This window comes from Pristiophorus japonicus, chromosome 7 (assembly GCF_044704955.1).
Source record: "Pristiophorus japonicus isolate sPriJap1 chromosome 7, sPriJap1.hap1, whole genome shotgun sequence".
Classification (NCBI taxonomy): domain Eukaryota; kingdom Metazoa; phylum Chordata; class Chondrichthyes; family Pristiophoridae; genus Pristiophorus; species Pristiophorus japonicus.
The window spans coordinates 179,585,031-179,729,209 of NC_091983.1; the positions used below are offsets into that span (position 1 = coordinate 179,585,031).

General features: G+C 43.2%; 1 protein-coding gene across 1 annotated transcript; it reads right to left on the reverse strand.

Annotated features, from left to right (window-relative positions):
* Nucleotides 1-21,301: 21,301 nt before the first annotated feature.
* sim1a (SIM bHLH transcription factor 1a) lies at nt 21,302-93,130 on the reverse strand. The gene is made up of 11 exons (XM_070884536.1): nt 92,956-93,130; nt 82,584-82,666; nt 81,154-81,243; nt 79,047-79,155; nt 78,821-78,906; nt 75,921-76,120; nt 75,153-75,259; nt 74,473-74,620; nt 43,028-43,193; nt 36,936-37,356; nt 21,302-22,035 (listed from the first exon to the last, which is right to left on the reverse strand). The coding sequence occupies exons 1-11, from the start codon at nt 93,128-93,130 to the stop codon at nt 21,302-21,304; spliced, it is 2,319 nt and encodes a 772-aa protein (XP_070740637.1).
* Between the last annotated feature and the right edge of the window lie 51,049 nt (nt 93,131-144,179).

Here is a 144,179-nt window from a genome sequence, read left to right on the forward strand (position 1 = left end):
TGCAGCACAGCAGCCTTTTAAAGGACGCGACATGTGATCTACAACATGGTGTCCATAACGCTGTGATTCGTTCCGGTTAGTTCCACTTTTTGTGGGTGGTATTTTGAGCGAGCGATATTGTGGGAGAAATGTGTGCGAGGTGGTGAAATTGATGATGGGCGATCTCCATGGCGGCTAGTTTGAGTAAATATGCTCTTTATGATGAAAAACAATGGCTGGGCGTTAATATTGAATCTCGGCATTAATTCCGCGCGGAGAGTAACACTGGGCGATATTATGGGCATTGATTTCGCCCATTCTGCTGATTCCGCCTAAAAAAGGTGGACGGGCGGTAATATTTTTTCTCAGCAATAATCACATGGGGAAAGTAACACTCGGCAATAAGTTTCCGAAAAAAGCCCGTCAGTTTCCATTTTGTGCCAAAATGAGCGATATCTGGACATTATACGTCATTTCAGCGGTAAAATGGGCGTTAAGTGGGCGTTAAGCAGGGAAAAAAAGTGAAGGTTCTAGCCCTACATCTCCCCACCCCACCTGAAACCATGTGATCTCCTGGGAGAGTCGAAAAAACAGATTAGAAACCCAGGCCAATTTGGGGGGAGGTAATGTGGAAAATTCCTCTCCGACTCATCTAGATGATCGAAACTAGTCCAGGAGATCTCTGGCCCTGAATTCCCTGAAGTACCGACCTTATCTAAGAGGTGATGTTCGCCCCAACCAGAAACAGGTCCAGCTCTTGCTTAAAGGAATTCAGTGAGTTCGCATCCATTGCACGAGACAGCATCCTGTTCCAGAGCTACATTATTCTCTGGGAAAAGAACCACCTCCTGACAATGACCTAGATCTGGCTTTACACAACTTAAGATTAGGACGTCTGGTGATCCCGAACTTATTTGATTGAAACAAACTGACAACTGGAACACCATCTATTCCCTTCATTATCTTGTAAACCCTCCTCTGCAACTTTTCTAAAGCTTCAATAGCAGGCTCACACCCGATCAGAAAAAGTAGGTAAGTGTGATTATTTTTTTTGGTACATTATTACTTTGTGCATTGTCCTTAGCGCAGGTCAGTACAAACAGGGTTACCGAGTCCACAACCGAAGATACTGGCTCTGTGTAACCTTCATGTCCAACCATGTCCAGTCACTAATCTTTGGCTTTACTTTTTTTATGTGCAGCCAATTCAGATGAAAGAAAGAAAGAAAGAAAGAAAGAAAGAAAGAAAGAAAGAAAGAAAGAAAGAAAGAAAGAAAGAAAGAAAGAAAGAAAGAAAGAAAGAAAGAAAGAAAGAAAAAGAAAGAAAGAAAGAAAAAGAAAGAAAGAAAAAGAAAGAAAGAAAAAGAAAGAAAGAAAGAAAAAGAAAGAAAGAAAGAGAGTCTTTCAGATGGTCGGAACAACTCAAAGCACTTCACAGCAAATAGAAGTTGGATACATTTTCTGGCACTAACATTTGGGAAGTCTGGAGTGGCCTCTTGCTATTCAATGCATAATCTTATACTCCAATTTCACCTTTGATTGATTTACAACTGCAAGTCACTGTTACCCTTTTCACTGTGTGACTGTAGCTGTTCTGTAATTTGGCATGAGGTGTCAGCTTTTGCATGTTGATTTATGTTGTAGTGCTGAATGTCAGTCAAATTTCCTTGAATTCCAGCCCAGTCTATTGTCGTGGAATTATTTACATTCCTTTGTGAGGTCAAGGCAACAGAATCTGTCAGTGAGCAAAACACCCAAAGAGGTATGAAAGAAAACTCTACCTTAGTTAGGTATGGAACATAGGAAAGGGAGACTAGAGAAATTCAGCAGGAAATATGTGTATATTGAGCCAGAGATAGAAACATAGAAACATAGAAAATAGGTGCAGGAGCAGGCCATTCAGCCCTTCTAGCCTGCACCGCCATTCAATGAGTTCATGGCTGAACATGAAACTTCAGTACCCTCTTCCTGCTTTCACGCCATACCCCTTGATCCCCCGAGTAGTAAGGACTTCATCTAACTCCCTTTTGAATATATTTAGTGAATTGGCCTCAACTACTTTCTGTGGTAGAGAATTCCACAGGTTCACCACTCTCTGGGTGAAGAAGTTTCTCCTTATCTCGGTCCTAAATGGCTTACCCCTTATCCTTAGACTGTGACCCCTGGTTCTGGACTTCCCCAACATTGGGAACATTCTTCCTGCAGCCAACCTGTCCAAACCCGTCAGAATTTTAAACGTTTCTATGAGGTCCCCTCTCACTCTTCTGAACTCCAGTGAATACAAGCCCAGTTGATCCAGTCTTTCTTGATAGGTCAGTCCCACCATCCCGGGAATCAGTCTGGTGAATCTTCGCTGCACTCCCTCAATAGCAAGAATGTCCTTCCTCAAGTTAGGAGACCAAAACTGTACACAATACTCCAGGTGTGGCCTCACCAAGGCCCTGTACAACTGTAGCAACACCTCCCTGCCCCTGTACTCAAATCCCCTCGCTATGAAGGCCAACATGCCATTTGCTTTCTTAACCGCCTGCTGTACCTGCATGCCAACCTTCAATGACTGATGTACCATGACACCCAGGTCTCGTTGCACCTTCCCTTTTCCTAATCTGTCACCATTCAGATAATAGTCTGTCTCTCTGTTTTTACCACCAAAGTGGATAACCTCACATTTATCCACATTATACTTCATCTGCCACGCATTTGCCCACTCACCTAACCTATCCAAGTCACTCTGCAGCCTCATAGCATCCTCCTCGCAGCTCACACTGCCACCCAACTTAGTGTCATCCGCAAATTTGGAGATACTACATTTAATCCCCTCGTCTAAATCATTAATGTACAATGTAAACAGCTGGGGCCCCAGCACAGAACCCTGCGGTACCCCACTAGTCACTGCCTGCCATTCCGAAAAGTACCCATTTACTCCTACTCTTTGCTTCCTGTCTGACAACCAGTTCTCAATCCACGTCAGCACACTACCCCCAATCCCATGTGCTTTAACTTTGCACACTAATCTCCTGTGTGGGACCTTGTCGAAAGCCTTCTGAAAGTCCAAATATACCACATCAACTGGTACTCCTTTGTCCACTTTATTGGAAACATCCTCAAAAAATTCCAGAAGATTTGTCAAGCATGATCTCCCTTTCACAAATCCATGCTGACTTGGACCTATCATGTCACCATTTTCCAAATGCGCTGCTATGACATCCTTAATCATTGATTCCATCATTTTACCCACTACTGAGGTCAGGCTGACCGGTCTATAATTCCCTGCTTTCTCTCTCCCTCCTTTTTTAAAAAGTGGGGTTACATTAGCTACCCTCCACTCGATAGGAACTGATCCAGAGTCAATGGAATGTTGGAAAATGACTGTCAATGCATCCGCTATTTCCAACGCCACCTCCTTAAGTACTCTGGGATGCAGTCCATCAGGCCCTGGGGATTTATCGGCCTTCAATCCCATCAATTTCCCCAACACAATTTCCCGACTAATAAAGATTTCCCTCAGTTCCTCCTCCTTACTAGACCCTCTGACCCCTTTTATATCCGGAAGGTTGTTTGTGTCCTCCTTAGTGAATACTGAACCAAAGTACTTGTTCAATTGGTCCGCCATTTCTTTGTTCCCCGTTATGACTTCCCCTGATTCTGACTGCAGGGGACCTACGTTTGTCTTTACTAACCTTTTTCTCTTTACATACCTATAGAAACTTTTGCAATCCGCCTTAATGTTCCCTGCAAGCTTCTTCTCGTACTCCATTTTCCCTGCCCTAATCAAACTCTTTGTCCTCCTCTGCTGAGTTCTAAATTTCTCCCAGTCCCCAGGTTCGCTGCTATTTCTGGCCAATTTGTATGCCATTTCCTTGGCTTTAATACTATCCCTGATTTCCCTAGATAGCCACGGTTGAGCCACCTTCCCTTTTTTATTTTTACGCCAGACAGGAATGTACAATTGTTGTAATTCATCCATGCGGTCTCTAAATGTCTGCCATTGCCCATCCACAGTCAACCCCTTAAGTATCATTAGCCAATCTATCTTAGCCAATTCATGCCTCATACCTTCAAAGTTACCCTTCTTTAAGTTCTGGACCATGGTCTCTGAATTAACTGTTTCATTCTCCATCCTAATGCAGAATTCCACCATATTATGGTCACTCTTCCCAAGGGGCCTCGCACAATGAGATTGCTAATTAATCATCTCTCATTACACAACACCCAGTCTAAGATGGCCTCCCCCCTAGTTGGTTCCTCGACATATTGGTCTAGAAAACCATCCCTTATGCACTCCAGGAAATCCTCCTCCACCGTATTGCTTCCAGTTTGGCGAGCCCAATCTATGTGCATATTAAAGTCACCCATTATAACTGCTGCGCCTTTATTGCATGCACTCCTAATTTCCTGTTTGATGCCCTCCCCAACATCACTACTACTGTTTGGAGGTCTGTACACAACTCCCACTAACGATTTTTGCCCTTTAGTGTTCTGCAGCTCTACCCATATAGATTCCACATCATCCAAGCTAATGTCTTTCCTAACTATTGCATTAATCTCCTCTTTAACCAGCAATGCTACCCCACCTCCTTTTCCTTTTATTCTATCCTTCCTGAATGTTGAATACCCCTGGATCTTACGTTCCCAGCCCTGATCATCCTGGAGCCACGCCTCTGTAATCCCAATCACATCATATTTGTTAACATCTATTTGCACAGTTAATTCATTCACCTTATTGCGGATACTCCTTGCATTAAGACATAAAGCCTTCAGGCTTGCTTTTTTAACACCCTTTGTCCTTTTAGAATTTTGCTTTACAGTGGCCCTTTTTGTTCTTTGCCTTGGGTTTCTCTGCCCTCCACTTTTCCTCATCTCCTTTCTGTCTTTTGCTTTTGCCTCATTTTTGTCTCCCTCTGTCTCCCTGCATAGGTTCCCATCCCCCTGCAATATTAGTTTAACTCCTCCCCAACAGCACTAGCAAACACTCCCCCTAGGACATTGGTTCCGGTCCTGCCCAGGTGCAGACCGTCCGGTTTGTACTGGTCCCACCTCCCCCAGAACCGGTTCCAATGCCCCAAGAATTTGAATCCCTCCCTGCTGTACCACTGCTCAAGCCATGTATTCATCTGCGCTATCCTGCGATTCCTACTCTGACTAGCACGTGGCACTGGTAGCAATCCCGAGATTACTACTTTTGAGGTCCTACTTTTTAATAAGATGAGCCAGATCATTCAGCCCCTCGAGTCTGTTCCACCATTCAATTAGTTTATGGCTGATATAATTGCATGGCGGAACTAACTATAGTAGTTTTGTGAAAGTGGTTGTTCATTCTGTGTCCCAAAGTATATTTTCAAATTAGATAGGCTAGTTTTAAAGTTAAACCCCAATCTGGAAAAAGACAATTTTTCATTAGCAAGGAATCCTATCGCTGTATCAGCAAATACTTTATGAGGAAAACCTTATTTCTCACTTGCAGTAAGTGCTTTGTCAAAGTTCAATGCATTTTGATTGTATCATCTCTATCAGATCTGATTCCATATTTAATGCACGCTGATCTCAGTGTGCATCTCCTGTGGTTGGTGGATTTATGTTGGTTTGTAACTTGTCCTGCTTATATTCACTATTAAGCCACCATCTAAACTTGATTTACACAAGGTGATTGGCTTATTGAGTCTTGAGGATCCGCTCCATCCTCAGTTCTGTTGTTGATATTGGCCTTTTTCTTCATCGCCAACACCCGCAGGCTGCTTTCCTTACTTCATTCCCTAAAGGACATTTCACTGTATCCTGGCAGGATTGCATTTCCACTTCCTTCCTATTCACTCTTATTACTGTCAACCAAAATGTAACATTGCCAATTTGCTTGAAAGAATCTTGCAAGGAAGTACCAGGCATTCCACAGGGCTTCATGAGCAGAACTGCTATTTCAAAGCATCGTTACTACAAACTAGAAACACATATTAAATACTCTGCTAGGTGTAACACACTTGGCACTATGTGATCTAGAGTCGTAGTTTCCCATTTTCCACAGTATTATTCACTTCTTGTCCAGGGCCACGATTTCCGTCTCTCTGTCTATCTCCTAATTCAGAAACACCCAGAGTTGGCAAGCTGTCTGTGGATCGAGGCCCAGAGATACATGGATCAACATATCTCCTCAAGCTGACCGATGATGGAGGGGGCAGAGTTGGGTTGTAATATGGAAACCATTCCCGTAACACGTTATCACGAGTATCACTTAGATGACATGAAACAATTACCTAACAGAACCCAATGCTGCAATTAACTAGAACATTCTTAACTTCACCTATAAATTTCCCAATTGCTAACAGAACTTTCAAAAATATTATAAAATGTCAGCTGTCTGATTTTTCCTTCTCAAAAGTTCACAAAATATGGAACTCTCTGCAGGGTTTAGGAAAGCAGAAATCATTTTAGCTATTAACCTACTGCTTGTTTTTTTTTTGTTGCTGTGGCTCAGTGGGCAACACCCTCAACTCTGAGTCAGATTGTCATCGGTTCAAATCCCACTCCAGAGAAATCTAGGCTGACACTCCAGTGCAGTGCTGAGGGAGTGCTGCATTGTTGGAGGTGCCATCTTTTGGATGAGACATTAAACTGAGGCCTTGTCTGCTCTCTCAGGTAGACATAAAAGATCCCATGGCACTATTTAAAAGAAGAGATGGAGAATTCTCCCCGGTGTCCTGGCCAATATTTATCCCTCAACCAACAATTATAAGCAGATCATCTGATCATTTATTTTGTTGCTGTTTGTGGGAGCTTGCTGTGCTCAAATTGGCTGTTGCATTTCCTACATTACAACAGTGACTACAATTCAAAATAGTTTATTGGCTGTAAAGCGCTTTGAGTCATCCTGAGATCGTGAATGGCGCTGTATAAGTGCTAGTCTTTCTTTTTCTTTTTTGTGCTACCACCTGGAGAAGAAAAGTCTTCTAAATCCAGTCCTCCTTAAAATGTTTAGCCTCCGGACAGAGAAAAGGCCTGCAGTCAAGACCCAAGTATGGACTCAAATTCAAACATGTATGGTAAAAATTACCATTACATTTCAAAATTACTTTGAAATATATATCACAGAATCATAGAATCATAGAATAGTACAGCACAGAAGGTGGCTATTTCGCCCATCAGGTCCGCGTTGGCTCTTTCGAAGAGCAATCCAGTTAGTCCCACTCTCCCGCTCTTTCCCCATATCCCTGCAATTTTTTTCTCCTTCAAGTATTTATCCAATTCCCTTTTGATGACTACTATTGAATCTGTATCCACCAACCTATCAGGCAGTGCATTCCAAATCCTAACTACTATATATATATATATAAACTTCCCACATAGGCAAAATTACTGCTCATTGCCCACTATAGTATTCTTCTATAGCCAATGAACGGAAGGAAGTAACAAGTACAGCATACTTCCTTCCTGACACATGTTTGAATTTATGTACCTCAATGGTAAGGAGTAAGTTCTATTTTTAATCTTGCAAGAATCACATCCTGTGTTGCTGATGTAAATAACTGAGCTGCCTTCATTAACATCTATTTATAATTCCCACAATGACAGTAAATACATCCTAAAACACAGTTCATTACACTGTAGGGAACCTTTGACTGGTAACAACACAAACAAGCCACTCAAAATCTGACAGCATTAATAATCGCAACAGCATCTTATTAATGCACACGTTAAACTTTGGTCTTGCACTAGAACTTCCCATAAAAAACACACCTGTTGGTTCATTATCATTGTAGTAATCAGTGTGCTTGTGGGACACTGGACAAGCTCGCAACAACCTGCCACATTGGCCTTCCTGACTCATTCGGCACAAGTTGAGGACTGCAGTAATACATAGCCAGAAAGGATTGAAAAGATTGATCACAGGAAGAGGAGTTTGTCAGTTCAAAGGCTGTTTTATTAGTATCAGCTGGCTTCCAAGGCGTTATCTCAGACTGATAATCACTTCAATCATCCTGCTCTTTTCACACACACACACATTTCTTCTTGTTGGTGGTGGATGTAATGAATGCTCAACTCTCAATATTTCAGAGAAAGGAATTTCTAAGGAAGCACTGTGCTAGAATTTCCTTTGTGCACACGTAAGATAAAATGGTGTTCTTTTGAAAGAACTAGCCATCTTGATAATTCCCTTGGAATATGCAGCTTTGATTTATCAGGACTAATCAGATTGGGAGGTCAGCCATTCAAAACTGTTCAGCTGTAAAACTCCATGTTGTATTCATTACACACAACACCCTCCCCCTTCCCCTTTCTCCCCCTCCGTCACCGCTCCACCCCACCCCGCCACCCCTCCGCCAGCCACCAATCTAGTCTTTCTGTATTGCAGTATTTTGACACATCCTTTATACAGCGCAAGTGCCTGTAAATAATTATGTTCCAAACAGAAGTAACATATGTTAGCCAGAACTGTGGTTGTACCAAGGCACTGCATTATTCTCCCTTGGAAATATACTCAGTGTTCAGCTGTTTAACCCCTGAAGGTCAGCTGCAGCCAGGTGAAGGGCTCATATCTTCTTTTGAGTTTTTGTTTGTGTGTGTGAGAGAAGGGAACATGTTAGACCGGCAAAACAGATGTAGGAAAGTTAGCTAAAGAGAAATACAAGGATGAAGTAAGTGGAAATATATGGAATTAGTGACAGGAACTGGACTAAAGAGACGATCGTGTACAATGAATTGAATTTCACAGGCATCAATACGTATAGGCCTCTTTAAAAAATGTTCAATTTAATACTCCAATTATGATTTGAGTAATATGCTCCATTTTGAAATAATAATTTTGAAATTCATTTAAGGTCAGGAATAGAAACATAGAAAATAGGAGCAGTAGTAGGCCATTTGGCCCTTCAAACCTGCACTGCCATTCAATATGATTATGGCTGATCCTCTATCTCAACACCATATTCCTGCTTTTTCCCCATATCCCTTAGTCAGAATCAGGTGAAGTCATAATGGGGAACAAAGAAATGGCAGACCAATTGAACAATTACTTTGGTTCTGTCTTCACTAAGGAAGACACAAATAACTTTCTGGAAATACTAGGGGAACAAGGGTCTGGCGAGAAAGAGGAACTAAAGGAAATACTTATTAGTCAGCAAATTGTGTTCGGGAAATTGATGGGATTGAAGGCTGATAAATCTCCATGGCCTGATAGTCTGCATCCCAGAGTACTTAAGGAAGTGGCCCTAGAAATAGTGGATGCAGGGGTGGTCATTTTCCAACATTCTATGGACTCTGGATCAGTTCCTATGGACTGGGGGGTAGCTAATGTAACCCCACTTTTTAAAAAAGGAGGGCGAGAGAAAACAGGGAATTATAGATCGGTCAGCCTGACATCGGTGGTGGAGAAAATGTTGGAATCAATTATTAAAGATGTAATAGCAGCGCATTTGGAAAGCAGTGACAGGATCGGTCCAAGTCAGCATGGATTTATGAAAGGGAAATCATGTTTGTCAAATCTTCTAGAATTTTTTGAGGATGTAACTAGTAGAGTGGACAAGGGGGAGTCAGTGGATGTGGTGTATTTCGACTTTCAAAAGGCTTTTGACAAGGTCCCACATAAGATATTAGTGTGCAAAATTAAAGCACATGGTATTGGGGGTAATGTACTGATGTGGATAGAGAACTGGTTGGCAGACAGGAAATAGAGAGTAGGAATAAACGGATCCTTTTCAGAATGGCAGGCAGTGACTAGTGGGGTACTGCAAGGTTCAGTGCTGGGACCCAAGCTATTTACAATATACATTAATGATTTAGACAAAGAAATTGAATGTAATATCTCCAAGTTGCAGATGACACTAAGCTGGGTGGCAGTGTGGGCTGTGAGGAGGATGCTAAGAGGCTGCAGGGTGACTTGGACAGGTTAGGTGAGTGGGTAAATACATGGCAGATGCGGTATAATGTGGATAAATGTGAGGTTATCCACTTTGGTGGTAAAAACAGGAGGGCTGATTATTATCTGGATGGTGACAGATTGGTAAAGGGGGAGGTGCAACGAGACCTGGGTGTCATGGTACATCAGTCATTGAAGGTTGGCATGCAGGTACAGCAGGCGGTGAAGAAGGCAAATGGCAGGTTGGTCTTCATAGCAAGAGGATTTGAGTATAGGAGCAGAGAGGTCTTACTGCAGTTGTACAGGGCCTTGGTAAAGCCACACCTTGAATATTGTGTACAGTTTTGGTCTCCTAATCTGAGGAAGGACATTCTTGCTACAGAGGGAGTGCAGCAAAGATTCACCAGACTGATTCCCAGGATGACAGGACTGACATATGAAGAAAGACTGGAATGACTCGGCTTGTATTCAATGGAATTTAGAAGAATGAGAGGGGATCTCATAGAAACATATAAAATTCTGACAGGATTGGACAGGTTAGATGCAGGAAGAATGTTCCCGATGTTGGGGAAGTCCAGAACCAGGGGTCACGGTCTAAGGATAAGGGGTAAGCCATTTAGGACCGAGATGAGGAGAAACTTCTTCACTCAGAGAGTTGTGGGCATGTGGAATTCTCTACTACAGAAAGTTGTTGGAGCCAGTTCGTTAGATATATTCAAAAGGGAGTTAGATGTGGCCCTCATGGCTAAAGGGATCAAGGAGTATGGAGAGAAAGCAGGAATGGGTACTGAAATGCATGATCAACCATGATCATATTGAATGCTGGTGCAGGCTTGAAGGACCGAATGGCCTACTCCTGCACCTATTTTCAATGTTTCTATGCCCTTTGTTTCTAGAAATCTATCTACCTCCCTCTTAAATATATTCAGTGACGGCCTCCACAGCCTTCTGTGGTAGAGAATTCCACAGGTTCACCACCCTCTGAGTGAAAAAATTTCTCATCTTGGTCCTAAATTTCCTACCCCGTATCCTGAGACTGTGACCCCTTGTTCTAAACTTCCCAGCCAGGGGAAACATCCTACCCGCATTTAGTCTATCCAAGCCCGTCAGAATTTTATGTTTCAATGAGATCGCCTCTCATTTTTCTAAACGCGAGTGAATACAGGCCTAGTCAACCCAATCTCTCCTCATACGACAGTCCTGCCATTCCAGGAATCAGTCTGGTGAACCTTCGCTGCACTCCCTCAATGGCAAGTATATCCTTTCTTAGGTAAGGAGACCAAAACTGCACACAATACTCCAGGTGCGGTCTCACCAAGACCCTGTATATAACTGTAGTAAGGTCATTCTTATTTTAACTATTTTTATCGAAAATTCTTTTTAAGAACATAATAACATAAGAAATAGGAACAGGAGTAGGCCATACGACCCTTAGGGCCTGCTCTGCCATTCAATAAGATCATGGTTGATCTTGGACCTCAATTCCAGTTTCCTGCACTTATCCCCATATCCCTTGATTCCTTTAATATGTAAAAATCTATCGATCTCTGTCTTCAATATATTCAATGATTGAGCATCTACAGCTGTCTGGGGTAGAGGATTCCAAAGATTCACAACCCTCTGAGTGAAGAAATTTTTCCTCATCTCGGTCCTAACTGGCCAAACTCTTATTCTGAGATTGTAACTGGCCCTGGTTCTAAAGGGCCTTTTTCTCATAATAGACCATATGCAAGACAGATTAGTGAATTGATTCGATATCATGCAGGCATACTTAGCGCAGGTGGTTCTTGCCAGACTTGCCTCTTGTGATGACATCCACATGGAGAAGGGTGCTCATAAGAATTGTCTTTCGCAACTTCCAGCAAATTTCTGAGTAAAGTTATAGCTATATCACCCCTAATTTGCCACTGATGCCTAGCAAAGGAATTTCAGGTCTTAAATACTTAGCGGGCATATTTAAGGATGGCTTATTTGATACGTAAACTTAGGGGGGAAATTGAGCTTCATTGTACCAGTCTTTTTCGGAAGAAGGATTTTGGGCTGCATCCTCTCATACTAGAACATCCCTGTAATGCACAGCTGAAAAATTGGAAGCCAGTGACCTTTAGGTATGCAGGGTGCCCACCTGAAACAGGCGATATGAGCATTGCATATGCTAATCAGAGTCCTAATGCCGGTTGTAAGATCAAAATGGACAGAGCTTGCGTCACACATGCTCCCAGTTGTTCCGGGTCTTTAACAACCTAACCAGCGGACCTGAAAGAGATCTTTAAGATGTCCCTTTGGAAGTTGCTCCTACTTTCATTTTGGTGGAGCCAGGAAGAGTAGGAGTGCTGGCTGCTGGCCCATGCCCACCTCCTCCCCCCCCCCAGAGGTTCCCCACCCCCCCAATTCCAGGATCTACCTAAGACTCTGAGAATTGGTCCTACCCCGACCAGCGGGCTGCATCAGGACACCCGATTGCCGTCCGTGGCTCACCAATTCAATGCATCTGAAGCCTGAAACCTAGTTTTGCTCAAGCCGCCATCTTCAGGTGTGCATTGTGATCCCGCTGCCCATTTTGTGTCGGAAATCAATGCATGCTGAATTTCTCCCTCTTTCATGGCTTACATTTTGCAAATGAGAAAACAAGAGGGAAAACCAGGTAAGAAGAACCAATGGAGCCACTGAAGTTGAATAAAATAAAAGAGAAGGCAAGGTAAATCAGAAAGTAGTGATTAGGTGAAGTCAAGATTGGGATTTAGCAACTTTAAGATTGTACGAGCAAACTAGCGACGTAAGGCGTTCCACAGTTGTGGGAAAGAATGGGTTAGAGCAGTGCTGTGCAATGAGTCTTGATTTTAGCACAGTGGGGTGTCAGAAGGAGGAAGACTAGGTACAGCAAGATATTTGGAGCTTAGAACAGAAGAGGAAAATTGACCAGAGCACTGGCCATAGTGTCATCAATACGTTATGCTGCAACAGAGCGAGGCTAGAGGTGAGACAGTGGTTGCTTATCAGATGCCAGTCTTTGTCATGTATCCTGTCCAGGAGTGCAAGGGAGATGATAGAAGAGTCTTCTTTGAGGGTTCTTTCACAATCCTTGAGATTCTTTTCCCTTCCTTTTTTCTTTTATACTGTTCATCATTATTTTTACGCAGGCCTGAGTTACCAACGCTCAATAGCTAAGTCATCCTTAACCCCGTCAAGCAGGGCTGCGTCATCGTACCAACTCTCTTCTCGCTCTTCCTTGCTGTAATGTTTCATCTCACTATCAACAAGCTCCCCGCTGGAGTGGAACTAAACTATAGAACCAATGGGAACCTGTTCAATCTACGTCGCTTCCAGGCTAGATCCAAGATCGTCCCATCCTCTGTCATCGAACTACAGTACGCGGACGACGCTTACATCTGCGCACATTCAGAGGCCGAACTCCAATCCATCGTCAACATCTTCACCGAGGCATATGGAAGCATGGGCCTTATGCTAAACATCCATAAGACAAAGGTCCTTTACCAACCTGACCCCTCCACACTTCACTGCCCCCCGGTCATCAAAATCTATGCTCGGCCTTGGACAACTTGGACCATTTTCCATACCTCAGGAGTCTACTATCAGCAAGGGCAGACATCGATGACGAGGTCCAACACCGCCTCCAGTGTGCCAGCGCAGCCTTCGGTCACCTGAGGAAAGAGAGTGTTTGAAGACCAGGACGTCAAATCTGGCACCAAGCTCATGGTCTACAGGGCAGTAGCGATACCTGCCCTCCTATATGGCTCAGAGACGTGGACTATATACAGCAAACACCTCAAAGCGCTGGAGAAGTACCACTAGCGCTGCCTCCGCAAGATCCTGCAAATCCACTGGGAGGATAGACGCACCAACATCAGTGTTTTCGCTCAGGCCAACATTCCCAGCATCGAAGCACTGGGAAGAGGAAACGCTTTAAGGACACCCTCAAAGCTTCATTGATAAAGTGTAACATCTCCACTGGCACCTGGGAATTCCTGGTCCAAGACCACCCAAAATGGAGGAAGAGCATCTGGGAGGGCACTGAGCACTTGAGTCTCGTCGCTAAGAGCATGCAGAACCCAAGCGCAGACAGCGGAAGGAGCGTGCGGCAAACCAGGCTCCCCACCCACCCTTTCCTTCAACGACTGTCTGTCCCACTTGTTACAAAGACTGTAATTCCTGCATTGGACTGTACAGCCACCTGAGAACTCACTTTTCGAGTGGAAGCAATCTTCGTCGATTTCGAGGGACTGCCTATGATGATAGAAACATAGAAACATAGAAAATAGGTGCAGGAGTAGGCCATTCGGCCCTTCTAGCCTGCACCACCATTCAATGAGTTCATGGCTGAACATGCAACTTCAGTACCCCATTCCTGCTTTCTCACCATACCCCTTGATTCCCCTAGTAGTAAGGACTTCATCTAACTCCTTTTTGAATATATTTAGTGAATTGGCCTCAACAACTTTCTGTGGTAGAGAATTCCACAGGTTCACCACTCTCTGGGTGAAGAAATTCCTCCTCATCTCGGTCCTAAATGGCTTCCCCCTTATCCTTAGACTGTGTCCCCTGGTTCTGGACTTCCCCAACATTGGGAACATTCTTCCTGCATCTAACCTGTCTAACCCCGTCAGAATTTTAAACGTTTCTATGAGGTCCCCTCTCATTCTTCTGAACTCCAGTGAATACAAGCCCAGTTGATCCAGTCTTTCTTGATAGGTCAGTCCCGCCATCCCGAGAATCAGTCTGGTGAACCTTCGCTGCACTCCCTCAATAGCAAAAATGTCCTTCCTCAGGTTAGGAGACCAAAACTGTACACAATACTCCAGGTGTGGCCTCAGGATGATGAACTCCCAGGCAACAGAAACTCTACCAATCCTCAGGAGAAATTATAGTTTGTGACTGTCAGATTATTGTTTTATATCTTTTCATATACAGATAGCGGATGTTACCAACAAGTCTGGAAACTGAAACAAAAATTTATTATGATGAGTTCCCGGTAGAAGTTCTTACTGATATTCAGAACAGTGTTAGTTCGTTAGAACATAGGAGAAATGGTTGAAGTTAATTAAATTGCTTACCTCAACCTAATTTATACTATTTCAATAATCTCCTCTGAATCTATGCCTGGAACTTTTGCGGAGATTTTGTTGGCAGGAGATTGGAGGAACCTCTTCAGAAATGGGGTAAATGACTAAAAATGGCTGGTTAGACAATTTTTCCAGGCGCTCCACTGATCTGCTGCCAACGTTATGACAGGAGATTGGGAGAACCCTGCAGAAATTCAAGATCCTAATCTTCTTCAGTAAAAATAAGTTTAGTAACTTGAGCCTTTCTTTATAGCTTAATCCCCTAAGACATGAAATCATCCTGGTCCGTAATGTATCGCTATAGTTTTTGAGATAGGGTGACTGTTGATTTGTACAATGTCGATTTGTTCTAACTTGTATTCCAATGCATCCCAGTACCTGATTTACTTTATTGGTAACTGCTTCATATTGACCACGAGCTTTCAATATGATTGATCATTCTCAAATCCATTCCTTTTTTAGTAGAGATCTTTTTCTGTTACACACACTTTACTGTTCCTTTATGCATTGCACTACATTTATCCACGTTAAAATCCATCTGCTCATCCATATAATTGGTCTAAGTCTCCCTGAAGATAATCACCTTTTATTCATTGCCTACTCATGTATCCTTGCATTATTCATAAATGTAATACTATTGCAGATACCTGGTTCTATATCATTGAAAAACATTGTGAAAGCAGGCGTACAAGGACTGATCTCTGCATTTCTTTTATCAAGCATTTTTCATTTATCACCACCCTTTGTCTTCTATTGCTAAACCAATTCTCAATCCATCTGAAAAATTTGTCAACAGTTCCTTAAACTTTAACCCTCCTTGCTAGTCTAATTGGTCCGACTTTGCCAAATGCCTTTAAAAAAATCCTAGTCAACTACATCTACTGGATTACCCTCCTCTACTAACTGCAGGGAGCTCAAATTGTTATTAGTGTGGCTCTTCTCAGACTTTCAGTCTATGGAGAGCATGGATAGGGGCTTCACTCTGTTCACATGCAGAGTGTAGAGGCGCAGCCCATGATAGTCGCATTGGCTCATGCTGTCCTCTCTCAGGATAACAGCATGCCTGCTCTCCTGCCGGCCTCTGACCCAATGGAGATCATTTTAACCTAACTCGCCAGGGGGCAAACCCATGGGATCGGGTGGTACGCCGGTTTTACACCCCACCAAATGGAGGTTAAAATCGAGCGGGGTGTAAAACACCTGCTCCCGTCAAGTTCCCGATGGGCGTGTTTGGTTAAAATTGCCTCCAGTGCCATTGTTGGTGCCAGCTGGCCCAAACTGCCCCAGTTGACAAGACACAGCAGTTTTCAGCCGGGCCCTCAATGGTCAGAGCTGCTCGAGGTCACCCACCACAGTGGATGATCAGCAGCATTCCCGCTCTCAGGCTCCTGGACAGGGGACTCATTTCATAGAAAGACAGAAATAGATTAAGAAACACAGCAGCCAGGCATGAAGGGATTGCACTAGGGTGATATAATTTCAATATTGAGAAGGAACAGTTGTTAAATCCACAATTTGAAGTAAAGAGATTTTATTTGCACTGATGTTGGTTTTCATATTCTTAGATATGTAAGAGGAGAACCAATGAGGTAGTAATGTTGGAGGGCATTCTGAAGTAGAAGGAGTGGGTCAAATGGTCGGACTATTGATGCGCTAAGGGGCAGGTTTGCTTAGGAGAATCTCTCCTCAATTATTTATAGCCATGGCTCTGGCAGCTGGCAGTGCTGCTTGGCTTTGGTCTTCCTCATCATCCTCGTCCCCTCGCTCATCTTGCTCTTGCACTTCTGAATGTCATAATTGCATAGCCTGCAGCAAACTACTAAGATCTGGAGACTCACACGTGGCTATGCTGCAGGACTCCACCAGATCGATCTAGGCACCAGAACCTTTACTTTAGGGTGTCTATGGTTTGTTCAATGAGAGCTCTGGTTTGAGTGTGGCTCTCAATGTATTGGCACTCAGCATCTTGCCCAGGTTCCTGAAGTGGAAAGTGCAGCAAAGGATCCTCTTCTAAGGTTAGGGTCAAAGCATTCTATTGTAGCATAGTAAAGGGACCTTTAATCTACAGCTAACCCACGTGGTACATGATCTTAGGAGTGTTTTAAAACTGGTTGATGAAAATGAAAATGGTGTCTTATTCCCCAGCACTGACATCCTTCATATTGATGAGTACATTATTTACCCGCCCAAAAAAGTTAGCAATTGTTTCAGTCCTTCACAGAAAGTGTAAAGTCTCTATATTATTAATTCCTTCCCACCCCCATTAATATATCACCACAGTGCTAACATCGTCCAGAATAGACCCGTAGAAACAAAAAACCTGTTTAATTGTAACTATATTTCAAAACCCAAAACATTCTTTCTTCACATAATAAATACATTTTATGCACATGTACTTCAAATGTCAGAACTATTTACAATATAAATAAATCTAACAGGAAACACTTTACAGGATCTTAGGGATTAACTATACAAATCATAGTCTTCTATATGAATACACAAAAGGAACTTGGCACCATTTTACAAATTGTATTCACATCAACATGTACTACTACAAGGCTACCATCAACTGTACATTGTTAAGTGGAGGGTGCAGGCAGAATTTAATCAGAACAGTAACATTTCCATAAGAGTTTCACCAGTTTTTTAAAAATCAGGACATCAAGACAGAGAAAGCAAGGCAGACCTCCATCTGTCCAGGTTCAAACACCCGAGCCTCCTGAATAAACAGAAACTCTATACTGTTCAGAACATCAAATGCCATGACTAGTGCTTTAAGGGCTGTTACATGGCCCAGGTTTCTTGTCATGTGATTTCTTGTCATCCTTTGTGGTAGTATTGTGTAGTATTTTGTGACCTGCTGTGCTATAGGGTTGATAAAGTGAGTCTTTGTTTAGTTACTGAAATTAGAAAAAAATTAATTGCGTGAGAAAATTAACTCTCGGTAGGACAATAATTTAATCGCATACATCTCGTTCTAGTTTCAGTTCAGAGTTCCAGTTTTTTTTTGTTATCATTGGCAAGTCAATAAGTCAAGTTTTCTGGGCTTTGACCATAGCTGTGATCTCATAAGTCATGCACTCAATTATTTACAGATTAATCTATTAAAACAATGATGGAACAAGCCAGCAACTGTACAGTTTAAAGGCAGAACCTCTGCCAAGACATGGAGGTAGCTGATCAGTGGAACCTGGCAAAAAAATGAAGATATTCAATCGGGTCTTATTTAATTGAAAGCATCATATTCTCAAGTATGTTCTCGATTAATCAAAGGAATATTGGAGGGATGGGCTAACTCACTTGCTACATTATAGGAGCTCAGTATAGCTTCTCTCAGTGCAGAGAAAGAGCTGTTGAGGCAAGTTGTTAAAATTAACCAAAATGCTCCAAAATACTCTGACTTTTAAGCATAAATGTTTTCAGAGTTTATAAAGCCGCTTTTCCTTAAGAATCGGAATACTCTTCCAAAGCATTCTGGCCCACTTTGGCCATTTGTTTAAGGCCGATAGTCTTATCCTTTTCAGCCCATTCTTACTTCCTGTTATGTCAAACTGAATGGACAGTTCTGACAGTAGAGCATTTAATTCGCAAACACAGGCTAATAAGTTCTGTTCACAGCCAACAGGCAGGCTTGTCAATCAGGCCATCTGCTCTTACTTAGAGAGTTTTGCAAATTTACTACAAGATTGCTCAATGGAAGGCAAATAATATTGTTGAAAATGTTACAAAGTGGATTGCTGGATCAGAAAACTTGGCAGAAGATTAAGGCCCCGATATTGGTGGCCTTACCACCCACTGCCGCTGACTGCCACCGAATTTTGCTGCCAGTCTCCCTTCTATGACAATTTCCACTCGGGCTACAGTGGGCGGGAGGGGCATACCGCCAGGAATCGCCCGCTGAAAGCTGCTGGCGACCAAGTAGCGTAAGTGTCCTCCCACCCATCGAGCTGCCAGATTGGTGCGGGCGGGAGTCGGCTGGAGTCGGCGGATGTCAGCGTCAGCAGGGGGAAAGACCATTGCGTGGAAGCAGGTCTAACCCCGACGGTAAGTACGAAGAACGGAAAAAAAAGGTGAGTGAGCATCTTAAAAAAAATGTTTTAAGCGTCTTACCTGGATGGGGTCCCTTCAAGGTGTTCCGGTGGTTTTTTTTTTAATGGTTTTTATTTTCAGCTCCTCCACCCTCCCTGGGCCTGACTCCATCCTCGACGGCACTTGGGCAGCAAGCGCATTTGCCGCCGAGATTGAGAGATCCCGCCTGCTGCTGCCAGATTGACGGCGTAAGCCGTTATTTTGCCGCCGGGCAGTACTGCAACCTCTTTTAGAGGAATCTTCCTGGCAAAGTACCGCCGGGTCTCTCGGCGGCCCTTTGTGCGGCACTTGGGTGGGCCTTGGCTTCGAACAAGTTCGGGCCCTGTGAGCAAACTCCTTTTTCTTTAATAGGGTAGAAATTCCCTTTAAAACTGACAATTTCACAAGTGCATATTTGGGCTTGTATACTTGTGGAAAATAGATACTTATGGACAGGCACTTGTAATAGGAACAAAAAAGAATAGGACTTATTGGTGCAGGTGTTTCAATATCTTGAGTACACCCAACAACAACAAAAAAAAACACTTCTTAAAAAATATATGTAATCTGTTCTGACTTGTTGGTCTGAAGCTTTTCTCTGCTAATTGCTAGAACCACCACACTTGTCATGAGGGGAGTCCAGCAAAAGAAAGCAACTGTCTTATAAAACGTGTTAAATGCCTTGTAAAAACCTGTTGTGTGCCACGTGTCTTTGACTCAGTTTGATTTGCCTAGTTAGTTCGCTGCATTTGTTTCTCCAGTTGCAAAGGGAAAGTTTGCTGCCCCATAAATAAACATTTTGGTACAGTTGAAAAGTGATAGGAGGCTAGGTATGAACGTCATGCCCAAACGGCAATCAGTCTTCACTGCTGACCCGGGCTTTGATGCCAGGGTTCGAGCTGCTCTTTGATACATGAAAGTTTTCATAAATCTTTTCCCTTCCATGTTAACTCTTTCCTTTTAAGCAATACGTTGCTGATGCAACATAATTTAGCCTTCTAAGCTCAGCGGTTCAGCTATAAGTGGCTTATATGAAATAACTTATTGATACTAGAGGCTACATTTTCCCGTTTCCAACCCGCCCGGAGCAGGGGGTGGGGGAGGGGTGGGGGCTGTTAGACCGAGGCACACACTGTAGAGGTAGCCTGCGACATCATGGGTAGGTTTTCCACCCGGCAATCAGGCTGGCTTCCAGTCGGATGAGGAATGCTGGCTGGACAGGACGCCGCAGCTACATGTAGGTGCTGGGTCCAAGGCAGGTGGGTGGGGGCTCCATGCTCCGGGGGGCAGGGGGGGAATCTGATCCCCGACCCCGGGATATGTTCCGATCCCCGGGGGGGGGGTCGTGTCCGATCCCTGACGGAGAGGGTCGGGCTTCTGGTGGCTGAGCTTGGAGGGCCAAGAGGAAGCATTCCTTCTCCTCCCAGCCTACAAGAATTTCTCCCCGAGGCTGTGCTCACCTCGTTACAGGTACCGGGAATCCCGAGGGCCAGGATTCCCGGCTGCCTGCAGTTAAATCTATAAAGCCTCCTGGCAATGGGTTGGCTACCCGCCCGCCTGAGTAAAATTTGGAAGTGGGTTGGAGGCGGGATTTAGATTTTTTTAACTTTAACTAACCCTCCCACCCCCAAGCCATCCATTTTTTCATGTGACCCCTAGGTGTGGACAACCAACCAGCTATCTATTGTGATATTGCCTGTGGGCTATTCAGCGGAATGCAATGCCCACTCTACCAGTTTACCACAACCAACACCTTTTGTTTTATTCAGGAATTATTCCACTGAAATCGATGCCGCTTAGAAGGTTAAATTGTTCACCCCATTCTCTTTTTATTTTACTGCCAGAGTTCAATTCTTTACATTTTATGCAAATTGTTAATTAAATGTGCTGAAATGCAAACAAAAATAGACCCTATATCCTGGTTTATATTTAACTCTGTTGTAACTGACTCATCACTTAATGTGGATTATACCATGGTGGGGTGGGGCAGGGGGAGACTTCCTCTGTGTGCTATGTGTGGCAAAATTGTAAACCGCTTGCCAATTAACATATTTATGATTTTGCGACAACGAGCAGCGAGGAAAGCTCCCTAACATCACCAACCTTTTGGTTAACCTTAAATATTCTGCAGTGCACTCTGTGTATCAGTGTATAGTGCATACACTGGACCGACTCTCAAACATAGTGGGTTGTTAAGCCCAGTTCAGTGCTTATATATGCAAGCTGGCACTGGGAATACGAGTGCAGCTTCAATGTTTCCTTTAAATCCAAATTGTGCGCTCTTTCTGCTTGCTATCTTTTGCCGTAACGTCTCTTACAATGAAACATCAGCTTCCATTGGTGATTATAACCGAAGTGCCCTTGTGTGCGTGGGTTGGATCCTGTTGCATTCGGAAATGAGAGGTCACATCAATGTGAGTGCCATTGCAGCCCAAAGAGTAGCTTTTAATGGCTTCAGTATCATACAGATGCTCAAAGGCATAGCCAGTCAGTGCATATGCATGTTTATCGAAGTACTGCCGGTGATGTGAGGAGTAATAGTTGGGGGATGATGCGCAGTTCCCCCCTGTTTGATGAGGAGACATGTCAGAAGCTAGGTAGTCCTTACCTAAAGCTACACTTGTCTTTGGAATTCGGTCTGAACTTGGGCTACTTATTCCAGAGAGAGAAACCGGGCTGCCGTTGTATTCGTTCTCGTGAGGGCTCATGATCTTCCCGTCTCTTTGTTGGAGATGATCACAGGTAGAGGTGTTAGTCATCGGCGGAGCACGGCACACAACACTGGTCATCTGTTGTTGCTGGTAGCTCACATTAAAACAGGCGGCGTGGATCTTGCCTACACCGTTCATAGGTTGCAATTGCTCCGAGGTAGTTTTTCTCATTTGCAGTCTGCTCTCCTCTTCTTTGATCATTTGCTGTGTTGCTCTAATCAGAGTCTCGATTTTACTCGGCTCATGCGGACTGCTCTGGTACCTCTCATTGTGGTATCTATCCCCCGACTCACTGGCGGAACAAGGGTCTGGTGAACTGACAACACTGTCTTCGTCCCAGTGTCCCCTTCCTGCATTGAAAGACAAAAAGAGCAAAATAAGTCATTTCTCCAGAATAAGCCCAGAAACCACTGTTAGAAATATTAGCAGATGCGCTGCAGCAACTCGCCAAGGCTTCTTCGACAGCACCTTTGAATGATAAGGGAGTCAAGGGTTATGGGGAGCGGGTGGGGAAGTGGAGTTGAGGCCAGGATCAGATCAGTCATGATCTTAATGAATGGCGGAGCAGGTTCGAGGGGCCAAATGACCTACTCTTGCTCCTATTTCTTATGTTCTTCCAAACCTGCGACCTCTACCCCCTAGAACGGCAAGGGCAGCAGGTGCATGGCATTACCACCACCTTCAAGTGCCCCTCCAAGTCACACACCATCCTGACTTGGAAATATATCACTGTTCCTTCATCGCCACTGGGACAAAATCCTGAAACTCCCTCCCTAACAGCACGGTGGGAGTACCTTCACCACAGACTGCGGCGGTTCAGGAAGGCGGCTCACCACCACTTTCTCAAGGGCAATTAGGGATGGGCAATATATCCTGGCCTTGCCAGCAACGCCCACATCCGATGAACGAATAAATAAAAGATGGATGTTTAATGCCATATGACTACATGGCTTTATCTGTGCAGTATTTTAACTGAGACACTGAATTGTTTGTTTTAAATTGGTGGACAGAGGAAGTGCCACAAGCTCACGTTAAACGCTTGTCCTCTAATATCACCAGCAGCAGTTCTAGGCTGCAATGTCTCAATGCATTTATTCCAAAGTGTGGAGCTAATAATTAGTGTCAGGTCACCTGAAAGATAAAACTTAATGAATAAAGGGCTGGGCTTTTCTCTGATATTTGACAATATCGAGCAGCCAGAGGGGGAAATCTATGGCCCAGAATTTGCTGCAGCGGGGAATCTCACCGCATGCCATGTTAGTTCGACTTGTTCCTGCACCGTTCAGCTCAAAAATGTTTTGCCCACAAAGTTGCTGGAAGTGGGAGCTGATAATGGCACGGCGAGGGCAACGGGGCATCTGGGACATTGGTGAACGACCAACACTGTATCTCCTTAACCAATGAGATCTAAGGATTGAGAAAGAAACAGAGGAAGGACTGAGGAGGAGGTTGAATTAGAGTGGGTGAATTCAATGTCAAATCAGGTGCCGAAAGAGAAGAGAAAGAAAGACTGAAATGAGAGGAAGAGAAAAAAAGAGACAGAAAGAAACAGAAAGAAACATTTTTAAATTTTAAATTTGACGTGTTTTAAATTTCCTAAAACAATTCATTGTCTGAAGGAATGAAACGCCACAGTTTAAATTGTTCACTTTCTGCACCTGAGAGGTTGATTGGCAGTCATTAACAATGACCACATCGTTAGAAGGGTACTTACATTGTTAATTATTAGAGTTAACTTTCTGTGCCGCGTTTAATTGGAAATTAATGTGCAAATGCAACAACTTCATGAAAATCACAGGGAGGTTGAGGGCAAGATGCATTTTTCACAAGGCCAACGGCAGAGCGGCGCAAATTGGCAAGCAATCTGTGGCGATTCACAATTCACAGGGCATCTCTACCTCGCTGCAAGTTTAGGCCGATTTGCGCATTAACAATGGCATGTCTCGTTCAGACACCGTTATTTTTTCAGCTAATTCTGGCTCGCTTTAGCAACACTAGAGAGCACTCAGCACCGTTAAGCTGCTGCCTTCCAATTGCCACAGCAGCTCCGATAAAGTAGTCTGTACTGTTACATAAAAATGACACATCTCACATCATGTAAATGATGTTATTAACATTTTTATGATGGCCATATCTCAATGATGAAACGCACTGTAATTGTCTAGTGACACATTAATTCAACCCATCAGCCTCTGAACTGTCTTCTGCATCATTCACTGAAGAAATAGTTCAGAGGCCGATGGGTTGAATTTCCCTGGCATAGGCAGATTTCCAACCCATAGCTCAAGGTTTCAAATTGTGGTGCACAAAAACAAAATACCTGATATGATGGCAGTCACCTCCCGCATAATTGGGTATATCGCAATGTGGGTGGTGAATGCAAAGAAAGGCGTTGTACTCAAAACTCATTAGGCTCCCAACTGTGCTGTAAATTCTATATCATTCTATGTAATTATCATCACTGAAAATAAAAACTGGTTGAATCCAATTGTAAAATATTTTTAACTATATCTGCCTCGAGGAACAGAATTTAAAAAATATATTATCATACCTTTTTTAAGCATTTCTTTCAAGAATAAATACAACTTTCTGTTTAATTATTTTTAGGTACACTAGAGTACAACTTCCTAGATTCCAACCTGTGGTCCCGTACACTGGCACCTATCCTCCCAGTTATTTTAAACAGGCTAACATCTCTGTTAAAGTAGCACAAAGGAATTTATCTAAATGCATCAAACATTCTAAGTTAATAATCAAAGATCTTAATTTCAGGCCACAATTAAACGAATAAGCAATAAAGATTGTTGTTACATTTATTGCCAAGGGGAGTGTTGTCAGTAAAATTGACCATTTGCTATGATCTCAGAAGTCATTCACTCAATTATTTACAGATTGATCTATTAAAACAATGATGAAACAAGCCAACAACTATAGAGTTTAAAGGAAGAATACCTGCCAAGACATGGAGCTGGTATCATGCTTCAAAAGCAACAACTTGCAATTTTGTCGCAGCTTCCACGTAGTAAAACATCTCATAGTGCTTTACAGAGATGACCCGAGAAGGAGGAGAGAAAAAAATAGGGGACATGGCCAAAGACGCCATCAAAGACGTAGGTTTTTTAATATATGGAGAGAGATAGCAAAGTAAATGAGTTTAGGAAAATAATTCTATGTTACAGAGATGAGTTACAAAGAATTACAAAGAATATACAGAATAGAAACAGGCCATTCACCCATCTAGTCTGTGCTGGTGTTTATGCTCCACACGTGTCTCCTCCCAAGCTATCTATCTCATCTCAGCCTTTCAGCATATATTTCTATTCCGTTTTCTTTCATGTACTCATCTAGTTTCCTGTTGAAAGCTTCTAAGCTATTTGCCTCAACCACTTCCTGTGATAGTGAGTTCCACATTCTAACAACTCTCTGAGTAAAGAAATTTCCCTTTATTTCCCTATTGGATTTATTAATAACTCTCTTGTATTTATGGCCCCTAGTTTTGGATTCTCCCACAGTGGAAACATCCACCTCTACCCTGTCCTAACCCATTCATAATTTTAAAGATCTCTATCAAGTCACCTCTAACCACAGGTTGGAATCTTTTCTAAAGTAAAAAGCCCCAAGCTGTTCAATCTTCCCCAATGGCTGTAATCTCTCAAAAAATATATTTTTTGCACTTTCTCCAGTGCTTCTACGTCCCTTTTATAATATGAAGACCAGAACTGTTCACAGTACTCTAAATGTGGCCTGACCAGGGCCCTATACAAGATTAACATAGCTTCGCTACTTCTAAATTCTATATCTCTGGAAATAAATCCCAGTGCTTTGTTAGCATTTTCAATTGCTGTGCTAACCTGCAGTGCTGCTTTTAATGATTTGTTCACCTGTATCCTTAGATCCCTTTGCTCTTCTACCACATTCAGTTTCTTATTTTATAATATGTAGGTATTGTTTCTATTTTTCAAACCAACACATTTATTTATGTTAAAGATCATTTATCACTTAACTGATCAGTCTGCAAGTTTTCTAACTTGTGCTATTACCATCTCAATTTGGCCCATCATCCCCTTTGTCTCTCAAATCTCTTCTACCTTCCACTCATCACAGACCTTCCCTTTTTTTCTTTCCATGCACCCCCCCCTCCACCCCAACCCTTTTCAAATCCCCAGCACTTCCTTAAGAATCTGTTACATTTTAAATGTTGCCAGTTCTGACGAAAGGTCATCAACCTGAAACGTTAACTTTGCTTCTCTCTCCACAGACGCTGCCTGACACGCTGAGATTTCCAGTATTTTCTGTTTTTATTTCAGATTCCAGCATCCACAGTACTTTGCTTTTGCAAGTTTTCTAATGTCTTCTTGTATTATGTTGCATTCTTCCTCAGTGTTAGCTATGCCCCCCCCTAGTTTGGTATCATCTGCAAATGTTGATATTGGGGTACTTGTTCCTAAGTCCAAATCATTAATGTAAATTATGAATAACAGTGATCCTAGTGCGGAACCTTGTAGAACACTGCTTTCTACCTTCTTCCAACCTGAATAAGTACCCTTTACCCCTACTTTCTACTTTCTAAGCTATATTACTGCCTATTCAGCGGGTTGTCCCCTGACTCCACATGCCCTAACTTTTGTCATGAACCTATCGTGTAGTACCTTATTGAAGGCCTTTTGAAAATCCAAGTATATGATATCTACTACATTATCCTTATCTACTCTTTCTGTTACCTCTTCAAAGAATTCTATCAGGTTAGTTAAGCATGAATTTGCCTTTCAGAATCCATGTTGACAAATTTTTATTATGTATTCTGTCTCTCGATGCTCTTCTATTATTCTTTGATTCCAGTATCTTTCCGATCACTGACATTAAGCTGACTGGTCTAGAATGCCAAGGTTTTTTTTCTATCTCCCCTTTTGTATATCAGAACAATATTAGCTGTCCAACAATCCTCTGGCACTACCCCTCTTTGATGGAACTTTTTTTTATTCGTTCATGGGATATGGGCATCATTGGCAAGGCCGGCATTTATTGCCCATCCCTAATTGCCCTTGCGAAGGTAGTGGTGAGCCGCCTTCTTGAGCCGCAGAGGACAGTTAAGAGTCTGGAATCACATATCGGCCAAACCAGGTAAAAACAGCAGATTTCCTTCCCTAAAGGACATTAGTGAACCAGATGGGTTTTTACAACAATCCAGTAGTTTCATTGTCACCATTACTAATACCAGTTTTTTTATTCCAGATTTATTTATTTAACTTAATTTAAATTCCTCAGCTGCTGTGGTGTGATTTGAAGTCACGTCTCTGGATCATTAATCCAAGTCTCTGGATTACTAGTCCAGTAACATCGCCACTATGCTACCATACCTACTTACATATAAATAAACTAGTGCCACTGTTATCTCCTCCCGAGTTTCCATGGGTATGCGTGGGTGCATACCATCTTGGCCTGTGGTATTTCCTCTTTTAGTTTTGCTACTTTGTTAATTATTTTCTCCCTTTCTGTCCCAATTGTATTAATATTATTTTAACCTCATCCTCTAGTGAAGTGTCGATTTTGTTATCTTCTTAGTAAAAGCTGAGGCCAAATCATTATTCAATATTTCTGCCATTTCTCTGTCATTATCTGTGAATTCATGTTGCTCATCCTTTAGTGTCTCTATCCCTACTATAATTTTCCTTTTGTTATTTATGTGTCCATAGAACACTAATATTTATTTTTATATTCCTTGATAATTTGATGTTGTAATTTCTCTTTTCCTTCCTGATGTTTTTTTAAACTTCTCTCTTAAGTCGTCAGTATTCACCTCTCCTTTTGCTGCTTCTTCTTCCCAGTTTATTTAGGGGTAGTTCAAATCTCCCATGATTGTTATTCTATGCCTGCTACTCACCTTGTAGATTTGCTTACATATTTCTTTCTCCAATTCTCGTTCCGCTATTTGGTGGTCTATTTTGTACCCCTATTAGAGTGGTGGATCATGTTATGTATGTAAACTTTACCAACGTATAAGACTTGCCACCAGGGGGTGCACCTGTGGGAGACCCAAGGGTCACCTGCACACCCTGGGCAAGCAGGTATAAAAAGCAGGTATACCACGCTGCCTCCTCACTCTGGAGTTACATTAAAGAGACCAAGGTCACAACAGTTTGAGCTTACAGCATACAGTCTGGTGGAGTTATTCTGAACATAACAATTGGCGACGAGTAACAGATCACGAACTTTCATGCGGTTATGACAGCCGCAGGTATTCTTGAGAGATTTGTTGAGGGCGATGATTGTGAAGCCTTTGTTGAGCGTCTTGACCAGTACTTCGTGGTCAACGAGCTGGATATGGAAGAGACCGCAGTCACGCGCAAGGCGATTCTCCTCACCGTTTGTGGGTCCACGATATACGGCCTCATCAAAAATCTGCTAGCACTGACGAAACCAATAGAGAAGACATATACAGAGTTGTGCACACTGGTTCGAAAACACCTCAAGCCAAAGGAGAGCATCTTAATGGCCAGGTATGGCTTTTATACGCACCATTGCTCTGAGGGCTAGGATGTGGCGAGCTATGTCGCCGACCTAAGACACCTTGCGGGAACGTGCGTATTTGTTGGATTTTTGGGGGAAATGTTGCGGGACTTTTTCGTGCTTGGAATCGGCCACGAGATCATTCTTCGCAAACTGCTGTCTGCTGAATCCCTAGATCTAAGCAAGGCCATCATGATAGCCCAGGCTTTCATGTCCATGAACGATAACACTAAACAGATATCTTTGCAGCATCGAAGCTCACCGGCAAGTACTGTGCATAAAATAATGCCTTCAGCAGGCAGAACTGTACATGACAGGGCCTACACGCCTGCAGAGGCCAGACCTAGGATGACTCAGAGCCCGCTGTGGGGCGTGAATGCGAATCCATTAACATCATGTTGGTGTTGCGGGGGTAATCATTGAGCCCATCAATGTCGATTCAAGCACTATGTGTGCAAGGGCTGTGGAACAATGGGGCACCTCCAGCGAATGTGCAGACGTGCTGCGACTCACCACATGGCAGAGTCGGCAGAAGATGACCGATCCGGCGTGGATCATGCTGAACGAGTAAGAGAGGCAACTCAGCCCGAGGCTGAAGAGGAAGTGTATGGGGTACACACCTTCACTACCAAAAGCCCTCCGATAATGTTAAAAGTCAAATTAAACGGCATTCCAGTTTCCATGGAATTGGACACAGGGGCGAGTCAGTCAATTATAAGCCAGAAGGCTTTTGAGAAACTGTGGGGCAACAAGGCACAAAGCCCAAAACTAAGCCCGATCCACACCAAGCTGCGCACTTACACCAAAGAGCTCATACCAGTCATTGGCATTGTGGCAGTGAAGGTATCATATGATGGAGCTGCGCATGATTTACCAGGTGATGCCCCAACACTGTTCGGCAGAAGCTGGCTAGGAAAGATCCGATGGAACTGGGATGACATCAAAGTACTGTCTTCGGAGGATGACGCCTCGTGCGCCTAAGTGCTAAACAAATTCCCGTCGTTATTCGAGCCAGGCATTGGCAACTTCACAGGCAGATCCACCTAGTCCCTGATGCACGACCCGTTCATCACAAGGCCCGAGCGGTTCCATACATGATGCGAGAGAAAGTCGAGATCGAGCTGGACAGACTTAAACGAGAGGGGATCATATCGCCAGTCGAGTTCAACGAGTGGGCCAGTCCAATTGATCCGGTGTTGAAAAGCGATGGGATGGTCATATTCTGCGGGGACTACAAGGTAACGATCAACCGAGTCTCATTACAGGATCAGTATCCACTACCCAAAGCGGACGACCTATTCGCCACGCCATCAGGGGGGGGAAGTCATTCACCAAGCTGGATATAACCTCTACTTACATGACACAGGAGCTGGCTGAACCAAATTGACGTGCATCAACATGCACAAAGGACTGTTCATCTACCACAGATGCCCCTTTGGGATTCGCTCAGCTGCGGCCATCTTCCAGAGGAACATGGAGAGTCTGCTGAAATCGATTCCGCGCACCGTGGTGTTCCAAGACGACATCTTGATCACTGGCCGCAACACCATCGAACACTTGCACAACCTGGAAGAGGTTCGAAAGCGACTGGACAGAGTGGGACTCAGGCTGAAACGCTCCAAGTGTGTTTTCCTGCCACCAGAGGTCGAATTTCTGGGGAGAAAGATTGTGGCAGATGGCATCATACCCATGGACTCCAAGACAGAGGCCATCAAGGATGCACCCAGACTACAGAATGTGACTGAGCTGCGTTTGTTCCTGGGACTCCTCAACTATTTTGGTAACTTTCCACCGGGATTGAGCACTTTGCTGGAACCTTTGCATAAGGGTGACGACTGGGTTTGGGGTAAATCTCAAGTGACAGCCTTTAATAAGGCCAGAAACCTGCTATGTTCTAACAAGTTACTTGTATTGTATGACCTGTGAAAACGTTTAGTACTAGCTTGTGATGCATCTTCGTACGGGATCGGTTGTGTGTTACTGTAAGCCAATGTGTCAGGCAAACTACAACCGGTTGCATATGCGTCCAAAAGTTTATCTAAGGCTGAAAGAGCCTACAGTATGGTTGAGAAAGAAGCATTAGCATGCTTATACGGGGTTAAGAAAATGCACCAATATCTATTTGGACTCCGGTTCGAGCTCAAAACACAAGCCGCTTATTTCACTGTTCTCAGAAAGCAAAGCTATTAACACCAATGTTTCGTCCCGCATCCAAAGATGGGCACTAACATTATCTTAGTATGACTATGTAATCCGCCACAGACCAGGCACTGAGAACTGTGCCAATGCCCTCAGTCGGCTACCATTGCCCACCACCGGGGTGAAAATGGCGCAACCCGCAGTCTTGCTTCTTGTAATGGGTGCTTTTGAGAGTGAGGGGTCACCCGTCACAGCTCACCAGATCAGGACCTGGACTAGCCAGGACCCGGTGCTATCACTTGTAAAAAGCTACATCCTCAATGGGAGCTGGTCGGCGGTCCCAGAGGAAATGCAAGACGAAATTAAGCCGTTCCACCGACGCAAGGATGAAATGTCCATCCATTCGGATTGTCTCTTGTGGGGGAATCATATAGCCAAAAAAAGGCAGGGAAACGTTTATATGCGACCTTCACAATACCCACCCAGGCATAGTAATGATGAAGGCTAGCGCCAGATCGCACGTTTGGTGGCCCGGTATTGACTCGGAATTGGAGTATGCATACACCAATGTAACACTTGCTCACAGTTGAGCAATGCACCAAGGGAGGTCCCACTGAGTCTGTGGTCATGGCCCTCCAAACCGTGGTCCAGGGTCCACGTAGATGTCGCTGGCCCCTTTCTAGGAAAGATGCTTCTAGTAGCAGTGGACGCTTACTCAAAATGGATTGAATGTATAATAATGTCATCATCTACGTCCACTGCCACCATTGAAAGCCTCCAGGCCATGTTCAGGGGAAGTCCAGAACCAGGGGTCACAGTCTAAGGATAAGGGGTAAGCCTTTTAGGACTGAGATGAGGAGAAACTTCTTCACCCAGAGAATTGTGAACCTGTGGAATTCTCTACCACAGAAAGTTGTTGAGGCCAGTTCGTTAGATATATTCAAAAGGGAGTTAGATGTGATCCTTACGGCTAAAGGGATCAAGGGGTATGGAGAGAAAGCAGGAATGGGGTACTGAAGTTGCATGATCAGACATGATCATATTGAATGGTGGTGCAGGCTCGAAGGGCCGAATGGCCTAGTCCTGCACCTATTTTCTATGTTTCTGTGTTCACCACCTATGGTTTGCCCTTCGTCCTTGTTAGTGACACTGGACCATGTTTCACCAGCTCGGAATTCAACGAGTTCATGACCCACAGTGGCATCAAGCATGCCCCGTTTAAGCCTGCATCCAATGGTCAAGCAGAACGCGCAGTCCAAACTATCAAGCAGAGCTTGAAATGCGTGATGAACAGTTCCCTGCAGACCCGGTTATCTCGGATTCTGCTCAGCTACCGCATGCGATCCCACTCGCTTACTGGGGTTCCCTCTCAGAATTGGCAATGAAGAGAACACTCAAAACCAGGCTCTCCTTAGTCCACCTGGAACTCAATGATCACCGGCATCACAGGTGTCACCGGCATAATGTATACCACGATCGCGCGGCTGTATCGTGTGACATTGAGGTTAATGACCCTGTGTTTTTCTTAATTACGGTCATGGTCCTAAATGGGTTGCTGGCACTGTTTTAGCCAAGGAGGGGAATAGAGTGTTTGTTGTCAAAATTTAGAATGGACAAACATGCAGAAAGCACTTGGATCAGACCAAACTGCGGTTCGCTGACAACCAAGAACAGTTTGAAGAGGACATTACCATCAATGATGCCCCTACACACACCCAACCAGTAATCGACCTCATGGTCAATCACAAGGATGAACCCACCATGCCCAACAGTCTGATCGGACCAGCCACACTGCAGTGCAGCAATGATCCGACCGACTCACCCATGCCAGGATTTCAACTCAGGCGATCAACCCGGGAACGTAGAGCCCCGGATCGCCTCAACTTGTAAATAACTTGTATCTAAGACTTTGGAAGTGATGTTATGTATGTAAACTTTACCAATGTGTAAGACTTGCCACCAGGGGGCACACCTGTGGGAGACCCAAGGGTCACCTGCACACCCTGGGCAAGCAGGTGTAAAAAGCAGTCTACCACGCTGCCTCCTCACTCTGGAGTTACATTAAAGAGACCAAGGTCACAACAGTTTGAGCTTACAGCACACAGTCTGGTGGAGTTATTCTGAACATAACAGATCCCTGATCTTTTAACTCAATCCAACAGTATCTATCTTACTGTTAGTTACTTCCTCTTTTTCTACTGCCATTATGTTATCTTTATCTAGTACAGCTACTCCACTTCCCCTCCTTTCTTCCCTTTCTTTCCTAAATGTGTTGTAACCTGCAATATTTACTTTTCAATCTGATTCTCCATGTAGCCATGTTTCAGCCATCCCTACTATATCCGGATTCTCTCTAAAAATCATTACCTCCAGTTCATCCATTTTGTTTTGAATACTACCTACATTGCTGTACCAACAGTTTAAATTGTTTTAATTTATTATTCCTCTCTCTTTGATTTCAGTAGCTATTTTACCTTTATGTTCTGTGTATTTATCCGATTTCTGGCCATTTGTGTTATCTTTATTCCTTCCTTTAGTTCCTCCTTAACTCTCTTTTCCTCATTCTTTTGTTGTCAGGTTTCTGTAATTTCTTGCAGTTCCCTCCCCCTGTGTTATTAATTTAAAGTCTTAGTTACAGCCTAGTTATCTTTTCTGCTAGGACCTTGGTCCCAGCCCAGTCAGGTACAGTTCATCCCAATGGTACAGCTCCCCTCTGTCCCAGTACTGGTGCCAGAGTCCCATGAAATGGAACCCCTCCTTCCCACATCACTCCTTGAGCCGCGTGTTGACATCTCAAAACAGTTGGAGAAGAATTTGGAAAGGGAGGGGAATGATCCCGTTGTTGTACTTCATGTCTGAACCAATGACATAGGAAAGATAATGGAAGAGGTCCTCCTGAGAGTGTATGCGTTAGGAGCTAAATTAAAAAGCAGGACCTCACCACGGGTAATAATCTCGGGATAATTCCCTCTGCCAATTTGCACATGGCTTGGGTAGTTATTCCGAGATTATTACCCGTGGTGAGGTCCTGCTTTTTAATTTAGCTCCTAACTCATACACCCTCAGCAGGACCTCTTCCATAAATCTTTCCTATGTCATTGGTTCAGACATGAACTACAACAACGGGATCATTCCCCTCCCTTTCCAAATTCTTCTCCAACTGTTTTGAGATGTCCATTACCCCTGGCAGCCAACACACCCTTCAGGTCTCTTGACCCTGACTGCAAAGACTACTATCTATCCTCCTTAATATAGAATCCCCTATAACTATAACATTTCTACTCTGCACCTCCTCCCCTTGGACAGCCTCCTCCTCCATGATGCCTTGGTTGGCATTCTGGATGTCCTTCCCAGTCTTTCTCGTATTCCTCACAGGTATCGAGTACTTTGTACCTGATTGACAGGAGCAGTGTCTGCTGGACCTCCTACACTACCTCTCCTATGTTCCCCTTACCCAGCTGACTGACATTCACACTCTCCCCTTCCTGCACCTGTGCTTTCCTCTAGTGTGTGACTGTATTCTGGAGTAACTTATCCAGTAATTCCTCCTCCTCGCTTATGTGTCGGAATGTCACTAGCTCGGACTCCAGCTCAATGACTTTGAGTTGGCTGAATCCTCTGCCATTGCTGGTGAGGCAAAAGGAGGGGGAATGCACAATAGTCCAGAGTCAGTAGAACAGATGGTGCATGCTGGAGAAGATGGAGATCGGAGAAGATAGCAAGAGTGAAGACATTTGAAAACAAGGACAAGGATTTTAAAGCCAATGGGCTGAAGACAGGAAGCGGATGGAGGTTGGAGAGCACAGGGTAACAGAAGTGTGCTACTTAATGCGGGACAGATACAAGTGACAGAATGTAAATAAATTGAAGTGTATATGAGTTAGAACTTGGGAGGCCAAGAGGGAAAACATTGCAGGGTAAGGTAGGGATTTAAGCAGGTGATGTTCTGAAGGTGGTCTTGATGGTGAACTGCATGCAAGATCTGAAGCTCAGCTCAGGATCATTCAGGACAGTGAGGTTGCATACTGTCAGGCAGAACATTATCTAATTTATCTTTCTCTATGTTCATCCTATTTACCACCACTGAGTCATCTCATTTCATAGGAATCTCAGCGAGCTTCGACAGATGACATCTAAGTCATGCAAAGAGGAAGAAATCTTTCAGCGTTTAACAAATGTTAACCTGGAAATGTTTCCACATACTGCACCAATGAAGGTACAGTGACATTTTAAGTGCCAAGTAAACACAAAAGTCAAAGACTGAATGGAGAACCTAGTACTTGGTATATAATCAAATAATAGCTTATGAATTCCTCTGGTCACCAAGTGTAGTGACACTGTAAAATGTGTTTGCATAGGCGTCATCTGTTGCAGCAAAACCATAAACATATAGAGAATATCTCTTATGATGACCAGAAGAATTCTTACTCCAATATCAGACTTGGTCAACATTTTGATGAAAAATATTGACTCAAGTAAATGACAAGAAAAGATGTTAATCATGAATTCTCAAACTCAAGATTGATGTTTATATAAACACATTTCTAACATCTTGGAAATATCCTCAAGCCACAGCAATACAGATCTGGAAGTTATCCAGCCTTATTATTAATTAAGTACAAATGAAACAGAAAGTGTTCATTATGTTAGATAGCGTCAAACAGAATCAGTATGAGAATAAGTCTCAGCCAGCTGGTGTGAAAGTCAGCCAAATATTGTGCCAGCTATAAGGAACTAGTGCAGATCTGGTATAAATGTGCTTCTTGGAAGACTGGCCAGCTTTGTTGTACTGAGTCCAAAGATAACACAAGAAAAATTAGCATTCTCCATTTTCAGAGCATACTGTAAACAAAGATCTGCTCATGTGTTTTGTAAACTTCATTCTGTTTACTCTAATATCAACATCCCACATTTGACAGCTAATACCATTGATTTTAAAAAGTTGGAAAGAAGAGGGTTTGAAGTACAAGAAAAAGATTGCATTTATATAGCACCTCTCAAATTTTCAGGTCGTCTGAAAACACTTTGCAGCCAGTAAATTACTTCTGAATTGTAGTCACTTACATTTTGTAGGCAAATGCAGCAGCCAATTTACACACAGTAAGGTCTCACAGACAGCAATGAGATGAATGCACAGTTAATCTGGCCAAGATTTTGTAGAAGTAGGTGGGCTGGGGGCAGGGGACCTCCGAGGCGGGCAGGAAACCCGGGAGGCTGGGTTCCCCGCAGGTCCTGCCAACTTTAACAACAGGGCCTAATTTGCATGTGAGGCCTCGGTTTCCTGCCCGCAGTCAGCCAGACTGAGAGGCTGGCTAGCTACGGACAGGTAGGCCTGCAGCTGCAGAGAGGATTCGGTGCGGAGGAAGGATGATAGTCGGTCGAGGATTTTGATGGGGGGGGGGCAGCAGGGGAGGGGCTCGGTTGGGGATAGGAGCGTCAGCCAAGGATTGGGAGTCGGCCAAGGATTGTCAAAATGGTCAGCCGGGGATCGTGGATCGTCAGGGGATTGGGGATCGGTGAGCGGGTGGGGAGTGTGGGGGGGGGAAGAGGGGGACGGTCGGGTATCGCCGGAGATTGGGGGGGGAAGCGAGGATGGGGTTGGTCACCGGAGGATTGTGGCTGGTCCCAGTATCATCAGTGGGTTGGGGGGGGAGACCTGATGGTGGGGATCGGAGGCCTCAAAGGGGAGGCCTGGGAAGGCGATCGGAGGCTTCATGGGAGGATGGAAGGGATGTCTCTGATCATGCGGGCAGGGCTAAGCTTGGACCCTGGATCCGGGAGATAGGTATAAAGCCACTTACCTCCTGGATGTAGCAGTTCCCGCTTTGCTTTAACTGCCGGTTTCACGAGTTGTGTGAAACCTGTTCACATGCAGTTAAACAAAAAATGGAGGTTAAAAAAAGGGGTTTCCAGTCTCGTTTATAACATTTAAATTGACGTTCCTCGCCCTGGGAGTGAGTTGGTGGCCCGCTCCCCCATCCTACCTCTGTTAAAGTGGGTGGGTTGCAGGTGGGATCAAGTCGGGAATCCTAGATTTAAACAATTTAACTGTCCCCATGCTCCAAAGCCACCTGTTTTTTAGGTTGACACTCCGACCTCTGTTTTTGCGATGATGGTTGAGGAATGAATGTTGGCCGATACACCATTTGAATGGAATGAAAATTGGGCAGGTTTTACAGTTGGTGGATGATCTGCTCCACTGGAGTACTGCCCAGGTGATGAAGGCCAAAATTTACCCCTACGTTTCAAACAAGGGAAACCCATTACTCTGCAATTTTCTTCCTTTCCAATGCAAAGGAGCATCTACTCTCAGTTATAGGGAAGTTCAGATTAGTTCTTATGTGTGACAGATTTTGCTTTAACTTTCAGAAAGGTATTGTATTGTGGAGGTTTCTCCACTTGACAGTATGTGGTTTAAAAGTAATTTAGCCCTATGTATAAGGTCTCAAGATTATTTAGTTACAGCGAAAAGGAAAATTGCGGATTGAACAATTCATGAAATTTTTTTTTCTTGTCAAATTGATTTCGGACTTCCTTAGAATTGATTGTTTCTTACATTGCAAATGTTCTAGTTACTGGTGTTCCTTCCTTACGATCGTCTTACCATGAATATTGGGAATTGAAGCTATATGTGGCATGCTGTTTTCATATCCCTCTCTGCTTTCCGGAGATGACTTTGCCAGAGCTAGAGCCATACGGGAAGAGCTCCACCAATTCTCTCTTCCAGATTGTGAGCCCCCAAGAAAGTATCTGCCAGCCTCACATCTTCCTCCCTCACACGGCGACGGGTGGAAGTGGGACTGCCTGTCCTCCGCTGATCTGGAGTGCTCGAGGGCAAAACCATAGCACAGAGAGTTTCTGTCGGAAAACTGTCCGTAGGCACAGGATATAATGTCATGCTGGGAATGTGACTGCGACCCTTCTGTATGATCCAGCAGTTGTGGAGAAGCATTGTCTGTCAGTGGACTCCCTCCCCACTGGCTCTCATGGTCTGATTCCGATCTTTCAGTGTGAAATCCAGAATACTGCAAGAGGATAAGAGAAGGGAGAAAGTTATGGAAAAGATCACAAATCTGCATTTTGGTTTTGTTTAAATTAATCTTAAATAAAAAATAGTTTTCATTCGTTCTTGTTCTTGTTGAGCTCCAAATACTCCATCCTTCACAATCTTCTTTCTTCCTGCATTATCAATGTATCAAAATCAGCCTTTATTACATTTTTTCTATTCTTTCCCAGTATATTAAAACTGTAGCACTCCTTACCTCTCATACAACCTACAGGCTTCTAAACCATGGTACTACATAACCATTACTTCATGATACAAGTCATCTTCTCTCCTGTTCTCTTCAATCTTGTGATATTCTGCACCTTGGGACTTGCTCAAGGCTCCCCAATAGAAAAACACATGCATACGGTGTGTGCCAGATTGCAATTGTAAGCACCATCATTGGCTCATAAGTTAATGTCTTTTAGAAGAGGGTTAGATTTGAGGAGATTAATTTTGGAGCAGGAACAAAACAATGAGGACAAATCAGAATAAAAGAATAATAAATAAGTAACTGAACTAATGTCCATGTTTCCTACACGCAATAGATAAATATGTGAAAGGCCATCCTTATTAGTTCAAAAAACAGGTTCTTCAGGGAAATGTATAAAGACCCTGTTGTTTGCACTAATAAGAATGGTCTTTATAATTAACTCATAATGTTCTCACTCCAGTATGGGTCAATGCTTTGTGCTCAATAGAACATAATAGCATGAAAATTAAGAGCAGGATTAGGCCATTTGACCCCTCGAGCCTGCTCTGCCATTCAGTAAGTCAACCCCCTCATCTCCGGAATCAACCTAGTGACCCTGCTCTGAACAGCCTCCAATGCAAGTACATTTTCCCACATTATACTCCATCTGCCAAATTTTTGCCCGTGCACTTAGCCTGTCTATATTCCTTTGCAGATTATTTGTGTCCTCCTCACAATTTGCTCCCCACCCATCTTTATATCATCAGCAAATTTGACTACATTACACACGGTCCCTTCATCTAAGTCATTAATATAGATTGTAAATAGTTGAGGACCCAGCACCGATCCCTGCGGCACCCCACTAGTCAATATTTGCCAACCGGAACTGCTGCTTGGACCGATACGAGAGAGGACAGTCCCGAGGTGGGAGCATGCTCCGTGCCATCAGCAAGATGTTGCTGCTGGCTCTCGTGTGGTTGGCTATGGGGGTGTGTCACCTTGGAGTGCAGTGCGGCGCTCTGGAACCACTGGGAGCCCTCTGCCACCAGTGTTCCTGGCTACAGCTCCAGGGCCTCCTTCATCCCTTCCATTTTATGTTATTTGTTGGACAAAAACTTGGTGACAACTATGTTCTTGGTGCTTAGTGGGCTTTTTGCTGCTGGTGAATCTCCGTCGTGCCTCCCACAACAGCCAAACAAGCACACATCACAGCCACACACACTTTCAGTCCCTCTGAGCTCCCTCTCTCTTTGTCTCCTCTTCTGCTCATGTCATGATAACCCTTGACCTACTGAATCGCGGGAATCGAGCGTTGCCATGCCGCTGCTAAGAACGGACACATTTTACAGCAGAAGGTCAAAAACATTTTACGCTACCGCCCATTTGATGTCGCTCGCGGTATCAGATTCAGGTGAATGTATAATGGGGAACAAAGAAATGGCAGACCAGTTGAACAAATACTTTGGTTCTGTTTTCATGAAGGAAGATACAAATAACCTTCTGGAAGTACTAGGGGACCGAGGCTCTAGTGAGAAGGAGAAACTGAAGGATATCCTTATTAGGTGGGAAATTATGTTAGGGAAATTAATGGGATTGAAGGCCGATAAATCCCCAGGGCCTGATAGTCTGCATACCAGAGTACTTAAGGAAGTGGCCCGAGAAATAGTAGATGCATTGGTGATCATTTTCCAACAGTCTATCGACTTTGGATCAGTTCCTATGGACTGGAGGGTAGCTAATGTAACACCACTTTTTAAAAAAGGAGGGAGAGCGCAAACGGGGAATTATAGACCGGTTAGCCTGACATCAGTAGTAGGGAAAATGTTGGAATCAATTATTAAAGATGAAATAGCAGCGCATTTGGAAAGCAGTGACAGGATCGGTCCAAGTCAGCATGGATTTATGAAAGGGAAATCATGCTTGACAAATCTTCTGGAATTTTTTGAGGATGTAACTAGTAGAGTGGACAAGGGAGAGCCAGTGGGTGTGGTGTATTTGGACTTTCAAAAGGCTTTTGACAAGGTCCCACACAAGAGATTGGTGTGCAAAATTAAAGCATATGGTATTGGGGGCAATGTACTGACGTGGATAGAGAACTGGTTGGCAGACAGGAAGCAGAGAGTCGGGATAAACAGGTCCTTTTCAGAATGGCAGGGAGTGACTAGTGAGGTGCCGCAGGGCTCAGTGCTGGGGCCCCAGCTATTTACAATATACATTAATGATTTAGATGAAGGAATTGAGTGTAATATTTCCAAGTTTGCAGATGACACTAAACTGGGTGGTGCTGTGAGGAGGGCGCTAATAGGCTGCAGGGTGACTTGGACAGGTTAGGTGAGTGGGCAAATGCAGTTTAATGTGGATAAATGTGAGGTTATCCACTTTGGGGACAAAAACACGAAGGCAGAATATTATCTGAATGGCAGCAGATTAGGAAAAGGGGAGGTGCAACGAGACCTGGGTGACATGGTACATCAGTCATTGAAAGTTGGCATGCAGGTACAGCTGGCGGTGAAGAAGGCAAATGGTATGTTGGTCTTCATAGCTCGGGGTTTTGAGTATACGAGCGGGGAGGTCTTACTGCAGTTGTACAGGGCCTTGGTGAGGCCTCACCTGGAATATTGTGTTCAGTTTTGGTCTCTTAATCTGAGGAAGGACATTCTTGAGGGAGTGCAGCAAAGATTCACCAGACTGATTCCCGGAATGGCTGGACTGACATATGAGGAGAGACTGGATCGACTGGGCCTTTATTCTCTGGAGTTTAGAAGGATGAGAGGGGATCTCATAGAAACATATAAAATTCTGACGGGACTGGACAGGTTAGATGCAGGATGAATGTTCCCGATGTTGAGGAAGTCCAGAACCAGGGGACACAATCTAAGGATAAGGGGTGAGCCATTTAGGACTGAGATGAGGAGAAACTTCTTCACTCAGAGAGTTGTTAACCTGTGGAATTCCCTAGCACAGAGAGTTGTTGATGCCAGTTCGTTGGATATATTCAAGAGGGAGTTAGATATGGCCCTTACGGCTAAAGGGATCAAGGGATATGGAGAGAAAGCAGGAAAGGGTACCGAGGTGAATGATCAGCCGTGATCTTATTGAATGGTGGTGCAGGCTCGAAGGGCCGAATAGCCTACTCCTGCACCTATTTTCTATGTTTCTATGTTTCTATGTTTAAACTTCAGTCTTATATATTTTTTAAATAAGCTTCACACTCATCATTTTTTGCAATAATGTCACAAATGAAACCACCTTCACTTCATTCGCTATATTAGAAATCTACCATGGCTTTCACATCTCAAGGTAAAACAATTCTTAAACCGCTGATCACAGAAAAAAATTGTTCACCTCAAAGGCTCAAGGGGCAGCTCAAATATTTGCAGATGTTGATTAAAATTGATTTGAGTATTTCTCTGCCAATGCATAACTCTTACTGAACTCAACGCACTTACCAACCAACATCAGTGTTTCTGTCGAAAGGGTAAGGGACTTAAAGTTATGCCACGTGATTGTTATACTATGGGGCTGATAATGCAGTGGCCGGGACTGCCATACACCAGATACTAGCTGTGTCGGTGGGACTCCAAACTGACCTCTCCCCATAATGTGAGGTAAGCTAATTTAACCATTTTGTGGGCACTCTCAGCACATAGCTGTTGACATCCTGGAAGAGCCTGGAGGTCATCTGGGCAGGTTTTCATGCAGCAACAACTGTTAACGGGCTGCTGGCTGCACATAAGGATGCGCTGTCTTTATGGGCCACACAATTGCCTGCACAAGAAATACCCAATGTGCTGATCGGGCATGGGAGTCCATGGAACACGAGGTTCCGCGGCGATGGGTGGTCCTTTGTGGAGGAGAGGACTACCAGGAAAGCAGAAGATGAATTTCTTCGAAGGCTTCCTTTGAAGTGCCTGTTTCAAACAGGCACCGACCATCTGGAGTGTTGTTCAGTCACTGTTGGTGTATTATGAGGCTTGTCCCTAATTTACATACAAATTGGGAGTGTTAATGATCTTTACGCACAGTATGAGCACAGACTCTAAGTGCCAGCAGCACATGGGACTCATACTGCAAGGCACTGTGCACTTTGTGTGCTGAGTAAGCTTCTGCGGCCAATTATGCAAGATGCCTGCACCCGATACATTGCAGTGCTTTGGGATTGCAGACCACATTATTGGCTCTTGCATGACAAAATAATGCTTTTACGATTTTGACCCATAATCTATTACAGGAGTTCTTTCAAAGTAGAACACGGCTATTGTGAATACTTGATACATTGATTTAATCACTGGCTGCAACATCCACAATCTGTAGAAAAATGCAGAAGTGATTTTCAAATCAATATTTTTTAAACTAGAGACCCTTTTACAAAGGGGTTGCTTAGGGCACTTTATAGTCTTTCTGAGCAGTGGCGGGTCGGTGTCGGGGGGGCGGCAGGGAGAGAGAGGCTGGTACTCTCTGCTCCAGAATTGGCAAGTTATGCTGCAATTTGATCTCTTCAGTGGGTGAATGCCCCAGATGAATCCCTAGCAATGGGGACATCCGCAAATCTTCTGTGAATGGAGGGACCTCTCCCTGCTCCAAAGAATGTTCTGGGAAACATAGAAAATAGAAACATAGAAAATAGGTGCAGGAGTAGGCAGGAGAAGGCGCATCCTGGCATATCACTAGGGATATGTGATCCTGTTGGGCGGGCCACATCGTTCGCATGCCTGACACAAGACTCCCAAAGCACGTCTACTCGGAACTCCTACACGGCAAGTGAGTCCCACGTGGGCAGAGGAAGCATTTCAAGGACACCCTCAAAGCCTCCTTGATAAAATGCAACATTCCCACCGACACCTGGGAGTCCCTGGCCAAAGACCGCCCTAAGTGGAGGAAGTGCATCCGTGAGGGCGCTGAGCACCTCGAGTCTCATCGCCAAGAGCATCAGAAAACAAGCGCAGGGAGCGGAAGGAGCGTGCGGCAAACCAGTCCCACCCACCCTTTCCTTCAATGACTGTCCGTCCCACCTGTGACAGAGACTGTAATTCCAGTAATGGACTGTTCAGCCTAAGAACTCACTTTTAGAGTGGAAGCAAGTCTTCATCGATTTCGAGGGACTGCCTACGATGATGAGGCATTTGTGCCTCCACCTTCGTGGATTGTCAGCCCCAATATATTTTATTGTTAAACATATGATCTCAAAACAATAAGTAGCTATCACATTATCGAAGGAATTGCTTTGGAGATGTTACTGAGCCCAACAGTGTGGAAGAGTTGAATTAACATGCACAGTTAAAGCTGAACAGTTCTAGCTCTACTGCTATTAAAAATCAACATTAGGAACAAGCACAAGTTCAAACCTGGGTCCCACTAACCTAGCACAAAGTGCTTGACAACAATAATGTGCTATACCACTAACCCCACTCTGTTTTGTTAACATACACAAAAATAATGGCAATTGAGGATAGTTCACCTGAGGGTAAGGTGATGCTCTTGATTTGGATTTTGTTCGGCTAAGACGGGACTTGCTTGTCTTCCTGGAGTCAGTGACGGTTGGGGTTGAGTTTGCGTATGTAAAGGATGGTTTTGTTGCTGTTACTTGATCTAGCGACAGTTGCAATCCCTTGTACTCTGCATCCCTAAAAGCAGTCAAACCAGAAATCTTATTAGATTCTTAGCATAACTATCACACACACACACACACACACACACACACACACATGTACATACATTTAAGCACCTCTAATAACACGAAGTGAAATTATTCTTGCAGTTATATTCATTAGTCCCTTAGGACCCTAACCAGATGACTGTTGCTCTCTGCCGCACGTTTCCAACTTTCATCTCAAAAAAGTACACAATTAAGAAAGTAAGAAAGAGTGGAACAAGGCCATCCCATTCATCAAACCTGCTCCTTCCACAGACCATGTGCAATCTACCCGATCACGAGTTCCATCCTACTCTCCTGAGGGAAAGCTCTGCATGATTGCTCCCTGATGCTCTAAGGCTATTAAGCAAAACTGCAAAATTACATAGAATTTAAAATACAGAAACAGGCCTTTCAGCCCAACTGGTCTATGCCAGTGCTTATGCTCCATATAGCCTCCTCCCATCCTATTTCATCAAACCCTATCTGCATATCCTTATATTCCTTTCTCCATCCTGTACTTATCCAGCTTCCCATTAAATGCAGCTATTCAATTCGCTTCAACTACTCCTTGTGTTAGTGAGTTCCACATTCTAACCACACTCTGGGTAAATATTCATCCATCCTCTATTTTCCTGATGACATACGCAGACATTCCACCAAATGCCTGCCCTCCTCTCCCCTCCCCTTGCCCCCACCCATCCCGCCACCATGGAAGTGCAGGAAACATTGAATTCTGTGAAGTATTTTACCATCCAGAGCTACACTGACACCCTTTAACTTCCAAACTCATTTTTGGAAAGATATCTATCTAGCTCCTTTCCAAAAGACTTCATTGAGGCAGCCTCAATTGCCAGGTCATAGAAATGTCTAACAGGTCCAAACAGAATTCTAATAGTCCAAATTGTCTCACAATTCACTCCTATTGTGTAGGAGACATGATCCACACATAGGACAATATCCTGTGCAAGTATAAAATATTCATAAGAACATAAGAACATAAGAAATAGGAGCAGGAGTAGGCCACCTGGCCCCTCGAGCCTGCTCCACCATTTAATAAGATCATGGCTGAGCTGATCATGGACTCAACTCCACTTCCCTGCCCACTCCCCATAACCCTTTATTCCTTTATCGCTCAAAAATCTGTCTATCTCCGCCTTAAAATATATTCAATGACCCAGCCTCCACAGCTCTCTGGGGCAGAGAATTCCAGAGATTTACAACCCTCTGAGAGAAGAAATTCCTCCTCACCTCAGTTTTAAATGGGCGGCCCCTTATTCTGAGACTATGTCCCCTAATTTTAGTTTCCTCTATAAGTGGAAATATCCTCTCTGCATCCACCTTGTCGAGCCCCTCATTATCTTATATGTTTCAATAAGATCACCTCTCATTCTTCTGAACTCCAATGTGTATAGGCCCAACCTACTCAACCTATCTTCATAAGTCAACCCCCTCATCTCCAGAATCAACCTAGTGAACCTTCTCTGAACAGCCTCCAATGCAAGTATATCCTTCCTTAAATATGGAGACCAAAACTGTACATAGTACTCTAGGTGTGACCTCACCAATACCCTGTACAGTTGTAGCAGGATTTCTCTGCCTTTATACTCCATCCCCCTTGCAATAAAGGCCAACATTCTATTTGCCTTCCTGATTACTTGCTGTATCTGCATACTGTGTTTCATGCACAAGGACTCCCAGGTCCCTCTGTACTGCAGCACTTTGCAATTTTTCTCCATTTAAATTATAATTTGCTTTTCTATTTTTTCTGCCAAAGTGGATAACTTCACATTTTCCCACATTATACTCCATCTGCCAAATTTTTGCCCACTCACTTAGCCTGTCTATATCCCTTTGCAGATTTTTTTGTGTCCTCCTCACAATTTGCTTTCCCACCCATCTTTGTATCATCAACAAACTTGGCAACATTACACTCCGTCCCTTTCTTCGAGTCATTAATATAAAGTGTAAATAGTTGAGGACCCAGCACCGATCCCTGCGGCACCCCATTAGTCACTGTTTGCCAACCGGAAAATGACCCATTTATACTGACTCTCTTTTTTCTGTTAGTTAGCCAATCCGCTATCCATGCTAATATATTACCCCCAACCCTGTGAATTTTTATCTTGTGCAGTAACCTCTTATGTGGTACCTTATCGAATGCCTTCTGGAAATCCAATACACCACATCTACTGGTTCCCCCTTATCTACCCTGCTCATTACATCCTCAAAGGACTTCAGCAAATTTGTCAAACATGATTTCCCTTTCATAAAACCATGCTGACTTTGCTTGATTGAATTATGCTTTTCCAAATTTCCCACTACTGCTTCTTTAATAATGGTCTCCAGCATTTTCCCAACAACAGATGTTAGGCTAACTGGTCTATAGTTTCCTGCTTTTTGTCTGTCTCCTTTTTTAAATAGGGGCGTTACATTTGCGGTTTTCCAGTCCGCTGGGACCACCCCAGAATCCAGGGAAATTTGGTAGATTACAACCAATGCATCCACTATCTCTGCAACCACTTCTTTTAAGATCCTAGGATGTAAGCCATCACATCCAGGGGACTTGTCTGCCTTTCGTCCCATTATTTTACCGAGTGTTTCTTCATTAGTGATAGTGATTGTATTATCCAATATTGGGATGTTTTTAGTGTCTTTCTACCATTGTCTTTGTGCAGATCTTATCCATTACAAAATATCACTGACACCGTAGTGTAAAATATTAATTAACTTTTAGACATTTCTTTTTAGGTGCAATGAATGATTAAATGAGCTGTGATACAAAGATTTACAAATTGCTTATCTTTTATTTCCAACTTGCATAAATCTGTATTTGCGCAACATTTCTTGGTAAACTAGCTGTACATTTACCATGATTCAACCAGACTAGGTTGAGTAATAATTAGCAAAGAGATTTTAATCATTTTAATACCAGACCCGTGCACCTACCACAGTTACAAAGTCTCAAAGCAGATTAGTGTAGGTTTTACTAGCTCAAGGATCAATGATCCAACAAGCTTGTCTCACCAGTAACCATGAATTTGAGAGACGCCAAAGTAAATATTATGATTTCTTTATGGCTTACAACATTCAACATTATCATCATCACATTGCCCAGTGAAAAGGAGTGACCATAAATGCCTTCATGGAAACAATATTTATCTCCTGTGGTCTTGTATATGGGGAGTCGAGCGAATCTAGTCATCAGGTGAAGCGGGGTTAGAGGGCTGTGGATAACTGAACTAGGGTGTGCACACGTAATTCAGTTGCCATTTTATCATCATACATTCTGTCCTTATTTTTCTAATACTTTAATGATTTACAGTTAAATAACAAAACGTACTGCAATGTGGGAAGCACAGAACTAGATTGGGATATTGTTCGGAACTGCTGCTGCTTCAAGGGAGTTACCTTGCCGGAAATGCAGCAGAAATCCCATTTACGCACATACATGGGGTTTCTGCCGCACTTCCAGCGAAGTAAAGCCAGGGGCAGCAGAGGTCCAGACATTCTTTGTGGGGCCCAGAAAAGCACTCCTGGTCCTCCTGGTCCCACAAAAACAAGTAAAAAGCTTAACTTTTAGCATCTCTGCTTCTACTCCGACAGGCTTTGCTGAGTGAGGTGCCAGTCGTGGGTGCTGCGGTCAGTATATGGTTAAAATATCTTCAGGGTCCTCTGTATATTATAGGACCCCTCCTCCATTAACATAAATAAATGTATCAGGTGGCCGGCTCAGCTGCCTGTGAAAACAGCAGAGTTAAACCTGCCTCAGGAGCAGCAAATAGAGGTGCTCAATTTTAACTCTCAGCAGGCCCAGTTGTGCCAGGCGGAGGGAGTTAAAATTCCCCCTTCTGTTTTTAAACTGAAAAGAAATGGGGGGAAAAAAAGATGTGAATATTATTTGAGTTATGCAATTAAATTTTTATGAGGTTCAGAGGTACGAGACTCCGACTTCAAATTTAAAACTTGTTCAAAATCGAAAGTATACAGGAATGACATCTAACTTTACTCCTGCTGATTTCAGTCAGCCTTCTCTGGCTTTTATGTGGTAAACTGTAATTTATTCATAACTAATGCAAATAATGTGTCAGAAACAAAAAGTACAATACTCTTAAAAATAACTTAGAATACTATAAGATAAATGAGGTATAAACTACAGTATTGAATCTTTTAAGTAGTCATGTTAGGTCATCCCTGATTCATCACTGATGGCTTCGATTACCAGAGAAAGACACGCTGTGTATTAAATCATTCGTACTATTTGCTTGAACTGCCGAGTGTCTTAGTCGGTTTCCAACGTTACAACAGTGACCACACTTCATTGTCTGTAAAGCACTTGTGGATGTCCTGAGGTCGTGAAAGGTGCTATATAAATGCAAGACTTTCTTTCTTTATTAAGTAATGACATACCAAATTTAGGTGCAAGTACTGTTCAAGCAATGCTGTTACCAAAAGCGCACGGATACATAGAATAGGAAAAGTCGAGCCCTCAGCACAAGTGAGGAATATAACTCTCTCATAACCAGCACTCAAATCTGCTCCCTGCGACGTATGAGAGGTAACAGACAGGCTAAGGAACTTTGTTTACGTGTAATCATTCCTAAATCGCTATTAACACCAGTCTATTATCGGAAAATAGATAATACATTTTACAGAGCTGTAATTAAAGTACAAAAGCAGCTGAGTCAATGGATTTGCTAAACTGAACGAGTCAATAACCAAAAGAAAAGAAACTGGGAGCAGCAGCCTGTGTTTCAGTCTTTCAGAGTGTGTGAGTGCGGTTAATAATTAACAGTTTCCTTACGACTCCTGTGTAGCTCATTTGTTTTTCTTGGACATCCCATTTTTTGTGGCATGCACATTATTTACATTTATTTCACCTTAATCTGTTTAAGCTACTATTACACTAGTGCTTGACTAAACATGCATTTGCAGCTTTATGATTTTCAGTTCTTGACTGATTGCGTATTTAACCCCATTGTTCTAAGACAGCCTGACTTGTACAAGATACTGCGATGAATGTAGTGCTCTCAGTAACGCAACATATCACTGCCAGGAAAAGTTTGGACCTTAACCACCTCCCCTGGCGATGAGTGTGTGCAAATTTGGTCAAACAATAAACACCATTTGTGATTTTATTTTTCCATGAACGTTATGTTCAGGATGAGGGACGTTAGTGCTGGGGGATGGAATAAGTTTCAGTTCAGGCACTGTGTCAACATCAAGCACTCCCAAGTCAAGTTAGGTACAAAGTAAAGCTCTTTCTACTCTGGCCCAACAACGTACTTGAGCCCCAAGCTCAGAAGAGCACCCACCACTGCATATCAGCTACCCTTTGGCTTCTCAGTGAGACTGACAATTTAATGGCAATTGCATTTTTATAGCACCTTTCACGACCAGGGCATCCGAAGGCACTTTACAGCCAATTAATTACATTTATGATGTGTAGCCTATGTTGTAATGTAAGAAACGTGGCAGCCAATTTCTGTACAGCAAGATCCCACTAACAGCAATGAAATAAATGACCAGATAATGTTGTTATTAGGTGTTGGTTGAAGGCTCAATATTGGCCAGGACACCAGGGAGAACTCACCTACTCTTTTTCAAATAGTATCATGGGATATTGTATGCTCACCCAAAAGGTCAGACCGGGCCTCAGTTTAACATCTTATCGGAAAGACAGGAGTGCAGCACTCCCTCAATACTGCGGCCTCCTAGATTTTGTGCTCAAGTTCTGGAGTAGGACTTGAACCCACAACTTTTAGACTCAGAGGAAAAAGTGCTACCAACTGAGCCATGGCTGACAACTAGGCCTACATCTACTAGAGATGAGATTGAGACTGATCAAAGTCATAATAGTCTCACAGGCATCAAATAGAGTAAACTTTCATGCCATCAATCTCGGTTGGATTTAGTCTCAGCTATGAGAAATGAATGGCCAATTTTTATTACACCCTCGTCCCAGGCCCCACAATTGAATAGGTTAAGGTTAGGTGATCATCTTCCAAAAAACCTCTTTTCATTTATTTACAAACACGTGATGAGGAATCTTAGATCACTGCCTTATTTGTGTGTGTGATGTCATTGTGATGAAAATTAACTCTCTATCTTCTCCCTCCCCAAGTTTACCAAACATTGGCCAAGAGTTTCTGCTTTGGACGCAATCGGCGATCCAGACACAAATTGCGCCCAAAATTGCGCCCATTTTTAAAAGTGTTTTTTTCTCTCAAGTATCCACTCAAACTCATTTGCATATTGACGAACACAAAATTTGCCTTGAACCAATGCAATCGGGCAGCTTTTTAAACTGTTATTTTTTTTTAATTTGCTTCCAAAAATATTCCTGGATATATTTGTAGTAACTAGGTGCAGTTTGATTAATACAGCTGAAAATGGGTTTATCACAAAAAAATAAGCATTTTTAATCAAAATGCTAATCCACTACCTTTGAGTAACACAATTTTAAATTACTGAAAATGGCTTAAAATATATTCAGAACCATTTTCTAGTTATACTGGAGTATAATAGTCAGTTTCTTAGTAAATAAAAAAAAATTAACAGTTTCTAAAACGTGCCTATTGATGTTCTTGTGCCCAAAAGAACCAGTTTAATTTTTAGAGCCTCCTCGAAGGCCTGTAAATGCCAGTACTGGAAACTTCCAATGGTGATTAATTCGATCTGGAGCTGTGGCAGTTTTGTGGCGGGGCTGGCTCTTAGTGCAAAGTTTTTAAAAACTAGTGCAAAAGATCACAGAAACTCGATTTGCACTGAATGTAATTTGCACTTAAAATTCCGCGATCTTTTGCACCATTTATACCAATTTTGGGCAAATTACATGAAAAAAAACAATGCAACTGAACGGAAACTTTACTCCCTTATTTTTCATGATGACAGTGCCCCTTTAAGATTTGGTTTGACTATGTACTTTAATTGCCAGTCCTAAATGCTTTGTGGAAGTTTTGACTGTAAATGGATGGGTTAACGAATACCATTCCATAATTGCTGGCAGAATCTCAAAATTGGAACAAGCTACGTCAATCATACTGCACTTCCACAACCACTGTTTTCAAAGGTTGCCTAGGGGACAATGATGAACACGAGAGGTTTACTAATATATCTATCAATCCTGCTGATCTGGAAGGAGGCAAAGCCAACAGTGTTAGAAGGGTCGATTTCATTCATTTGCATTTCTGGTGCAGAACTTTGTACACCAGAAGCACATATCCAGAATTGAGGTTGGAAGGTCAGTGACCCAGCAGGGTTTTCTGTTCATAAGGTAGGGCAAGGATGGAAGGAAAGGAAGTCATAAAATAAGAAAGGCAGAAAAAAATGAAAAATTCAATGATACTTGCAGGGGCAAAAATGTGCAAGGCCATGAGGAAAGAGCAGGGGAGTGGGACTAATCGGACAGCTCTTTCAAAAAGGCAGCACAGGCACGATGTGCCAAGTGACCTCTTTCTGTGCTGTATCATTCTATGATTCCACCTGTTAGTAGCAGCTGCTGATATAAATAACTCCACAACTAATGGCACAAAATAGTAATCAAAGTATCTTTCAAAATATTGCTTTTTTAACATGAAGATGAGTAGCTGCTTTGCTCAACCCAGATCTGCCATTTTGGATCGATGTTGGGGGTTTGGTAGAAGCAGCCCCTCTCGCCCTAGTCCCCAATGGGACCTGTTCAGTGAACATCAAAGGTGATAGGCTTGCTGCTCTGGCTGACAGTGTTGACACTGTTTCTTTCTTCAGTTATGGGAGCACCATAGTTGAGAGTACAGCATCCTTAGAACTTTAGTTCCCACTAAAAAATATGTATAAAATGTAATTTAATCACTCCTACCCTCCACTCTATCAGAAACCTTCCCTTGTGCACATTCCTCGCCCCCACCCCCTTTTACCCTGGCTCTACACTTGCTTATAAACTGTTAAATCTCTAATTTCGACAATGCTAATGAAAGGTTAACTCTGTTTTTCTCTCCACAGATGCTGCCTGACCTGCTGAATATTTCCAGCATTTTCTGTTTTTATTTCAGATTTCCAGCATCCATAGTAATTTGCTTTTATATTATATTATAAAATAGCTCTGGCAGTCAGGGAGAGTGTAAACGTTAAAAAATATTAAAAGATTTATCATGCACCCTGTATGTGACCAGATTTAATCAATCATTCACACTTGCTATTAGGTGCAGAGCAATAGCTCCTCTGGGGCAGTGTGGCTCTATTGTGCCTTCAATCAACACTAATCAAGTCATACATGAGGAATAGGGCTTGCCTTCAGAAACTCGATAATTAAAAGTAAACCTCATGCCATAAAACTGTGAGAAAATGATAAGATATTTAAAATTTACCACGGGTTACTTTAGTGAAAGTTCTGTATAGTAAACTCTCTGCATTACCGAAGGGTGGATTTATGTGGTGCAAGATGACAAGCGGACCATTAGCACTCCATAAAAAGAGAAAAAAGTTCTCAATATGCTCCATTTCATTATAACACATGCCTTGGAAACATTGGGCCCAAGTTTCCACATGATTTGCGCCTGATTTTTAGGAGCAACTGGTGGAGAACGGACTATCTTAGAAATCGCAATTCTCCACATTTTTTTTTCTGCAGTTCTAGTCAGGTAGAACAGTTCTACTTTGGAACAGAATTTTTTCTTCAAAAGGGGGCGTGTCCGGCCACTGACGCCTGATTTTAAAGTTTCCACAGTGAAAACGTACTCCAAACTAAAGTAGAATGGAGCAAGTGAAGATTTTTGTAGAATTGAAAAAACCTGTTCTACACATTAAAAAATCAGGCGCAGGTTACAAATCAGGCGTAGGGAACGAGGTGGGGGGGAGGGGGGGGAAGAAGGGGGGGGTAGGGAAGTCATTAAATTCTACAATAAATCCTTATTTATACTTATACAAATATTATACAAATAAATCCAACCTGAATAAACATTTATAAGCAAAAAAAAGATTAAATAAACCATCTTCCTACCTGTGTGAAAGTGCTTCAGCGTCACAAAACGAGGCAGCCATTACCGAACGCGGGAGGGAGGGAGCCGACCGAACGCGGAAGAGGGAAGGGGGGGGAAGGGAGCCAACCGAACGCGGGGGTGGGGAGGGAAGGAAGCCGACTGAATGCGGGAGGGGGGGAGGGGAGGGAGCCGACCAAACGCGGGGAGGGGAGGGAGCCGACCGAACGCGGGCGGGAGGGAGGGAGCCGACTGAACGCGGGGGTGGGGAGGGGAGGGAGCCGACCGAACGCGGGGGTGGGGAGGGAGCCGACTGAACGCAGGGGTGGGGAGGGGAGGGAGCCGACTGAACGCAGGGGTGGGGAGGGGAGGGAGCCGACTGAACGCAGGGGTGGGGAGGGAAGGGAGCCGACTGAACGCGGGGGTGGGGAGGGGAGGGAGCCGACTGAACGCAGGGGTGGGGAGGGAAGGGAGCCGACTGAACGCGGGGGTGGGGAGGGGAGGGAGCCGACCGACCGCGGGCGGGAGGGAGGGAGCTGACTGAACGCGGGGGTGGGGAGGGAAGGGAGCCGACTGAACGCGGGGGTGGGGAGGGGAGGGAGCCGACCGAACGCGGTCGGGAGGGAGGGAGCCGACTGAACGCGGGGGTGGGGAGGGGAGGGAGCCGACTGAACGCAGGGGTGGGGAGGGAAGGGAGCCGACTGAACGCGGGGGTGGGGAGGGGAGGGAGCCGACCGACCGCGGGCGGGAGGGAGGGAGCCGACTGAACGCGGGGGTGGGGAGGGAAGGGAGCCGACCGAACGCGGGGGGGGGAGGGAGCCGACCGACCGCGGGCGGGAGGGAGGGAGCCGACTGAACGCGGGGGTGGGGAGGGGAGGGAGGGAGCCGACTGAACGCGGGGGTGGGGAGGGAAGGGAGCCGACTGAACGCGGGCGGGAGGGAGGGAGCCGACTGAACGCGGGGGTGGGGAGGGAAGGGAGCCGACCGAACGCGGGCGGGAGGGAGGGAGCCGACTGAACGCGGGGATGGGGAGGGAAGGGAGCCGACCGAACGCGGGCGGGAGGGAGGGAAGGGAGCCGACCAAACGCGAGGAGGGGGGGAGGGAGCCATTCCAGACGGCTGGCGGAAAAGAGAGAAGGCTGCAGGAAGCCTCAGAAATTGAGGAACCATTTCCCGACGGCAAAAGGGGGAGGTCGTCGGGAAACGGCTGCCTCAACTTTCTGAGGCTTCCTGCACCCTTCTCACTGCTACAAGAAGCCTCACTGCTGATGTGCTGATGGCAATGTACTTTTATTAAAAAATGTTCAAAAACTAAACAGCTACAAAGAACTACAAAAATGGCCACGTGCCAATGTTTCCTTCACACTGAGCATGCGCGAACGCTCCAACGCGCACGTGCAGCGTTGCCGGCAGGAAAAAAACTCATTTAAGTAGTACCCGCCCCCTCCCACTTACAAAATCGGCGCGAGTGTAAGCTCCGCCCCCCTGGGCGCCACGCCAAGCAGACAAGGAGCTGCAAAGCGCTCCAGAATCGCTCGTTTTCTTTCCGGCGCCGTTTTAGGCGCCAAAAACGGGCACCCAGCTCGGAGGGGCGCCCGTTTTTTATCGTGTGGAAACTTGGGCCCCTGGTACTGTAAGTATTATGATGCGGTTTATCATGTAGTGATGTTTAGTGAACCAAGATCCAGTAACCTTATCAAAAGGATAATGGGTATATTTCAACTAGCGGCCTGGGCATTAAAGTGATATTGCGGATTACCGGCAACACCAAAGGAAAGTAAAATCGGGCCGGTTCTGTGACGGTGCCAATCCGCAACAAGGGTTTGACGTTTCTGCCCAGGTTCCCAGGTTCCCAGATCCGTCTCTGCGGCGCTTTTTTAAGAATAGAAACTAACTCAGTAGAACCATCCCTCTAATAAAGTCATATGTTTTTGATCATTTCTTTTTAAAAGCACATTACAGCAAATTGTTTTGAAATAGATTTTAATGTTTCTGTTGTTTTCTTTAATCATTCTGAGATCTGAGACTTTGGTTACCGAAAAGCAACCTTCATGTAGAATGCTCCAATGGAAAAGAAAAAAAAATTGGGCAGTGTGTAAAACATGCTGCCGATGCGGTATTGCCCATTTTGTGCTGCTCGCCAAGCCGAATTTCGCTCCTCCCTGGATTTAGCACAGACACAGCGTATGCCATGTGTGCCCGCATAAAATTGGGCTGACCTCTCCAGAAAAAGCAAGATGGAATCATTTACATCATTTACTCACACTCGCATGATGTGCCAGGAATGCTATGGCCACAATGTTGGGGCACCAGCAGCCAGTGAAGGACCAGATGTTGCATGCTGGGTGCCAAGCATAATGTGGGGGGTACAAGAGATGTCAAGGCAGCAGACAAAGGAGAGAAAGGTGTCTGAATTTTCTATTTCTTTTAAATGCGATGGCAAGCCTCCCCATTCAATACCTGTTCCAAACGCGTGCTGTGCAGACGGAGGTGCACTGCTCAATGAACCCTGGGGCCTAATGAGCAGAGCACATAGCTTGTGCACAGGTTGTCAGCCCCCTTTGTGCTCCCACTTGGCATGTTGCAGGCCTCAGACCTCTGCACCAGTTTTCCATGTTGGGTGCGCGCTGTCACTTTAATCCCCATCCTTCCCCCCCCCCCTCCCCGCACCCCCCCCCCCCAACCCCCGACACCCCATCAGCTATTACAGTTCCAAGTGAAAGGAGTTTGGGCATGTGGCAATAAGTTTCTGACACAGTGCTGTTATCCAATTTGATGTCACCCACAGAACCAGGCAGGCAGACATAGTGACAAATAGAGGAGGGGGCTCTGCTGTGGTTAAAGGTGCACAGTCAGATTAATGACATATCAGCAGACAACAAGTTGCCTACTGTCAATGATGGTGCCAGGGATATGAAAGAGGGAATTATGGGCCATGAACCCGCCCTGATGTTATTACCAGCAGTATCACCAGCCAATGACTATCTCCAACAAGCGAGAGTCTAACCCTCTCCCCTTGACATTCAACAGCATTACCATCGCTGAATTCCCCCACCATCAACATCCTGGGGGTCGTCATTGACCAGACACTTAACTGGACCAGCCACATAAATACTGTGGCAAGAAGAGCAGACCAGAGGCTGGGTATTCTGCAGCGACTGTCTCATCTCCTGACTCCCCAAAGCCCTTCCACCATCTATAACGCACAAGTCAGGAATGTGATTGAATACTCTCCACTTGCCAGGATGAGTGCAGCTCCAACAACACTCAAGCAGCTCGACACCATCCAGGATAAAACAGCCCGCTTGATTGGCACTCCATCCACCACCTTAAACATTCACTCCCTCCACCTCCGACACACTGTGGCTGCAGTGTGTACCATCGACAAGATGCACTGCATCAACTCGCCAAGTCTTCTTCGACAGCACCTCCCAAACTTGCAACCTCTACCACTTAGAAGGACTAGGAAAGCACGGGAAGTCACACACCATCCTGACTTGGAAATATATCGCCGTTCGTTCATTGTCGCTAGGTCAAAATCCTGGAACTCTCTCCCTAACAGCACTGTGGGAGTACCTTCATCTCACGGACCGCAGCGGTTCAAGAAAGCAGCTCACCACCAGCTTCTCAAGGATAATTAAAGATGGGAAATAAATGCTGGCCTTACCAATGACGCCCACATCCCATGAATGAATTTTTTTAAAGTAGCAGTAAAAACCTGTGGCTACAGATTTTTAATTTTTCAAACACATATAGCAAGGAATTACCATTGAGCCTCCGCAGCACAGAAACAGGCATTTAGCCCAACTAGTCCACGTCAGCATCCACTTGAGCCTCCTACCATCCTTCCTCATCTAAATATCAGCATAATTCTCCATTCCCTTCTCCCTCATATGCTTATCTGGCCTCCTATTAAATGCATCTATACTATTCGCTTCAACCACTCCCTTTGGTAGCGATTTCCATATTCGCACCACGCTCTGGGTAAAAAAGTTTCTTCTGAATTCCCTATTGATTGCTAGAATTCCCTATTTGATTTCTTGAATTGTCTATTTGATTTCTTGCTGGATATCCTCCTCTTGATAAGTAAAATTTGTTGTGTCTGTCACGCAGTGCATCTCGTCTGTCATCTCTGTTATGGCCATCTAGGTGTCATTTCTTTTATTCATGTCAAGCCATTTGTCAATTTTATACCTAATCACATTCCAGCAAAAAGAGATTCCCCAAGACACAACATTTCCTCATCTACCCAGTAACCCCTAAAAATGAAATATAGAACATAAACATGTGAAAATTGAACAATTTAGAAAGTAAATCACAAAATTACCTACAAGCCTTTATCAGATTCCAACTGTTGTAACAGCTCCCACCACATACACAAGAAAAACAACAACTTGCATTTATATAGCGCCTTTAACATCGTAAAATGTCTGAAGGCATTTCACAGGAGCGTTATCAAAACAAAACTGACACCAAGCTACATAACTAGATATTGGGACAGATGACCAAAAGCTTGTTCAAAGAGATAAGTTTTAAGGAGCGACTTGAAGGAGGAGAGAGAGGGAGAAAGACAGAGAGGTTTAGGGAGGGAATTCTAGAGCTTCGGGCTGAGGCAGCTGAAAGCACGGCCGCCAATAGTGGTGCAATGAAAATCGGTTTTGAGCAAGAGGCCAGAATCGAAGGAGGGCAGAGATCTCGGAGGGTTGTAGGGCCGGCCTCCCACCTTGACCCTTCCGTAAACTTGAGCTCATCCAAAACTCTGCCGTCCATATCCGAACTTGCACCAAGTCCCGTTCCCCCTTCACCCCTGTGCTCGCTGACCTACATTGGCTCCCAGTTCAGCAATGCCTTGATTTAAACATTTTCATCCTTGTTTTCAAATCCCTCCATGGTCTCGCCCCTCCCTATCTCCGTAACCTCTTCCAAGCTCCACAACCCGCAAGGTTCAGTGCTGGGACCCCAGCTTTTACAATATACATTAATGATTTAGATGAAGGAATTGAATGTAATATCTCCAAATTTGCAGATGACACTAAGCTTGGTGGCAGTGTGAGCTGTGAGGAGGATGCTAAGAGGCTGCAGGGTGACTTGGACAGGTTAGGTGAGTGGGCAAATGCAGGGCAGATGCAGTATAATGTAGATAAATGTGAGGTTATCTATTTTGGTTGCAAAAACAAGAAGGCAAAAAATTATCTGAATGGTGACAGATTAGGAAAAGGGGAGGTGCACAAGACCTGGGTGTCATGGTATATCAATCATTGAAAGTTGGCATGCAGGTACAGCAGGCAGTGAAGAAGGCAAATAGCATGTTGGTCTTCATAGCAAGAGGATTTGAGTATAGGAGCAGGGAGGTCTTACTGCAGTTGTACAGGGCCTTGGTGAGGCCACACCTTGAATATTGTGTACAGTTTTGGTCTCCTAATCTGAGGAAGGACATTCTTGCTATTGAGGGAGTGCAGCGAAGGTTCACCAGACAGATTCCAGGGATGGCAGGACTGACATATGAAGAATAACTGGATCGACTATATTGTGTTCCTAACACAGATGAGGCTGCACACAGGGAGGTTAAAGTAACAGTGACCTCAGTCTTTATTAAGACACTCCAGAGTGAGGAACAGGCCTGCTCTCTACCTGATCATGCAGGTTGGGGTGAACAGGCTTATATACAGTGCTCCCAAGGGATGCTGGGATCCCTTGGGACTTCAAAGGATGAGCTCCCTGGTGGCGGAACATGGGAGTGCATGCTTTACAGATACACAACATCACCCAAAGTCAAAGTGAAAACTATTTATAAGGTGAGGCGGTCGGGAGCCTTTCTTTCCCTGGTGGATGGCCTCGGAACAAATGTCTGTTCTGGTGTGTTGCTGTGCCCTCACTGGGCTGGCGTGTTGTTGGCCCTGCAGGGCTGCAAGGTGAGCCTGACCTTGCTGGCCTGTTGGGCGTGATGGGTTTGATTTCCTGGTCTGGTGTGGTGTCGTTGATCCTTTGGGTGTGTGTTGTAGGCTCGAAAAAGGTGGTGTCTGCTGTGGGTTGTTCAGGGCAATCTGTGAACCGCAGCCTCGCTTGGTCCAGGTGCTTTCTGCAAATTTGTCCATTGTCTAGTTTGACTACAAACACCCTATTCCCTTCTTTAGCTATCACCATGCCTGCGATCCATTTGGGACCATGCCCATAGTTTAGCACATACACAGGGAAATTCAGATCAATTTCCCATGACACAGTGGCACGACCATCGTTTACATTTTGTTGCTGCTGCCTGCTCTCTACCTGATCATACAGGTTGGGGTGAACCAGCGAGAGTCTGGTTTTAAGTGTCCTTTTCATGAGTAGCTCAGCCGGGGGCACCCCTGTGAGCGAGTGAGGTTTCGTGCGGTAGCTGAGCAGTACTCGGGACAGGCGGGTTTGGAGTGAGCCTTCTGTGACTCGTTTAAGGCTTTGTTTGATGGTTTCTACTGCATGCTCTGCCTGCCCATTGGAGGCTGGTTTAAATGGGGCCGAGGTGACATGTTTGATCCCATTGCGGGTCATAAATTCTGTAAATTCGGCACTGGTGAAACATGGCCCATTGTCACTGACCAATATGTCAGGCAGGCCGTGGGTGGCAAACATGGCCCTCAGGCTTTCAATGGTGATGGTGGCGGTGCTTCCTGACATTATTTCACATTCAATCCATTTTGAAAAAGCATCCACCACCACGAGAAACATTTTACCGAGAAACGGGCCCGCATAGTCGACATGGATCCCCGACCATGGTCTGGAGGGCCAGGACCACAAACTTAGTGGTGTCTCTCTGGGCACGTTGCTCAACTGAGCACATACGCTGCATTGCCATACACAGGACTCTATGTCAGAGTCGATACCGGGCCACCACACGTGGGATCTGGCTATTGCTTTCATCATTACTATGCCCGGGTGTGTGCTGTGGAGGTCCGAGATGAAAGTCTCCCTGTCCTTTTTTTGTAGGACTACGCAGTTACCCCACAACAGGCAATCTGCCTGAATGGACGGTTCGTCCTTTCACAGCAGGAACGGCTTGATTGGCTCTTGCATTTCAACGGGGATGCTGGCCCAGCTCCCATGCAGTACACAGTTTTTTACTAGGGAGAGCAGAGGATCTTGGCTGGTCCAAGTCCTAATCTGACGGGCCGTGACAGGTGATTTATCATTTTCAAATGCTTCCATGACCATCAACAAGTTTGTAGGCTGCACCATTTCCACCCCCGTGGTGGGCAATGTGAGCCGACTGAGAGCATGCGCACAGTTCTCGGTGCCTGGCCTGTGGCGGATGGTATAGTTATACGCTGATAGCACGAGTGCCCACCTTTGTATGCGGGCTGAGGCATTAGTATTTATCCCCTTGTTTTCAGCAAACAGGGATGTGAGGGGCTTGTGATCGGTTTCCAGCTCAAATTTGAGGCCAAACAGGTACTGATGCATTTTCTTTACCCCGAACACACATGTTAATGCCTCTTTCGCAATCATGCTGTAGGCCCTCTCGGCCTTAGACAAGCTCCTGGAAGCATAGGCGACAGGTTGCAACTTCCCCGCAACGTTAGCTTGTTGTGATACACACCCGATTCCGTACGACGACGAGTCACATGCTAGCACAAGTTTTTTACATGGTTTATACAATACAAGCAGCTTGTTGGAGCATAAAATGTTTCTGGCTTTCTCAAAAGCAATTACTTGTTTTTTTCCCCATACCCAGTTCTCACCTTTGCACAATAACACATGTAGTGGCTCTAAAAGGGTGCTTAAACCTGGTAGGAAGTTACCAAAATAGTTGAGGAGTCCCAGGAACGACCGCAGCTCCATGATGTTCTGTGGCCTGGGCGCGTTCCTGATAGCCTCTGTCTTGGCGTCTGTGGGCCGAATGCCATCCGCCGCGATCTTTCTCCCCAAAAACTCCACTTCTGTTGCCATGAAGATGCATTTCGACCTCTTCAGCCACAGCCTTACGCGATCCAGTCGCTGGAGGACCTCCTCCAGGTTTTGTAGGTGCTCAGCGGATTCCCGACCTGTGACCAATATGTCGTCCTGAAAGACCACAGCATGTGGTACCGACTTGAGTAGGCTCTCCATGTTTCTCTGGAAGATTGCTGCAGCCGACCGAATTCCAAATGGGCATCTGTTGTAGATGAACAGTCCCTTGTGCGTGTTGATGCAGGTAAGGCCCTTCGAAGACTCCTCCAGCTCCTGCGTCATGTAAGCCAAAGTCAGGTCGAGCTTGGTGAATGTCTTGCCTCCTGCCAGCGTCGCAAATAGATCATCTGCCTTAGGTAGCAGGTATTGGTCCTGTAGCGAGAAACGATTAATAGTTACTTTATAATCGCCGCAAATCCTGACCATGCCATCACTTTTGAGTACTGGAACAATCGGGCTGGCCCACTCGCTGAATTCCACTGGGGAGATGATGCCCTTGTGTTCCAGCCTGTCGAGCTCGATTTCCACTCTCTCCCTCATCATGTGAGGTACCGCACGCGCCTTGTGGTGAATGGGTCGTGCCTCTGGGACCAAGTGGATACGCACCTTCGCCCCGGAAAAGTTTCCAATGCCTGGCTCAAAAAGGGAAGGAAATTTGTTAAGAACCTGGGTACATGAGGCCTCATCGACATGTGATAGCGATCGGATATCAGCCCAGTTCCAGCGGATTTTGCCCAGCCAGCTCCTTCCAAGCAGTGTGGGGCCATCGCCCGGGACAATCCAGAGTGGCAGTTCATGCACCGTGTCCTCATAGGTGACCTTGACCATGGCGCTGCCCAGGACAGTGATAAGCTCTTTGGTGTACATTCTCAGTTTCGTGTGGATGGGGCTCAAGGCTGGTCTGAATGCTTTGTTGCACCACAGTCTCTCAAACATCTTTTTACTCATGATGGATTGGCTAGCACCAGTGTCCAGTTCCATGGCTATGGGTAAGCCATTCAATTTTACATTTAGCATTATAGGTGGACATTTCGTCGAAAATGTGTGCACCCCATGTACTATAGCATCTGCCTCCTCTCTCTGAGGCTCAAAATTGCTTTGATCCACCATGGACCGATATTCCTCTGCCACGTGGTGGCTAGTAGGTTTTGCAGAGCTTGCAGCTCGCTTGCAAGTTCATTGGAGGTGCCCCATTGTTCCACAGCTCTTGCAAACATACCCTTTGAAGCAGCATGAATAGGCTGAATGGAAGCCTCTACAATGCCAACAAGGTGTGAATTGACTTGCATTCATCCTTTGTTGCGGAGTCACCTGAGGCCTGCTGGTAGTTGCAGACTCATGGATTCTGCCCTGTACATTTCTGCTCGCAAACACAGTTCCAGTTAATTTATGAACATTGTTAGCACTTGTGTGCTGAGAGATTTGTTTGGTGTTATCACAGTTCCTCATACGACTTATCTGTGGGTTTCACCGGAGCCAAAAGATTCTTCATGAGGCTGTAGGCCGGTGCCCCGCTGACTGAGAGGAGGACCACTCTCCTTTTTGCAGCTCTTCCTTCTCCGTCCTTACTGAGGGTCGTTGTCTCTACAGTCAAAAGTTTTCATAGGATGGTCTCGTGGCCAATGCCCAGTACAAAAAAGTCTCTGAGCATTTGCTCCAGGTAGCCATCAAACTCACATTGTCCTGCAAGTTGCCTTAGCTCGGCAACATAGCTCGCCACTTCCTGACCTTCAGATCGCTGGCACGTGTAGAACCAATACCTCACCATCAGCATGCTCTCCCTTGGGTTAAGATGCTCCCGAACCAGTGTACACAGCTCCTCATACGACTTATCTGTGGGTTTCACCGGAGCCAGAAGATTCTTCATGAGGCTGTAGGTCGGTGCCCCGCAGACCGTGAGGAGGACCACTCTCCTTTTTGCAGCGCTTCCTTCTCCGTCCAGCTCGTTGGCTACAAAGTACTGGTCTAGCCGTTCGACATAGGCTTCCCAGTCCTCACCCTCCGAGAACTTCTCCAGGATGCCCACAGTTTGCTGCATCTTTGCGTTGGATTCGTATACTCGTCACCGGTTATTGTGTTCCTAACACAGATGAGACTGCACACAGGGAGGTTAAAGTAACAGTGACCTCAGTCTTTATTAAGACACTCCAGAGTGAGGAACAGGCCTTAGGGGCCGGCTTATATACAGTGCTCCCAAGGAATGCTGGGATCCCTTGGGACTTCAAGGAATGAGCTCCCTGGTGGCGGAACATGGGAGTGCATGCTTTACAGATACACAACAGACTAGGCTTATATTCACTGGAATTTAGAAGAATGAGAGGGGATCTCATAGAAACATATAAAATTCTGAAGGGATTGGACAGGTTAGATGCAGGAAGAATTTTCCCAATGTTGAGGAAGTCCAGAAGCAGGGATCACAGTCTAAGGATAAGGGTTAAGCCATTTAGGACCAAGATGAGGAGAAACTTCTTCACTCAGAGAATTGTGAACCTGTGGAATTCTCTGCCACAGAAAGTTACTGAGGTCAGTTCGTTAGATGTATTCAAAAGTGCGTTAGATATGGCCCTTACGGCTAAAGGGATCAAGGGGTATGGAGCGAAAGTAGGCATGGGGTACTAAAGTTGCATAATCAGCCATGATCATATTGAATGGTGGTACAGGCTCGAAAGGCTGAATGGCCTACTCCTGCACCTATGTTCTATGTTTCTATGTAACCCTCCGAGATCTCTGCGCTCCTCCAATTCTGGCCTGCTGCACATTCCTGATTATTAAGGGATAAATACACAATTTAAAAGCACGTTTAAATACAAAGACAAATGTAATTTTTCACAAGCAAACATATTTTAAGGAAATAGAAGAAATCACAAAAGAAAGATAATTATACTGAGTACAAAAGTAAACAAAGCATTGTAAGCCAAATATTAGAGAACAAAGAACAAATTTTAAATATAAGTTGATATGGAGAGCATACAATAATTAGGAAATAAGAACAGATTATTTTTAACATTCTGTTTAATTTTTAATCCATAAAATTAAGTTTAATATTGCTGTAAATACACAACACAATGAGAGATCAATTAGAATTAAATAATGGGGAGAAAATTGCGGTCGGAGGCTTCCTTCGTACGAATGCCTCCAACCTGAAAAAAATCTACGAAACTACCTGGTGGTCCTGGAGGAACGTAGAGAACTCGGTCAGAGGCCTAGATTCGCTGCGCAACACATGGGGGGATGCCTTTCAGGTACGTCCATATAAGATGAAGTCATGTAGGCCTGGACCACCAATCACTATGCTGTATTTTTATTGATAAAAATAGGAACTCTGTTTGTACAGCCTCCCATTACTATCAATGAGAAAACCCCCTAAAACAGCATAACAAATAAATAAAACACCTCACATATATAAAATTAATTGAAATTAAATGTAATTAAATGTTTTTTAATGTGTTTTGATAGTGCTAAAAATAAACTTACCTTAATGGACAGGGCTTTTCATATAAAAATGAGTGTTTAAATTTAATTTTATATGTTTTAAACCTCTTACGCTGGTAAAAGTAAGCTATGCGCCTGCTTTTGCCAGGCGTAAAAGATTGAAGGACATTCGCTGGGCATGAGTTGGGCAAATAGCCCACTCTCTCCCGCGCGGATGTCCTTCTCCTGGGAATGCGGAGGATCTGTCAAGAGAAATCTTGACAGTTTGGAAAAACTGGTTTTCGGCACATGTGCATTGTGCCCCAAAAACCGGCTTTTGCGAAGCCTCGCCAGGTCCATGCGCACTTCATACAGACCCGCAAGGCCAGAATTTTCAGCCTAATGAGTTCTGATTTACAGATACACTCTTACCTATTACCTAATGCCTTATCTTATAGATATAGCACTTCTACATTATTATTGATAACAAATTTCAACTGAAGGAAGCTTTGGTTGTAAAGACAAAGTACAAATTAAACTTTAATGACCAGAAATTACTGTCGGTGATATCAGCGGATGTAAATATATTTACTATTTTAAGGGAAGCATTAATCCGTTTAAAATAAATGGGTTGACGCCCTTGTTCAAATAGCTAACAGTGGAATATTCTACAAATACAATAACTATTTGTCTGCTAACGTCACTAACAAAAACATGAAATATTTGGAAGTTCATCACTGCTCATATGCAGAGTAGCTATCAAATATGTAAATAAATATCTGCACTTTTGTTTACTTTTTGGAAAACCTGAATAGGGTTTTGTTCTGATGTCATGGGGGCCGATCGAGAAAATCCCTCTGGAAGTTCCCAGTGATTTTATATTTATATATATGGCAGCTTCCCATTCAGGAACTTAGTCCTTTCTAAATAGCTCGTCATTAAGTCTATAGGCATAGGTGCTCAGAGGTCAAGGTGATATTTTTCTTTGCAACTTACCTTCTCCTTACTTCTTTCACAAGATATGTGAAAATATTCTGTAGATATACAGACCGTATCATGTTAACCATTTTAACCAATTTATGTTAACCAGGTCCGCCGTGGCTCAGTTGGTAGCATCCTCACTTCTGAGTCAGAAGGTTGTGAGTCCAAGTCCCACTCCAGGGACTTGAGCACAAAAATCTCGGTTGATTTTTGAGTGAGTGCTGCACTGTCGGAGGTGTTATCTTTCAGATGAGATGAGGCCCCGTCTGCTCTCTTAGGTGGATATAAAAGATCCCATGGCACTATTTCGAAGAAGAGCAGGGAAGTTAACCCCAGTGTACTAGTCAATATTTATCCCTCAATCACTATTACTAAAAATAGATTATCTGGTTATCATTTTGCTGTTTATGGGAGCTTGCTGTGTGTAAATTGGCTGCCACGTTTCCTACATTACAACAGTGACTACACTTTCAAAAGTACTTCATGGGTTGTAAAGCATTCTGGGATGTCCGGTGGTCACGCTTATTTTCTATAGTAATAATCTAACTTGGACAGTAAAAGGGTTTCAGGGTCATTACCAGTTTGCCTTTAGCTGCTGGATTCTTCTCTTTTCCCTCCTCCAGATATCACTGTAGTTGCATAGAATTATATTGAATATACAGTACAGAAACAGTCCATTTGGCCCAACTGGTGTTTGTTCTCCACGAGTCTCCTCCCATTCCATTTGCCTCATCCTAGCCTTTCAGCCTATCTTTCTATTCCCTTTTTTCTCATGTATTCATCTAGTTTCCTTTTGAAAGCATCTATCAGCTGCTACATGTTTCTCCCACAAAACACTAAAATCTGCATGTATAGGAAAACAGAGTCTGCCTAGACATCTCAATACTGAATAAAACAAAACGATTTACATATTAAAAACAACTATATCAACATGCAATTAGTGGAACTGGCAAACAATCACTGTACACTCTTTCCACTAAATACCATATCATTTCAATATCAAATTAGCTCAGAGTCACTGTCTATTACCATTGTATGTCTAGAGCACTGATGGAGATGTTCATATATTCAATAATTGCTTTAATTGCTTCACTGCTGAGTCCTTAATTTGTTTCCTGCTGAAAACGAGGTTGGTTCAATCCTATGAAAACCAGATAGTTGCTTGAGGCAGCCGTATGGAGCAACTTCAACGTGTAACAAGAGCAGTGTGAACTCCGTGAGGATTGCAATAGTATCATGTGACTGAAATTAACATTATAGGCAAGGCTTGAGAAAATATTATTCCAGGAGAAAAGGAAAGAAAGTATATTTGAGGTAATGAAATTTAAATAATACTGAGACAAAGGGTATCAAAAAATGTAAACAACAAAACCAGGAAAAAAATAAAGGTCAACATTCAAAACACGACTGGAAAGTTGGAAGCATCGATGCTTATGGAGGGAATATGACGTGGTAGCTATAATTGATACTAGAGAAAATCATGAGGAATACACAAAATGTTGTGATAAAGTAAAAAGGAAGATTAGAAGGGCTAAAAGGGAGTATTAAAAAGGCTAGCGGATAATATAAAAAGGAATTGTAAGGGCTTTTATAAGCATCTAAAAAAGGACTACTTAAAGAGGAACTAGGATCACTCAGGGATGAAGAAAAAGATCTAATTGTGGATGGTGAAGTATGGCAGAGATATCAAATAAATAGTTTGCTTTCCTTCTTTACTAGTGCTGGTGGAAGTGAGAATGTTGGTGTACTAGATAAGGATATGGAAACATTGTTAGAGATAATTGTAGCAAAGGAATTGATGGTGTGCACCCTGTGATGTTGAGAGGAGAGGAGATGGCAGAGGCTCTGTCAATCCTCCATAAATATGAAAGTTGTGACCTGGGAAAGGAAAGTAGTTAATGTAACATCTGCATTCAACAAAGGAGAGAAGGAAAAATGGTACAACTATAGACCTGTTGGCCTAACATCAGTTATGGGTGAACTTAGAATCTCTTTGAGATAAAATAGTGAGTATTTGGAAAAGCATAGGCTAATCATGGATAGCCAGAATGGACTTGTTAAACACAAAAAGTGTTTGACAAACTTAATAGAGTTTTTTGAAGAGGTGACTGATTGGAAAGAAAGAATCATGCATTTACATAGTGCCTTTCACAACCTCAGGACATCCTAAAGTATTTCACAGCCAATAATATACATTTACAGTGTAGTCACTGTTATAATGTTGGGAAACATAGTATCAAGTCCTAGTTGAAGTTCATGGGGAGTTTCACAAGATTACTTTTCTTTCTTTTCAAAGGTAAGCCATGTAAGAAGGGAAGAGATTTGCATATGCATCAATGCAAATATGTGCAATGCCCTTTGCCACCGAGCTCAGTGTATGATCTTCATCAAGGTACCTCTGGCAGTATCACTCTGGGCTGCCTTGCTGGGGGTTGCACTCAATACATATCAATGTGAGAAAGTAGCTGCAGTCTTAAAGTGCCATGAAATTCACCAGCACTCCAAAATTTGGGGTTTCCATTTGATGTGAGGTTGTAAATATACCACAGCAGTATTTACAGCCAGCAATATTGAAAAATATAAGTTGCAACCTCACCAAATTGAATGATTTTCAACAACAACAACTTGCATTTATACACCGCCTTTGACATAGTGAAACGTCCCTCGGCACTTCACGGGAGTATTATCAAGCAAGATTTGACACTGAGCTACATAAGGAGATATGAGGACAGGTGACCAAAAGCTTGGTCAAAGAGGTTGGTTTTATGGAATGTCTTACAGGAGGAAAGAGAGGTAGAGAGGGGGAGAGGTTTAGAGAGGGAATGTCAGAGCTTAGGGTCCAGGCAGCTGAAGGCATGGTCGCCAATGGTGGATGCGCAACAGGCCAGAATTGGAGGAACGCAGAGACCTCGAAGGGTTGTTGGACTGGAGTAGGTTACAGAGATAGGAAGAGGCGAGGTCATGGAGAGATTTGAAAATAAGGATGATTTTTTTTTTAATCAAAGCATTGCTTAATCAAGAGCCAATGTAGGTCAGTGAGCACAGGGGTGATGGGTGAACGGGACTTGGTGTAAGTTAGGACACGGGCAACAGAGTTTTAGATGAGCTCAAATTTATGTTGGCTGGAAGATGGGAGGCCGGCCAGGAGTCGGGCAAAGTTACAGAGGTGGAAGTAGGCAGTCTTGGTGGTGGGGAGGTGCTGGTGAGATAGAGCTGGGCATTGTCAGCATACGCATGGAACCTCGTGTTACCTTTCCAGATGATGTCGTCGAGGGACAGCATGTAGATGAGAAATAAGAGGGGGCCCAAGATAGATACTTTGGGAGGGGGCTCCAGAGGGAGCAGAGGAGCCACCATTGCAGGTGATTCTCTGGCTGTGACTGGATTGGTAAGAATGGAACCAGGCGAGAGCAGTCCAACCCAGCCGAGCAATGGAGGACAGGCTTTGGAGGATGGTGTGGTCAACCAGGTCAAAGGTCATGGACAGGGCGAGAGGAGAGATAGTTTACCACAGTCAAAGTCGGGGCGGATATCTGATTGGAGGGATTCAAACATGGAGTTCCTGGAAAGGTGGACACGGTTTTGGGAGGTGACAACACGTTCATAGACTTTGGAGAGGAAAGGGAGATTGGAGATGGTAGTTTGCAAGGACAGAGGGGACAAATGCAATGTTCCCTCTAATTCTTTATCCCTGCACGGGCCCTTTAAATTTGCTGTGCCCTATCTCTTCCAGCGGAACAATTGGTGAGCAGCCTGCGCAGGACCTCGTGATTGGTGTGCAGCCGCACCCCTTTGGGAGAACTTGGGTCATGGGTGGGTTTTATGAGCAGAGGAGTGATGATGGCAGATTTGAAAGGTTAGGGGACAGTACCTGAGGATAGAGAACCATTAATAATATCAGCTAACAAGGGGGCTAGGAAAGGAAGATGCAGGGGGTGGGGTGGGGTGGGGTGGGGTGGGGGGACAGCAGTAGGGTCGTCATAGACAAGATGACCTCGGCGAGGGCGTGAGAAGAGATAGGAGAGACACTCGAGAAAGATGCAAGTTTTGGGCTAGAGCAAGGATGGACCTTAGGATAAGTTTGGAACAAGGTGAGATGCTCAAACTTCCTCCCACCAAAAAGTAACAGACAAATCACAGGCAACAATTTTCATCAAAAGAAAAAAAAATCAAGATTTAAATTAAATTCAAATCAAGGGGTCACATGCCTATTTTGCTGATCGCCCCTCTTGCATGGAGTGCAGAATGTATTGAAGTGTGCCATGTACTAACTGAACTGTTATGGCATATTCTACACTGTACTGACCCTCGATGAAATTGCCATTTCTGAGCAAAGATGCAAGTGACATACAGGTGTCCTTAACTTTAGCACTATGCTTTTCCATCCTCCCCACCCCGCACAATTTAACTTGTGGAAATATCAAAGTGCAAGAAGAAACTTCTGGTTTGTTTAATTAAAGATAGTTGCCCCTCCTAATAACGCAATGTGTAAATGCATGTGTAAATAGGGGTACAGTAGCATAGTGGTCTGGATTATTGATCCGGAGACATAAGTTCAAATCCCACCACAGTAGCTGGGAAATTTAAATTCAGTTAATTAAATAAACCTAGAATAAAAAGCTAGCGCCAGTAATAATGGCTATGAAACTGCCGGATTGTCATAAAAACTCATCTCGTTCACTAATGTCCTTTAGGGAAAGAAATCTGCCATCCTTACCTGGTCTGGCCTATATGTGACTCCAAACCCACAGCAATACGGTTGACTCTTAACTGCCCTCTGAAATGGCCTAGCGAGCCACTCAGTTGTAACAAACTGCTACAAAGAAGCATGGATTGCAGCAGTTCAAAAAGGTGGCTCACCACTAAAGTTCTTGGTTTGTTTTCTGATCGGTGTTGAGAATGGTAATTTTAGCTGCTGCAACAGTAGGGGTACCTTAATTGGCCTCAGTACCTGCAGGCTACGGAGAAGGAAAAATCAGCCACAGGGCCCCACTGCCAATCACTATCTATCTGGAAAGTGCTAATGTGTGGATGACAGATCTGGATAGGGTCAGGCTCAGCACCATGGTCAGATAGCCTGGCAATACTTGCGGTCTAGGCTCACACCTTATCAATGGCCACTCAAGCAAGGTACTGGAGGTCAGTCAGTGGCCACGGAACTGCTCTGCAGGATAAGCCAAGCCTTTAAGTAATCAGGGGAGAAAATTGGGTGGGGAGTGGGGAGGTGGGGTGAAGGTAGAACAATTGCATGCATATCTCCTGCCAGTGTGCCAGAAAGTGATGTAGGTCATGGTATTGTGTCCATAATTTGTTACACGCTGAGTTTCCAAATTCAAATATATCATCAGAGCAGAATGGAAGTGAGGTGCTTCCTGGAGGGAAAGGAAATCAATTGGCAGCCACCTCAGGCTATTTTCACATACATCCTGATGACCAGATTAAGACAGTTGCTGGTATTTCTGCCATTTGTCTTTTCAACTATTATGCAATGAGGTTTAAAAATTGAGAAAATACCCACTCACTGCCAAAAAAATCCTCGGTATACAAACAAACTGCTAATAATGCAAATGACGTCAAATTATATCTGAAAATTAAACCCATGGCTGATTCATTTTATGAAATAATAGCTGTGAATTTGGGAGTCGGGCATTATTTGCCATCATTAATCTTCCTTAATGCTGCCTTTGCAAAACTGACTTGAGATCTGCAGCATTTGTAAACATTTTCCTGGGGCTACAGGACCTTTTCAAAATGTAGATTTCTAATCATTATTAAAAGCTCTTGCGTCACAGTAACTGTGCACTCAGCATCGATCACTTTTTTCACCACACGCGGACAAATATGCTCTTCAGGGCACTGATTTTGAAAACTTTTTTTCTGAGTGACCACTTACAAATACTGATACACTTCCTGAAACTAACCTCCAAAAGACAGTGACAGCTGACCAAGGGGAAACAGTGCAAAAAGCATTATTTGTTAGAATGTAGCAACACAAATAATGTTCTGTACTGGTAAGTCAGGAAATACAGAAAGGTACACAAATCTGACGATAGACAGAAAGGAATTTGATGGACTTGAGACCCCTGGGATCCCCTTACAGACCCATCTTAGAAAATCCACAACATAGCAAGGCTGCTTTTGCAACACTGCCCTCTCAGGTGGACATCAAAGATCCCATGGCACTATTTCGAAGAAGACAGGGGAGTTATCCCCAGTGTCCTGGCCAATATTTATCCCTCAATCAATATAACAAAAATAGATTATCTGGTCATTATCACATTGCTGTTTGTGGGAGTTTGCTGTGTGCAAATTGGCTGCCATGTTTCCCCCATTACAACAGTGACTACACTCCAAAAGTACTTAATTGGCTGTGAAGCACTTTGAGACATCCGGTGGTCGTGAAAGGCGCTATATAAATCCAAGTCTTTCTCTTTCTCTGCAGAATCAGCATGCAGCATTTTTTTTCATTGAGATGCAAGGCCAGAGCGCATGCTGTAAAGCACCGTCAACACTGAAATGAGTAGGAGAATTGGGATAAATCATAGAAGCAATGCATAGATGATGCCAAGCTTGGAATTTACAAATATGCACAACCTTGTGTTTCGATCAATTGTTTGTATTCACTTGTTTTGACATGATTTCAAAATATACTTTTTTTAAAGTCACACGTAAAATCACAAGACTGGTCAGAAGATTTCCCTTAATTTTCAACTCATCATCATCATAGGCAGTCCCTCAGAATCGAGGAAGACTTGCTTCCACTCTTAACATGAGTTCTTAGGTGGTTGTACAGTCCAATGCGAGAACCACAGGCCCTATCACAGATGGGACAGATAGTCGTTGAGGGAAGGGGTGGGTGGAACTGGTTTGCCGCATGCTCTTTCTGCTGCCTGTGTTTGATTTCTACATGTTCTCAGCAATGAGACTCGAGGTGCTCTGCGCCCTCCCGGATGCACTTCCTCCATTTAGGGCGGTCTTTGGCCAGGGACTCCCAGGTGTCAGTGAAGATGTTGTACTTTATCAGGAAGGCTTTGAGGGTGTCCTTGTAATGTTTCCTCTGCCCACCTTTGGCTCGTTTGCCGTGAAGGGGTTCCGAGTAGAGCGCTTGCTTTGGGAGTCTCGTGTCTGGCATGTGGTCTATGTGGCATGCCCAGTGGAGCTGATCAAGTGTGGTCAGTGCTTCAATGCTGGGGATGTTGGCCTGGTCGAGGACGTTAATGTTAATGTCTGTCCTCCCAGGGGATTTGTAGGATCTTGCAGAGACATCGTTGGTGATATTTCTCCAGCAACTGGTCTACAGGGCTGTAGTAATACCCGCCCTCCTGTATGGCTTAGAAACATGGACTATGTACAGTAGACACCTCAAGTCGCTGGAGAAATACCACCATACTTTTCAACACAACTGCAGTGATTGCATCATAATTGTTAGTCACATCAGTGACAGAGCACCCTCCCTCTCAGCACTGCTACTGGCAGCTGATGTAGGCACAAAAGCATGACAAAAACAGAATCAGACCATTCCTCACGGTACATATTCATCCGCATACATATAAAAGTTCTGAGTTCATTACACATAAGACATAGCGCTTCAAAGTGTCGCTGTTTGTTACATATGCAAAGCAATCTTTACAAAAATTTACAATGAAAGACAGTCAGTTCCTGCTGCTGCCAGTCTACAGGGAAACGACCACCATCTAACTTACCTCAGGAGTGTGTCTTCGAGAAATCCACCTTGAATTAACTAGTTACAGCAATTAGACAAAGTGGCCTTAAAGGGACAAGTCAATTTACACACAGATACATAGAAACATAGAAACATAGAAACATAGAAAATAGTGCAGGAGTAGGCCATTCGGCCCTTCTAGCCTGCACAGCCATTCAATGAGTTCATGGCTGAACATGCAACTTCAGTATCCCATTCCTGCTTTCTCACCATACCCCTTGATCCCCCTAGTAGTAAGGACTTCATCTAATTCCTTTTTGAATATACTTAGTGAATTGGCCTCAACAACTTTCTGTGGTAGAGAATTCCACAGGTTCACCACTCTCTGGGTGAAGAAGTTTCTCCTCATCTCGGTCCTAAATGGCATACCACTTATCCTTAGACTGTGTCCCCTGGTTCTGGACTTCCCCAACATTGGGAACATTCTTCCTGCATCCAACCCTCATCTGAACCCATCAGAATTTTAAACGTTTCTATGAGGTCCCCTCTCATTCTTCTGAACTCCAGTGACTACAAGCCCAGTTGATCCAGTCTTTCTTGATAGGTCAGTCCCGCCATCCCGGGAATCAGTCTGGTGAACCTTCGCTGCACTCCCTCAATAGCAAGAATGTCCTTCCTCAAGTTAGGAGACCAAAACTGTACACAATACTCCAGGTGTGGCCTCACCAAGGCCCTGTACAACTGTAGCAACACCTCCTTGTCTCTGTACTCAAATCCCCTCGCTATGAAGGCCAACATGCCATTTGCTTTCTTAACCGCCTGCTGTACCTGCATGCCAACCTTCAATGACTGATGTACCATGACACCCAGGTCTCGTTGCACCTCCCCTTTTCCTAATCTGTCACCATTCAGATAATAGTCTGTCTCTCTGTTTTTACCACCAAAGTGAATAACCTCACATTTATCCACATTATACTTCATCTGCCATGCATTTGCCCACTCACCTAACCTATCCAAGTCACTCTGCAGCCTCATAGCATCCTCCTCGCAGCTCACACTGCCACCCAACTTAGTGTCATCCGCAAATTTGGAGATACTACATTTAATCCCCTCGTCTAAATCATTAATGCACAGTGTAAACAGCTGGGGCCCCAGCACAGAACCTTGCGGTACCCCACTAGTCACTGCCTGCCATTCTGAAAAGTACCCATTTACTCCTACTCTTTGCTTCCTGTCTGACAACCAGTTCTCAATCCATGTCAGCACACTACCCCCAATCCCATGTGCTTTAACTTTGCACATTAATCTCTTGTGTGGGACCTTGTCGAAAGCCTTCTGAAAGTCCAAATATACCACATCAACTGGTTCTCCCTTGTCCACTCTACTGGAAACATCCTCAAAAAATTCCAGAAGATTTGTCAAGCATGATTTCCCCTTCACAAATCCATGCTGACTTGGACCTATCATGTCGCCTCTTTCCAAATGCGCTGCTATGACATCCTTAATAATTGATTCCATCATTTTACCCACTACCGATGTCAGGCTGACCGGTCTATAATTCCCTATTTTCTCTCTTCCTCCTTTTTTAAAAAGTGGGGTTACATTGGCTACCCTCCACTCCATAGGAACTGATCCAGAGTCAATGGAATGTTGGAAAATGACTGTCAATGCATCCGCTATTTCCAAGGCCACCTCCTTAAGTACTCTGGGATGCAGTCCATCAGGCCCTGGGGATTTATCAGCCTTCAATCCCATCAATTTTCCCAACACAATTTCCCAACTAATAAGGATTTCCCTCAGTTCCTCCTCCTTACTAGACCCTCTGACCCCTTTTATATCCGGAAGGTTGTTTGTGTCCTCCTTCGTGAATACCGAACCAAAGTACTTGTTCAATTGGTCTGCCATTTCTTTGTTCCCCGTTATGACTTCCCCTGATTCACTTTATCAGCAAAACAACGCATTGTGCATTTCATAAAACACAGTAATGCCTTTTGAGATATGCTCATTATTTCAAAATAATAGATTAACCTTCAAAATAGGACAATAACTAACAATTGTCCGATATCCTCCCCAACCCATAAGGACATTTATAGCTGAAGTCAGCGCATCATCTATTATATCATGTCTTTTTTTGTTTGCTTACAGGAAATATAGCTGAATTCTTCACAAGATCTAAATATGATCATCCTGCCAACATCCTGTAGCATTGGTCCAATTTAGGTCCTTTTTAAGGAACATTTTGTTCTGGAGATGCAGCTTGTCTTTATTGCAGTGCTTGCATCATTGTCAGGGCAGTGGTGTTTAAACAAATAATGAGGAGGGAAACAGTTACTCACGTGAGGACATAGTTGACACTGACGATGCAGTGGGGCCTGGAGGACCTGCTGTTGTGGACTATCGTTGCGTAGCTCTGTACCCACACCCAGCCTCCGTGCTTTGCAAGGAAGCGGTAATATTTTGTTGTTACCTGTCCTTTGACAAGCACTGTGTATAGAAAGTAAAGCTGATCACTATTTCATCCTGATAATTCCTCCTTACTCTCCATTCACTGTTTATAAAAATAAGAAGTTCACAATGTTGGAACACAATACACCGCCTGTTTTAGTGCTAAAATGTTGCTCCGAAGATTGCAAGGGTGACCTGTATTGTATTTATAATTCCTCCAAGTCATAATCTTGAACAATCAAGATCATGTTTTGATTCCTGAAGGAAAGTACTTTGGCAACTTGGCCAGACGACTCAAGCCCAATTTGTTTTATTCTGCCCTGAGGCTGATTTTCTTTTTGCTTCCAAAGGACTGGCCATTTTTGGCATTCATCATTGCCAGCACATTAGCAGAACGTATTTTTGTCTTTGCAATATTCAAAATTCCTGTAACCTCAGATACCCAATTGAGGGCAATGCTAAAATAAAAAAATGAATTGAAGCTTCATAGTTATGACCAAACAAGGCAATCCTTGTGCTCACACATTAATCAGAAATTAATTAATACACTCACACATGGAAAAGTACTTACACAAATGATGAGCACAGCGCAAGTGAAATGTATCACACCCATGGACGTGATGATAAAGAGTTTTTTCTATTAAATCCTGAGGTTCATAGCCTGTCAGTTCAGCTACCCTGCATTAGAAAAACAGAAGACATGCATAAGCAGATATAAATGAGCATCTTAAATCATTGTTAAATGCTTATCCCCTTGTATACTCCATTCCATTGCATTACAAAATAACTTCATCAACAATAGAAGATGAAGGAGAAAGGAAGATAAATGAAGATAAAGTGCCCTTTACTTTGAATTCTTCCATTCAAGTCTTGACTTTTGTAATACAGTATAACTCTTACTGATTTGGTGCACTGTTAGTCTGCTCAGCGGTAGACAGTGATAGATTACACAAACTCATTTCTAATTCATAATTCTGAGAGACCTATGGTAAAAGGATCTACCCAATATAAATATTATCTGGTGCCAAGAAGGATATTTTTATGAGAATGGAGGTTCAAGCTGCTGGATGTTCCTAAGTATTTTCCGGTGATCTGCACTAAAGCTAACCTACTTTTAGAGGTGAACACGACACCATTCACAACGGCTCAGGACAGATGCTAATTTTCAAGATGTTACTGCAGCTTGTCGACTGGGGGCTTTTACATAACTAATAGAGCGCTGTGCTCTTTGTAACCCAACTGCAGCACTACTTCAGGCAATTTTGTACTTGTAATGGATAAAAAATGAAACTTCATTGTTGACCCTCATCTAAATGATTTGACAATGTACGGAGCTTACCTGGAATCAAGAAATATAAGTTTCATATCAAGGCTGGCTCGAAACATAAACATATTGCTGTGCAGTTTGATTTCTGTCACAGCACTTGGGGGCAGTGAATGGCCAACTGCCACCAATCCAACATTCTGATAGCAACCATCAAAAGGAGACATGTCCAGGCTGTACTGGCGAATCTTTAGATAGCCACTGCAGTGGATAACCTGAAAGAGACAGATGAACTGTATTTTTATAATGCAACTCATTAACACAATGGCAAAACACAAGTAACCCCACCCTTGAGATCCTGACTGGCCATTTGTCTGTGAGCTGCAATGTGGGGGAATCCTAAATTTCATGCCTGCCTTACTGGTTGCAAGTTTTTTTTTATATTCATTCACAGAATGTGGGTGTCACTGCAAGGCCAGCATTTATTGCCAATCCTGAATTGCCCTTGAGAAGGTGACAGTTAGCCGCCTTCTTGACAACTGAATAGCTTGCTAGGCCATTTCAGAGGGCAGGTAAGAATCAATGGGGCTGAAATTGCCCACCGCCGGAAACGAGGCACACCTACCATTTTTGATGTGTTCTGGCCACCGCAATGCATGGGGCAGCATAACCATCGAAATTCAGCATTTCGCGGATTTTATTCGAGCGGGGCGGACGTGGCCTCATCATGAGGGCGGAAGTGGGGGCGGGGTGGAGTGGTCGTCACTAGTGGGGCGGAGGTGGGGGCGGGGCAGAGTAATCAATGCTGTCGGTCATCAGCGTCTCGCCCCTTCATTTAAAAGGGAGGGCCACTACAAACTATGCAGCCACTTCAGTGGCAAACACTGGGCCACCAGGAAGGGTTTCGGTCAGGCCAGCTGGCTGGCAGCCAAGAGGGGATGCCAGGCTGCCTGTTGGCGGCCTGGCCTAATCCGCAGCTATAATTGTCAGCCCGACCTGGCAGTTGGCCAACAAAAATAATTAACATGGCGTTGATGGCAGCACCACCTCCCGTTTAAGGGCATCCAAAAAGCTGTTGGAGGCACCGACCGGTGACGGGTCCGCTTACACGGGGCAATACAGGGAAAGGGGCCATTTCCCAAGGGGCAATTTTGTCAGGGAGTTCCTGCCAGTCGGTAAAGCATCGGAGTGTGAACGCCATGGCAGGAAAATGGGCAGAGCGGTTCCGGACACCGCTCCAAAACTGAGGAAGGGCAATTTCCAAAATGGCAGCCACTCTGCGAAGACTGGGCAGCCATTCTACTCTGACCCATGGCTGCCGCTTATAGGCAGCCACAGGCCTTATAGAAAGGGGCAATTTCAGCCCAATTACTTTGCTATGAGTCTGAAATCACATATAGGCCAGATTGGGTAAGGACGGCAGATTTCCCTCCCTAAAGAACATTAGTGAACCAGATGGGTTTTTACGACAATCCAATCATTTCATTGTCATCATTACAGGCTTTTAAAAATTCCAGATGTTATTTTAATTGAATTTAAATTCCCCAGCTGCTGTGATGGGACTATGAACTACTTGTCTCTGGTTTTGTAGTCCAGTAACATTACCACTATGCTACCATTCCCGAGTATCTCATGATGGCCTACTGAGACTGTGAACTGAAATGTTTCTGTGTAAAAACCACTTTTGCTGTTCAGTGCCCTTCCAGCCTCATGGATCGGGTTAGTTTTAGGATTCCTGAAGGACGCTAATATGCCAAGATTGTCAAGCCTTACACAGCAGAAAGGCATTGTGTGATATATTGTTGCTCGCTTCATTAACTCTTCTTCCAATTCTTTCATAACTGATCAATCCGTACCATCTTTCTCCAGTCAGAATACCAGCTCTTTAAGTTTCTCCATGAGTTCTAACATGTGTGCAGTTTGGAGGCACAAGATATACTTTCAGCAGGTAAATAAACATTGTATCATTTTTTTCCAGTGAAACATCAATACCTATCCTATCAATCTGAATAAGATTAGACAAAACCACCAGAAATATTGCTTAGTGGATTAGAGTCCTGGATTCACATGTACAACATGAATGTATAAAGCATATGTTTCCACTGTTATGGAGCTGCATTTTATTCGCAAGGCAGCTGAAAAATCTGCAAGGCAGCTGAATAATCCACAATCAGCTTGGTTGTACGCCCTTTTAGATACACTAAGTACCGCATTACTTTGATATGAATTTATTTTTTTGGATTTGACAGTGTGGAAAATATCAATTTATGTGAAATCCTCCAATGTGTAACTTGAAGTGACTGAATACACAGGGTGTGGTAGCATAGCAGTTATGGACTAGCAACCTAGAGATTGTGAATTCAAATCCCACCATGATAAGTTGTTCAATAAATGTGGTAGTGCCAGTAAAAATGACAATGAATGCTGCTGCATTGTCATTAAAAACAACTGGTTCATGGATGTTCTTCAAGGAAGGAATCCTGCCAACACTACTTGGTGTGGCCTACACGTGACTCCAATCCTACACTGCATAAAATACTCAATGTCCTGGGGCAATTAGTGATGGGTGATTAAATGCTGTCTTACCAGCATTGCCCTGGTCCCATGAACCATTTTTTTTAATGACTTCCCCAAATAAGTAAAACATAACCAGCCATTATACATTAATTCTTTCCTAAGACCCAAGTCCCAATATAAGTAAATGCAACCTACAATTTTGTTGGCCTTTTGGTAAGCAAACAATTACTGTAAAAATGTAACATTAAAGTAGTGTACATAAGTCTAGGCAAAATAATGTTTCCCTAAAGTGGGAGGGGATGCTGTATAATAATTTTGCACAAAATAAAAGATTATTTTCAAAACAATGTTCAATGTGTCTGGTTGTTTAATTGCTTTAAATTACTACCTATGTAAAACAGGAAAAGAATAATAGTCACAGTTCTAATGTGATCACACATCAGATGAGCAGAACTCACCTTGTAACCCCCACAGGTTAAGCCTGCATTCCTCTTTGCCAAAACACACTTCATCCTCAGGAAGAAGGATCGTTCAATTTCATATTCTGTTAAAACACACCATAACAGTTTACAGTACTATAGAGTTGGCAGGGTGGGGAAGGGGGGAGGTACAAAAGCCCCCCCCCCCACAAAAAAAAATAAGAATAAGCACAGGTCAGAATGTGTGAGAATAGATCTGGTATACCTTGAACAAAATGAGAGTGGTAAGGCTGATGGGCTGTTAGAACTGCAGTCATCTCATCGTGGTCAGCTGGGTGGATGTACTCGTAAATACTGTTTCCAGTCAGCTCTACCTGTTAATATCATGAACACTTTTAAACTTTCCTTGAAAACAGTATTGTAATGAAATTCAAAAGCAAAATACTAAAGGTCATCGACCTGAAATGGCAATTCTGTTTCTCTCCACAGATGCTGCCTGACCCACTGAGATTTCCAGCATTTTCTGTTTTTATTATAATGAAATAGATGCATTGCACATATATTCACCTGTGCACAATCATTTTGGGATGGCTAAGGGGAGAAATGAAAACCATTTCTTTCTATACTACATCTGATAACTCTGGGTAATTTTAAAAGAAGTCACTTCAAGTGTGCTGATTTTGTATTCTTATTTATGATTGTTTGCATGAATATTCTATGAATATTAATTCGCTGGGGAAAAATATGTTAAACTGGAGCCTTTGAAAGATAAAGATCTATACTTTATTTTACAATGCTTTGCCAAGTTTTTAATTACTAAAAATAAAAGGAAAAAATTAGTATAGAAACTTCAAAAATATAAACAAAAAGTAAAACAAAAGAGAAGTTGTTTGTAGTTTGGTGTGCTCTCTTTGCCATCTCACATAAATTTACATATTTCAAATGTTTGTTGCAATGCGGACAAGAATTGTTATTGTTTTTGAGAGCTCTTTTTAGAACACATTGAAGGTAGTTTCCATATATTTTGAAATTTAGCCTTCCAGGCATATGGGGATTCCCATTATAAAACGCTATGATATAAGCCCCTTGTACTCAAATGCAATTTATTACCCACTTGTCACATTAATACAACATTGTTGCCTTGTTAATGATTTTCAGGAACATTATCTGAACAATGATGTGGGCACAATTGATGAGGTTACTACTGCCTGATAGCTCTAAGTTTCTTGAAGTTTAAGACTCTAACGGCACAGAAGGATTCAAATTGCTCAGCAAAGAAGATGCACTTATTTTTCCTATTCTACCATTAGGTGCCTTGATTTAGTGTTGACTATCCATTTTGGCTTCGTGGAAGCTAAAGATTATAAGAGTTGTGATATTTTATTACTGTTCCAATTATATAATTGCAATAAGATTATTTTAAGTGAACAATAAAGTGTGAAATGACTGTCCATTTATCTTATGATCTATGATTTTATTAACAGCCTCTTTATATTCTACCATAGACAAAGTTGCATGCCTTTTGCAACGTATGCGCTGCTTTCCAATAATTATACAGCACTGAATCCTAAAAGATTTAAATTAGCATTGATTTTTGAAAATCAGAATATAATTATATTAAACTAATATACTGTGTTTTGCTACTTGCAAAAATATGATGCATTGTATTTTTTAAATTGAACTAAACTTTTCTGTAGCAGACTTTAAACATATAACAAATTTAGAAAACATGGATAGATCACAGTCCATACGCTGTTATACATTACTGTGCAGTACTTCATCCAAAATCCAGAGTAGTAATATTAAGCCTAACTTGTTTAGAGTTAGGCCCCAAAATATCATTTTGTCACCAGTGGACTCTATTTACTTCATACTGATGCTTTAGTCCTGGGTATATTTTGATGAGATTTTTGTCAGTCTTGCCTGTCGTTTTATTTTGATGAACCTTTGGTTCTGATCGCGAATAAAAACAAAAAAAAGTATCAAAATTGGATATATTTGATCCTGCAACTCCTAACAACGGTCTGACCGTATCAAATTCTAGCAGCACACAATCTGAGGAAATGATTTTGAATGATGTGAGCACACAATACAATGCATGTGTTTTATCTGAGATCAATCATGACTCCACAATAGGAGGCAGTGATCGAATGTATCAGTCAATTCAGATCTTCATTATATTCGGGCATACATATTGAATACCTACATGCAAATAAAATATTTTTTAAAGCCTACTTAATGCGTGCGAGTTTACACATCATATTAAATAATCAAATGCGATGAATAAATGGCTACATACTTTACATCTTTTTGAATGCATACGTACATATTATAGATACGACAATGGGGACGGAAGAGATTCTGTATCCTACCTGTGATAGTCCCAAATGAACTGACGCTGTTTCAGAGATGTACATAATTTTCCCATCTGGAGCCACCACGAAGATGAAACCATCCAGGGTCTGGATGTCCAGAAACAACAACAAAAAACATGCATCACTTTTTAGGGGCTAAATGCGGCGACTCTATCGAATATTCTGACAATACTGCATTTGGTTTGATTTCTGCAAGAAATATTTGCATCACTCCTGCCTGCTGTTTGCCGAGGCAGAGGTAGAAGGTTCTCCGGAGAAACGCACCGGGTTTCCGCGTTATCTCTCATCCAGCACAGAGCAAGAACACCAGAGTGTTTTACCAAACGGAAAAGCTCAGCTCTGTCTGACTTGCTGGGGAATTATTTAGGAAGATTGTTTGAACTCTTCGCCAGATTTTGCAATCTCGAAAAAGAAGACAGGGCAATGAACAAGCCTGTCTTGAAATATGCATCATTCGCCTTACCCATTCACAGTCTAAAATTAAACAGATGAAATTTTCGTATTCACCTAAAAAAATATATAATGTTAGGTATGTAATTGGGGCGAGATAATAATCGTGCATCTGGCTTTGATATTTTTGAAAGTGTTATTGTATCAAAGTGTTGCATTGCTCAACTGCTTTCTATAATTCCACGCGCTATTGGACTGCAAGTAGTGTTAGCAACTATTATTCTATTCTGTAGATAATGTGCTCTTCCGATTCACTATCAGAAGGCATCACATCCGCCCTTCTAACACCTGTGAACGTGGCAGTGATTAGGTCACATTATTGGAGGTGGGAATCTGATCAGAAAATAAATGGACAAGTAGCCGACTTAGATTTTTTTATTATTATTAAATCATTGCGGGCTTAAGATGACTATGACTGAAAGCGAAATTGTGTTTATTTTAAAGCAGTCTTCGAATACAATATTTAGTATCCTTCTCAGCAGTGGGCCACAAAGGACCTAAGACACTTGAATCAACAATCTTACCTTGAAATCAAATTTACATAAAACGTATTTCAATAATAATTAAAAATAACGATTTTTTTCAATCTTAAAACGTAACAATAATCCAGGTTGTCATTAAGACAATATCAAGCGGCCTAGCGGGGTGTTTCCTGGCAGCCTGGCTGGAACCCGCGCCGGGTGCAGAGGATGAGGAGCCCGCTTTCTATCATGAAACTGACAAAAAGTGTAATTGACTCACCGAGAGCAGAGAGCTGGGACATGGGTATTTCGCTAACATGCTAACATGCGATATTTGCCTACGCTGAGGTGTCACTGGCTTGAGTTAACCTTACAGGTGCAAGGTATTTGGAAGTGGATTCCCGCGTTCCACGTTGTTCCGACCAGGTTTGTTTTTAATACGAAGCAGACTCGAATGAGTGAACCGATGTGCAATTGATCAAGCGTAATAAACAGTGCACGTTCCTGTCGATGTACCTGTAAGAGGTGAGATCCCAATTCCCGGCCGACATTATCCAAGTGACCAGTGCGACTGGTCTGGCCCCAGGCTTCTCCTAGTCCTAAAATATATGAAAAACAGTAAGAAAGTGGACTATCCCGCTCACCACAGCGGGCCAGGAAGCGGCGAGAATCACACACAACGCAACCGCTAACATGTTTGGAGTTATGGTATGGGCAGTTCAGGAGCTAGATTTAATTTTTATATAATTCATTCCATGTTATTTTAGGCAGTATTATTGCGGGAAAAAATATCTCTGAGCCGGAATGTTTTATTGCAGATTTGACAAGAATTGGGTTGTTTGTATTAATACATTGGATGAATGTGTTTAAATGATAAAATGTTTAAACAAAAACACAACTAGGCCAAAGCAATTATTTGTGTTCAATAGTTCAGTGTAAGTATTTGAAAGAATAAAGGACAATCAAAGCATCATTGTATTTAATATTTAACATAACGATATAAACTAGGGATTATGGGACATCTTAAATGCATGTCGACAGCTCAGAGTGATATTTGAATAAATGTTTGATGTATTTGTATTGATAGCGATTCCTTTTACTAAATTCCATTGATGTTTGATGTGGGTTATCGAGGTCGAATGTGACGATGTCTGATCAGTGAGAAACAGCGGAGTGCAATGTACAAATCTTTGCCCCTCTAGAAGGATCAGGCCTCACAAATACATCACCACGGTCATTTATCAAGAATGATTCAAACAGACAAATACTCGGCTGACTCATAACAAAGCCTGGTATATATTATGAGCGCGCACTTTCACGTTGTTCGGCGCACCTTTCTGCACCCGTCATTTCTATGTGATAAACTGTCTTCCATGCACTCTGGTACAACAAACCACTGGGGAGCGGTGGGCAGGGGTCACATTCACAGACTCTACCATCTTTAACAGACACCCCAATGAAATTAGGCGACCACGCCACTCACGGTAGAAAAGCTGAGTTAGCTGCAGAAAGTGTCAGTGTGTGAACATGTGTTGCTTTTTCTGTACACGCACTGGAGTTCGGGGTTTCACGATACTTCAATGCATTAAAATAGATTGGGCTGTGATTGGAGCGCATCCAGAGTTAGCAAAGAGGGGGTTTCATTTGGAATCATAGAATCTAAATAAAATTGGAGTGAGTCCAAGGACGTTGCCAGGGCGCCTTGTAAATCTCCTGTACCACTGACAGGTAGAAGCACCATGAATGAATTGATGTGCATTATATTAAAGCCTCGCTTATTGCATCAACCGGTATTGTATCAGGCGAAGCTGCGAGTATTTAAACAAAACGGAGACATTTCTTAATCAGCTTGTACTCCTTTTAATCCAAATTTCCATTGCTTTTCAATGGTCAAGAAAATCCAAACTATTGGGCAAAAAGCGGGTAGAATCGAAAGACGCTGCAAAACTTGCACGCGGGCTGATTTTTAAAACCATATATAATTGGAATTAAACAGTGAAACATTTATTTTCTCAGCCTGTGAACATTACCCTAGTTTATTCTGAATAGTTTTTATTCTGTAAATTGAAATCTCGTTTTCAGGGATTAATTGCAGCCTTTCACATTGGCACTCCGGTTAATATAGTTGTTAATATAGCATTTGCCTGTGGTTATTTAATGACAACACGAAGAGGAAGTAACGGACCAAATAACTCTTGCATCGCCCTGACTCGCCAAACCCGTTTTAATGGTTGCGGATGCAAAGCTCTCAGTTTCGAAGTCATCTTTTCAACATTTGACCGGACTGTCACCGAAGTGATTCCACAGTCCTACCATGATTAGTGTTCTTGTCTGTACCACACTAATGAAATCTTAAATCTGGTCGACACTGCTTATCACTATGCCTCCAACAAAGCGTGGAGAAATTGATGTGTGTGTTTCCTTCCTGTAACAAATGTATTTCCCGTTCCTATCAGCCGAGGTTATTACACTCGCGCGTGAAAGAAATATACACGTGGCTTATTTCCCCAATCCGCAATCTCATGAGAGACGATGCATCAAAACCTCTTTTGTGTTGCTGAGTTTCTACCCGGCTACCCGTTTATTCTTCAGATCTTCTGCGGTATAATATATAGATAGAAAATGTCCGTCAGCTGGTTGTTAGTTGACAGTTTGAAGATTAGATTATGGACAAACAAAATGCAGATCTCGACTTTGTTTTGTTTTGAGTATAAAGGTAACAGTCGGTGGATGGAGGGCAGGATTGAACATTTCCAACCGAGATTGCTTGACTGATGTGATGCAAATTGGACAACAAAAAGAGAGATTCCAGCAAGCACTTGTGCTGTCAACCCCACACGGAGACCGACTTACAGGCCCGTGCCTACAAAAGCGCGCCGACACACCCATTTGTGAAGGGCTTGCTCCAGCCACAATGCGACCATTATTAACATTGTGCCTGTTCCCAGTGCATTATTTTGCTCGGAGGGTTAAACAAAGTCTATTCTGACTCCTGTTGTCGTCGTTTGGGACTATGATGAGATGAGTGGGAGAGTTTACAGCCGCGGGTCCGTAAATAACTTTCACATAAGTGTGAGAAAGCCAAGAATTGGTCGTTCCCTTTATGTGTATGCTCGTCTAGCGCTCGCCTTGGTGTGTTATGTCAAGTGTTCGGCGGGGGAGGGGGCATTCGTTGAAAGCAGCTGCATTTAAAGAGATGTGCGTCCCAAATAAATTGTATTTAGAAAGTCCCCGCCGCCCCTCCCCCCGCCCCCAGCCCACTCCCGAAATGTCTAAGAAAGTGCACCCGGTTTTCAAGGGTAACGCAACCAGTGCGATTTGCAATTAAATTGCGGGTGCGTTTTAATATGTTGCCAATATTTGCGGTGGCCAATAATATAATCCGTGCGCACAAAAGGTATTTTGCAAAAAAAATCGTGTTTAATTACAATCATTAATGTGCATCTCATTTATTTATTTAGCCTTTAAATGTGCTTGGCATCAGACACCATAAACAAAAGCATATGTGTCTTTGGCTATTTGGAGGAGGGTGAGTCAAACTCCAGTTCTTGCCCAGATCAACTTTAAAACGTGCACCGCTCACCGTTTCGATGATAATAATGGTTGGCAGCGGGGCCGCTAAATAAAAAGCCCGCATCCAGTTCATAAACTCGCATTATTTCTCTTTTGACAACCACCACAAAAAGCAAATGCCGTGTAGTAAGTTCCCTTGTCCAGAAACATTGAAACTCGGCTCTAAGGAGTTGATCTGAACAATGTAATCCAATGTAAATCATTTCCTAAACAGAACGAAATCCATTGAAATCACTGGAGGAATTAGTCTTGAGACGGGAGTCTAAAGTTGTGATTTTTGCACTTGACCTACCGCCGAGAAGCGGCACGACCATCAGAACAGAGAGATCTGGCTTTTTTTGGAATGGAAACGAGGGGGATGAAGATACTCTTGTAAGGTGAAGAGGTCTGAGATGAAACACGCAGCTTTTGTGCGTTGAAATATATAGCTGAAGCTTTCGGGAGGTGAAGGATTTTCCCAGCTAGAAGAGGCTATCAGCCATGCAGAGATGTATAATCTGCTTTGGAAGGATTCCACGACCTCCTTCAAATTAGCCTTTCGGTGCTAAAAGACTTGATTTAATAATATGTTTTAAGTTATTGTATAGGTGAGAGTGACATTAAGCTATCGGGAGCTGGTGGCTAACATGGCTCCGATTTCAAGTGAAGCCTTAGCGCACACACTGGGGAGAATTAAAAAAGTTTCTGAGAAACAGTTCGACGGCGGGATTGATGCATTGAAGGGCCCATTTCCATTTAAATACCCCCTGACCCGGATTACCTCAATGGACTGGACGCTTGTGTTTTGTAATTTCCTGAAAATGAGATTTCGATTTATAAAACAAGAAACCAATTAGTAACCAAATGAGGCGAAGTAGATCCAGTAAAATTGACCAAATCCCAGAGGTGCCATTTAAGGCAGTTCTTGGCGAGTGAAGCGATGGTTTCTAATCAGTCCTCAGCTCGACTCGTTCTCCAGCTGGGCTTTCTGCTATCCAAAATAAAGCAATCGATCCAAGTTTCCCAGAATGAACCTTGAACTCCACGTTACATACATATATAACCGTGTAATTTAAAGCAGGTACAAGAAGAATCCAGCAAACACCACCCATAACCCTAAATAATGTGTACAGAACAGGACCAGTGCCTGTGATGGTGATGAGAATTAGAATCCATTCAATTACAATTTAGTAGCTGATTTCCAGAATGTTGATGGGACTATTAATATATAGTGCGTGCAACTGGTTTTAAAAGTGTATGTGTGGTACTTGATTTTAAAAGTCTGCATCCAGACTTGTATTCTATTTCAGAATTGTCTGGCAGTAATTAATATTGGACGTAAGAGGCCTGTTAAGATCACATTTCCTGAAGTAATTTCATTTTCTCGGCGCTTTGTACAAAGTCCCCGTCCCTGAACTGTTGGGATATAATTTAAAAGAAAATCCAATTGTTGCTTTTGCATGCCACTTGATGTAAACTGAACATTTGAGACACCGCCATCAAAAATATAACCTGATTTACCGGATCCTGACCACGCCATTTATTCAAGCCCATTTTGTTTCTGGAGAGTTGTAATTATATATTATTCTAAGACGGATACACTTGTACACACCCCTGTACTGCAACACGCTCCTTGTCCGCTCTTATTAAAGGGAGCAGAAAAGGAAGAACAGTTTGAGATCAGGAATAGCGCAACTGGGATCAGTAGTAAATATCCTCTGATCGCTACCTGGCCTACACCTGGGGACAGATCAGATGATTGTAACAATTCCCATCCGCATCGTTCCTGTGTATTTTAAAAATACACACACACTCGATTAAATGGCAATGATTTCGTCAATGTGCAAAGAAAATCTAAACCTGCTTCTCGAGATGTGTTTGTGACTTCGTTGACTACAGAGGAAATCGGGCCCCGTTTTGTACTTGTGCCTTCTTTAGTGAGATAAAAGCGATCAGTTGGCGCCTGGTTGTCACGGGATGGTCGGGGGTTATGAACACAGCGAGTGAAGGTATATAACCCAATGGTGTACTGAGAGCAACCTGGCGCAGGTGAATTCTTTATCCCAGCCCAGGGACCCGTTGCAGCCACGCGACACGCATCAGCCCTCAGTGGAGGTAAATTCAACATCAAACTACAGCCAACCCTCTGTACCACCGTCTCCTCGAAATATAGCGCAGAGATGGCAATCATTTCTTCCTTTTAAATCATAAGAATGCCCTCATATTCAGGATCCCGTTTTCCTTTATAAACAGGCAGGATAAAATCTTGGTAAGTGAGACTCTAGCTAAACGCTCCCCCTCTATCTGCACGCAATTCGATCAGATCAAATGCTTAACATTAAGAAAATAATTACTACGAACAGGAAACTGGCCATTAGAATTTAAAAAACGAAAAATCGTGTTTGAAATATATTGAGCGGTATTTTTGCGCACTGGGTTAGAACCAACATATTTTAATTGCTCTGGTGTTGAATATCTCGTTGAGGTCACCTTTTCAGTATATGTGTGTGCGTGTGTGTGTGAAGGGGACGGATCTCAGTTTGAATTTGTCTGACTGTATATGTGTGCGTGTGTTATTTTGGGCGTGCGGACGGATCTGACTCTCTCTTAGGTTTGTTTATGTATAGGATTTTGCTCTGAGTCTGTCTGTACTGCTCCTGACTAAGTCTGTGTATATACGTGATGCATGTATGTATGTGTGTGTGGATGGGATCTGACTCGGTGTCTCAGCCTGTGTGTACGGGATTTGACCGTCTGTCTGAGCCCTTCTGTGTATGTATGAGATTCGAGCCTGTCGGCATGGAGGCTGGAGGCATCTGAAGGTTTTTAGGCTTGCAATGGAATCTGGTGAAAGGACCTGTTGTTTTTTTTTCTCTCTATCTGTTTGTTTTGCACTCATTCGGGCTATAGAAAGACCATATCTTCTGAAGAACTATTCTCTATGGGTTCTCCAGATAACTGGAACAGGCGTCTCCGGCCACAATTTCCATACAACAATCGCGAAGGTGGTGTATTTCCACCTGACTATCTCATCGGGGGCAATAACAAACGCCCGGAAGTTTCGCATATTTTTTTTTTAAGTCACTCAGAATTTGAACGTCGTGTTTCTCCGAACTGCAAGTGTAAAATGTTGCCAGATGGAGATCTGTAATGCAGGTACTGACAATCAGTCCCTTTGCAAAAGGATTCTAACCCCCGAGCCTCGTATAATGTTTCACTCTAAACTGACTGTAATAAAGTTCTAAGGAAAGGTGGTACGGCGCGTTTAGCCTCTGTCTTGTATATTAATACTCTTTATAAATCACGATGGCATCTGTGGGCCCCACAATCAGTAGTACACGTCAATTAAACTGTGGATTGATAAACACAAAGCTCTCTGAAGTCTTAAAGCGGTCGGTGACCCTTTAGGTCTCAACAGAACGAAGTGTTAAATCAAAAGAAAACACACAACCTGAACGGGGGAGGGGTTCTCATTAGCGAGAAATGAAAACGGCAACATTTGACTTCGCGGGGGAGTGTGGCATCGCTTCCCCAGCAAGGGTTGCACCGATAACACCCCAACCCCCCTCCCCGTCCTCCATCCTGTAAATCTAATGTTAGCCTCTTTTTGGGTTGTTGCTAGTTTGAAGGTTTAGAACATTTCACTTAGTAGCTGTACGATAAGCAGATAGTGCATTTCTCGATTCTTAATTGCTGTAAACGAGGGAACAATATAATCAAAGACTGGTTTATTAGACTATAACAGTGTGACTTGTAAGTAGAGCTACAAGCACTGGTCTGAAACATTCAGGGGTGTCCCCCCCACACACGGCAGGAATCTCCGGGCCACAGCGATGCGAATAGAGAATGGCAGTATGTCATTCTCGATTGGGCATAGTCATTTCAAAATCACCGACATTTTGCACCATGTTATTAGGCGGTATTGCTAGCAGCTATTGTCTGATTGCTTTGCATGTAGGGGAATTCTTTCCTGGGCTGTTGGGATCAAGTTGACATTTTAAGCAATAGTGACGCAGCTATTTTGATATAGATTGCCATTTTTCCGAAGCAATATTTCCCGAGCCATGTTTTATGCCGAGCAAACTTGATGTAAATCGAAAGTTATTCCTAAATATAATCTCCTGCTCCCCTGGGATTCCGTGCTTTAACCCGAACTGTCCCACGCGGTGTTGTCCGGGCTCAAATCTGCATTCTTAATTCAACGCGCCTGGTGATGCTGAAGGGAGAGCGAAAAGATCAGTACTGTCACTTTAATTTACCTTACTAGAATCTGTACACTGAGCTTATGCAAACTAACATATTTTAAATGATGCATTTGTTTCACGCAAAATGTGTTCTTATCTGTCCCTGTTGTGCTTTTATCGTGGTTTATTAAGTTTAAGTTCCTAACAACGCATGCCTTAACTTTCACAAAACTGCATTCTTACTGTTCACAGTTTAGGATTGAATTGATGTGCAGAAAATAGTTGCCAAGATTTCAAAACAGTGAAAGAGCATTTGAAGTAAAAGTTTAACTACATATATCCCTTCTCTCACTCATATCTTAAACCAATGCACCGCTCGGTCGCTCCAAGCACAATCTGTGGCAACAGCAGCCTTCAGAATGGAACTGTTCACAGAGGAACCGAGCTGCTGAGAGTATGTAGATATCAAACTAATGACACTAGCCTAATGTAGCACTTCAGGCAACTGCCTTGGAAACCTCAGAGGCTCTTTAATTGCTTGGTCACTGTGTGCTCCTGCTCTTCAATGAGTCATAAGGAAATTATATTTCCTGTCATTGTTTTTCTAATACCTTATACGTTTGCTTAAAAATCATGCAACATTGCATCAGAAGTCTAAACATGTTATAGAACTGTAACAGCCATGCAACTGCTTTTCAAAATTGGTGTGAGCATTTCAATCTCTTCGTGTTTCGGTTTAAGCATTTCAGTTGCACATCTCTTGGCACTTTAACCATATCGAGAGCTATTCAACTGTGTTTAAGTATGAATTATTGCACATACAACCACTGAACGTGCAATGATTTATATTTAAATAGCACAAGAAAATAACCTCATGCCGAATTATTAACCGGGACGTTATATTTAAGATGATATTGGTAATAATGGCACTATCCTTGTGCTTTCAACTATCAGCTTGGGGAGTTGGTCTGTAGTCAGTGTATTATTTTTAGTTATGTTGATGGGAAAACACACCGCGATATATCTCACTGGTCACAACGCTGACTCTTCTGTTCAGCGGAACTTCTTGGAGAATGTGACCCGAAATTACTAGGCGATTAGTGATTCGTTTCTTTAAATCTGGTTTGGACAGTCTCGCAAGGCGGGACGTGGTTTTAATTTGAAGGAGACATTTGAAAACGTGAGAAGTAACGAGCAGTCCCTTTTCTCACAGCTTGAGCCGATTAGAACTTGAGCTGTCGACTGACAATTCTGATTGTTATTTGACACGAGATTATGCGTGGCATGCAGCGAAAAAAGCTAGATGGCATGTGTGTGTGTGTACAGTATATGGCGTGAGAATTATACAGATATATACAATTGGACCTACATTCACGCTGTTACCTAACGGTTAACATATTCCTTTGGTTAGCAGTTGTTGCTTAGTACACTTTGAGCTGGTGTTCCCTGGGGCGTTAAAACATGTTTATTTTTTCAGAGGGAGTTGCTGACGAGTAAATCCGCGCGCTCTCTCTCTCTCTGAAACCCTATAGATTACTCATCACCTTACAAGCTGCGCCATATGCTTCGTTTGCTCAACCATCTCGTCAGATATGCAAAAGCATAATTGACAAGTCTCTCCTAAAAGCACGCGGAAAAGTAGCCCAGTGGGGCTGGTAAATCACCGCAGAGAATGGGAGGAGGGAAGACTCATGGACATTTTGGCTTTGAAACGTTGATTATTGAGGATGTAAACAAGACGAATGATTAGATAGCGCACGGTGCTTACAGCCCATCGAGCAAGGTGCAAAAACATAAGCTAAACTATAATCACATATTTCTATTGCAGTTACCGCAGACCGGCCGCTCAGCATATTTCCCTCTTGGGGCATACCGACACAAAGCGAAATCCTCAATCTTTAATTGAGCAAGCGCCCAATGCCAACACTTGCATCACGATTTGCGGATTATCCCAATTGTGAACTGCAATGAACACACTCACGAAACAAAGTAAATAGTAGTGGCGTGGAGACACAATTGCCGGCCCAAGGCTGGTCTACAACAGCAGGCTTTCGTCATCCTGCGGTGGAGAGGTTACTTTTACATTCTATACTTTAGCCGCACATATTGGTGATCTATTTACAATAAAAGCATACATTGTAATAGAGCCACAGGAAGTACATTAGTCCCGTTGTTTGCAGTAGCTCTACACACACCCAGAAGCACCGTTTTGTCACATTAAATGTGCTTTTACATAACACGCTTTCATTATTCTTACACGTGTTCTGAATCAACCAGTTCATGTCTCTTAGATGAGTTTAAATCATCCAGTCCATATTTCGTATCTTTTGCCAGTGAACAAATGAAATTGCTTTGTAAAGTGCAGCATATAGAACTACTGGTTTGTCTTCAATTGCAACCTATTTGTTTTTATTGCATAATAACGACTATTCCTATTACTGTCTGCCACTATAACTTTCATAAAGCAAATGAGTCATTTTCAACAGGCACCTTGTTTTCAAGAATTCCTAGATTATATGTTCTTTAAATAAAATTAATTAATTATAATCGTCTAATGAATAAATAGGGACAGTGCAGCACTAAATATAAATTAATAATTCATATAAAAATCTATTGAGTGTTAGAATTGTTAAAAGTCTGTGTATCTAAATAACGTTTCGTCCAATGGATGCAACGTCTAAAATATAAAGACCTGATTGCAAATATATTTAAACATGGCCTCAAAAGAAATTATATATTTACGGCCTCAAAGGAAATAATATATTTACCAGTCTAAACTTATATATAATTTTTCATTATGTTCCACAACCATACAGTTATGATGATATTGCTTAACTTTTATATATTATTTTCCTCCATGTTTGTATTTGATTATATAAATAATCATCTAACACTCACAATTTTGGTGGGTGACCAATTGCAGGGTTTTGAAAGCAGATTATAATCCAAACGACACTTGCACATTGTGTACACTGTACTCATTGTGCATATTAACAAATGTCCTAATCGGTGCATTTCACTTAAAAATGTACATTTTCTATCACATTTTAACGTGTTCTATGCAAGGTCTAATTATGATCCTCATTCCTCCATACAATCGTGTTTTTTTAACGACGGATAACAATTTAGAAAAATTGAATATTGTTACCTACCTTCAGGGAAAACCACTCTCATTTTTAAATAGCTGGTTGTCAGTCTTATGATGGAGGCTTTGTCGAGCTGGGAGGTTATTGCTGATGGCAGTGGCAATAGTTTGGCCAGTTCATAAAATTCACTATTTTCCTTCTCCCGTCTAGTCCGGGCAGCATTTTTGGATTTTTCCTTCATTTCGTTTCCTTTTCCCTTTTCTTACAGCGCGGCCGCCATAGGTTCATTCCCCCAAGAAAAGAAACGGTTGTGGTTTTAACACCACGTGTGAAACCAGCATATATGTCGAAATTAATTGTTTTTTTTTTGGGGGGGGTGGGGAATAACTCCCCTCCCTTTTCAATTAAACTAAATATGGCAATACTAAAGCGTAAACGTCGATAAATTCAAGAGCATCCAGACCTGCATAAAAATCAGTGGCAAGTGAAAGCCATGGTGCAGTCAGTGTGTTTTATATGTATGAAGTGTGAGATTTTGAAAGCAATCCAATGCAGATCAGAACTTTTGCAGACGGCTTGTCATTACTGTGCCGGCGGTGCTCCGTGCCAAGGGCTCTCTGCTGTGTGTTTATACCTGGAGGGGGACTGCTTTCGCAGCGAAGGACCCATAATCCAGCCAATCTCAGCTCCAAAGTTACCTTTCTTATTGCAGATGCAATTTCCAAAGTGCTTCGGTTTTCATACCCGCCAGTGGCAAGTGTCTGGAGGAAGACAGAAAGGAACAGGCATTATTACAAGGAGAACAGGCACCACATTTCAGTTCGGAAACCAGAAACAAAAACGAAAGCTTGATTGTGCCTAAACAGAATCAGGTAGTTAATGACTTCATTCCAATTAGAATTGCAACTTACTTACATAACCGAGTGAACAAAATGTTAATGCAAAAAAAATATGAAGATGCCTTGCACTGTTGTTGTTTGCAGGTAGGACTATCTTTGTGGAGGCCTCCAACTTAGCATATCAATTTTATTTGTGTTACATTTTATTGCATTAAAAATGAAATTTTAAGGATTAGCATTGACTTCACGTTTATCACGGCACTTACTATGACTATTATTTTGCCTACATGTGTCCTGTTGCTCACCTTAGATTATTCATTAAAAACCAAGTTTCATTTTCTGGGGCACTTCAGCAAACAAGTGGCCAAGGGCAATACCGTCCTCAGTCTGTCGCGTTTTATGTTTTTCCTTGTTTTCCCCCTCCCTCTTTCACTCCCGGTTGTTGTGACTGTGGCGGGCCGCCGCTGCGAGGCGGGCTGTTCCCCCTGCGCTGAACTTTGGCTGCCTCTCAAGCAGTGAAGCGCAACTTTTCGCCGCCAGCCTTTTCCCAGCCCAGCTCCAGTGGCGCTCAGGCGCTGCTCCCGCCCAGCTGTCAATCACAGGCTCCCAGCTGGCCTCTCATTGGCTGTCCCTCCCTCGGCAGGTCACGCGCCCGCCGCCGTCTGAGGCGAAGGGGTGGGCGCTGATTTTGACCTCTGCCACCTCCCCCCCCCCCCCCCCCCCACCCCAACCCCCCCAACAACACCCAAACAAAAAGCATTGCTGCTGTTTGAAGCCACTCAGCACATACACTAAAATTGGAACGGGACAGGGAAGATTGGCAAACTCTTAAAACTTGTTGGAACGATACATGTTGCATAGAAATGCATGCTTCAGATTGTATAGAAAGTATTGTAAATGTGATAATTAATTGGCAAATATCTGGAGTTCATTTAACATATATATTGTAGAACTCACAAAACCGAGATATTAAATATATGTAATACTCTCAATGCAGAGCGCATAGAAACCATGCGTCTTTATTGTAAAAGGTTGTACAGAAAGATCATAAAATAACATGCACTGCACAGTTATAAGCATATAAGCCCTATAAGTCAAACATTATATTGGTATTGCGAACTAACACCTAAACCTACCCCTTTCACAAAGCAATAACGGAGGGAATATAGAAACTAAACAGTAGTATTTGAAGCTAAACATCTTTGCGTTGAGATGTGTATTTATTGAAAGTTGCAGCTGAGAAGCAAAGCTGTAAGTGCATCTTCGGTAAATGTACAGTATGGCAACCGAGTTACATTAAACTTGTTGCTGGTGTCTTGATATCGCGCTGTTATAGAGTATTGTACGTAGAACATGTATAACTGTAAGTTTTATAAGCATCGCAAACACAAGACAGCCCATATAAGAACATCGTTACATTGCGCACATAATGTAATCTGGTACTGGTTATAACATTTAAAATACCGTGCCAAAGGACTTATCACGCCATTCAGAGTTAGTAAAATAATTCGCTGATGACTGTAACTAATTTGATAACTGTTGATAACTGTGTTCTATTTGGAGATGATAGGAAGATGTAGATAGTCTAAAGTATGTAGATTTTCGTTGTATACAGTGCGGCGGACTCACATAATTCCTCAACCTTAAATTATTCAAAACAACGTAATGAAGCCCGGCATCCGCTATTACTCGGTTAATTAGATTGCAGAGAGGTGTTTCAAATTGCATTGCACAATACGTTTTTAAACATCGTTTCAATAATTGAGCCAATGTGAAAATAAGCTGCACAGACTGATGTAAAGAAGCCGACTACCGCCCGAGAGGCTTTGCACAAGTGGAGCTGTTCAATTTTTCCCCCATATTTTACAATCGCCGGTGCCGTAATTTCACGCATAAAATACTATTTTATTTGTATTGCTAATAACAGACAAATGTTATTGGCACCGTGCAGCTTGAAGGTGATACTCAAGATGTATTTAATGCGACCTCATCTAGTGAATATTGATCAAGCCCCAGCGGTTTTTAATGCGTTTTACGATTATACAAAAGTTCAGACATGTTCTGTTCACTAATGACGCGTGTAATAATGTGTCAAATTATTTTTAAAGCTGAATCTAAATAGTAGTCCTTGCAACAAAATAACATTATTATACGACTGATTCTATTTTGAAGGAATGCCCGATAGTTAATTGAAACACAATGAACAGATACTTCGTGATTTTTTTATCACGAACTCTAAATTATTGCAACAAGCGTGTAATTGAATTTGTTTTAAATCCTTTATAAATCTATATCCTCAGCTCCTTTTAATGGGTTATCCTGAACGCCATATAACGATTCATTAATTCTTGTATTAGTGTGCGATCTCTTGCAGACTTATTTGTAAATAAACGCGAAGGTTTGCAGAAGTATCCCCTGTACAAAAACTGCTAATTCCACACAGTAAAATTACACATTTACCACTATAAACTTCGACGTAACTATACACTATTAAAGTGCGCCGAATGCAGAGGGAACACACGCTGCAGGTGTGTCAGCAATACCATTAACAATTAGTATTAATAGTTGTATTGTCAGTACAGAAAGACATTGAGCGGCCGGTGCCGATAGAAATTATTGTGACCTTGCTTACAAATATGTCATTGGAATGGCAAAACTACGCTTCTGTTTTCTTCGAGTGGGCGGTGGATAAACACGCCTTGCGGTGTTTTAAACTTTAGTCCTCTTTATTTCCCTGTCACGGTCATCTTGTGTGGAGATGAACACACAGTGCATGTAAAAACAAATACAACTGTGCACGCTCCCGTTCCAGTTCCACTTTCCTTAAAAACATCCCTTAATCGACGAACCCGCAGGCTAATGACACTGATTATTATTAATAATGATCAAAGTGAGTTTAAAAAAAAGATTGTGCAAATATGTAGGCGGACAACCAATTTAGAATATTGCATGTGATATTCTTTAAATGCACCCGCACAAATAACTTTAATGAATCACTGCAGCAGTACTAGATACGCACTGTCCATTTCTTTTCCTTACAGATAATGACGTGAAGCGTTGGGAAGCAGATCTTTTTTGGGTAGTTTTCCAACACAAGAAGTCTTTTTTAAAAACGTGTCTTCAGCAAAGCGATCTGTTAAATGAAAAATATAATTGACATCTGTTGGGCAGTTTTCGACAACACTGGCACATGACACCTTAAATATAAAACCTTAATGTCAGGGGAGAGGTTCTATTAAAGCACTCTGGTGGATGAATAAGCTGTTTTCGGGTGCACTGAGGGCCAGTCACAATATGGAGCCAGGCAAACGTCTTCACAAGCTGGCCGTCAGTCCGTACAACCACTCGTGTTTGCCATAGCATGCCGGTAGAATTACTGAATTTATATAATCAGTGAAATTACATGTATGACTTTATTTACTATATGAACGCGACTTGCTTTCCCAAACGCTATAACTTGTTCCCCGGGTCATTTTAAAAACAAGAATGAATACTTTGTGGATGATGTTAGCTGGGCGAGCTAATGGGTGTGAAATGGATTTCTCATGTGTTCTGTCGTGCAGTCGACCTGAAGTTTTCTGGCTGGCCTTTCACATATTCCTTCATGTGAGACCTTTAAAGCGGCGGGTGTTGAGAATGTTAGGCCTGAATTTGCATAATGTTGACGGAAATTCTCCATCCGGCGCTCGAGTAATGCACCTCCCACTTACAAGTGTAGCCGATGCTGTAACAAATCTTTTAAGCGGTAAGGATACTTAAACAATGTTATTTGCTCATAAATATCAACCGCCCCTACGAATCCAATTCTGTCTGCAGCCATTCAAGCGACGTAGCTCACCGGCCAGCGAAAAAGGAGTTCAGTCATAGCTCGGGTTTACGACCAGGCAAATATACAATGAAGTGCTAATTTGTTGGGGTCGGGGCGGGGTTCTGGATCAGGGTAAAACAGCTCATGTCTGAAATAGAAACGGATCCCTGAACCAACAGGTTTCTCATCACAATTAACTATTCTCTTCTACGAATTGAGCAGCAACCTACTGACGTGTAATGGGGAGGGCGTGGATCTTGCATTAAGCTGCCATTCTTTAAGTAGAGTAATGATCGTTGTGGCTAGGCTCAGCACATCCACAATTCACTATCAGTCACCTCCGTCCCAAGAGCTGTATCGCTCGGCTGTTATACAAGCTCCACTGCGATTGCACAACCTCCCAGCGCCTCATGTCTTAGTTGTTTTAAATCCTCGTACTTCGTGTTTACTCGGCTTCCAAAATGATCCGTAATGTAAAATGGTGCCGTGAGAAATTAGACTTGTTAAAGTACAATCTCAGTGTTTCTATAAAGATTAAAGTTTATAGACAATTGAACTTCGTTATCGCCTTTAACATGTCAGAATAGAGCTGACCCAGAGCCCTGCCCTCGCTCGATCATGTCGCATTCCTGCTTAATGTTTGCATCCCAACCCCAATCCTAATACAAAGTGGCTCCTAACTGTACCTACTGTCCTGACTGTAAGACTACACGCACCAGAACAGGAATGCTTCATTTGAGCATTGTTTTATGTTTGTGAACTCTCTATTTTCCAACTCCAGTAATGGTTTCGTTACCTCGAGAAAAACACTCTTTAAAATGCTCATTCAAAGGAGGAACATATATAGTTATAGGGCATCGCCGTGAAAGCCACAACCAAGTTCCATATGGCCATAAAGCTGACGATTACATTAGTGTACAGACCCCTCATCGCGGTACTTATGCAGCAAGTTCAATACATTAGTCATTCATTACAGACTGAACCTCTCCAATATACATAAAAGTTGTCTTGATTCATCAGACATTTGCAAATCGAGGAGCAATTTAACGTTACATTTTAAAATAACAAGGCCTACTTATTTATTTTTGAATGGCATAACTGCATTACTGTTACATTGAACTTTAAGGCTTCGAGTGGACAGCAGAACATATCTGAATTATTGCTTTTTAAAGAAACTTCAGTTAAAAAGTGAAATAAAATAAAACCCAGCCGGAACTTTTATTTTTACTGGAAAAAGGTATTACATTTTAAGCGCTGTTTGGAGAGATGACTCGCTGATCGAGATTTTCCATGTGAAATGCAACCTCACCTTCGTGAAATCTTTTTGATGCATTTCTTGTGGTTGCGTTCCCTCACACATCTCTGCAGGATTGTTTAACCCGAGTGATTTAGATTTAGTTAATGGAGTTTCTTGCATGAGGTCTTATACTGCAACTTAACCTTAGACAATAATTTACCGCCAGGCTAAAGCACTAAAACGACAAAATGTGCATTTCATGAATTAAGAAAATTATTATGTATTTGGTTATTTTGACTGACAGATTAACTGCAGTACAAACACTGCTCCAACGGGCGTACTAATTAAGCATAATTATTTTGAACCATTTTCTAAGATTTCTTTCAATTGGCCATCACATTCTGTTAAATAGTTAAGCAGTAAAATTGTTACATATTAAACGTACCTAGGTATCTATATCAATGCTAAACGATGTTTTTATTTTGAGTCCATACTACCCTTTTTATTTTTTTCAGTTAATAAATTAACAAGTTTTATATCTGCACGAAGAGAAATCTGTCATAACGAATCAATGGGTAACTGTGTGATTATGGTACTAAGCAATACACATCAGTCAGGTTCCAGGTTCCGTCGCTGTTTTTTTTTTCATTCATGTGGATATGGGCGTCGCTGGCAAGGCATTTATTGCCCATCCCTAATTGTGCTCGGGAAGGTGGTAGTGATCCGCCTTCTTGAACCGCTGCAGTCCTTGTGGTGAAGGTACTCCCACAGTGCTGTTAGGGAGGGATTTCCAGGATTTTGACCCAGTGACGATGAAGGAACGGCATTATATTTCCAAGTCGGCGCTGGGTTAACTGATCTTACTGCGAATGCTACAATTAGCATCAGTATCTCTTAACCAGGGAAGCCAAGGTTCCTGCTGCTGCACCACGCACTATCTGAGGTGGCACTGAACCACAGAGAGTGGGAAATTTACATGTCGGATTTCTAGCCTCGCTGAGTTAGCTGATCTCAGCCAGGGGAGCTGTAAGGTACTAACATTAGTTTCCACACCATGGGCTAAAGAAACAACAAGCAGCTGGATTCCAACTTCAGATAGCTATCTAATGAGCTCGGTGGAAAGTGTGCATGTGTGGGCGTCAGGTGTGGACAAGACTGGGTTCAGTTACGATGTTTCTTCAATGTCAAACAGCTAGCCCACAGTCACTGCCCAAACATTGTCCACATTTACTGCTCAGGCTCACACGTGAAGAATGTCTACTTGGGGGAGTTACCACATAGTTGGGCTGCTGTGGCCCAGAGACTCATGGCGCACCCACTTAGTACCTCCACCAAATGCACACTGAGCCCACGTAGTAAACACATTATGCAAATTAATGGGCATAAATTGATGGCTGGATTACATTTTCATATATCCACACCATGAGCTAAATATACAACAATCAGTTCAGTAGAGGAGAAAACAGGGAGGGGGAGATGTATGGATGTGTGAACAGCGTCATGCTTGTATTATTGGGGTCCTGCTGCCTGCCAATGCTCACAGTCCTGGCTCACCCATGAAGATTAGGTAGCTGCTTATGGAACCATATCGCAATATAAGGAGAACAACAACAACAACATGAATTTATATAGCACCATTAACGGAGTAAAACATCCCAAGGTGCTTCACAGGTGTGTTATCAAACAACATTTGACACCGAGTCACAGAGGGAGATATTAGTGCAGAAAGAGATAGGTTTCAAGGAGTGGCTTAAAGGAGGAAAGAGAGGTAGAGAGGCAGAGAGGTTTAGGGAGGGAATTCCAGAGCTTAGGGCCCTGGCAGCTGAGGGGCAAAAAGATAGATAACAAGTATTAATTATGGATTGGACCATTCAAAATTCAATTTTTACATTTTCCATTGAAATAACTGAGCAATCAATATTTTACCTCGTTGTACATTTATCTATCTATTCAAAATATTAGTTTTGCATACACTTTTGTCAACTTTACCATTAATTTCCCTTTTTCATATTTATAATGAATCATAGAATAATAGAATGGTTACAGCACGGAAGAAGGACATTGGGCCCATCGAGCCCATGCTGGCTCTCTGCATGAGCACCTCAGCTAGTCCCACTCCCCTGCTCTTTCCCTGTAGCCCTGCAATTTTATTACTTTCATGTACTTATCCAATTCCCTTTTGAAAGCAATGATTAAGTCTGCCTCCATTACCCTATCAGGCAGTGCAATCCAGATCCAAACTACTCGCTGTGTAAAAAAGTTTTTTCCTATGTCGCCTTTGGTTCTTTTGCCAATCACCCTAAATCTGGTCCTCTGGTTCTCGACACTTCTGCCAATGGGAATAGTTCCTCTCTACTCTGTCCAGACCCCTCATGACTTTGAACACCTTTATCAATTCTCTTCTCAATCTTGTCTGCCATAAAGAAAACAACCCCAGCTTCTCCAGTCTGTCGGTATAACCACATAACTGAAGTCCCTCATCCCTGGAATCATGCTTGTAAATCTTTTCTGCACCCTCTCTAAGGCTTTCATATCATTCCTAAAGTGCAGTGCCCAGAATTGGACACAATAGTCCAGTCGAGGTCGAACCAGCGTTTTATACAGGTTCATTATAATTTCCATGCTTTTGTACCCTATACCACTGTTCATGAAGCCCAGGATCCCATAAGCTTTTTTAACTGTTTTCTCAACCTGCCCTGCCACCTTCAACGATTTGTGCACATATACCCCTAGGTCTCTCTGTTCATGCACCCGCTTTGGGATTGTATCCTTTAGTCTATATTTCCTCTCCTCATTATTTCTACCAAAATGTATCACTTCAGACTTTTCTGCATTAAATTTCATCTGCTACGTATCCACCCATTCCACCAACCTGTCTACATCCTGTCTGTTCCCTCCTCACTGTTCACTATACTTCCAAGTTTTGTGTCATCTGCACATTTTGAATTTGTGCCCTGTACATCCAAGTCATTAATATGTATCAAGAAATGCAGTGGTCCTAGTATCGACCCCTGGGGAACACCACTGCATACCTTCCTCCAGTTCAAAATACAACCGTTCACCACTACTCTTTGTTTCTTATCAGTTAGTCAATTTCATATCTGTGCTGCCACTGTGCCTTTTATTCCATGGGCTTCAACTTTGCTGGCTATTATGTGGTACTTTGTCAAACACCTTTTGGAAATCCACGTACACCACATCAACCACACTGCCCTCTTTGTTACCTCATCAAAAAACTTGATTTCATTGGATTAACATGATTTGCCTTTAACAAATCTGTGATGGCTTTCCTGAATTAAGCCACACTTGTCCAAGTGACTGCTCATTTTGTCCCTGATTATTGTTTCTAAAAGCTTCCCCACTATCAATGTTAAACTGACCAGCCTATAGTTGCTGGGTTTGTCATTAAACACTTTTTTGAATAAATCTTCAGTCCTCTGGCACCATCCCCATTTCTAAGGAGGATTAGATTATGGCCAATACCTCTGCAATTTCTTCCTTCATTTCCTTCAGCATCCTAGGATGCATCCCATCTTGTCCTGGTGATTTTTCTGCTTTAAGTACAACCAGCCTTTCCAGTACCACATCTTTATCAATTCTTATCCCATCCAGTATCTCCTCTACATCCTCCTTTCATCATCATAGGCAGTCCCTTGGAATCGAGAAAGACTTGCTTAAAGTGAGTTATTAGGTGGCTGAACAGTCCAGTATGAGAGCCACAGTCCCTGTCACAGGCAGGACAAATACTCATTGAGGGAAGGGGTGGGTGGAACTGGTTTGCCACACAGTCTTTCCGCTACCTGCGCTTGTTTTCTGCATGCTCTCAGCGCTGAGACTCGAGGTGCTCAGCGCCCTCCCGGATGCACTTCCTCCACTTAGGGTGGTCTTTGGCCAGGGACTCCCAGGTATCAGTGGGGATGCTGCACTTTATCAGGAAGGGCTTTGAGGGTGTCCTTGTAACGTTTCCTCTGGCCACCTTTGGCTCATTTCCCGTGAAGGAGCGTTTGCTTTGGGAGTCTTGTGTCAGGCATGCGAACAATGTGGCCTGCCCAGCGGAGCTGATCAAGTGTGGTCAGTGCTTCAATGCTGGGGATGTTGGCCTGGTCAAGGACGCTAAGGTTGGTGTGTCTGTCCTCCCAGGGGATTTGTAGGATCTTGCGGAGACATCATTGGTGGTATTTCTCCAGCGACTTTAGGTGTCTACTGTACATGGTCCATGTCTCTGAGCCATACAGGAGGGCGGGTATTATTACAGCTCTGTAGACCATGAGCTTGGTGGCAGTTTTGTGGGCCTGGTCTTCGAACACACTTTTCCTCTGGTGGCCGAAGGTTGCACTGGCGCACTGGAGGCGGTGTTGGATCTCGTGATCAATGTCTGCTCTTGTTGATAAGTGTCTCCTGAGGTACGGGAAATGGTCCACGTTGTCCAGGGCTGCGCTGTGGATCTTGATGACTGGGGAGCAGTGCTATGCGGTGAGGACAGGCTGGTGGAGGACCTTTGTCTTACGGATGTTTAGCGTAAGGCCTATGCTTTCATATGCCTCAGTAAATAAGTCAACTATGTCCTGGAGTTCAGCCTTTGTATGTGCACAGACGCAGGTGTCATCCGCGTACTGTAGCTCAACGACAGAGGTTGGGCTGGTCTTGAATCTAGCCTGGAGATGGTGAAGGTTGAACAGCTTCCCACTGGTTCTGTAGTTTAGTTCCACTCAAGCGGGAGCTTGTTGACTGTGAGGTGGAGCATGGCAGCGAGGAAGATTGAGAAGAGGGTTGGGGCAATGATGCAGCCCTGTTTGACCCCGGTCCAGACGTGGATTGGGTCTGGAATGGATCCGTTGGTAAGGATCACAGCCTGCATGTCTTCGTGGAGCAGATGGAGGATGGTGACGAACTTTTGGGGGCATCCGAAACGGAGGAGAACACTCCATAAACACTCGTGGTTGACAGTGTCAAAGGCCTTTGTAAGATTGAAGAAGGCCATGTATAAGGGCTGGTGTGGTTCCCTGCATTTTTCCTGCAGCAGTCATGCTGCAAAAAGCATGTCCATTGTGCCCCATAGAGGACGAAATCCGCACTGTGACTCCAGGAGGAGCTCCTCGTCCACAGGGAGAAGACTGTTGAGGAGGACACTAGCAACGACTTTCCCACTGGCTGATAACAGGGAGGTTCCTCTGTAGTTGCTGCAGTCGGATTTGTTCCCTTTTTAAAAGATGGTCACAATCACTGCATCTCTGAGATATCCCGGCATGCTCTCCTCCCTCCAGATGAGAGAGATGAGTTCATGGATTCGCGCCAACAGTGCCTCTACACCATACTTCAGTGCCTCAGCAGGGATTTCATCTGCTCCCATAGCCTTGTTGTTTATCAATTCTTGTTCTTTATCAATTCTTATCCCATCCAGTATCTCCTTTACATCCTCCTTTACTATGTCTATGGCAGCATCTTCTTCCTTGGTGAAGGCAGATGCAAAGTTCTCATTTAGTACCTCAGTCATACCCTCTGCCTCTATGCATAGATCTCCTTTTTGGTCCCTAACCAGCCCCATCCCTCCTCTTGCTACCCATTTACTATTTATATGCCTATAGAAGACTTTTGGATTACGTTTTATGTTAGCTGGAAACAGCCTATGTTATTTGCAGCTATGTAATTACACCTTGCCCCCAGTAGAGACATTGGAGTGACACCACCAAGCAGGAGGGGGGATCTACAGTGATTAGTTTACATAGGAGTTCCTTTATAAATGTCAGCATATGAATCTATACTGGAAATATAAAAATTAGGTCAGAATGTAAGAATTTAAAATAAAAAGTGAATTATGTTTGCGTGCCCTGGTCTAATTATCGCCAGCCCTCTAACCCTGCTTCCCCTGAAGACTGAGTTGGCCTCCATTCCCCATATGCAATGCCACTGGAGACCGACTAGTCAATCAAACCACCTTAGCTCCACTTAGGCCTTGCAGGAAAACTGCCATCTGTAGCCCTTCCCCGCACTTTCAGTATTCGCATGAAGCATATAAGGGGAGGGAATCTTCACAAATATTGACCGGAATGGGGAACATTGTTCCCGAACTTTGCATTTTTTCTCTTCTCCTAATGATGCAATTTATTGACATTTCCCAACTCCATTCCTTTTTTAGAATGTAGGCTTTATTTTCTGGGGAAATGCCTGTTAAACGTGGTGCGTTTCATCCCACTGAGAACAAAGTTACAAATCAAATAGAAAAGTCAGACTGGTACCTCGGAGTGGGATGTTCTAACTGAGCCTGCGCCGTGCCATCTATTATATTTAACAATTGCCAATAAAGTATATAGGATAAACAACCCAGTCCCGTTTCATGCTTTAATGATAATGTCTTGAGACTTCAGTGAAGCGACCGATTTAGTCACCTTGGCACGTTCAGTCCCCGTCCTCGCTCAGATCGATGTGAGCTGGGATTTGAACCATAGTTCACCGAATCATAGAATGATACATCACAGAAGGAGACCAGTCGGCCCATCGTGCCTATGCCGGCTCTTTGGTAGAGCTATCAAATTAATCTCACTCCCCTGCTCTTTCCCCATAGCCATTACAACAGTGACTACACTCTAAAAGTACTTTATTGGCTGTAAAGCGCTTTAAGACATGCGGTGGTCATGAAAGGCGCCATATCAATGCAAGTGTTCCTTTCTTTCGAACTCTGCAAATTTTTCCCTTCAAATATTTGTAGTTGATGTTCTTTGAAGAACTCCCATAAAACACAAAACATTAAACCTGCTCACGTCAAGTTTAAATAGAAAGTAACGAACACCTCTGCAAGATACGCTGTAAAATAGGGCTGTTCACTCGCAAAACATATATAACTTTCCACCCTATCATTAACATTGAATCTTTTCTAATATTTATAGAGATAGAAAGAGGGCGGTAGCTATAAATGCGTAAAGCCATTCATCCTATGACAGAAGCCCCGAACTGTGTTTCATGTCCCTGACACACTGCAGTTCATGCACTCAGATCCCAGCTGAGGACCGGCAGAGAGTGGGTTGGAGGAGCAGGGTCTGTGAGGATATTAACAAGTGCTACACCTTAGTACTCGAGTGAAGGCTTGACATGCATAAGCACCAGATCATTTCAATCTTTCATTCAAGCAATCCATCTACAATTCTATGGTAAATATTTGATGTAGGTAATTTTTCTCTCAACAAACGTAATCAATTCTCATTGATGACAAGTGCATTCTTCCACATACTTTCTGTTTGTTTCATAATGCTAAAGTGGGGAAACCTGAAATGGACCTGAATAGGAAAGCTAGCACTTATCGGCCCGGAGCCTCACATCTTCCTTTGGGCAAAACCTAATCTACCATAAGCACAAGTGAAAGAGGCAGAACATTTCAGTGAATTGCGCTATGTCGTGTCGTTTGCCGTATTCATGGCCAAATTGGAAAATACCGCTTACTCGCCTATTCGGTTTTAGAATACGTTCGAATGCTTTAGTTTGGAAGGTTCTTGTAACGGGTTGGATATTGTAGGAATTTCTAGGTAAAATGAGCAAAATCTTTCGTGTATTATAGATTCGGCTGCGTTGTTTCATGTGACCTGCTGTGTGGCACACGTATGCATCTGGGAGCCAATACCAGAACTCCCGCCCTCCTCCGTCAACAGCATCCAGTCAGCCCAGCGCTGCTGGTTTGACACTGTAATTAGTGTTAATTATGTTGCTCTGGTCTTAGAAATAACGACGATGTCATTAATAATATGGAAATTGGAACACCCTTAAAATATCTTGTAATCAAGAGCTGGACTGTGACTACACCACCCACCTGCAGCTTGACACACGTTCCAGTCAGTACATTGTACAGGATGACCCAAATCGATCCATTTCAGCACTCCAGTTTAACCGGGAGAGGGACACGCTTATTCAGAATAATTTGGTTGTATAAAACAATAACTTTAAAAAAGGCATTTTCTCTGGTACCTTGTCTTCCTCTACCTTTACCAGCCTCTCACTGACAACACCGCAAATTCTGGGCCATTATAATTTCGCTTGAAATATTTATACTAGCCATTCCATTGTTCTGAAGCCTCTGGTGCAATATCTGGTACAATCATTATAACACGGAGCACTTCAATTAACCTGGAAACAAGACAAGAGTACAATGCATTACAAAATAAGGCAATTCTGCAATTGTTTTTCTCCAGTGCATCATTTTCCAGGTGGGAATATGGCGCCAGGATGGCAGATTCCTCTCTGTAAACCATCGCCTCCTGTCGGCTTCATGAATATGACGTCCGGTTGCTATGGAGCAAGATTATAGGTTATTCCCCAGAAAGAATACCCCATCTTGTGGCCTAGTCAGGAACTAAACGTTAGATTTACTACTTTGGGTAGGCGAGTCTAATTATCAATTGATAGTCACATGTCAAAAGCCATCACTTCAGCAATGTGGAACAATTGCTTTAACATTTTGGAAATTCACTGATACTCTGATATTTTTTTTCCTCGTAGAATTCCGATCTCCTGTCAATCGTTTTACCAAATTGCTCCTGTATAGTGTTAGTCGTGTACATTTAAAAGGTCAAAACGTAAACATAGCCTAAAACACATGGAAACAATTCTGGTGCCACTTCGCATAATAGCCCACGACACTTGAGTTGGAGTGCTCACATCAGCTGAGAGAGGACTGATACAAAAGCAAAATACTGCGGATGCTGGAAATCTGAAATAAAAACAGAAAATGTTGGAAATACTCAGCAGATCAGGCAGCATCTGTGGAGAGAGAAACAGAGCTAACGTTTCAGATTGATGACCTCCAGTGGTAATTATAAGAGTTGGTCCAACTGGATGGCAGTTTCCTTCATGGTGACAATACAATCTTAGCGGTCCAAAGTAGGCAAATGTCTCTCCACAGATGCTGCCTGACCTGCTGAGTATTTCCAGCATTTTCTGATTTTATTTATAATGTTAGTATTACTCACCAATATCTGTAAATAGACTGAGTGTGAGCCCCCATCCTATAAAAATATGATGGTCAAACATGTTTGATCGCTGATAAAGCCGAAATATTCTGCAACTAAACTGCAGAGCGACTTGGATAGGTTAGGTGAGTGGGCAAATGCATGGCAGATGAAGTATAATGTGGATAAATGTGAGGTTATCCACTTTGGTGGTAAAAACAGAGAGACAGACTATTATCTGAATGGTGACAGATTAGGAAAAGGGGAGGTGCAAAGAGACCTGGGTGTCATGGTACATCAGTCATTGAAGGTTGGCATGCAGGTGCAGCAGGCGGTTAAGAAAGCAAATGGCATGTTGGCCTTCATAGCAAGGGGATTTGAGTACAGGGGCAGGGAGGTGTTGCTACAGTTGTACAGGGCCTTGGTGAGGCCACACCTGGAGTATTGTGTACAGTTTTGGTCTCCTAACCTGAGGAAGGACATTCTTGCTATTGAGGGAGTGCAGCGAAGGTTCACCAGACTGATTCCCGGGATGGCGGGACTGACCTATCAAGAAAGACTGGATCAACTGGGCTTGTATTCACTGGAGTTCAGAAGAATGAGAGGGGACCTCATAGAAACATATAAAATTCTGACGGGGTTAGACAGGTTAGATGCAGGAAGAATGTTCCCAATGTTGGGGAAGTCCAGAACCAGGGGTCACAGTCTAAGGATAAGGGGTAAGCCATTTAGGACCGAGATGCGGAGGAACTTCTTCACCCAGAGAGTGGTGAACCTGTGGAATTCTCTACCACAGAAAGTTGTTGAGGCCAATTCACTAAATATATTCAAAAAGGAGTTAGATGAGGTCCTTACTGCTAGGGGGATCAAGGGGTATGGCGAGAAAGCAGGAATGGGGTACTGAAGTTGAATGTTCAGCCATGAACTCATTGAATGGCGGTGCAGGCTAGAAGGGCCGAATGGCCTACTCCTGCACCTATTTTCTATGTTTCTATGTTTCTATGCAATACTGAAATTCAAAATTGGCGCCTTGGAGGTGTTCGGAGATGCTACCAAGCATGTAACAAGGCGTGTTGTTCACAACAACTCCTGAGGGGGGAAACAAAAAGAAAGTTGGACTAGGGTGGGAGAGCGAGGACGAGAAGGATAAAAGGAATTAGTGTCCATTAGAAGTAATTGCTCTTTTTGTGATTAGTTTGTAACATTTAAATGTATATTTTTACAAAATGATTGATTACAAAATCGTTACGATTCTTGCAATTTTACTGTAAGGATCTATACTGAGATTCTCTCTTTAAATGAACATTTCGATTTGCATATGATTTTGAACTAGAAACGAATTTTTGCTTATTCTCATAATGTGATTGGACTTGCAAATCCGTCGAAGTCGAATAGCGAAAGGATTATTTTGGGAAACGCGGTATTTGTGTCAATGCTGGGCTGGTGTGCTCCGACCACGGTGAATGGTCTGTCATCAGTGGAAATAGAGGATAATGGATATTCCTCGCTAAATCACTCCAATTGAAAGGTTCAGACAATTACTGCCCAAGTATAACCAGTATCTAATTTTAGAGTTCCTACTACGTCAGATTCATTGATAAGTTCTTAATATTGATTGTGACATCAAAAGTGTTTCATTTGTTCTGATACTGTGAAACACGCATGGACTGATTATAGCATTCCCCAAGGAAGAATCTTTCTGATGCAGAACGTAGGAACATACAAAAGGTCCAGAGGTGGCAGCCAGAATGATGCCTGGTTATTGGGTTCGTAGCAATGAGAATACGGTCAGGAAACCTTTTTTATTATCCCATTGGAGAAGTAGAGATTTCAAGAAGATATGATTGAAGTTGTTAAAATGATGAAGGGAATAGATTCCGTTCAGCTTATTTGAGCTAGATAAGAATGGGAGAACTAAGGGCACACGTTTAACACACAAAAGCAAAGAAATGGGTTAAATGCCAGGAAGCATTTCTTTTCAGGGAGAATCATCGGCCTCTGGGGCAAAGTATCAAAGTCTCCAAGTACAAACACACTGAAAAGAAACAGGACGAGGTCCCAAGAGTGGAAGGCACCTCAAGTTATAGAAGGTAGTTATAATTATTGATATGAATTACTGCAGTCACCTGGAGCTTGCTTAAATTAATCAAGGGGATCACAGGGGTTATTTCCCACAGTTTTTTTCCTAAATTAGCTTATAGTTTATTTATGCTTTCATTAAGGTTTACTGCTTCTGCCAGGAGATTGGTGGGTTGATGGTGCACATGAGCTGCACTGTATCTAGATAAATCAGGTTTGATGGACTACTTGGGTCTTTTCCTGTCCTTTCTGTATGCTTGTAAATGCTTTCATCAGTGAGAATTGTGCATCTGGGGCCTGGACAATTGAGTTTGGGAACTCACCTACTTTCCACTAGCTGTGTGCTCACTGGTTGCTTGCCAGTGGTACAATCCATTGCACACAATGTTTAAGAGCTTCATTTTGAATTCTAATCCAATACAAATCAGGCAGTGCTGAAGGAACCTGCAAAATTCAGAACATAGGAAAGTGCAGAAGGCAAAAAAAGACTGCACACAAACTGGCCCATCCTGAAAATTAATACCTCCCATTCACCTGCTTCCTCAAATATCTCTCCAATTATTCCATAAAATGTGCTATAATGTCTGCTTCCATTGGTCAGTCCATTCTACAGTTTCACCACCCTTTGTATAAGGTAGTTAAATCTTTGGACTACAAATTGGACCTCGTTACACTCAATTTATGAGCGTAAAATGGGTGCCCAATCAGCAGTAAAGGTATGGATGGCACCATATTGTTATAGTTTGCTGTGCAAGCATTTGTGGCCCCCATCTGATACAGGCATAAAGCCCAATACAGTTGTAAATGAGGGCATATCAGTGGTAAACTTGTCTGAAATTTCTATTTTAGTAGTTTTGCTGCCTCCCTCCCAGAAATTCAACTAAGGTTCTGGGAAGACTGCCCATAGATCCTCTGTGAACACAGAAAAGGAGAATTCATTTATCCCTTGGTCACTTGATATTCCTGAATTCTCACAATCCTTATGCGTTACAAATGGGTGGTAAAGGTCGGCCAACCACTTGACTATGAGAAAATGAATCCTTAAAGCTGAATTTCTCATTTTCTTTTGCTGCCGTTCAATTGCAAGCAATGATTGCTTTCAGTGCTCCCCTTTATACAGGAGAACTACTTTTATAGGCTCACATTTTGCAAGAATGTTGTTACAGCGCAGTGCTTTCTGCTTCAAAGAAACCTGGAGCCATTCACCATGAGGACGGCAGGCACTGCCAATGGCATTCTAGATAGAAACATAGAAACAGAGAAAATAGGTGCATGAGTAGACCATTCGGCCGTTCGAGCCTGCACCACCATTTAATAAGGTCATGGCTGATCATTCACCTCAGTACCCCTTTCCTGCTTTCTCTCCATACCCCTTGATCCCCTTAGCCATAAGGGCCATATCTAACTCCCTCTTGAATATATCCAATGAACTGGCATCAACAATTCTCTGTAGTAGAGAACTCCACAGGTTAACAACTCTGAGTGAAGAAGTTTCTCCGCATCTCAGTTCTAAATGGCTTACCCCTTGGCCTTAGACTGTGTCCCCTGGTTCGGGACTTCCCCAACATCAGGAACATTCTTCCTGCATCTAACCTGTCCAGTCCCGTCAGAATTTTATATGTTTCTATGAGATTTCTTTTCATGCTTCTAAACTCCAGTGAATACAGGCCCAGTCGATCCAGTCTCTCTTCATATGTCAGTCCTGCCATTCCAGGAATCAGTCTGGTGAACCTTCGCTGCACTCCCTCAATAGCAAGAATGTAGAGTATGAAAGGAAGCTTGCTGGGAACATAAAAACTGACTGCAAAAGCTTCTATAGATATGTGAAGAGAAAAAGATGAGTGAAGACAAATGTAGGTCCCATGCAGACAGATTCAGGTTAATTTATAATGGGGAACAAAAAAATGGCAGACCTGTTGAACAAATACTTTGGTTCTGTCTTGACTAAGGAAGAGACAAATAACCTTCTGGAAATACTAGGGGATCGAGGGTCTAGTGAGAAGGAGGAACTGAAGGAAATCCTCATTAGACAGGAAATTGTGTTAGGGAAATTGATGGGATGGAAGGCCAATAAACCCCCGGGGCCTGACAGTCTGCATCCCAGAGTACTTAAGGAAATGGCCCTAGAGATAGTAGATGTATTAGTGATCATTTTTCAACAGTCTATTGACTCTGGATCAGTTCCTATGGATTGGAGTGTAGCTAATGTAACATCACTTTTTAAAAAAGGAAGGAAAGAGAAAACGGGTAATTATAGACCAGTCAGCCTAGAGGGGAAAATGTTGCAATCAATTATTAAAGATAACATAGCAGCGCATTTGGAAAGCAATGACAGGATCAGTCCAAGTCAACATGGATTTATGAAAGGGAAATCATGCTTGACAAATCTTCTGGAATTTTTTGATGATGTAACTAGTAGAGTGGACAAAGGAGAACCAGTAGATGTGGTGTATTTGGACTTTCAAAAGGCTTTGACAAGGTCCCACACAAGAGATTGGTGTGCAAAATCAAAGCACATGGTATTGGGGGTAATATACTGATGTGGACAGAGAACTGGTTGGCAGACAGGAAGCAGAAAGTCGGGAGAAATGGGTCCTTTTCAGAATGGCAGGCAGTGACTAGTGGAGTGCCGCAGGGCTCAGTGCTGGGACCCCAGCTCTTTACAATATACATCAATGATTTGGATGAAGGAATTGAGTGTAATATCTCCAAGTTAGCAGATGACACTGAACCGGGTGGCGGTGTGAGCTGTGAGGAGGACGCTAGGAGGCTGCAGGGTGACTTGGACAGGTTAGGTGAGTGGGCAAATGCATGGCAAATGCAGTATTATGTGGATAAATGTGAGGTTATCCACTTTGGGGAGAAAAACACAAAGACAGAATATTATTTGAATGGCGGCAGATTCGGAAAAGGGGAGGTGCAACGAGACCTGGGTGTCATGGTTCATCAGTCATTGAAAGTTGGCATACAAGTACAGCAGGCGGTGAAGAAGGCAAATGGTATGTTGGCCTTCATAGCTAGGGGATTTGAGTATAGGAGCAGGGAGGTCTTACTGCAGTTGTACAGGGCCTTGGTGAGGCCTCACCTGGAATATTGTGTTTAGTTTTGGTCTCCTAATCTGAGGAAGGACGTTCTTGCTATTGAGGGAGTGCAGCGAAGGTTCACCAGACTGATTCACGGGATGGCTGGACTGACATATAAGGAGAGACTGGATCAACTGGGCCTTTATACATTGGAGTTTAGAAGGATGAGAGGGGATCTCATAGAAACATATAAGATTCTGACGGGATGGGTCAGGTTAGATGCAGGAAGAATGTTCCCGATGTTGGGGAAGTCCAGAACCAGGGGACACAGTCTTAGGATAAGGGGTAGGCCATTTAGCACTGAGTTGAGGAGAAACTTCTTCACTTAGAGAGTTGTTAACCTGTGGAATTCCCTGCCGCAGAGAGTTGTTGATGCCAGTTCATTGGATATATTCAAGAGGGAGTTAGATATGACCCTGGTACATTCGGAAGGTTATTTGTGTCTTCCTTCGTGAAGACAGAACCAAAGTATTTGTTCAATTGGTCTGCCATTTCTTTGTTCCCCATTATAAATCTGACTGCAAGGGACCTACGTTTGTCTTCAATAATCTTTTTCTCTTCACATATTTATTGAAGCATTTGCAGTCAGTTTTTATGTTCCCTGCAAGCTTCCTCTCGTACTCTATTTTCCCCCTCTTAATTAAACCCTTAGTCCTCCTCTGTTGAATTCTAAATTTCTCCCAGTCCTCAGGTTTGTTGCTTTTTCTAGCCAATTTATATGCCTCTTCCTTGGATTTAACACTATCCTTAATTTCCCTTGTTAGCCACGGTTGAGCCACCTTCCCCGTTTTATTGTTACTCCAGACAGGGATGTACAATTGCTGAAGTTCATCCGTGTGATCTTTAAATGTTTACCATTGCCTATCCACCGTCAACCCTTTAAGTATCATTTGCCAGTCTATTCTAGCCAATTGACGCCTCAAACCATCGAAGTTACCTTTCCTTAAGTTCAGCACCCTAGTTTCCGAATTAACTATGTCACTCTCCATCTTAATAAAGAATTCCACCATGTTGTGGTCACTCTTCCCCAAGGGGCCTCGCACAACCAGATTGCTAATTAGTCCTTTCTCATTACACATCACCCAGTCTAGGATGGCCAGCTCTCTAGTTGGTTCCTCGACATATTGGTCTCGAAAACCATCCCTAATAAACTCCAGGAAATCCTCCTCCACCGCATTGCTACCAATTTGGTTAGCCCAATCAATATGTAGATTAAAGTCGCCCATGATAACTGCTGTACTTTTATTGCACACATCCCTTATTTCTTGTTTGATGTTGTCCCCAACCTCACTACTACTGTTTTGTGGTCTGTGCACAACTCCCACTAGCATTTTCTGCCCTTTGGTATTCCGCAGCTCCACCCATACCGATTCCACATCATCCAGGCTAATGTCGCCCCTTACTATTGCATTAATTTCCTCTTTAACCAGCAACGCCACCCCGCCTCCTTTTCCTCTCTGCCTATCCTTCCTAAATGTTGAATACCCCTGGATGTTGAGTTCCCAGCCTTGGTCACCCTGGAGCCATGTCTCCCTGATGCCAATTACATCATATCCATTAACTGCTGTCTGCCCAGTTAATTCATCCACCTTATTCCGAATATTCCTCGCATTGAGGCATAGAGTCTTCAGGCTTGTCTTTCTAACACACTTTGCCCCTTCAGAATTTTGCTGTAATGTGGCCCTTTTTGTTTTTTACCTTGGGTTTCTCTGTCCTCCACTTTTACTATTCTCCTTTCGATCATTTGCTTCTGCCTCCATTTTATTTCCCTCTCTCATAGGTTCCCATCCCCCTGCCATGTTAGTTTAACTCCTCCCCAACAGCACTAGCAAATACTCCCCCATGGACATTGGTTCCGGTCCTGCCCAGGTGCAGACCATCCGCTTTGTACTGGTTCCACCTTCCCCCGAACCGGTTCCAATGTCCCAGGAATTTGAATCCCTCCCTTTTGCACCGCTCCTCAAGCCACGTATTCATCTGAGTTATCCTGTGATTCCTACTCTGACTAGCATGTGGCACTGGTAGCAATCCTTTAGCAGTGTCTGTCTCTCATGCGGGGTGAGGGGAACTTCTTGTATGGTGATGTGATTGGGTTGCTGCCCATGTGCAGGGACGGTGGTAGTATGTGCGGGAGCTGCCTGTACGTACATGTCATATGCCGGGGGCCCTTCCTGAGTCCTGTTATTATCTTGGGGCTCTCCTGCCTGTACCTCTTTCAGGGAGGGGTATATTTGGGATACTGGGGGGGTTATCTTTGGGTCGGGTGTTGCTGATGCGCATTGTAGGGTTTGTCCGTTCTCCTTTACAGCCTTTTCTTTTCCGTTATTTTAGTTTTTAATTCCTGAATCAATTTAGTGTGGGTATCTATTTCTTTTACCTGTTCCCGGTAACAGGTGAGGACAATTACTTGGGCCATTTCAACCTTGTGTTTGGTCTGACTATTCCACCATTTTTTCTGTCTATCGGGATATCCGTGGGCCGCCACCCTTTCTGTTTAATTTCTTCCATTAATATTGTGTATTTTTTGCCCAGCAAATTTAGTAAAGACCCTTTTGGTCCCCAGTTACATTCTTCCTCCTTTTTTTTGCTGGCCTGGGTTCCTATTCCCTCATTGGTTTTATTCGCCTTTTTACTAGCCGGGTTACCCATCTTACTTTGGGGAAGGTGTAAAGATCTGGGGCATTCCCTTTAATTCGTGTTTGGGATGCAAGACGTCATCTATATGTCTCCCCTTGTCGCCGTACACTTGTACTGCCACGCTTTTGGGTCAATACGTACCGTCTCTGCAGGGACGTTGTCTATATGTCTTCCTTTTGTACTGTACACCCATATCACCACACATCCAGGTCAATATGTCTCGTCCCTGCGCCATGCGCTCGTACCGCTTGGGTCAATAGGTCTCCCTTGCGTCGTACCCTCGCACTGTTGGGCTTCCGACACGCGCGTGTCTCAAAGTATGCCTTTTAACCCCCTCCCACCCCTAGATCGTCCCTGTCCTTTGTTTCCGTCCGGGACCTGCTACAGATGGTTCTTTGTACAGATGTCCTTCCCTCCCGATTTACAATGCCTCAGCTCTAACTTGAAGGTGTTAAATTAAACATATTCACCCAAACAGCTGGATCATTGTTCCGTTCAGGAAGTTCTTGTACTCTGCTCGCAGCGCCAAATTGAAGGGGAAAATGGGCAGGCCCTTTGTTATAAAGGGTCGACGCTCGTCCCAACCCATGTAGCAGCCCTCGAAGTATTAGATGGAGATGGATGGTAAGGTATAACGATCTTTAATTACAGACGTCCAGGAACACTTCTCATCACAGCCGCCCATGAGTGGAGATGTTCCCTGAATAGTAAAATTGTACATCATTTATACATTTCATAGATCCTTTCGCCCCCCCGATATGACCTCCCTCGATCTCTAATTGGGTTACCTTATTAGTAATATTTTGGATTGACAGACCAAGACCTCAAGGCAACTGTTAGACCTTAACTGGGATGACCTAATTGGGTTAGAATTTGCTGATAGGCACTATGTACAAAAAGGCTGTTTAGAGTCTTTTCACAGAGCCTTATCTTGTCGGACTGGACGTACCTTAATGTTATCTGGTGTTTTGGTACATCAATGTTGAATCAGACGCCTCTGGGTCCTTAGTGCTGGAATATGTTAGAACATGAGATCAGCCACAGACCCTCTGCCCCTTTTGCTGAGCCAAATTAGAAGCCGGCACTTTAAACCATATTTGGCTTATACCCCTAATGCCAATTTTCTCTTACACTGCCTGAAAGCACCGTATTGGGGGATCTCCCAAAGTGAAGGAGGTTGTTGTAAGAATGAACAGAATAGCTAAAACAGTGGGGGGGCGGGGGGGGGGGGGGGGGACATCGGCAGTGCTTCGAGGTCTGGCGGTGCATGGAACAGCAGGCACCCTAAAGACCACAGTCGAGGAGGAATACCTAGCCTTCGGGCATATTATGAGCACAATCATCACTATCCATATATACACGTACCTTCTACGGGGAAATTCACTGCAGGCAGCCTGCCTATCAGAAGTACTTCTAAAACAATCAGAAAATGAATGATCCCGATGATAAAAACTCACTTTAACTTCATATTTGTTTTTTGTTTGAAACTGCTTTCTTTCTCTCAGACATGCACTGATGGCAGTTTCTGATGCTGAACATCCTTACTTCTTGAAGGGGCTGCCTATAATAAACCCATTCAATAGAATGAGAATCTAAAGAACTGATTGGCATCCATTATTTATTTTGTTAGGAGTCATTATTTCTCGTCATCATTTTTTAATCAAACTCCGATGAATATCACTTTTGGAAAAGAGATACAGTTGAGGAAATTCCCTGTTTAATTGAATATAATTATTTGCATAAACAACTAATTAATATGAGACATTAATATCAAGATAAATTTCCCTAAAGTATAGATCATCATCAACGCCCAGAGAGAACAAACATTTGAAAGTTTGTAACTTCACCCAATCGCATTAAATTTTTAGAAAATGGTTTCAGCTACCACTTTGATTTCTGACCTAGCTGAATATATAGCCATGCAAATAAAATTGATAACAAGCCCACAAAAAATGATTCTGAAAAAAAAAAACACACTGATCCGACCCACAAATCAGTCAATGCACATCAGAAATGCCTCCTGTAACATTCCCCTGCCCAGGGGGTGTGCTGCGATCTCTGAAGCTTACATAAGAACATAAGAATTAGGAACATGAGTAGGCCATCTAGCCCCTCGAGCCTGCTCCGCCATTCAACAAGATTATGGCTGATCTGGCAGTGGACTCAGCGCCACTTACCCGCCCGCTCCCCGTAACCCTTAATTCCCTTATTGGTTAAAAATCTATCTATCTGTGACTTGAATACATTCAATGAGCTAGCCTCAATTGCTTCCTTGGGCAGAGAATTCCACAGATTCACAACCCTCTGGGAGAAGAAATTCCTTCTCAACTCGGTTTTAAATTGGCTCCCCCATATTTTGAGGCTGTGCCCCCTAGTTCTAGTCTCCCCGACCAGTGGAAACAACCTCTCCGCCTCTATCTTGTCTATCCCTTTCATTATTTTAAATGTTTCTATAAGATCACCCCTCATCCTTCTGAACTCCAACGAGTAAAGACCCAGTCTACTCAATCTATCATCATAAGGTAACCCCCTCATCTCCGGAATCAGCCTCTGGAATCGTCTCTGTACCCCCTCCAAAACTAGTATATCCTTCCTTAAGTAAGGTGACCAAAACTGCACGCAGTACCCCAGGTGCGGCCTCACCAATACCCTATACAGTTGCAGAAGGACCTCCCTGCTTTTGTACTCCATCCCTCTCGCAATGAAGGCCAACATTCCATTCGCCTTCCTGATTACCTGCTGCACCTGCAAACTAACTTTTTGGGATTCATGCACAAGGACCCCCAGGTCCCTCTGCACCGCAGCATGTTGTAATTTCTCCCCATTCAAATAATATTCCCAAGGTGGATGACCTCACATTTTCCGACATTGTATTCCATCTGCCAAACCTTAGCCCATTTGCTTAACCTATCTAAATCTCTTTGCAGCCTTTCTGTGTCCTCTACACAACCCGCTTTCCCACTAATCTTTGTGTCATCTGCAAATTTTGTTCCACTACACTCTGTCCCCTCTTCCAGGTCATCTATGTATATTGTAAACAGTTGTGGTCCCAGCACCGATCCCTGTGGCACACCACTAACCATCGATTTCCAACCCGAAAAGGACCCATTTATCCCGACTCTCTGCTTTCTATCCGCCAGCCAATTCTCTATCCATGCTAATACATTTCCTCCGGCTCCGCATACCTTTATTTTCTGCAGTAACCTTTTGTTTGGCACCTTATCGAATGCCTTTTGAAAATCTAAATACACCACATCCATCGGTACACCTCTATCCACCATGCTCGTTATATCCTCAAAGAATTCCAGTAAATTAGTTAAACATGATTTCCCCTTCATGAATCCATGCTGCGTCTGCTTGATTGCACTATTTCTATCTAGATGTCCCGCTATTTTTCCTTAATGATAGTTTCAAGCATTTTCCCCACTACAGATGTTAAACTAACCGGTCTATAGTTGCCTGCCTTTTGTCTGCCCCCTTTTTTAAACAGAGGCGTTACATTAGCTGCTTTCCAATCCGCTGGTACCTCCCCAGAGTCCAGAGAATTTTGGTAGATTATAATGAATGCATCTGCTATAACTTCCGCCATCTCTTTTAATACCCTGGGATGCATTTCATCGGGACCAGGGGACTTGTCTACCTTTGAGTCCCATTAGCCTGTCCAGCACTACCCCCCTAGTGATAGTGATTGTCTCAAGGTCCTCCCTTTCCACATTTCTGTGACTAGAAATTTTTGGCATGATTTTTGTGTCTTCCACTGTGAAGAACGAAGCAAAATAATTGTTTAAGGTCTCAGCCATTTCCACATTTCCCATTATTAAATCCCCCTTCTCATCTTCTAAGGGACCAACATTTACTTTAGTCACTCTTTTCCGTTTTATATATCTGTAAAAGCTTTTACTGTCCGTTATGTTTTGCGCAAGTTTACCTTCGTAATCTATCTTTCCTTTCTTTATTGCTTTCTTAGTCATTCTTTGCTGTCGTTTAAAATTTTCCCAATCTTCTATTTTCCCACTAACCTTGGCCACCTTATATGCATTGGTGCTTTTAACTCAAATTCTGCTCCATTTCACAGGTGTCTTTGATCGAAAAGCTCAACAAAGTAACAGATTCCTCTAATTCATCAATGCCCCTTTGTGGATGTGACACAGGCGTACAGCAACTCCCAGAATGCAGCAATATCAGTGTGCATGTCACTCTGGTAGATTGCAATTCCCACAATACAGATAAGGTTTCCCAGACTAATACAACAACAACAACATATATATATTATATATATATATATATATATATCACCTTTAATGTAATAAAATGTCCCAAGGTGCTTCACAGGAGTATTATAAGACAAAAAAATTGACAACGAGCACATAAGGAGATATTAGGGCAGGTTACCAAAAGCTTTGTCAAAGAGGTAGGTTTCAAGGAGGATCTTAAAGGAGGAAAGAGAGGTAGAGAGACTGAGAGGTTTAGGCAGGGAATTCCAGAGCTTAGGACCTAGGCAACAGAAGGCATGCCACCAATGGTTGACCAATTATAATTAGAAAGGTTCAAGAGGGCAGAATTAGAGGAGCTCAGATATCTTGGTGGATTGTGGGGCTGTAGGAGAGTATAGAGATAGGGAGGGGCGAGGCCATGGAGGGATTTGAAAACAAGGATGAGAATTTTGAATACAGTATACAGTATTGAACAGGTAGAGCGGACTTTCAAATAGGACCTTGTGGCATCCATGTTGAATAGCTAGTAATGATGTCAATCATTTAAAAAGTACTTTTCCTTTAAAGGCACATGCAGTTTTCTAATTGGGTAAACCAATGTTTCTCCCATTTACAGCTTTCTGATTAGAAATTAGCTCCAGGAAAAAATATTCTCTTAACTGTTGTCATCAGAGTTTGCTGCCTTCCCCATGCTATTAAAACGACAAGCTGCTTATTTCTTTTGAGATCCAGTGGTTTAACTGTAAAATTATATACCCCATGGTGCACCATTCCCTTGGGTCTGGTTAGAATAGTGCCATGCTAAACATGCTTTCGACCTCAGGTACTCATGCACAACATCACAGAAGATCAGACGGTAATGATAATTTTCTTTGTTTTACCTTGCGATGCATTTCTACTGGTGGATACTTTAGCTTAGTGCGTGTTAGTTATGCTAATGAAGGCAATAACTGAAATAGGTTACATACATAGAGCGAGACACACACTCTGTAATGTTCAGGAAAATTATAAAATACTAGAAAAAATATATGGTACAAAAGAAAAAGTAAAATAAATTAATAAAAGTAACATCTGGTAATCATAAATCAACCTGAATTGTCAGATAATGCCTGCTTCACCCCCAAAGTCAAAACTAAATGAAAGTCAACTCACAGTGAAATAAGAGCCTGAATAAGTATGTAGATCAGCCATGCTGGAAGCTGATAGAATAGCCACCAATATCTCAACGAGCAGTTTGAGTTTTTAGCCAGGATAACAAATGCATTTTCTCAGAGTTAGTCAGAAAAATTGGGAGACTTGATTGCGTTTATGGTGCTGCTGCTGCTGACAGGCTTTTCACAAGCACTGGGTGAAATTAATGGAAGAAGCCAACAGTTCTGCAGGGAAAAATGTGTATTTTGAGAAGCAAAGCAAAATTTGTAGCTACTGCAACTGATCAGGTGCTGAAAATGCAATATTTCAGTGTCAAAAAGCACCCTGGTGCCAACAGATAATTTGCATCACCTTGTATCAATGAATGATTAAACTCTGCTTTGTTCTCTTCCTTTATTTCAAATCTCTTGAGCGCAATTTTTCTCTAATAGGTTGATGAAGTGCACCTTATACCTATATTTCTATCATACAGCCAGCGGTCATTCTGAAAATCAGGCATGGACAACAGCAGAATAATATTTAGTATTTTGTTTCCCATCGGAGTAAGTTTCCTGTCAAATATGGTGTTATGATTTGGGCTTATTCCAGATACGTTTTTTTTCATATCTAATGCAAAAGCTTTGCATCCACAAGCAAACCCTTACTCCCTCTGAACCAAAACATGACTTTATGCGTGCAGTAATCGGGAATAGCTGATGAACAATGAACACTTTTACCATCGGTATGTACACTGGAATCAAAATGTATCACTCCTCCATAACTCTTGACTTATCCAAAATTGGCTTTATATGACATTCTTAGGGACCATAGGATTGACAATATGAACTTGATGAAGTAACGGACAAGGTTGATGAAGGTTGTGCCGTTGATATTGTGTATATGATCTTTCAAAAGGTGTTTGATAAAATACCACATAATAATAGACTTGTTAACAAAATCGATTAAAGGGGATTTGACAACGTGGCTAAGGAACAGTTGTTTTTCAGACTGGAGACAAGTATGTAGTGGTGTCCCCCAGGAGTCGGTATTAGGACCACTGCTCTTTGTGATATATATTAATGACCTGGACTTGGGTATACAGGGCATAATTTCAAAGTTTGCAGATGATGCAAAACTTGGAAATGTAGTGAACAGTGAGGAGGATAGTAATAGACATCAGGTGGAAATAGACAGACTGCTGAAATGGGCAGAAAAATGGCAGATGAAATGTAATGCAGAAAACGTTATAATCCTCCGAGATCTCTGTGCTCCTCCAATTCTGATCTTTTGCACATTCGCAATTTTTTTTGCTCAACCATCGGTGGCTGGTCCTTCAGATGCCAAGGCCCAAACCTCAGGAATTCCCTCCCTGTCTCTCCTCTTTTAAGATGCTCTTTAAACCTACCTCTTTGGCCAAGCTTTTGATCATCTTTCCTAATCTCCTTATGTGGCTCATTGTCAAATTCTGTTTGATAACGGTCCTGTGAAGACCCTTGAGATGTTTCAACTAGTTAAAGGCGCTATATAAATGCAAGTTGTTGTTAGAGGCAATATAAACTAAATGGTACAATTTTAAAGCGGGTGCAGTATCAGAGAGATTACCCACAGAAATCATCATCATCATCGGCAGTCCCTCGGAATCGAGGAAGACTTGCTTCCACTCAAAGTGAATTTTCAGATGGCTGTGCAGTCCAATTCAAGAATTATAGTGTCTGTCACAGGTGGGGCAGGCAGGGATTGAAGGAAAGGGCGAGTGCTGTATATGGTTTGCCGCACGCTCCTTCCGCTCTCGGCGACAAGACTCGAGGTGCTCAGCACCCTCCCAGATGCTCTTCCTCCATTTTGGGGGATCTTGAGCCAGGTGAAGGTGGCAGGACAAGTTAGAAAAGTATACAGGTCCCTTGGCTTTATAAATTGAGGCATAGAGTACAAAGCAAGGAAGTTATGCTAATCCTTTATAAAACACTGATTATGCCTTAGCTGGGGTATTGTGTTTAATTCTGGGCACTGGACTTTAGGAAGGATGTCAAGACCTTGGAGACGGTTCAGAGGAGATTTGCTGGAATGGTACCAGGGATGAGGGACTTGTGTGGAGAGATTAGAGAAGCTGGGTTGTTCTTAGAGCAGAGAAGGTCAAAGGGAGATTGAATAGAGTTGTTCATTTGATAGAGTAAATAAGGATAAACTGTTTCAACTGGCAGAAGTGCCAGTAACCAGAGGTCACAGACTTAAGGTGATTGACAAAAGAACCAGAGGTGAGATGAGGAGATATGGAAGTGTAGTGGTTATGGTGGACTAGCAACACCGACGTTGAGAGTTCAACGGTCTAGTCCCTTAGAGGACAAGACCGGGGAATTAGTAATGGGGAACATGGAGATGGCAGAAACTCTGAACAAATATTTTGAATCATTCTTTACGGTAGAGGATACTAACAATATTCCGACAGTGGATAGTCAAGGGGCTATAGGGGGGAAGGAACTTACCACAATCGCAATCACTAAAGAGGTGTTACTCAATAAGATAATGGGCCTAAAGGCAAATAAATCCCCTGGGCCCGATGGCTTGCATCCTAGGTTCTTAAGAGAAATAGCGGCAGGGATAGTGGATGTATTGGTTGTAATTTACCAAAATTCCCTGGATTCTGGGGAAGTCCCAGCAGATTGGAAAACTGCAAATGTAACGCCCCCATTTAAAAAAGGAGACAGACAAAAAGCAGGAAACTATAGCCTAACATCTGTGGTTGGGAAAATGTTGGAGTCCATTATTAAAGAAGCAGTAGCAGGACATTTGGAAAAGCAAAATTTGATCAGGCAGAGTCAGCATGGATTTATGAAGGGGAAGTCACATTTGACAAATTTGCTGGAGTACTTTGAGGATGTAATGAACAGGGTGGATAAAGGGGAACCAGTGGATGTGGTATTTTTGGACTTCCAGAAGGCATTTGACAAGGTGCCACATAAAAGGTTACTGCACAAGATAAAAGTTCACGGGGTTGGGGGTAATATATTAGCATGGATAACGAACAGAAAAGAGAGAGTAGGGATAAATGGTTCATTCTCTGGTTGGCAACCAGTAACTAGTGGAGTGCTGCAAGGATCAGTGCTGGGACCCCAAATATTTACAATCGATATTAATGACTTGGAAGAAGGACTGAGTGTAACGTAACCAAGTTTGCTGATGACACAAAGATGGGAGGAAAAGCAATATGTGAGGAGGACACACAAAATCTGCAAAATGACATAGACAGGCTAAGTGAGTGGGCAAAAAATTGGCAGATCGAGTATAATGTTGGAAAGTGTGAGGTCTTGCGCTTTGGCAAAAAAAAAATCGAAGAACAAGTTATTATTTAAATGGAGAAAGATTGCAAAGTGCTGCAGTACAGCGGGACCTGGGGGTACTTCTGCATGAAACATAAAAGGATATTATGCAGGTACAGCAAATGATCAGGAAGACCAATGGAATCTTGGCCTTTATTGCAAAGGGGATGGAGTATAAAAGCAAGGAAGTCTTGCTACAGCTATATAAGGTATTAGTGAGGCCACACCTGGAACACTGTGTGCAGTCTTGGTTTCCATATTTACGAAAGGATATACTTGCTTTGGAGACAGTTCAGAGAAGGTTCACTAGGTTGATTCCGGGGATGAGGGGGTTGACTTATGAGGAAAGGTTGAGTAGGTTGGGCCTCTACTCATTGGAATTCAGAAGACTGAGAGGTGATCTTATTGAAACGTATAAGATTATGAGGGGGCTTGACAAGGTGGATGCAGAGAGGATGTTTCCACTGATGGGAGAGACTAGAACAAAGGGCATGATCTTAGAATAAGGGGCTGCCCATTTAAAACAGAGATGAGGAGAAATTTCTTCTCTCAGAGGGTTGTAAATCTGTGGAATTCGCTGCCTCAGAGAGCTGTGGAAGCTGCATATTGAATAAATTGTAGACAAAAATAGACAGTTTCTTAAACGATAAGGGGATAAGGGGTTGTGGGGAGTGGGCAGGGAAGTGGAGCTGAGTCCATGATCAGATCAGCCACGATCTTATTGAATGGCGGAGCAGGCTCGAGTGGCCATATGGCCTACTCCTGTTCCTATTTCTTTTGTAAATCCCACTATGAAATTAATCTGGTTTAAAACTCACCTAATTTACTGAAAAAAAAGTAATGCTGAAAACCCTGGAAACACTCATTAGAACATGTCGCCTGCATCAGCTAATCTGTTGCTTTATCACCTCCAGAACTGACTATTTCAATGCTCTCCTGGTTAGCCTCCCATTCTCCACCCTCCATAAAATTCAACTCATTCAAAACTCTGCTGCCCACTTCCTGTTCTGCCCGCACAGAACACGCTGCTTCATATTGGCTCCTGGTCCCCAGTGCCTCAAATTTAAAGTTTTCATCCTTGTGTTTAAATCACTTCATGGCCTTGCCCCTGCCTACCTCTATAACCTCCACCGGCCTTACAAGCCTCCGAGATCTCTGCGTTCCTCCAACTTTTTTAAATCTCCAATCCTTCCGCCCATCATCTGGAGCTCGGCTTTCAACTGTCTGGGTTGTATGCCTTGAAATTTGCTCCATAAACCTCCCTGCCTCTCCACCTAGCTCTCCTCCTTTAAGATCCTCTTTGACCAAGCTTTGTCTAATTACGCTTCTGTGAAATGCCTTAGGTCGTTTTTCTACATTAACGGCGCTACAAAAGTGCACATTGTTGATTTACTTTTAATTATTTCTACCACTGGTTGACATTTTGTCTCCTTGTTGATCAATTTACATAAACAGAGGTCAGAACACTCCCTTTCAAGTGGGTAATATAGTTTTCTCTAATTCTTATTATCCCTATAGTGAGACAGCTATGCTAGAAGTTAGAGAAGGCACTTTAAAAGTAATAAACCACTGGCTATCAACAGCCACATAAAAATATGTATCTAACTCATCAATGTTCGTTGGTGTTGCACATGAGAGTCTTCACATGAAGCAGGGTTAAAGGGCCAGAGATAATTGGAGCAGGGCATGCAGAGGTAATTCAGTCCTGATTTTAAAGTCATTTTCTATTCTTATTTTTATACAATGCTTTGATTTTGTATTATTTATGGTTCAATAGGAAAACCTAGGACAATTTGAGAAGCAAGCATGTACTGGGCAGGGTACTGGGCTGAGAACTGGGCAGAGAATTTCCTTGGAATTGCTCCTTTAAATATACTGGAAGTGGGGTGCAAACCACATTTATACTCGGAAACGGGCTTTCTGCTGCACTTTCGGCAATGTTACAGCAGCAGAGCTGGAGCAACTACAAGGAAATTCCCAGCCCAAGTGTTTCTCTGCAGTACAGGAGGAGGTAGCTCGAAAGGCAAAACTGAGGTGCGACAGTGCCACAACTGGTGGAAGGACATAATTACAGCATGACTGGTTTACATAAGAACATAATAAGAACATAAAAATTAGGAACAGGAGTAGGCCATCTAGCCCCTCGAGCCTGCTCCGCCATTCAACAAGATCATGGCTGATCTGGCTGTGGACTCAGCTCCACTTACCCGCCCGCTCCTCGTAACCCTTAATTCCCTTATTGGTTAAAAATCTATCTATCTGTGATTTGAATACATTCAATGAGCTAGCCTCAACTGCTTCCTTGGGCAGAGAATTCCACAGATTCACAATCCTCTGGGAGAAGAAATTGCTTCTCAACTCGGTTTTAAATTGGCTCCCCCATATTTTGAGGCTGTGCCCCCTAGTTCTAGTCTCCCCGACCAGTGGAAACAACCTCTCTGCCTCTATCTTGTCTATCCCTTTAATTATTTTATATGTTTCTTTAAGATCACCCCTCATCCTTCTGAACTCCAACGAGTAAAGACCCAGTCTACTCAATCTATCATCATAGGTTAACCCCCTCATCTCCGGAATCAGCCTAGTGAATCGTCTCTGTACCCCCTCCAAAGCTAGTATATCCTTCCTTAAGTAAGGTGACCAAAACTGCACGCAGTACTCCAGGTGCGGCCTCACCAATACCCTGTACAGTTGCAGCAGGACCTCCCTGCTTTTGTACTCCATCCCTCTCGCAATGAAGGCCAACATTCCATTCACCTTCCTGATTACCTGCTGCACCTGCAAACTAACTTTTTGGGATTCATGCACAAGGACCCCCAGGTCCCTCTGCACCGCTGCATGTTGTAATTTCTCCCCATTCAAATAATATTCCCTTTTACTGTTTTTTTTTCCAAGGTGGATGACCTCACATTTTCCGACATTGTATTCCATCTGCCAAACCTTAGCCCATTCGCTTAACCTATCTAAATCTCTTTGCAGCCTCTCTGTGTCCACTACACAACCCGCTTTCCCACTAATTTTTGTGTCATCTGCAAATTTTGTTACACTACACTCTGTCCCCTCTTCCAGGTCATCTATGTATATTGTAAACAGTTGTGGTCCCAGCACCGATCCCTGTGGCACACCACTAACCACCGATTTCCAACCTGAAAAGGACCCATTAACCCGACTCTCTGCTTTCTGTTAGCCAGCCAATTCTCTATCCATGCTAATACATTTCCTCTGACTCCGCGTACCTTTATCTTCTGCAGTAACCTTTTGTGTGGCACCTTATCGAATGCCTTTTGGAAATCTAAATACACCACATCCATCGGTACACCTCTATCCACCATGCTCGTTATATCCTCAAAGAATTCCAGTAAATTAGTTAAACATGATTTCCCCTTCATGAATCCATGTTGCATCTGCTTGATTGCACTATTCCTATCTAGATGTCCCACTATTTCTTCCTTAATGATAGCTTCAAGCATTTTCCCCACTACAGATGTTAAACTAACCGGCCGATAGTTACCTGCCTTTTGTCTGCCCCCTTTTTTAAACAGAGGCATTATATTAGCTGCTTTCCAATCCGCTGGTACCCCCCCAGAGTCCAGAGAATTTTGGTAGATTATAACGAATGCATCTGTTATAACTTCCGCCATCTCTTTTAATACCCTGGGATGCATTTCATCAGGACCAGGGGACTTGTCTACCTTGAGTCCCATTATCCTGTCCAGCACTATCCCCCTAGTGATAGTGATTGTCTCAAGGTCCTCCCTTCCCACATTCCCGTGACCAGCAATTTTTGGCATGATTTTTGTGTCTTCCACTGTGAAGACCGAAGCAAAATAATTGTTTAAGGTCTCAGCCATTTCCACATTTCCCATTATTAAATCCCCCTTCTCATCTTCTAAGGGACCAACATTTACTTTAGTCACTCTTTTCCGTTTTATATATCTGTAAAAGCTTTTACTATCTGTTTTTATGTTTTGCGCAAGTTTACATAGGCACTTTCTATTATAAATATGAAAATGGGAATTTAGAATGGAAAGTGACACAAAAGTGTGACAAAAACATGGAAACAAGTCGTAAAATGTAATGTATGATATAGATATAGAGATTCTTCTGATCTAATGCAAAATGGACCCCAGAGTCTGCCACATATGGGAACAGGTGTAGAATTAGGAGGGACCTCATTCACTGTTCAACTTTATTTAACTGTTTAACTTTACCAATTGTATCATAGGTATATATTTGCAGTAAGATATTGATGAATTATCAGACCATGCAATATTTGTTTGCATCTTGGTTTCAGAGGTTGAATGCAAACCTGTTGAATTTGCAATGGTTGAAATGCTCACCTCAGGCAGGCTTCATTTAAATATTTGTTGAGGAGTGTTTCGAACCTATCCACCACTTCCTGACATTCTAGCATGCAGGAGGTCAGATGTAAATAACACCCAAGCAACATGGAGGGACTGGGCGGTTCGGCAGTGGTAAGTAAGTGGAAGGTCATGGAAAGGACACGGTATATTGCAATATATGTATTTCAGCTATTTCTTGAAAATTTCTCTTCATTTTGCCCCTGCTGGCCCTCAGGTTCTTTTTAGCTTTTGTACCAAGGGTTATACATTATTTAATTTCTGTCCCAGCATCATTGCCGACACCAATGACATTCCCAATGGGAATCCCCTATCTGACAAGCTTCTGGAGTGGGCCTGAACCCACAACATCTGTCCTGAAATGGGTGATCTCTGCTTTTTCTAATACCTTTGTTCAGAAACATTAATAAGTAAAAAATATGCTTGCTGGAACAGCTTATTTTGAATGTTAATATATGCATATTGCTGAGCAATAAGGGAAATGCTTGGAGGAAGCAAAACATGCAGACTTGATACCTTAACTCAAAGTATAAAATCTGTTAAGTCTATTTACATCCAGAACATGGTGGTAAATGTGAAAATCAGCTCACGGCATAAATCACAGCTCTGGTTCTGGAAAGGGAATATGAATTCGATGGATGGACTGGAATTTGCATCATCCATTTACATTCCATCGGAAAGGTCTACCAAGAGAAAAATCTGAATGTTTCATTCAAAAGTCCTTTAACTTGTCAGACTCTGAGAAATATGTTCTAAAAAGTGTATGTTAATTCCTTGTGGAATGATTATAATTCTATTGCTTTTACATACTGCATTGTTCAGTATTTTGCTCTGTCATTTAGTCTTGATTATTCAACCAATAAATAAATCTGACTAAGTACTTTTATCCTATCGACATTGATCTATCAGCATGGTATTTTCCATTTGCTAGATAGACTGGGAAATTTGGGATCATAGGTGAATACAACAATCGATTTCCCAGTCCAACAATGCCTCAATTTAAAAATTCTCATCCTTATTTTCAAACCCCTCCATGGCCTCACTCCTTCCTGTCTCTGTAAACTCTTACAGCCTTCAACCCTCCGAGGTATCTGTGCTCCTCCAATTATGGCCTCTTGCTCATCTTCGATTTTTAATCACTCCACCATTGGTGGCCGTGCCTACAGCTGCCTAGGCCCAAAGCTCTGGAATTCCTTCCCTAAATCTCTCCACTTTAAGACGATCCTTAAAATTTACATCTTTGACCAAGCTTTTGGTCACCAGTCCTAATATCTTCTTTTGTGGCTTGGTGTCAAATTGTGTTTGATAACATTCCTGTGAAGCACCTTGGGGTGTTTTACTACGTTAAAGATGCTATATAAATACAAATTGTTACAAACCCAACCCATAAATAGCAGGTTTCAGTTCAGATTCTTATGTTAAACCCTTTTTGATGCGAAAGCAAGAGAAATTGTTGGGACAGAGCCTGAATGATATCAAGGATCTCAGAGGAAATTTTGATAGTAATCAGGATAGAAAAGTTAAATCTGAATGTTAATTCAAGAGAAATCATGACAGCAGACCAAGGTTGATCAGATTTAAGATTGATTGTAGAAAGTTCTTCATTTAAAGGGTGACGTTCAAGTTGGAAGCAAAAACCTTGAAACTATAAGAAACAATTCGTTGTTAAGCTGATGAGTGTAGTGGCATTGTAGGTCTATCTGCATGGATGTGCATTTGTCATCCATATTATTGTGTTCCTAAGACAGATGAGGCTGCAGACAGGGAGGTTAAAGTAACAGTGACCTCAGTCTTTATTAAGGCACTCCAGAGTGAGGAACAGACCTTAGGGGCCGGCTTATATACAGTGCTCCCAAGGGATGCTGGGATCTGTTGCGACTTCAGGGGATGAGCTCCCTGGTGGCAGAATATGGGAGTGCATGCTTTACAGATACACAACATCACTCCCCCACCAAAGTCAAAGTGAAAACTATTTACAAGGTGAGGCGGTCGGGAGCCTTTCTTTCCCTGGTGGACTGCCTTGGTACAAATGTCTGTTCTGGTGTGTTGGCTGTGCCCTCGCTGGGCTGGCATGTTTTTGGCCCTGCAGGGCTGCTAGGTGAGCCTGGCCTTGCTGGGCTGTTGGGCGTGATGGGTTCGATTTCCTGGTCCGGCGTGGTGTCGTTGATCCTTTGGGTGTGTGTTGTGGACTCGAAAAAGGTGGTGTCTGCTGTGGGTTGTTCAGGGCAGTCTGTGAACCGCAGCCTCATTTGGTCCAGGTGCTTTCTGCAAATTTGTCCGTTGTCTAGTTTGACTACAAACACCCTATTCCCTTCTTTAGCTATCACCGTGCCTGCGATCCACTTGGGACCATGTCCATAGTTTAGCACATACACAGGGTCATTCAGATCAATTTCCCGTGACACAGTGGCACGACCATCATTTACATTTTGTTGCTGCCGCCTGCTCTCTACCTGATCATGCAGGTTGGGGTGAACCAGCGAGAGTCTTAAGTGTCCTTTTCATGAGTAGCTCAGCCGGGGGCACCCCTGTGAGCAAGTGGGGTCTCGTGCGGTAGCTGAGCAGTACTCGGGACAGGCGGGTTTGGAGTGAGCCTTCTGTGACTCGTTTAAGGCTCTGTTTGATGGTTTGTACTGCCCGCTCTGCCTGCCCATTGGAGGCTGGTTTCAACGGGGCCGAGGTGACATGTTTGATCCCATTGCAGATCATGAATTCTTTAAATTTGGCACTGGTGAAACATGGCCCATTGTCACTGACCAGTACGTCAGGCAGGCTGTGGGTGGAAAACATGGCCCTCAGGCTTTCAATGCTGGCCGTGCTTCCTGACATTATTTCACATTCAATCCATTTTGAAAAAACATCCACTACCACCAGGAACATTTTACCGAGAAACGGGCCCGCATAGTTGTCATGGATCCTCGACCATGGTCTGGAGGGCCAGGACCACAAACTTAGTGGTGCCTCTCTGGGCATGTTGCTCAACTGAGCACATATGCTGCATTGCCGTACACAGGACTCTAAGTCAGAGTCGATACCGGGCCACCACACGTGGGATCTGACTATCGCTTCATCATTACTATATCCGGGTGTATGCTGTGGAGATCCGAGATGAATGTCTCCCTGCCCCTTTTAGGTAGCACTACGTGGTTACCCCACAACAGGCAGTCTGTCTGAATGAACAGCTCGTCCTTTCGCCACTGGAATGGCTTGATTGGCTCTTGCATTTCAATGGGGATGCTGGCCCAGCTCCCATGCAGTACACAGTTTTCTTTACTAGGGACAGCAGAGGATCTTGGCTGGTCCAAGTCCTAATCAGGCGGGCCGTGACAGGTGATTTATCATTTTCAAATGCTTCCATGACCATCAACAAGTCTGCAGGCTGTGCCACCATCAACAAGTTTGCAGGCTGCGCCATTTCCACCCCCGTGGTGGGCAATGATAGCTGACGGAGAGCATCCGCACAGTTTTCGGTGCCTGGCCTGTGGCGGATGGTGTAGTTATACGCTGATAGCGCAAGTGCCCACCTTTGTATGCGGGCTGAGGCATTAGTATTTATCCCTTTGTTTTCGGCGAACAGGGATGTGAGGGGCTTGTGATCAGTTTCCAGCTCAAATTTGAGGCCAAACAGGTACTGATGCATTTTCTTTACCCTGAACACACGCGCTAATGCCTCTTTCTCAATCATGCTGTAGGCCCTCTCGGCCTTAGACAAGCTCCTGGAAGCATAGGCGACAGGTTGCAACTTCCCCGCAACGTTAGCTTGTTGTGATACACACCAGACCCCGTACGACGACGCGTCACATGCTAGCACAAGTCTTTTACACGGGTTATACAATATAAGCAGCTTGTTGGAGCATAAAATGTTTCTGACTTTCTCAAAAGCAATTACTTGTTTTTTTCCCCATACCCAGTTCTCACCTTTGCGCAATAACACATGTAGGGTCTCTAAAAGGATGCTTAACCATGGTAGGAAGTTACCAAAATAGTTGAGGAGTCCCAGGAACGACTGCAGCTCCATGACGTTCTGTGGCCTGGGCGGGTTCCTGATAGCCTCTGTCTTGGTGACTGTAGGCCGAATGCCATCCGCCACGATCTTTCTCCCCAAAAACTCCACTTCTGTTGCCATGAAGATGCATTTAAACCTCTTCAGCCAAAGCCCTACGCGATCCAGTCACTGTAGGTGCCCGCCGGTGTCCCAACTCGTGACCAATATGTCGTCCTGAAAGACCATCGTGTGTGGTACCGACTTGACTAGGCTCTCCATGTTTCTCTGGAAGATCGCTGCAGCCGACCGAATTCCAAACGGGCATATGTTGTAGATGAACAGTCCCTTGCGTGTGTTGATGCAGGTGAGATCCTTCGAAGACTCCTTCACTCCTGCGTCATGTAGACCGAAGCCAGGTTGAGCTTGGGGAACGTCTTGCCTCCTGCCAGCATCGCAAATAGGTCATCTGCCTTCGGTAGCGGGAAACGATTAATAGTTACTTTATAATCGCCGCAAATCCTGACCGTGCCATCACTTTTGAGTACTGGAACAATCGGGCTGGCCTACTTGCTGAATTCCACTGGGTAGATGATGCCCTCGCGTTGCAGCCTGTCCAGCTCAATTTCTACTTTCTCCCTCATCATGTGAGGTACCGCTCGCGCCTTGTGGTGAATGGGTCGTGCCTCTGGGACCAAGTGAATACGCACCTTCGCCCCAGAAAATTTTCCAATGCCTGGCTCAAAAAGGGAAGAAAATTTGTTAAGAACCTGGGTACATGAGGCCTCATCGACATGTGATAGCGCTCGGATGTCATCCCAGTTCCCGCGGATTTTGCCCAGCCAGCTCCTTCCAAGCAGTGTGGGGCCATCGCCCGGGACAATCCAGAGTGGCAGTTCGTGCACCATGCCCTCGTAGGTGACCTTGACAATGGCGCTGCGTTCTTTGGTGTACGTTCTCAGTTTCGTGTGGATGGGGCTCAGGGCTGGTCTGAGTGCCTTGTTGCACCACAGTCTCTCAAACATCTTTTTACTCATGATGAATTGGCTAGCGCCAGTGTCCAGTTCCATGGCTATGGGTAAGCCATTCAATTTTACGTTTAGCATTATAGGTGGACATTTCGTCAAAAATGTGTGCACCCCTTGTACTTCAGTATCTGCCTCCTCTCTCTGAGGCTCGAAATTGGTTTGATCCACCATAGACCGATCATCCTCTGCCACTTGGTGGTTCGCAGGTTTTACAGAGCTTGTAGCTCATTTTCAAGCTCGTTGGAGGTGCCCCATTGTTCTACAGCTCTAGCAAACATACCCTTTGAAGCACCATGAATAGGCTGAATGGAAGCCTCCATAACTCCAACAAGGTGTGAATTGCCTTGCATTCATCCTTTGTTGGGGACTCAGTCATCTGGGTCACCTGAGGCCTGCTGGCAGTTGCAGACTCGTGGCTTCTGCCCTGTACATTTCTGCTCGCAAACACAGTTCCAGTTAATTTATGAACATTGCTAGCACTTGTGTGCTGAGAGATTTGTTAGGTGTTATCACTGGTGGACATAAACGCCTGTGCTATTGCAATGGCCTTACTGAGGGTCCGTGTCTCTACAGTCAAAAGTTTTCATAAGATGGTCTTGTGGCCAATGCCCAGTACAAAAAAGTCTCTGAGCATTTGCTCCAGGTAGCCATCAAACTCACATTGTCCTGCAAGTCGCCTTAGCTCAGCAACATAGCTCACCACTTGCTGATCTTCACATCGCTGGCATGTGTAAAACCGATACCTTGCCATCAGCACGCTCTCCCTTGGGTTAAGATGCTCCCGAACCAGTGTACACAGCTCCTCATATGACTTATCTGTGGGTTTCACTGGAGCCAGAAGATTCTTCATGAGGCTGTAGGTTGGTGCCCCGCAAACTGTGAGGAAGACCGCTCTCCTTTTTGCAGCGCTTCCTTCTCCGTCCAGCTTGTTGGCTACAAAGTACTGGTCTAACCGTTCGACATAGGCTTCCCAGTCCTCACCCCTCTGAGAACTTCTCCAGGATTCCCACAGTTTGCTGCATCTTTGCGTTGGATTCGTATTCTCGTCGCAGTTATTTTGTTCCTAACACAGATGAGACTGCACTCAGGGAGATTAAAGTAACAGTGACCTCAGTCTTTATTAAGACACTCTAGAGTGAGGATCAGGCCTTGGGGGCCGGCTTATATACAGTGCTCCCAAGGGATGCTGGGATGCTGGGATGCTGGGATGCCTTGCAACTTCAGGGGATGAGCTCTTTGGTGGTGGAACATGGGAGTGCATGCTTTACAGATACACAACACATATCTACCATGTTGATTTAGGCAGCTCTGTGGTGTGTGGTTTGAAAAAAATACACTGCTTACTGCGTTCTATTTCAAAATACAGGACAATTACATTTATGCATCAAAAGCTCTCAATGTGTGATTAAAAATGCATCAAAATCAAACGCTGTAATAGGCTATTCGGCCCAACCAGTCCATGTCAGCAATTACAGTTCATGCAAATTATCCTGATCATACTTTCCCTGTTCCAATATACCTTCACCTCCCTTTCCTCTGTGCAGAGACATTTTTATTGCTCTCTGTTATAAATTGCTTGCATTTAATCTTGTATCCAAGTTCCTCATTTTAAACCCCTCACTACTGGAACAAAGTCTGCTTCTATCTACCTTGTCCCATCCTTACACTTCTGTCTTGTTCTAATGAGAAAATCCCCCATTTTTCAAGTCTTTTTTTGCATTTGCATTTCCACACACCAGGCAGCATCCTACTGAATGTGTTGTCCCCTCTCTAAAGCCTCAATATTCTTTCTATAGTGTGAAACCAAAACTGTACATAGTAAACTGAGGTCTGAGTAAGATTGTATATATCATTACCTCTTGGCTTTTATATTCTATACCACATGATAAAACCTAGCACTCCAAGAGTTGTTTTTACATCCTTAACAACCCGAGGTGATGGCTTTAATGTTCTGTGATTCTGTGCCTTAAATCCCTTTGCTCTTTCACAATACCAAGCCTACTTCTATTTGCAGCATAATTACTGCTGTTATTTTTTGTAACCCACATGATTAATCTCATACTTATTGACACTTATTTTGGTATTAGGACAGCACAATCTGCCCAGCCAGGAATTTGCAATCAAATGGAACAAACTGTGTCCCAGTTTCTGAATCTGCCATTTGGTAGAAGATTTTTTGCAAACACACAATTCCAATCTACATAGGCGTATCCTGCCTTCTACATTAAGTCAACAACATTCGGTAAAAGAGGTGGCCATTTCTGTTCAAATTCAAATTGGTAGTAATAGAGGTTTGGAAATAGTTGCCTCCCAGTGTGAACTGGAAGGGTAAGTAAAACATACTTTGGATAATAAATATATTTGGATACCAATTTTTATTTATTCTCAGAATGTTGGGAAGGCCAGCATTACTGCTCATCCCAAATTGCCCTGAGAAGATGGCGACGGACCTTCTCTTGAACCATTGAAGGCCTTGTGGCGATGATGTTCCCACAATTATGTTAGATATTCCAGGATATTGACCCAGTGGTGACAAAAAATGGTGATATATGTTCAAGTCAGACTGGTGTGTGACTGAGGTGATGGTCATTGCTGCTCACCCTTCTCAGTGGTAGAGGTCCCAGGGATGGAATGATGCAGAGAAGGTCATTATTCATGCTATTGAAATTGGTTGGGCCAAGGACACGTCCCTGAGGAACTCTTGCAGCAATATCCTAGGGCTGTGAGGATTGGCCTCCGATAACCGCAGCCACCTTCCTTTGTTAGTTATGACTCCAGCCACTAGATGGTTTTCCCTTGAGCCTTATTAACCTCAGTTTTGCTCAGGATTTCCGGTCAAGTGCTCCCTTGATGTCAAGGCAACTATTCTTCTCTGTTTTAGTCTGGCTTCATGTGTGTTTTATTTTCCTGTTTAGTTTAGTGAAATTATTTCAGAACATTCCTGAGAGTATCATCTGTAGAAAATCTCAATGCGCAAAGAAAGCTTACTCTAGATACATAGTGAAATATAGACAAGCCACTGATATCATCCAGAGTAGTTGATATGTATACACAAACTTGCTGACATCTCAAATATAGAAACAAAATGTAAATCAAACTCCTCTATATACATAGGATTACATAGGATATACAGCACAAAAACTGGCCATTTGGCCCAACTAGTCCATGCTGGCATTTATGCTCCACTTGAGCCTCCTCCCATCTTTCCTCATCTAACTCTATATAGCACCTTTCACATGCTTTGGACCTCCCAAAGCAATTCATAGCCAGTCAGTTTGAAGTGCAGTCTCCATTGTTATGAAGGTAAATAGCAGCCTATTTGCATGTAGCTGGATCCTACAAGAGAGGGATGAATGTTGGCCAGGATACTAGGAAAACTCCCTTCCCTTCTTTGAATAGTGCCAGAGGATCTTTCATGTACACCTAAACAGCCAGGCAGGGCCTTGATTTAGAATCGCATCCGAAAGACGGCATCTGACAATGCAAATTCCCTCAGTATTACATTGAACTCTTTGACCGGGAATAAGTACTTAACTTCTAGAATGGGGCTTGAAACCATGCCACTTTGATTCAGAGGTGAGAATGCTACCATTAAACAAAGCTGACACAGTTGGCTGAGCAAGGAATTAACTCAGAACCCGGGATAAATAGGGACCATCAATTTAGCAGCTGACATTCGGTAGATATTACTTGACAAATTCACTAGACCTGTAGGCATTGTACTGCAGAGGCTGGAGGAACACTGTCGCTGAAGGGAATATAAAGGCGGCAATTCAATTGATAAATAGGATTGGACATCTGTGCTATGAAGAAAGACGATGTGTACTAGCAATATTTACAGGGAGAAAAATAGCAGCTTAGGTAATCTTACTTAGATATTTAAAATCTTCAAGGGTATAAATAAACTGGAACCCAGAGAGATGTTCAATACTAATACAAACTCTACAAGGGAATAGGAATACAAGCTTAGATGAAAAAGGTGAAAATATAATTTATTCAAACTAAAGTTACCTCAAAAGTTCAGAGAATGATGAATATGCCTATCCAAGAAGTAGAGAATGTTATAAATTTAAAGAGTACTTTATTTTGGCAGATATATTGAACAGTAGAAGATAAAGTGAGTATGAAATATGTGACCTTGTGACTAGATTGAACCACTAAGTTGTACCATCTAATGGACAGAGAGAGCATAGATGGACTTAATGGTCTTGTCTCACACTTTTTTTCATAAACTTAACTGAAACATCCTGAATTAGCTTCTCTAGTCTTCACTGCCATGTTGAAGTAGGTACCTATTTAGATTTTTCTGTGGAAACAGTACATTGCATGTCTGAAAGATTACACAAATGCACCACAGCCAGTGCAAACTCTTATTTCAATGTGTAAATATATTTCAAAATTAGATTTTGCCAATGTTACAAATGGAAAATGGGTTCATGTTTTTTTTAAAAAGTCATTTCTACAGAACACAGCAAATGGAGAATAAAGCGAAAATGCCAGAAACGGAGATCAAATCACACACTGCAGAAATGTAGGTACAAGAGAATGTACGATTCAGTAGCAACATTGAATTCTATCTTTTAACTTCTCTAAATCTGGGGCTTTTCTGTGTGATCATGGGGTTAATGGTATTATCCTTTTGCCTTCTCAATAAAGAATCCAGGAATAATATCTTAACTTCGATTTCAATTTCAAATGTAATTTGTACTGCTGGCTGTGTCGAGTCACTCACTGTAATGAAATTATTCAATGTTATTAGATTGAATTTTACACAAATCAATTCTAGGACTTTGGAATTATCTGCATTTTCTTGTCTACTATTTTCTGATAGCTATACAGTTGAGTAGTACTAAAGGAAATGGAGGAGAGCCAATCCCACACTGTTTATTCATAACTCTCACTGATGTACATAATGAAGTCTAAAGACGCATTTCTGTGTACGAGTGCATCAAATCTACAAATAAATAGGCATTTCTTGACATTTGAATAGAACTATAGCTGACAAAGGGTTGAAATGAGGTATTTTACTGAGATTTTCCATGGCACATCTCAGAGGTTTTTATAAAAACGGGTATTATGCCAAGTATATTATTTGGTACACTGACTTTAGTATTGAGTGTGAGATATGGAAACACTGGGATGTGGCAGTACGAGGCTGGAGGTCTCAGGGTTTAAGAATATTTTGAGGGAGCTCCAGGGTTTGCAAAGATAGGGAGGTTGGCTCTGGGAATGCTGAGGCTGTTTGTGGGTTCTGAGATTACTGGGAGACAGGTTCTGGGACTTGGAAGAAATGAGAAGGAAGATCTTGGTTTGCAAACATTGGTAGTGGTTCTGAGACCAAGGAGCAATGGGAATATGGTCTAGGGCATTGGTGGGAAAAATACGGTTCGTGAGTGGTATCCATCCTGCCAAGTCATTCTATCCGGCCTGCAGGACAGGACAGAAATAGAACATGAGCCAGATCTCTCGCTGCATATTAGTCCATCCACTTTCACTTTTTGTGCATCCGAGACAGACCCAAACTGCAACCAGGGAACAGACAGTAATACGTAATTCAATTTATTAATTCGCAAAAATGTTTCTCCCGGGCCCGATCTTAAAAGGATCCATTCCGCGATTCTGATCCCCAATGGCGGATAACCGTTCCCAGAATGCACTGCACACTCGAATATGCCCTATCCATTTTAGAGTCGAGTCATGGCTGCTCATCTCCAGACTCATTTACCAAAGCAAGAGACTGGCGTTGCGTCTTTTCTCTCCTGGTACCCAGTGTGCGACGGTAGGTGAGTTCTCATCACCGTCTTAGAGTGGATTACATCATACCCGTTAACTCGTCCACCTTATTCCGAATATTTCTCGCATTAAGGCACAGAGCCTTCAGGCTTGTCTTTCTAACACACTATGCCCTTTTAGAATTTTTCTATAATGTGGCCCTTTTTGCCTTAGGGCTCTCTGCCCTCCAGTTTTACTTTTCTTCTTTCTATCTTTTGCTGCTGCCCCCATTCTACTTCCCTCTGTCTCCCTGCATAGGTCCCCATCCCCCTGCCATATTAGTTTAACTCCTCAACAACACTAGCAAACACTCCCCCGAGGATATTTGTTCCGGTCCTGCCCAGGTGCAGACCGTCCGGTTAATACTGGTCCCACCTCCCCCAGAACCAGTTCCAATGTCCCAGGAATTTGAATCCCTCCCTGCTGCCCCACTCCTCAAGCCACGTATTCATCGGAGCTATCCTGTGATTCCTACTCTGACTAGCACGTGGCACTGGTAGCAATCCTGTGATTACTACTTTTGACGTCCTACTTTTTAATTTAGCTCCGAGCTCCCTAAATTCATCTTGTAGGATCTCATCCCGTTTTTTACCTATATCGTTGGTACCTATATGAACCACGACAACTGGCTATTCACCCTCCCTTTGTGACTAGTGGGGTGCCGCAGGGCTCAGTGTTGGGACCCCAGCTATTTACAATATACATTAATGATTTAGATGAAGGAATTGAGTGTAATATCTCAAAGTTTGCAGATGACACTAAGATGGGTGACGGTGCGAGTTGTGAGGAGGACACTAAGAGGCTGCAGGGTGACTTGGACAGGTTAGGTGAGTGGGCAAATGCATGGCAGATGCAGTATAAGGTGGATAAATGTGAGGTTATCCACTTTGGTGGCAAAAACAGGAAGGCAGAATATTATCTGAATGGCGGCAGATTAGGAAAGGGGCAGGTGCATCGAGACCTGGGTGTCATGGTTCATCAGTCATTGAAAGTTGGCATGCAGGTACAGCAGGCAGTGAAGAAGGCAAATGGTATGTTGGCATTCATAGCTAGGGGATTTGAGTATAGCAGCAGGGAGGTCTTACTGCAGTTATACAGGGCCTTGGTGAGGCCTTACCTGGAATAGTGTGTTCAGTTTTGGTCTCCTAATCTGAGGAAGGACATTCTTGCTATTGAGGGAGTACAGTGAAGGTTCACCAGACTGATTCCCAGGAAGGCGGGACTGACATATGAGGAGAGGCTGGATCAACTGGGCCTTTATACACTGGAGTTTAGAAGGATGAGAGGGGATCTCATAGAAACTTATAAGATTCTGACGGGACTGGACAGGTTAGATGCGGGAAGAATGTTCCCGATGTTGGGGAAGTCCAGAACCAGGGGACACAGTCTTAGGATAAGGTGTAGGCCATTTAGGACTGAGATGAGGAGAAACTTCTTCACTCAGAGAGTTGTTAACCTGTGGAATTCTCTGCCACAGAGAGTTGTTGATGGCAGTTCATTGGATATATTAAAGAGGGAGTTAGATATGGCCCTTATCGCTAAAGGGATCAAGGAGTATGGAGAGAAAGCAGGAAAGGGATACTGAGGGAATGATTAGCCATGATCTTATTGAATGGCGGTGCAGGCTCGAAGGACCGAGTGGCCTACTCCTGCACCTATTTTCTATGTTTCTATGATCTTGCAAAGTAAGTCTGAGAAAGGGGCCCTTTAGTACAGCAGGACTGGGAAAAGGGATTTGGAGTACTAGGAGGACAGAGACTGCCTGTATTGGGGTTATTAAATCTGGCAGCATGGGAAGGGGAGACCTTTGCCTCTTTCAGACCATCAGGTTCTACCCTTCCACTGCATTCCTGCGAGTCAGCCTTCTGCCTGACCTACCCACAGTCCTTTTGCATCCTCAGATTCTTCCCTCACACCACTTTCCCTATTGCTAAGGAGTATAGAAGTAAAATATTTACCCTTTAGTGGATTACAAGCAATTTTTGTAACATATTCTTTCACAAACATAAATTTCCATAAATAAATGTTATTTCAAAAGTTCATTATTTAGAGTTTTTCAAGATTTATATAAAAAATGTCCTTAAAGCTGATGAGAGACATTTTTAAATTGAATTTTCTGCAAAAGTAAACAGGTGAGTGATAATCGGTTTTCTTTTTTGACCTTCAACAAATAAACTACAATCATAGATGCTGTTTCTGTACCAGTTCAGAACAGAAAATCACAACAATTAATAAACAAAATCTGACTGCAACAAACTTTAAGAATTTAATCTCCATTTTGTTAGAAAGTCATTGGGATTAAAAAACCTCTTAAATCTTTACAAAATGAAGGGAATTCATACTGATGCGCAGATCGTTCCCCGGGAAATTCTGCCCATGCTGGGAATCCACGGGTGTGCTATGAGGTAAAGTCCAGTCGTTTGAGACAGGCCGAGGTAGTGAAGTAAAAAAGTTAAAGGTATTAAAAGGCAAAAAAGATAATTCAGTGTGCAAATGTAATCATATCATTATGAAATATGTAATTTAGTTTGATTTCTTAATTTTGTTTGAAACCTTGTTTAGGACTAAAGAAATTTCAGTTACTGAGGGAAAAATTACTGATTTATTTTTTTCAAAAAGCATTTTGAGTGATTAGTTTGCCATCCTCAATGTGTACAAATGGATTTCTATTCTAAATATTTACATATGGATTTTGACAAAAACTATGACTCAACATTGTGACAAAGATTTGTGGACAGGAGGCGTGCACTACATGCAAGATTTCTTATATCGGAATACACACACACAGAAACTTGCTTCTATGCATTTGAAAAATACTTCAATCTATTTAAAATATGCAGTATTACATGCAAAATCTTAGGTCTACAACCTCCACTTTTCTTGCCTGCTTAACACCCACTTAACCGCTGAAATTACGTATAACATCCAGATATCGCCCATTTTGGCACAAATTGAAAACTGAAGGGCTTTTTTTTTTTAAAAAAGGAGACTTATCGGCAAGCGTTATTTTCCCCGTGTGCTTAACGGCGAGAAAAAATATTACCGCCCGCTCACTTTTTTTGGGCGGAATTAGCAGAATGGGCAATTTCAACACCTATATTATCGCCCAGCGTTACTTTCCTCATGGACTTTACTCCGAGATTCAATAATAACGGCCAGCGACTGTTTTTTGTCATAAAGAGCATATTTACCCAAACTAGCGGCCATGGAGAGCGCCCACTGTCAATTACACCACCTCGCACACATATCACCCAGAATATCGCCCGCTCAAAAAACTGCCCACAAAAAGTGGAACTAACTGGGACCGATGCCAGTGGTGTGGCTGGCATTTGTTAAATCCCACTCTTACGTGAGGAGCTGATATCGGAAACATTTCCCTGAAAGAGCGCTGATGTGAGTGACAATGCTGACACATTTCTGTGTGTGTGTGTGTAGCTTAGACATCAAATGGTACCCATCACCTTGGTGCCATTTAAAGTTTACATTGATTGATGTAAGTTGTACTTAACCCTTTCACAGTATGGAATCACCAGTGTGCAACAGTCCAGCTATCTGAGACAATGCACAATAAGGTTATGTTCAATAACAAAAGTTTAATACCAACATTGGTCTGAAATCATAAGTGACACAGCCAATAACACCCAACTCTCGCCCACATCCCACTTTTTCCACCATTGACATAAATCACGTGGTCAACCTCTCCAGCAACACAGAATACAAAGGCAAAGCAGGAGCGTGGTCCCCAGCCCCCATACATTGCAACAAATTGCATACACCCAGATGGAGATATAACACAGCGGTACCTCATTGGGGGGGGGGGGTGATGAAGGCAGATTCGGTGGATGCACGAGTACGGGAGTGGGGGGTGCTGAGGGGGCAACATTCTCTGATGCAGAAGCATGATGTTGATCCTTGCACTCATCTGTCATTCGCTGTGGTGGAGCAGAACCTAGGGATGGACGGCTGCACTTTATGGCAGAAGGCCAAAAAAATATAACGCTACCGCCCATTTGATATCGCTCACGGTAACGCCCATTTTCAAAAATGTAAACTAGGTGTTTTGAGAATGGGCAAGAAGCCGCGATCTGAAAACCCTTTTTTACCGCCCACGCCGGATATAATGCCCATTTTTGGTCGATAAGCTCACAAGTGGAGGTTCTAGCCCCATATCCCTTCTGAAGTTGGTTAATATGCAAATATAGGGGGCAGAATATGTAAACATATAATTCACATATGAGCACATTTGCATGGTACACAGGGCAGTATTTCCAGTATGTTTCTTGATTTGGATTATACTAGAGGTATTGAGGAATTTGTTACAGCAACACTTTTCACCCAAGTTTTAATGAAACCTTCCAGAGCCTACATTTCATCACACCACTGAAAATCAGTCAAATAATTCCTACAGAGCAAGTGTAGACTCTGTAGGATTCCCTTTTACACAACTGGTGCAGAAGAGGAGAAAAGCTGCATGCTACATGCCGAGGTCTTGAAGTAAAAAAGTTAAAGGTATTAAAAACAAGGGCATATAAAATGGCCAAAACTAGTGGGAGGACAGAAGACTGAGAAGCTTTTAAAAGCCAGCAAAGAATGATTAAAAAAATGATTAAGGGAAGATAGACCATGAAAGTAAACTAGCACAAAATATAAAAACAGAAAGCAAGAGTTTCGACAGGTACATAATAAGGAAAAGAGTGGCTAAAGTAAATGTTGGTCCCTTAGAGGACGAGACCGGGGAATTAGTAATGGGGAACATGGAGATGGCAGAAACTCTGAACAAATATTTTGTATCAGTCTTTACAGTAGAGGACACTAACAATATTCCAACAGTGGCTAGTCAAGGGGCTATACGGGGGGAGGTGTTTAACACAA

Bases quoted from the DNA above. Each gene is read 5' to 3' on its own strand.
- sim1a (XM_070884536.1), bottom strand. From the start codon at position 93,130: ATGAAGGAAAAATCCAAAAATGCTGCCCGGACTAGACGGGAGAAGGAA. The intron at 82,667-92,955 runs GTAGGTAACAAT...CATATATTTTAG, and splicing joins GAGAGTGGTTTTCCCTGAAG to GACTAGGAGAAGCCTGGGGC. The intron at 79,156-81,153 runs GTAGGATACAGA...TGATATTAACAG, and splicing joins TTCATTTGGGACTATCACAG to GTAGAGCTGACTGGAAACAG.